The 144,179-nt window shown below is 33.0% G+C and overlaps 3 protein-coding genes across 32 annotated transcripts; 1 reads left to right on the top strand and 2 right to left on the bottom strand.

Moving 5' to 3' along the window:
* Window positions 1–17,356: 17,356 nt before the first annotated feature.
* LOC139504457 (DNA ligase 1-like) lies at window positions 17,357–19,984 on the bottom strand. The gene is made up of 3 exons (XM_071294555.1): window positions 19,467–19,984; window positions 18,761–19,047; window positions 17,357–18,057 (listed from the first exon to the last, which is right to left on the bottom strand). The coding sequence occupies exons 1-3, from the start codon at window positions 19,819–19,821 to the stop codon at window positions 17,764–17,766; spliced, it is 936 nt and encodes a 311-aa protein (XP_071150656.1). The 5' UTR covers window positions 19,822–19,984; the 3' UTR covers window positions 17,357–17,763.
* Window positions 19,985–42,241: 22,257 nt separating this feature from the next.
* LOC139504291 (probable 3',5'-cyclic phosphodiesterase pde-5) lies at window positions 42,242–119,703 on the top strand. Of its 30 annotated transcripts, none has more exons than XM_071294360.1 (30): window positions 42,509–42,751; window positions 52,564–52,590; window positions 57,747–57,812; window positions 66,061–66,213; window positions 70,309–70,346; window positions 74,457–74,568; window positions 76,185–76,234; window positions 78,322–78,359; window positions 81,330–81,510; window positions 81,959–82,052; window positions 84,000–84,058; window positions 86,125–86,175; window positions 86,960–87,010; window positions 89,025–89,083; window positions 89,821–89,872; window positions 90,475–90,599; window positions 90,910–91,002; window positions 91,463–91,531; window positions 92,262–92,376; window positions 92,579–92,718; window positions 94,949–95,038; window positions 96,297–96,317; window positions 107,212–107,362; window positions 107,719–107,874; window positions 108,178–108,228; window positions 109,258–109,379; window positions 112,052–112,163; window positions 114,475–114,555; window positions 116,686–116,774; window positions 117,219–119,703. In XM_071294360.1, exons 1-30 carry the CDS (start codon window positions 42,634–42,636, stop codon window positions 117,577–117,579), a joined length of 2,925 nt encoding a protein of 974 aa, XP_071150461.1. In that variant the 5' UTR covers window positions 42,509–42,633; the 3' UTR covers window positions 117,580–119,703. The 30 variants fall into 30 exon arrangements, with proteins under 30 accessions (XP_071150561.1, XP_071150589.1, XP_071150569.1 ...); XM_071294389.1 differs by having other exon boundaries at window positions 42,510–42,751; window positions 81,387–81,510; XM_071294371.1 differs by lacking the exon at window positions 52,564–52,590 and having other exon boundaries at window positions 42,510–42,751.
* Window positions 119,704–132,865: 13,162 nt separating this feature from the next.
* LOC139504280 (uncharacterized) lies at window positions 132,866–134,764 on the bottom strand. Its single transcript, XM_071294349.1, has one exon. It carries the CDS (start codon window positions 134,706–134,708, stop codon window positions 133,053–133,055), a length of 1,656 nt encoding a protein of 551 aa, XP_071150450.1. The 5' UTR covers window positions 134,709–134,764; the 3' UTR covers window positions 132,866–133,052.
* Window positions 134,765–144,179: the final 9,415 nt, after the last annotated feature.

The raw sequence follows: 144,179 nt of genomic DNA, 5'->3' as shown, positions 1-144,179 counted from the left end.
TGTAAAGACACTTGGCATATTCTATAGACACTTAACATATTGTATAGACACTTAGCATATTGTATAGACACTTGGCACATTGTATAGACACTTAGCATATTGTAAAGACACTTGGTATATTGTATAGACATTTGGCATACTGTAAAAACACTTGTCATATTGTATAGACACTTGACATATTGTAAAGCCACTTGGCATATTGTATAGACACTTGGTATATTTTAAAGACACTTGACATATTGTATAAACACTTAGAATATTGTATAGACACTTGGCATATAGTATAGACACTTGGCATATTGTAAAGACACTTGGCTTATTGTAAAGACACTTCTTATAATGTGAAGACAATTTGCATATTGTATTGACACTTTGTATATTGTATAGACACTTGACATATTGTATAGACACTTACCATTTGGTATAGACACTTGACACATTGTAAAAACACTTGGCATAACGTATAGACACTTGACATATTGCATAGACCCTTTGGCATATTATAAAGACATATGGCATAGTGTAAAGACACTTGACATATTGTAAAAACATGTGACATATTGCATAGAACCTCTGCACTTTAAAAAGACACTTGGCATATTGTATAGACACGTAGCATATTGTAAAGACACTTGGCATATTGTATAGACGTTTGCATATTGTATAGACATAAATAAGGCATATTCTAAAAACACTTGGCATAATGTATAGACACTAGGCATATTGTAAAAACACTTGGCATATTGTATAGACACTTGGTATATTGTAAAGACACTTGACATATTGTAAAGACACTTGACATATTTAAGACACTGGCCATATTGTAAAAACAATTGGCATAATGTATTGACACTTGACATATTGTAAAAACATTTGGAATATTGTAAAGACACTTAGCATATTATATAGACACTTGACATATTGTAAAAACACTTGGCATATTGTATAGACACTTGGCATATTGTAAAGACACTTGACATATTGTAATGACACTTGCCATATTGTAAAAACAATTGGCATAATGTATTGACACTTGACATATTGTAAAAACATTAGGGATATTGTAAAGACAATTGGCATATTGTAAAAACACTTGGCATAATGTATAGACACTTGACATATTGTGAAAACACTTGACATATTGCAAAGACCCCTTGCATTTTAAAAAGACACTTGGCATATTGTATAGAAACGTAGCATATTGTAAAGACACTTGACATATTGTATAGACGCTAGCATATTGTATAGACATAAGGCATATTCTAAAAACACTTAGCATAATGTATAGACACTTGACATATTGTCAAAACACTTGGCACATTGTATAGACACTTTGTATATTGTAAAGACACTTGGCATATTGTAAAGACACTTGACATATTGTAGACACTTGCCATATTGTAAAAACAATTGGCATAATGTATTGACACTTGACATATTGTAAAAACATTTGGAATATTGTAAAGACACTTAGCATATTATATAGACACTTGACATATTGTAAAAACACTTGGCATATTGTATAGACACTTGGCATATTGTAAAGACACTTGACATATTGTAATGACACTTGCCATATTGTAAAAACAATTGGCATATTGTATTGACACTTGACATATTGTAAAAACATTTGGGATATTGTAAAGACACTTGGTATATTGTAAAAACACTTGGCATAATGTATAGACACTTGACATATTGTAAAAACACTTGACATATTATAAATACACTTGAAATATTGCATAGACCTATTGCATTTTAAAAAGACACTTGGCATATTGTATAGACACGTAGCATATTGTAAAGACACTTGGCATATTGTATAGACACTAGCATATTGTATAGACATAAGGCATATTGCATATTGCATAGACTCGTAGCATATTGTAAAGACACTTAGCATATTATGTAGTCACTTGCCATATTGTTGAAGACCCTATATAGATGACTAAGTGCTCTTCAAAAAAGCTCACAAGAAAATCATATATAGAAAGTAAAGCATGATGGACAACACCTAAAAAATCAAACAAGTTAAAAATACAATTGTAGAAAAAAAACCAGACAGACGTTCGTTTCTTATTACACAAGCAACACACGGGAAAAGTAAATCTTTATTGGGATCACACAACGTTATGTCTGTTTTCAAAATAGGTGATAAACATCATACACAGAACTGTATATCAATCACACTAATATGTAAATCAATCACACTAATATGTATATCAATCACACTAATATGTATATCAATCACACTAGTATGTATATCAATCACACTAATATGTAAATCAATCACACTTATATGTATATCAATCACACTAATATCAATCACACTAATATGTATATCAATCACACTAGTATGTATATCAATCACACTAATATGTATATCAATCACACTAATATGTATATCAATCACTCTAATATGTATATCAATCACACTAATATGTAAATCAATCACACTAATATGTATATCAATCACACTAATATCAATCACACTAATATGTATATCAATCACACTAGTATGTATATCAATCACACTAATATGTATATCAATCACACTAATATGTATATCAATCACACTAGTATGTATATCAATCATTCTAGTATGTAAATCAATCACACTAATATGTATATCAATCACACTTATATGTATATCAGTCACACTAATATCAATCACACTAGTATGTATATCAATCACACTTATATGTATATCAATCACACTTATATGTATATCAATCATTCTAGTATGTAAATCAATCACACTAATATGTATATCAATCACACTTATATGTATATCAGTCACACTAATATCAATCACACTAGTATGTATATCAATCACACTTATATGTATATCAGTCACACTTATATGTATATCAATCACATGTATATCAATCACACTAATATGTAAATCAATCACACTAATATGTATATCAATCACACTAGTATGTATATCAATCACACTAATATGTATATCAATCACACTAATATGTATTAATATGTATATCAATCACACTAGTATGTATATCAATCACACTAATATGTATATCAATCACACTAATATGTATATCAATCACACTAGTATGTATATCAATCATTCTAGTATGTATATCAATCACACTAATATGTATATCAATCACACTAATATCAATCACACTAATATGTATATCAATCACACTAATATATATATATATATATATCAATCACACTAATATGTATATCAATCACACTAGTATGTATATCAATCACACTAATATGTATATCAATCACACTAATATGTATATCAATCACACTTATATGTATATCAATCACACTAATATGTATATCAATCACACTAATATCAATCACACTAGTATGTATATCAATCACACTAATATGTATATCAATCACACTTATATGTATATCAGTCACACTTATATGTATATCAATCACATGTATATCAATCACACTAATATGTATATCAATCACACTAATATGTATATCAATCACACTAGTATGTATATCAATCATTCTAGTATGTATATCAATCACACTAATATGTATATCAATCACACTAATATCAATCACACTAATATGTATATCAATCACACTAATATATATATATATATATCAATCACACTAATATGTATATCAATCACACTAGTATGTATATCAATCACACTAATATGTATATCAATCACACTAATATGTATATCAATCACACTTATATGTATATCAATCACACTAATATGTATATCAATCACACTAATATCAATCACACTAGTATGTATATCAATCACACTAATATGTATATCAATCACACTTATATGTATATCAGTCACACTTATATGTATATCAATCACATGTATATCAATCACACTAATATGTAAATCAATCACACTAATATGTATATCAATCACACTAGTATGTATATCAATCACACTAATATGTATATCAATCACACTAATATGTATATCAATCACACTAATATGTATATCAATCACACTAATATGTATATCAATCACACTAGTATGTATATCAATCATTCTAGTATGTATATCAATCACACTAATATGTATATCAATCACACTAATATCAATCACACTAATATCAATCACACTAATATGTATATCAATCACACTAATATATATATATATATATCAATCACACTAATATGTATATCAATCACACTAGTATGTATATCAATCACACTAATATGTATATCAATCACACTAATATGTATATCAATCACACTTATATGTATATCAATCACACTAATATGTATATCAATCACACTAATATCAATCACACTAGTATGTATATCAATCACACTAATATGTATATCAATCACACTTATATGTATATCAGTCACACTTATATGTATATCAATCACATGTATATCAATCACACTAATATGTAAATCAATCACACTAATATGTATATCAATCACACTAGTATGTATATCAATCACACTAATATGTATATCAATCACACTAATATGTATATCAATCACACTAGTATGTATATCAATCACACTAATATGTATATCAATCACACTAATATGTATATCAATCACACTAGTATGTATATCAATCATTCTAGTATGTATATCAATCACACTAATATGTATATCAATCACACTAATATCAATCACACTAATATGTATATCAATCACACTAATATATATATATATATCAATCACACTAATATGTATATCAATCACACTAGTATGTATATCAATCACACTAATATGTATATCAATCACACTAATATGTATATCAATCACACTTATATGTATATCAATCACACTAATATGTATATCAATCACACTAATATCAATCACACTAGTATGTATATCAATCACACTAATATGTATATCAATCACACTTATATGTATATCAGTCACACTTATATGTATATCAATCACATGTATATCAATCACACTAATATGTATATCAATCACACTAATATGTATATCAATCACACTAGTATGTATATCAATCATTCTAGTATGTATATCAATCACACTAATATGTATATCAATCACACTAATATCAATCACACTAATATGTATATCAATCACACTAATATATATATATATATATCAATCACACTAATATGTATATCAATCACACTAGTATGTATATCAATCACACTAATATGTATATCAATCACACTAATATGTATATCAATCACACTTATATGTATATCAATCACACTAATATGTATATCAATCACACTAATATCAATCACACTAGTATGTATATCAATCACACTAATATGTATATCAATCACACTTATATGTATATCAGTCACACTTATATGTATATCAATCACATGTATATCAATCACACTAATATGTAAATCAATCACACTAATATGTATATCAATCACACTAGTATGTATATCAATCACACTAATATGTATATCAATCACACTAATATGTATATCAATCACACTAGTATGTATATCAATCACACTAATATGTATATCAATCACACTAATATGTATATCAATCACACTAGTATGTATATCAATCATTCTAGTATGTATATCAATCACACTAATATGTATATCAATCACACTAATATCAATCACACTAATATGTATATCAATCACACTAATATATATATATATATATCAATCACACTAATATGTATATCAATCACACTAGTATGTATATCAATCACACTAATATGTATATCAATCACACTAATATGTATATCAATCACACTTATATGTATATCAATCACACTAATATGTATATCAATCACACTAATATCAATCACACTAGTATGTATATCAATCACACTAATATGTATATCAATCACACTTATATGTATATCAGTCACACTTATATGTATATCAATCACATGTATATCAATCACACTAATATGTAAATCAATCACACTAATATGTATATCAATCACACTAGTATGTATATCAGTCACACTAATATGTATATCAATCACACTTATATGTATATCAGTCACACTAACATCAATCACACTAGTATGTATATCAATCACACTAATATGTATATCAATCACACTAATATCAATCACACTAATATGTATATCAATCACACTAATATGTATATCAATCACTCTAATATGTATATCAATCACACTAATATGTATATCAATCACACTAGTATGTATATCAATCACTCTAATATGTATATCAATCACACTAATATGTATATCAATCACACTAATATGTATATCAATCACACTAGTATGTATATCAATCACACTAATATGTATATCAATCACACTAGTATGTATATCAATCACACTTATATGTATATCAATCACACTAGTATGTATTTCAATCACACTAATATGTATATCAATCATTCTAGTATGTAAATCAATCACACTAATATGTATATCAATCACACTTATATGTATATCAGTCACACTAATATCAATCACACTAGTATGTATATCAATCACACTAGTATGTATATCAATCACACTTATATGTATATCAATCACACTAATATCAATCACACTAGTATGTATATCAATCACACTAATATGTATACCAATCACACTTATATGTATATCAGTTACACTAATATGTATATCAATCACACTAGTATGTATATCAGTCACACTAATATGTAAATCAATCACACGTATATGTATTTTCCTGTAAATTACAAGAGCACATCAAGAAACACCTTAAGTCAAACAAAATACTTGATGATTTACCACACAGTAATCACATAAACAAACACCCATCATTGATAATATAATATGCACATTACTCCGAGTGACCACATAGAAAAAACATCTATTCATTTCTACTGTAATATGCATAGTACCTCGAGTGACCACATAGAAAACGTCTATTTATTTTTACTGTAATATGCAAGTTACCTCGAGTGACCACATAGAAAAAACATCTATTCATTTCTACTGTAATATGCATATTACCTCGAGTGACCACATAGAAAACGTCTATTCATTTTTACTGTAATATGCAAGTTACCTTTGAGTGACCACATAGAAAACATCTATTCATTTCTACTGTAGTATGCAAGTTACCTCGAGTGACCACATAGAAAAAACATCTATTCATTTCTACTGTAATATGCATATTACCTCGAGTGACCACATAGAAAACATCTATTCATTTCTACTGTAGTATGCAAGTTACCTCGAGTGACCACATAGAAAACATCTATTCATTTCTACTGTAATATGCAAGTTACCTCGAGTGACCACATAGAAAAAACATCTATTCATTTCTACTGTAATATGCATATTACCTCGAGTGACCACGTAGAAAACGTCTATTCATTTCTACTGTAATTTGCAAGTTACCTCGAGTGACCACATAGAACACATCTATTCATTTCTACTGTAATATGCAAGTTACCTCGAGTGACCACATAGAACACATCTATTCATTTCTACTGTAATATGCAAGTTACCGCGAGTGACCACATAGAAAACATCTATTCATTTCTACTGTAACATACATATTACTCCAAGTTACCACATATAAAAAAAATACATGGATACACGCTTCAAAATGGATCTTTAATCTATATTCTACTTAGTTATTTATTTCAGTTGAAACATTTATGATTCAATAAAAAGGCTTTGAACAATTCTATTGATTTTAGGTTTTACTACATTTTAACACATTCCTCAAATAAATAACTAATGATAGAGAATTACTTTAACAATCCCATTGTTTTATTGTTTTACAATAATAGCACAGTACATCGCATGTAACATTAAAATTGAGAATGGAAATGGGGAATGTGTTAACATGGTTAAAGAGACAACTTTATATTATCAAAAATATTGTTTACTCCATAGTCTCACCAAATGAGATACAATTTTATATTTTTTTTTCAGAAATCATTATTTAAGAATTTTCATGTTTTTCTGACAAACTATATTCTGTTGGTTTTATAGTTGCAGAGCAGACATGACGACGAGGAACAATTTCAATGATATCAAGGCCTCATATGACATTAATAATGACAACAACAACAAAAAACTAGAGGCTCCTAGTTGTCTGAATCGCCCAACTGGTAAAATATCATCCGCAAACACTTAAATCACGCGCAATTGTGGCTACCATCTGCTACACCATACTAAGATTTGAAATAGATATGAGAAGAAGTGGTATATGAATGTCAATGAGACAAATCTTCATCCAAGTCACAATGTATAAAAACATACCATTATAGGTCAAAGTTCGGTCGTCAAAACGTGCCCTTGTCTCACACCAAACAGCAAGCTATAAAGTGCCCCAAAATGACTAGTGTAAAGTATTCAATTTCCAACAGGAAATTCAACGGTCTAATCTGTATAAAAAAAAAACAAGAAACGAGAAACACTTATTATGAACCACATCAACAAATGACAACCACTTAACACCAGGTTACTGACTTAGCACTGGTTTAAGCAAATGCCGCGGGTTTAAACGTTTTTATAGGTACAAACCTTCCACTTAACCGAAACAATAGTGCAACAAAGAAAGACACAATACAAAATATCAATTGAAATGCCATGTTTTGTCAAAATCAACTTACTGAATAATCAAAAATGTCAAACCATTTTAGGACAAAAACAACTGACGACTCCCATCGCTTTATTTTCTTGTAGATCTCAAGATATATAGGAGCACAACGCGTAAACATGGAAAAATTGCAATAACTACTACATTGAGCTGATTTTCATTCTATTCCACATTGGAATAATATTATTATAATATAATATTGTTGTGCCCAAAATATTGAACTTTTTTTTAATAGGTTTACACACCGAGAAAGAAAAAGTTGTACTGTGCATTTGTAGACAGATGCCCGGATAAGGTAACTACGAGGCAACGCTAAAATTTGCTCTGTTAGAAAAGAACATTTTTACGTGAAAAACACTTCTTTAAAATCAGAAAACCAGGTCAGTTATTTAACTATTTATAGTATATCGTTGTGTTTACGCTACAAGTTCCAGATTGTGCTAAAACGAACGTAATATTGAAAATACATGAACAACGATTTTCTACTCTTCTATGAAGCCATTGTTTAATTGTTGTACCGTGGTAACGTCTTAGCGACGTAGGAATAACTTTTGAAAATTCAGATTTCCTCTCTATTGAATATTCAATATTTTAAACTTGAGTGAAAATAAGAATAACTACTAAAATGTCAGAAGCGCCTGATCTAACCATTGAACTGTTTGAGCTGTTAACAAAAATAGATAACCGATTAACCTTGATCGAAGCCCGAACTGATAGAATAGAAAACATCGAAACAGCGCTAGGTCAGTTAACTAGGAAAGTCGATACAATGAAAAGTGACATTATCGAACTAAAAACGAAAACCACTGATCTGGAGAAAAATGCCGATTTTATAAGTAACAAATATGAAGAATTACGTGGTGAAAATTCTGCTCAAGATAACAAAATTAGACAGTTGCAGAAAGATGTATTGGATATACGAGATGCTGAAAATAATACAACAGAATTAAAAGAGAAAATACTAGATCTACAATGCAGGTCTATGAGGAACAATTTGGTATTTACAGGTCTGGAAGAGTCTGCAGAAGAAAACACCAAACAAGTGCTGCATAAATTTATTAGGGAAGAACTCAGTATAAGAAAAGAAATTCAACTTGGAACCGTTCATCGATTTGGACAAAAAGATAACAATGGCAGGCACAGACCTATTGTGGCGAGCTTTATTTTTTACGAAGATCTACAAACCATATTATATTCCGGACCAAAACTAAAAAATAAACCAAACTTTGGCATAAATACTCAGTTCCCAAGAGAGATCGAAGAGAGTAGAAAAAAATTGTACCCCGTGATGAAAGAGGCAAAGAAAAAAGGAAAAAGAGCTTACATGATAAAAGATAAGCTGTTTATCGAAGGAAATCTTTTTAAATCGGAAATTAAGAAACAATCACCTGGTGAACAAAAAACCCAACAGTCGACTTCCCTATCAGGAACACCACCAACAGATAACAGGAAATCACAAAAACGAGCAAGACATGGGTCAGAAGCAGAATCATAGGGGCACGAAGAAGGAGTAGCTGATGAAAATGAAAAAAGATGTAATTGTGTGTCTATAAACAATAGTTTTTGTAAATTAAATATTCTTAGTTTAAATGTCTGTGGCATAAAGAAACGACTACAATATCCTGAATTTATAGAATTAATCAATCGTTATGATATAATATGTCTCCAAGAAAGTAAAACTGACAATTGTGATGAAATTTCCGTACCTGGCTATATCAGTAAAATGAAAAACAGACACGATATGACATTTAGAAAATCTGGTGGACTTATGGTTCTTTATAAAGAAAAATTATGCGATCATATAAAATTCCTATCGAGTAATAGTAATTTTGTTATATGGTTTGAAATCTCATCTTCATATACTAAACTTGATGCTGAAATAGTCATTGGGTCTGTTTATATTCCACCGGAAAACACAAAATATAGTTCACCCGACGCCTTTCGCGAAATCGAAACTGATATTCTAAAATTTTCAACTAAATGCAAATATATGTGCTTAAATGGCGATTTCAACAGTAGAACATCGACTGATGCTGATTTTATCCCAACTGATGGAAATGATATTTCTGACATTCTGAATTTACCGGAAATCGCAGAAAACGACACCTATAAATTCGAAATCTACAACATACCGATATCAAGAAATAATAAAGATAAAACAAAAAATAATTATGGGAAACTATTACTTGATTTATGCAAATTTACAAATATGTATATTATAATGCCCGCGTCACACTGTCCCGATTTTTACGCCGATGGCAACACGATAAAGGAAATTTTCAAAATCGGGACTGATCGTATCCAGATCGGGCTATTCGTAGTGCCATCTTTAACCATCTTTAACCATCGGCCACTTTTTCTAGCCTTCGGGGACAACTTCGGGAAGGGTTCTAAATTTTTTAACATGTTAAAAAATCCCCGAAGGTGCGTCCGATGTTGAGGGTTCGTATTGAGTTCGTATCACCATCCTTACCATCGTAATGTCAGCGGGAATGCATCTTTGCACATCGTATTGCATTCGTGTTTCCATCGTTTCCATCGGGCAGTTTTGACATTGCGATGTCTAAACGAATGAATCACGAAGATACCCGAAGGTCTTACGATGGCAACACGACTTAGTGAAGACCTCGTAATCTCGTCGTGTTGCCATCGAATAAAAGTACGAAGGCGACAAGATGGAACTACGACGGCAATAAATCCAGCTAAATGTAAGTTAATTTTCGCGCTAAAATACATTTAAAGTGCCATGCGCGATATGCACTGGTCAGTCTAATACGACAGTTATGAAAGACGTTCACAAAATATGGAGCTCATATCATATGATTCTATGAGAACAAGAAAGGCGACAGCGTTGTTTCTATTAATTCAAATGGAACAAGAAGAGCAGGTATTACAGGCTCAGGATTTACTTTTACAAGTAAAATATTATTTTTTTGTCAATTTTTCATATCAAGTGACATAATGAAAATCATAAACGCGCCTCGTACACCAACACTGCAGGTACACGTATATAGGGAAACCAACTTTTTCTGATTTTTTATGTATCGTCTGAGTTGTTGTCACACGAATGTTTACTCCATAACCATTTTGTTTTCTATATGTCATATTTTGCCGCATTTGTTGCTTTCCCCACATCCTTCCTTTTGTCTATATTATTATGATATTCTCCTGGAAAGAGCTCTTTTTTTTTCTTCTTAAAAGGGATCAACGAACCCATTACCTTACCGTTAAGATAGATCAGTAAACATGGGCATAATTATGGGTGATTATTCAGACTAGTGCACACATTTTACAGATCAAACAAGGCAATGCCGAGCGTGGCATCCCCTCGTATGTAACATATTGGGGACAAATATGGACACTATATTTGTATATGACACATGCAGAAAATTGTAAATTGAATATGCATATTTGATACATAAACTATTTTTTTAGAAATCAACAAAAACATTCAATAACTGGAAATACCTTTAATATTGTCTTTAGAACCAGCAGGTTAAAAATGAGCAACCAATTTCCTGTGTATTATGCTATTTCAAGGAGAAAAAACAAGTCCATCTGCATGACCTTGACCTTTGGTCTTGAACGTAAAAAATGTCAGATCATTACAAGGAGGAACAATATACCTAATGTGGTTAAAATCTTTTGAAGCATATTGGTTTTAGAGTGTCCACAAGGGCGATATTGCCTTGTATTACAACTGCCACTGTGACCTTGACCTTTGAACTTTAAAGTCAATAGCGCTTAAGATATTCTTAACGAGTAACACCATACCAAGTTTTGAGCATTTTGGTTCTAGAGTGTCCATAACAATTGTATCTACACGCAACTTACTTGTAGTAGGCGAGGGAATAATAAACTAAGTTTTATAAGAATTAGACAAATAGATCGATTTCCCGCCATGCATGGCAGACTTGTACAGAAACGATATGTTGTCGAAATTCTGTTCGTATCTTTTAGACATCGTATGGCCATCCCGCCATCATCGTAATCCATCGTGTAGCCTTCGTAATCCATCGTGTAGCCTTCGTGGTCCATCGTGTAGGCTTCGGCTGAGATAAGAAGCTTAAATACCCGTCTTCGGTTAACCTTCGTATGTCCATCTTTTGCTATCGTATATAATTTCGGCACCGTCATATAGACTTCGTTATTCATCGTACTTGCTTCGGTCACTTTTTGGTATTTTAACGAGATCGGGACCAACTTCGTACGAACTTACAATTTTCGCATTCGGGTGTCCATCGTATATAAAAATCGGGACAGTGTGACGCGGGCATAAACGGCCGCATAGGAGAAAATATGGCGGGGGAACGGACGAGCAAAAATGCTGCAGTTGTTGATTATTTCATAGGGTCGCTAGATTTTATTAACATTATCTCAAATTCGAAAGTTTTAGATTTTAGTTGTTTATATTCCGATATCCACAGCCCTATAGATATAGATGTCGACATAAATAAATGTACATGTGAATATGGATCTGTGCCGATTAATTCGATGAGCGGAGAGAAAATAAAGAAATGGGATATAAACAAGAAAGAAGATTTTATTTTAAATTTAGACAGAGAAAAGATTTCTGAATTAGAAAACTATCTTGAAGAAACCAAATCTTTTCCTGCTGATTCGAACATTATTAACAAAGCTGTAGAAAATATTACGAACATATTTGTTACTTCTGCAAAGAAAACATTCGGAACATTAAAAAACAAGTCAAAGAACGAAAATACCCCTCAGAGTACAAGATCACAAGATAAAAAACCATGGTTTAACATAGATTGTAGAATTGCTAGGAAAAATGCGAGAAAATACAGAAGAAAATATAAATTAAACAAATCCATTGTAAACAAGGAATATAAAAATCGCAGTGAAAGACAATACAAAAATACCATGTACAGAAATATAAAAAAGTATAGGAAAAATGTGCGGAATGATATGAAAAATATGAAAACCACGAACTCAAAAGAGTACTGGAAAATTCTAAATGGAGGCTCTAGGAAGAAACAACCAAATATTTCAATTGAAAAACTTTATGATTTCTTCAAAAATTTAAATCAAGGAAATATAGAAGAAGAACAAGAGCTAAACCACGAAGAGACTGAAAGAAATATCGAAAATAATTTATTAAATGAAATGATTACGCCCGATGAAATAATAAAAATTATAAAAAACTTGAAAAATAACAAGGCAAGCGGTGATGACCTGATTATAAACGAATTCTTCAAAGCTACGTGTGCTTCAACAGAAATCATTAATATCTTTGTAAAGTTATTCAATCTTATATTTGATACAGGAATCATACCAGACAGTTGGTTATCTGGAAATATACACCCTTTATTTAAAAATAAAGGAAATCAACAAGATCCGCAAAATTATAGACCTATCACTATTCTTAGCTGTTTTGGAAAACTTTTTACGTCCATCCTAAATGAACGATTAACGAAATATTTCGAGAACTTTTCAATAATACATAACAATCAAAGTGGCTTTAGGAAAAAATATTCAACAACAGATAACATATTTATATTACAAAGTCTCTTCGACCTAGCTAGATCGCAAAAGAAAAAGTTATTTTGTGTTTTTATTGATTTTGCCAAAGCGTTCGACACAGTTTGGAGAAACGGCCTATGGTTTAAGATGGCATTGAATCACATTGATAAAAAAATGCATACAGTAATACATAGTATGTACAACAATATAAAATCAAGAGTTATATACAATAATCAAAAATCTGATTTTTTCCCATGTAACACTGGAGTTAGACAAGGGGAAAATCTTTCCCCTCTATTATTCTCTATATATATCAATGACCTCACTGATTTTTTGCTATCACATAATGTGAAAGGTTTGTCATCAATATCGAACTCCCTTGAAACTAGCCTCAATATCTATTTAAAGCTGTTCATTTTATTATATGCCGATGATACTGTTCTAATGTCAGAAACAAAGGAAGACCTTCAAATGCAATTAAATTGCTTCAGTGAATATTGTGATACTTGGAAACTTAAAGTAAATACATCTAAGACTAAAGTTTTAATTTTCTCTAAAGGAAGACAGCCTAATAATATTAATTTCATTTATGAAGAAAATGAAATTGAAATAGTGAAAGAATTTAACTACCTTGGACTATTGTTAACAAGATCCGGATCCTTCAATAAAGCAAAGAAAAGACTATCAGAAAAAGCAACAAAAGCTATGTACAACGTTATTAAAAAAGGGAGGCAGTGTAATTTATCAATTGAATGCCAATTAGAGTTATTTGACAAACTGGTGAAACCAATTCTTCTATACGGATGTGAAGTATGGGGATTTGGAAAAAATGACATTATTGAACAAGTTCATCTCAAATTTTTAAAGCATTTCCTACACCTCAAGAGATCTACCCCAAGCATGATTGTGTACGGTGAAACTGGACGTTACCCATTGGAAATAAGCATTAAATGCCGAATGATAACATATTGGTGCAGGCTGCTTATAGATGAAAACAAGTTATCATCAATATTATACAAATTTGTATATTCCCGATATCACACAAACAATGATGATATTTTATGGATAAAGAACATTAAAAATATATTGGACAATGCCGGATTTTCAAACTTATTTTATGTGCAAAATACAGACCTCACCAAATGGTTACCAAAAAGTATCAAACTTAGATTAATTGACCAGTTTAAACAAATTTGGAACTCCGCTATTCAGAACACATCAAAATGCATTACATATAGGCTCTTTAAGGAACATTTTGAATTTGAGAATTATTTCAACATCATAAATGACCGAGATATATATACACTTTGTAAATTCCGAACATCGAATCATTCACTGCCAATAGAAAAGGGGAGATGGTATAACATTGAAAGAAGTGATAGAAAATGTTCAATATGTACAAAAAGAGATATCGGAGACGAATACCACTATATTTTTGTTTGCCCGGCTTTACAAGATGAAAGAAGAAGATTTATTCCAAATGGACTAATAACAAGACATAACATTTTTACATTCAACAAACTGTTTAATTCAAAAAAACCAAAGACACTAAGAAACCTCTGCAATTTTATAAGATGTATTAATAGTAAGCTCACTCCTTCTTAACAACCATAATTTATTTAACATACTTATAGAAAGTATTTCTTTATACAATTTTAGCTTTTACATTTGACTATACAAGTCTATATATATATTCTTTTATATGTTATCTCATCCGAAATTTTGAATTTTATGCATTTTTAATGCATTTTTTATTTTTATGTATACTATTTTTTTTTAACTTCTCTGTAACCTTTGTACTTGCATGGTTTTATGAGAATAAACTATCTATCTATCTTTGCCTAAAAAGGCATTTGACACTGTCTGTTAAGACGCCGGTTTATGATAAAAAAAAAACTTCTTTTTTTATTTTAGCTAATGACAGTTTCATTATGATATCTTTATCTTAAAATAATTTATGTTCTGTTTAAAAGAACAATTGTTACATTATATTTTGTATTTTTGAACCCTATTATTAAATATATCAATAAAGTATAAATGTATGGGTTTGTACGCCTTTATCAAACAGTGATCAATTATAAACCAAGACTCTTTCTATTTACTTCAACAAATAGTGATCAATTATTCTACCAAGACCCCCTCTATTTACTAACATAGGTTTGACGTCGGTTAATGTGTTTGAACTTAAAAATATGATATATCGCAGACATGTACAGACCAACATTAAAGTTCACTTCTATAAAATTTTGACTCAATACTACAAAACACTTTTCTCAAATTAAATTAAAATATGTTTAAACACGTTACCTATTCTAATGAAAATACATTTGGATTTTAATTAAAGTAATTTATGTCAAATATTATTGATTATCAATGCTTCATTAATTACTGAATCTCCAGATTAAAACAATTCTTTCATGTCGAGTGATTTTCGTGGCGTAACAGTTCAAGATTTTTGACATGTTTGTCTGGTTTAAATTATTTTTTTATTGATTTCGTTGCGTTAAATTTATCATAAAAAGTATTTCTAATTTTTGACGGTTTTTTTATAAACGAATTAAAAAAAAAATGAAAGCAAAAATAATAAAATACAAATTTTAATATGCTTTTGGGTTATTTTAAAATTGTCCGTTTACATTTATAGTTATGCGGCATGAAAGCCGTCTAAATTGTTTTTAGGAATCCCACTTTCAAAATATATTTACAATAATTTTTCAAAGTAAACTAGAATTGGTTAATTAGAAGCTCTGTGCTCATCAGAACGGTCCAATGTTTGGAAATTATAAATATAATGCATTGGAATCTTCGTTTCTGGAAATGTTACATCAATAAAAAAAAAAACTCATTTGTCACTTTCCACCTTCAACAGTTATCTAAAGTCTTTTGTTGGTCATACATATGTAGTATAGTTTTTCCTCTTCCAAGGAAATTTAATCAATTATAAATTGAATTGTAGAATGTATTTGTGCAATGTTTATTTTCAAGAGTGCATAAGATTGTTTTTAAAGAGTTCCTTTAACAAATCTGAAGATAACAAAATGGCAAGATATCAATACTAAACGTTTGGGTGTGTTTTGTTGGAGCGTGTGGGGTTGCATTTGTGAAATAAATTTTAAAATTGAGAATGGAAATGGTGAAAGTCTGGACGTAGATGGGAAGGGCCATTTTTATCATATTAAGTAGCTTTGACATGCGTTCCTAGGCAGTATAAACATTAGGATTGCATTTGGATCGAGAGAAAAACTTTCTCAATATCATGTCTGCAGCCTGCTCAAATACTTAACGTTGTTTGAGAAATACTGCACGTGTATAATAAGCTTAATTATAATTAAATCGCTACAATAAGAACACATTGCTTATTCATATATTTTAATACGTGCTTTAAAACATTAATATAATTTAATCTTTTAGCAATACATTCAACAATAAGTAATACTGTTAGGTAATTGTATTCCATATAACTTAGTTTAAAAGGCTTTACAATGTACGTTGATTTTAAATCAATCATATTTAATTACTATTAAAATGACCGACTTTTCTTTCAATTAGTTCTTTGTGTTCACTGAAATTGCCTGAATAAATATGGATACAATATTAATACTGAGCAAGGAAAAACAACACAAATGGGAAACAAGTATGAGTTATTCCCGGACCCGACACTGATGGCTGGACCCGTACAAGCGTGGGTCTATGAGACCTTGTGAAAGAGTCATATGACACAAATATGCTTCCTTTGTGATGCGTTGATGTTGATTATGTTCAAAATTCTAATTCATTACCACGTGGTATATTACTGTCCTCCTCCATAAGTCCTTGTTTTTCTAAAAGCGCCAATTGTTTTCGTTGTCGAACTCGCTCTGCTCGCCTTTCACGTTCCAATTGTTTTTCTCTCATTTCCCTTAATTTTTTCTCTTTATTTTCAGCGGCGGTGTCTAATTTTTTATTGACTGTTTCTTCTTTTTGTTTTTGCGCAACCATGAAAAGTTCTAAACAGTTGTTCGTATTTGATTTCTCCAAATCTTTGATTTTATTCAATCTTTCTTCTTCCTTTTTCTACAAAATAAACCCAATTAATAATTAACAAATGGCGATAACAAGTACATAACTGTAATGTTGAAACCACTCCTTAAACTTATGAAGCGATTGACAATAAAAATAAATATTCACAGTAATGGATTGAACGATATGGTATAAAACATATAATTATGTATATGACATATAAGTATAAAATGAATAATTTATTTCATTGCCAAATGGACCAAATATGTACGTAATGAAATCATTATGTGACAAATTTACTTATAAGCATATTTTTGAACTCAATTCTTTATGTTATCAATACCAGATATATAAATATATATATAATTGTATCAACGGCCAGAGTGCAGATGAAGTTGAGGCACACAGGCGTTGGTGCATATCCCGCTTAGGACAAATAACTTGTAGATTTAACATTGTAGGGGGATTCTGAACAATTAAAGTTTCATTGTTTTGTAAAATAACATTAGTATGTCTTCTTCTATATATCAACGTCTCGTTTCTCCATCAAGAGCCCTTCAATGTGACAATACCCATTCTTCTGATACAAGAATAACTGGATGGGTTTCTCTTTTATTTGGGTTTCTCAAATCATCTGATTGTGTCTTTTTTATATCCGCTATGAACAGCTATTGCTAATTTTATTGTCAAATTTAATAGGAAAAATAATAGGCACATCTTTCCCTAAGCCAGTATATTGTTATTGAGCAGAACCTACCCTTTTCCTCCTCTCTGCTTTCTCTAACTTTTCTTTAATTTCTTCCTCTGTAAGTATCTTTTTCTTCTTTCTCCTTCGCTCTAGTTTTTCCAATCTTGGCGGGGGTCTAATTTCACCCGTTGTGTCGGCAGCAACTATTTCGAACGTAGCATAATTCGTGCTTGCTTTCTGTTGTTTGGTTATCAACCCTTCCTCACGTAATGACTGTAGGATCATGGCTTCCTCCATTCGTTCTCGATCTTTAGCACTAGTTCTAACGGGACATGGGGTTCCATTCAATGCAAGTTCTATTGAAATAAAAAATCATTGAGAACGTTATAAAAGTGCAAAAGTTATATATGGCAAATTAGAAACGTTTCAAAAAGTTAGACCCTGTTTTATTTTAAGTCAGACATTATAAATGACATAAAATACATAAATACCAGTATTGATGTATTGCAAGAGTTAGACTAATAAAAATGAATTACCATTTCAAAAGAATATATATGATCATCTGTTCAGAATACATTTTATCTTTACAAATCAAGACAATAACTTGCATGTCTTTGTAACAGTTTTGGAATGTTATAATATTAAATGTTTAAAAGTATTGTGTGTGTCAACATTAATCTTGGGACAACTGATAATATCATAAAAACGGTCTATTTTAGGCTGAACATGTAAACATTAAATGAAATGAAATGTGTTGTATGTAAAAAAAACTTACCTAGGTTTTCATTTCCACAGAATTCCTGTTCTATTTGTTGAACTTTGTCTGGATCTGAATCTTCTGTTATAACAAAAGCATAGTCAGCTTCAAGTCCAGAGTCTCCACTCTTTTTAGAAAATTTAGAAGTTGCCGAGAATCCTCTGTCTTCGGAATCTGCTATCGACCTATCATCGTCCAGACTCACACTTGATCCGAACTGTTTACTATTTTGTGATTTAGATTTTCGTATTTTCTTGCCAGATTTGTGGTCTACATCAAATTCTCTTCCGTTTCTCTTAGAATTGTCTGTTTTGACAGAAGCCGGTCCAACAGGCTGAATTCGGCCAGCGAGTTTAGATTGTTTGCATCCCATCTTTGCTTAATGGTTTTTCTCAATAGAATAACTTCTGCATGAAACAAGAGAAGTATTTAACGACACGAAAAGTAACAACACAATTGAATTTTAAATTTCAATTGTTCTGATTGAATAACGGTAAATATTTGATCCCGTTGTCAGGTTGTTACTATAAACTATTCACGTAAACTACCGACTAAACATCGGAAAATAACGGCGACCAATAATTGAACTCCTGTTTAATAATAATCTGTCATAATATATTTAAATGTCATATTAAAAATATTGATCACACATTTCGATATGTCAAACCTTTCGAACAGCACAAGCTTGTTTTTTCTTATCGGGTTTGTAAACATTAAAATGATTCATTCAAATTTGACATGGAAATCCCTTTCCTACATTTAGAGTAATTTCTAAGTGATACGTATATTTAACGTATATTTATCAAACTTAGGATTTGTATAGATCCTTGAACCAATTGATAAATAATAATAATAATAATAATAATAATAATAATAATAATAATAATAATAATAATAATAATAATAATAATAATAATAATAATAATAATAATAATAATAATAATAATAATAATAATAATTTATTCATTTAAAAAAACCAGACAATTCGGTATTACAATTAGTATTATTTGAAATAAACTTCATTTTTATGGTTTGTTTTTACGATACCGATTAAACGGATATATACACAACATACATTATTGTAATATAAAAATATAGAGCTGCGCTATGATAACCCATGACACAACTATCGACCAGAGTCAAATGAAAGCAATAATATAAAAACATGTACAGTCACCATAATGGCATAAGTTGACTAATACGACGCCTCTATCTCTTATTATTGTTTTATGTGATGGGTGCCACATGTGGAGCTGGATCTGCTTACCCTTCCAGAGCACATGAGATAATCCCCAGTTTTTGGTGGAGCTCGACTTGCTCAGTCGTTAGTTTTCTTTGTTGTGTTTTGTGTACTTTTTTTAGTCTTTTTGTCTTTTTCCTTTTTTTTAGTCACATATGAGTTTGAATGTCCCTCTAGTATTTTTCTTCTTCTTTCAGTTTCCGCACTCCATCATAATATTGATGACTATTCGCGTGCATGCGTGGGTAAAATTTACAATTATATATTTACATAAAAAAAAAAAAAGAAATAGTAACTTGTTTTTTAATTTTCACACGGTGTTACAATTACATGGTGTAGTATTGGTTGAGAACAGATGTATGAATTTGTTCTCTGAAGGCTTCAAATGTGGTGCATTGGACATCAGTAACCGGTAAAAGTTTCCATTGGATTTTTGTCTTTGGATAAAATAAAAATTAATGCAAGTCTTTGATTGCTTGTATGTGCCTGAACGAGGACCTGTGAGTGTATTGTCTTGTTCTACTGTCTGATGGTATTAACAAGTTCGTAGGAGTATATTGCTACTTGGTGATGTATAATTTTGAAGAAAAATATGTCTTGTTCTTATTCTTCTTAGTTCAAGTGTTGGCCAGTTAAGATGGTTAAGCATGTTTGTCACAGAGCTGGTGTTATGGTATTGATTGCATGCATACCGGTGGTCAAGGATTTTTCGAAGATAAATGTTATTACGGGTGCGATGTCAGTACTAAGTTGGAACTTATTCACATACATGAGAACAATCATCTGATTTGTTAATCTGCATTTTGTGTCCTAATTCCCGGCTTTTAATTTATAGTGAGGTGTCAGGTGGTGTGAGGTTAGAGAATCATGACGAGTGATGCATACACATTGGAGCCGCACCGGTCTCTCTCTGTTCGGGGTTCATGCGGTTCCCGGCTCGGGTCTGCACCTGACTTTTATATTCAAAACAAATATTCAAAACAGATTTACGATATTTGACAATCAGTTAACAACTTGACTATTTTAGTGTATTTGGTTCAAAAATTTGATTTATAAAAATATATTGTTGTTTTTTTTAATTCGTATACGGTTTAGATTTTTCTTTTGGGATGCTGGTATTTGCATAAAATGAAGTCTAAAATATAAAGGAAAACATAAAATATTTATCATCTTCTACAATGTCTGGTACAGTGGTCTTGAATTAAAATGGTTTGTCTCCCCTTGTCCGTATCATGTCATTATCTGAGGACCGTGATGTTACAGTGGCTTTAGCAGTGAACGTCGGGCTTATATTCTATATTTTTATATTTGGTATTTGCTGAACTGCCAGCAATTATTTTCCACAAAAAAACCCAAGCGTTATAGAAATTCAATAACCAAACCTGATTCTTTTGAAAACTTTTCTAATATCTTTGGAATCTCTATAATTTATAGTTGATAGTAAGTTCAGTAGTAAATGACCAGACCGAAAGTAGTGCTTGACCAGTGTATTTAATAATTATACTTAATCATTGATCATCTGGTTAATCGTCTGTATGGTAGATGTAGATAATTACGACAGAATAAGAATACTTTATTTTCAAATTAAAGGGCCCAAAAACAAAGCTTTTATCATATTGCATACACATACATAAGATTAGAAAACAAAACCGTTTTACAATAACTGTTGTATAATGCCAGGACAGAACCAGATAATTATTACTTATTTTTAAATTAAAGGGCCCTATACATTTGCATTTATCAGATTACATACAAATACATACTGAGATAAGACATAAATTGAAAAGCATAAAAGAAAACAACACCGTTTTAAAATAACTATTATATAAGGCCAGGACAGAACCAGATAATATAAAATAACATCTATTAAATATACCACTCAAAATAACTATGAGTGTGGCTAATTTGTATTTATTATGGTTTAACTTCTCCTTATCTCCATCATTTATATACATCTAAATTTTCTTGTGCTAATAGCCATGACAGTGTCAAAAGATTGAAAAGCATTGCAGGTTAGTGAAATTTCAGTGAAAAAAACCCTAATTTTTATTATCAACATATTGTAGGAATTCAGTCAGTGACTCACAAAGTGTATCTCATCCTCAAGTTTATTTTATGTACTACAGTATAACACTTTCTAAGTGTTATATTTTCACATACATTTTTGCATATCTATCAGTCTCAATTCCTAATGGATGAGGAATAGACCCGAGAGATCAATATAAGTGAGGGATAGAAAGATCAAAGAGCTGGTACAACATGAGATACGAGGTATAGACCCGCGAGATCAATATAAGCCAGAGGACATAAGACTACAGAGCTGGAACAACATGAGATACGAGGTATAAACCCGAGAGATCAATATAAGTGAGGGATGGGAAGATCAAAGAGCTGGTACAACATGAGATACGAGGTATAAACCCGAGAGATCAATATAAGCGAGGGATGGGAAGATCAAAGAGCTGGTACAACATGACATACGAGGTATAAACCCGAAAGATCAATATAATCCAGAGGACATAAGACTAAAGAGCTGGTACAACATGAGATACGAGGTATAGACCCGAGAGGTCAATATAAGCCAGAGGACATAAGACTAAAGAGCTGGAACAACATGAGATACGAGGTATAGACACGAGAGATCAATATGAGCCAGAGGATGGACGATCAAAAAGCTGGTACAACATGAGATACGAGGTATAGACCCGAGAGATCAATATAAGCCGGAGGACATAAGACTACAGAGCTGGTACAACATGAGATACGACGTATAGACCCGAGAGATCAATATAAGTCAGAGGACATAAGACTAAAGAGCTGGTACAACATGAGATACGACGTATAGACCCGAGAGATCAATATAAGCCAGAGGACATAAGACTAAAGAGCTGGTACAACATGAGATACGAGGTATAGACCCGAGAGATCAATATAAGCCAGAGGACATAACACTAAAGAGCTGGAACAACATGAGATACGAGGTATAGACCCGAGAGATCAATATAAGCCAGAGGACATAAGACTAAAGAGCTGGTACAACATGAGATACGAGGTATAGACCCGAGAGATCAATATGAGCCAGAGGACATAAGACTAAAGAGCTGGTACAACATGAGATACGACGTATAGACCCGAGAGATCAATATAAGCCAGAGGACATAAGACTAAAGAGCTGGTACAACATGAGATACGAGGTATAGACCCGAGAGATCAATATAAGCCAGAGGACATAATACTAAAGAGCTGGAACAACATGAGATACGAGGTATAGACCCGAGAGATCAATATAAGCCAGAGGACATAAGGCTAAAGAGCTGGTACTACATGAGATACGAGATACATGCTTAGCAGGATATTCTATATCATCTTGACAGTCATCTTGACGGTGTGTGGTACCAGCTTGACAGTCATAATGACGGTATGTGGTACCTGTGGTACAATCTTGATTGCCATCTTGACGGTGTGTGGTACCATCTTGACGATATGTGGTTTCATCTTGACAGTCATCTTGACGGTATGTGGTTCCATCTTGACAGTCATCTTGACGGTATGTGGTTCCATCTTGACAGTCATCTTGACGGTATGTGGTTCCATCTTGACAGTCATCTTGACGGTATGTAGTACCATCTTGACATTCATCTTGACGGTGTGAGGTACCTTCTTGACATTCATCTTGACGGTATGTGGTTCCATCTTGACGGTGTATGGTACCATCTTGACAGTCATTTTGACGGTGTGTTGTACCATCTTGACAGTCATCTTGACGGTGTATGTTACCATCTTGACAGTCATCTTGAAAGTGTGTGGTACCATCTTGACAGTCATCTTGACGGTCTATGGTACCATCTTGACAGTCATCTTGATGGTATGTTGTACCATCTTGACATTCATCTTGACAGTCATCTTGACGGTATGTGGTACCATCTTGACAGTCATCTTGACGGTGTGCGGTACCATCCTGACAGTCATTTTGACGGTGTGTGGTACCATCCTGACAGTCATCTTGACGGTGTTCGGTACCATCTTGACAGTCATTTTGACGGTGTGTGGTACCATCTTGACATTCATCTTGACGCTGTGAGGTACCATCTTGACGGTATGTGGTACCATCTTGACAGTCATCTTGATATTGTATATGATAATTTTCTTCATAACTTAATGTATAATATTTGTGGAACTGAAATGTTTATTATCATAGATAGTTATAATGTTAACATTGTTGTTGACTACGCTTCTGTAGGTATATCACAGTTTATATTTACTACGTAGCTACAGATATCTCACAGTTTATAATGATGTCATTTATACTATGCTTCTTCGTGTATCTCACAGTTTATCGTGTCTTTTAATATAAGAAGATCTTGTCACTAATCACAAATGGATAATACATCCTGACGTCATGTACAGAAACTGTGTCGAACAAATACCATTACAAATAACTATGACACAAATTTGTTTTGAAAAAATAAACAAATTCGAAAAAAAATCTTAGTCTTTGATAGAACATCAAGGCATCAGAACCGTCCTCGATTTGGGAAGAATCAGTTTTTCATAATGTTGTTCTTGGACTTAATAATATTCTAACTTAATAATTAGATAGTTCATGTACTGTATATAGATAATTTCTTTCTAACTTATCGTAAACTTTTCGAGAATTATTTGTGATACAACAAATAAGAAAGTAAAACAATAACAATATATCAGAATTTTGTAATATTATACTGAAAGTGTAACTGTTATATTCATACGTCAAGGTAATATATATAAAAAAAATATTTTTAAAATTATAATTGTTGTTGACATTTTAAAAGTAAGACATTTGCAGCGCTACTGCCTTGTCGTGTTTAATTGTCTTAGTGAAATATTTTTGCATTCGTTTTTGTTTTTACGTATTTGAAACAACAAAGCAAAGGACAATCTTTTTCCGATTTTCACTGTACAGTTGGTCGCCAAGCGTATCAATCTGCCACCTTTGGCACTGACCATTAACCAACATCTGGTAATCCCAACTTCGGCCCCGGCTAACTCTTGGTTGCTGTGGTCATCGACAGTAGTATCCACCGTCAACAGTAATTGTATTACTGTCATTATGTTGTTTGTTTACTAAAATGTTTCTTCCTTATTTATGTTTATTGTTAAACAAATTGGCTAACTTTTAATTGGGTTTTCAATAATGAAGTCACAACTAAGTTATGTATACTTTATAGTAGTTACAATAGAGCTTTCTTACAAATTGAAGAAAGGAACGTATGCTTGTCGAATCATATGCAAGACTCGTTTTAGGGATCCTTTATTTTAACATAATCACAGAATCGTCATTGAACTTCGATGGCATTTCACCCTTAATGTTAGCCTACTGAGGACCACTACCCTACATGCAACGACACTTAATAATTCTCGTGCGATATAGGAGATAACTCTACCGGCAAAATATACTAAATATATAGGGAAGACAGAAGAACAACATACCCCTAAAAACAAAACAAAAAAAGCGCCCACAATTGTCAAAACAAATAACAATATTGCATTATATAACCAAAGAAAATACCAATGCAAATACATTGTCCACTTCCCTGAGAAAAAATAAGAAAAAATAGAAAATAAAACAAATTCTTCCTTAATTCAATGTTTGCAACGCCCACAATAATAAAATGAAGAAAGATATGACCTTCATAAAATGTCATAAAAACATATATTCTAAATCAAGTTGTTGGCATGATACGGGTTATGTTTTCACATATATTTTATGATGGTATGATACTAAAACCCTAACGAGAGGGATTTATTTTCACCTGATGAAGACATAATCTTTCAATCAGTTGAATTGAGGTATGGAGCTGGCATGTCCTTTGTTAATTTATGTATCATTTTCATTTTGCTTAGTTTCTTCTCTTACCTATTCTGACATCGTACTCGGACTTCTTTTTAACTGAGTTTTACTGCGCACATTGCTCTGCGTTTCTTTATTCTACATTGGCTAGAGGTATTGGGGAGGGTTGAGATATCAAAAAACATGTTTAACCCCGCAACATCTTTGCGCCTGTTCCAAGTCGGGAGCCTCTGGCCTTTGTTAATCTTGTGTGATGTTGGTTTTTTTTTAAATTTTAGTTCATTTATATGTTAAATGGAGTTTTGTATGACGCCCATTTTCACTGAACTAGTACATATTTTTGTTTAGATATGTATGTGTGTATGTTTATCTTACCTCCTATACATTTCCAGGAATGTGATTGGTTAAAAGCGTCCGCGTGCAAATATGTATATTTGATATTAGGTTAGTAGGGAGGCGGGGCTTATCTCATACACGGTTAGTAGTGGAGTTACGTCCCTTTATATTCCATAATTTAGGTAAGAAGGGGGCGGGGCTTATTTCAAACACGGTTAGTAATGGTGTTGTGTCCCTTTATAAAAACAAAACGGTACTGAGAAAAAAACTTAAAAGTTCAAACAGACGAAGAAATTGATGATTAAGATTGATTTTAATTCATAAAACACATTTAAACCTTACAAGTCGTTATTGTTGGCATCTGTTTTTGTAGGATCAATGAAAGTATTTTCTTAATGCTAACAGTATTGAAGACTTGCCGGTCATTTTGAGAATCACTAGTCTTAATTTCACACGTTAAGATAGTCGGTAAGATAAATTCGTTACATATTGTGCTAGTGACGTAATACGGTATATATGGGGTCAGTAAATTCCATATGGGGTGAGAGCGAACTCACCCCATATAGAATTTACTGACCCCATATATACCGTATTAGGTCACTAGCACACTATGTAACTAATAATATGCCCCACAAGGACTCCAATATTAAAACTAAAATATTTTAATGTTTGAATTAATTTTGTTGATAACAATCCATTTCGGAGACGTAACGTTCTTGTCAGCAATCATCTGAGATTCTCTTTCTTACTTGAATAGTACAAATTTAACCAGTACCGTATATTCAGCTCAACAACGAGCAAAACCCATACCGTATATTCAGCACAACAATGAGCAACACGTACCGTGTATTCAGCTAAACAATGATCCATACCCGTATCGTATGAAAGACGGCCAAACATGACAAAATGAAAATAAATCGAACGAGAAAACTAATATTCTGATTTATTATCACAATACAAATTTAAATGACAGGAGTCTACGACAGCCACTGAATACATGGGACAGGCAAAATTTTCGGGTTTAAAACTGTTTGAATGTTTGTGAGAGCTCACCACTTTTTTATTTAGACCATGTCAGTTTTGTAACTGCACCATATAAGAACAAACTGTAAAACATAATATTAATTGGAAATAAAAGAATTTATTCGAAACTCGACTTCAAACGAGTTGTCAGTTGCTAGTGTCAAATCAAACATAGTTCTGATTCCTGATTCCTACCTACCCTAAATTTTCCTGTCTATCCAAACTTATTAAATTGATAACCCGTTTAATAGTTGCTGTGTGTTTGTGGTGTTACTTTTAACTGATTCCATTTACGACGTTTATTTGAATCAGTTGTAAACTCCTTTGTAGACGTCAATTATTATAGGACATTTATATCTCAACATTCTGTCTTTCATTTTGATAAGGATTTGGACACTAAACTTATTAATTATATTGTCGATACACTATCTCTTATATTCCGAAAGCAAATCCCCTATAAATGTCGGTATGGAACTCTGAAATAACTAATCTGATTTCCTTTAAATTTTTTTCACTAGACAGAATTCTTCTGTCCCTATAATGCATATCTTTCTAAACCATTTGCTTTTTGTTGTTTAGCTCATCTGGCCTAAAAGGACCAAGTGATCCTTTCTCACCATTTGGCGTCCATCGTACGATGTCTTCGTCGTTCGTTAACCTTTACAAAAATCTTCTCCTCTGAAACAAGTGAGCCAAATAAATCCAAACTTGGTCCAATTCATCCTTAGGGTATCTAGTTTTAAAAAATGTATCCCATGACCCCATCCGATAGAGATAAACTGTAAACAGCAAAATTGTTCAACAAAATAAGATCTACAAATAGGTCAACATGACCAAAATGGTCAATTGACCCTTTAGAAGTTATTGCTCTCACAGTCAACTTTTTACAATTTCTGCAAATGTTTGTAAACTTTTACAAAAATCGTCTCCTCTGAAACTATTGAGACAAATTTAACCAAACTTGCCCATAATCATCATTAAGGTACGTTGTTAAAAAATGTGTCCGATGACATAGCCTACCTATGTTTATATAATGCTATTATGTATGACATCATGTAACACATGTATCTGTGTCTGAGTGTTCAAATAAAATATTGAAACCAACTTAAATGCCTGACATGGCTAAAAATAGAAAATAAGGGTAAATGAAAGTTTTGTCTATTATTTTTTTAATCGTTATAAATAGAGAAAATCTGAAAGGAACAAATATGTTCAGAATAATGAGCTCTACCAATTGTCTATATATGTTAACACTGTTAGACAAATTCTTATGGGGCCAATAAATGACAAACAATTTTATTTTTCATTTTTGCTTTTTATCATGACTGAAACTATGATATTTAGAGAGAAACATTTTTTTCTGTCATGCCTTATATGATTTAAATTATAATAGAAAAATTAAACACTTTAAATCACAAAAATGATCAGCAAGGCTATTAATAAGTCAAAGAATCTAAATAGAATAAAGGAACAATAATACAAGATCAACAAAATAGATATTTTTGTCATGAAGTCTATTCTCGTCTACAATGTTGGACATTGTGCTTAATGTTTGATATGCTCATAGACCAAGGTGAGCGCACAGGCTCTTTAGATCCAAAAAATTATAGATTTTGCTATGTACTAATTATTTCTTTTGCAATATAGACACAGAAAGCAGTGTTTATTCAAAACAGGAGATTCGCATACAATTTGCTTGCGCTCGATTTTCGCTGATTTTCTACATTTTACAGCCATCCGTACCTTTATATACTACTAGATTAGCGCTTTTCTACATTATTTTCATGTGCCTTACTATGAACAATGATCTGTCTGAGTCTAGAAAATCCATTTTACCAGAGAATGAAAATAGAATGTAACAAATGTTAAAAAATTAGTGGATTATCTAGACCCAGAAATGTCGTTGATCATTGTAAGGCACATGCAAATACATCTTTTAGTGTAGGTTGGTACAGATGGCTGAAAAATGTATAAAATCGGCAAAAATCAATGCAAACAAATTGTACAAGAATCTCCTGTTTTGAATGAACACTGCTTTCTGTCTCTATAGTGTACACAAAAAAAAAATAGCAAATAGCAAAATCAATAAAAAGCAAATGGTTATTAGGAAATGTATGCATTTACAAGGACAGAAGAGTTCGGTCTACATTATGACTATACCAGCCGAGATAGATTTCTGATATATATTAAGTACATTCTGAAACAATTCTACTGACTGAGTTTTCAATTATCGCTCATGGTTCTATCATTTTGATGGCTCGGTCTTATATTATCCATTGGAGTGGATGTTACTTTGTGACTGGTTTGTTAATTCACAAAACATGAAATCAACCTTAAGTACCTTTCATCTGTTTCTATTCGACATTAAAATTTAGAACCGTCACAAAGTTATAGCAAATAGTATGAAATTCAAAACAGTGTAGCTGTGGCAATTGATTGACACATTAAAATCATTCATTGACTGGGACAATTTAGGTGAACGTTTGTATGTAACGACCAATGCTCACTATGTACTTTTTAAAGACACTTAAACTATGGGGTCACCAAAGGTTCTCAACACCTAAATAAAGTAATTCGAAAAATTAATCAGAAATAACACGATATTTTGATTTATATCAATTATATAAATCAAAACACAAAGGTTATTCCTGATTAATTTTTCGAATTATTTTATAATTAAAGGCGTTAAGAAACCTTTGTTGACCCCACAGTTTAGATGTCTATCGTAGGTACGTCATGAACAGTGGTTGTTACAGACAAACGTTCACGTAAATTGTCCCAGTCAATGGATGATTTTGATGGGTCAATCAATGGCCACAGCTACACTGTTTTGAATTTCATACTAATACTTCAATACCTTCGGTGAAATGACAAAAAAGTCAGAGTTGTCTTTCTTTTTCTAATATTCGATCGTTGATGTGGAAACTTCTACTCGTACCGGCTGCTTGTCTTTTAATAAAGTACATACCACAATAAGGAAAGAACAGAACAGAACAGAACAATGAAAGCACATAACATATATAATAAAAGCAACATAACATTATGATGAAAGTGCATATAACATAATAACGAAAGGTCAAAACTTAATAATTAATAAACATAACTTGATAAAAAAAAATAACACGGCTTTACAATGAAAGCACATAACATAATTGCATAATAATTTTAAAAAACTGTAACACATAAAAAAGTAATGAAAGAACGCATTAAAATAGTAATGGAAGAATAGAACATAAGAAAAATAATAACTCTGTATAAGATATTATTCATAGTATAACAAAGAAACTACATACAACAATAAAGCAATCACATGATATAAAGAAATAGCTACACATGTAATAAAGAAAATACATTATATAATGAAAAAACACCATAGTTATTATAATATCACCTGTACCACTACCTAAGTCCAGTATTATGAGTGTAGCAAGACAAATAATTAATTAATCAATTAGAAAAGAAGGAATAAAAACACATTTTAGCGCTACAACTGTTGCATTAAAGTCATCAAAACATGTGTTAGAAGATACAAGAAGATGTGGTGTGAGTGCCAATGAGACAACTCTCTATCCAAGTCACAATTTGTAATAGTAAACAATTATAGGTCAAAATAAGGTCTTCAACAAGGAGCATTGGCTCTCACGGTCACCAAAATGCAAGCTATAAAGGGCCCCAAAAATGACTAGTGTAAAACCGTTCGAACAGGAAAACCAACGGTCTACTCTATATAAAAAACGAGAACCACTTATGAACCAAATAAACAAACGATAAAACGATAACCACTGAACATCATGTTCCTGACTTAGGACAGGTGCGAACAAATGCAGCCGGTGTAGACGTTTTAACAGGCGTAAATCTTCACCCTTACCTGAAACAATAGTGTACTTGTAGTGATACATAAGAGGTGTACAAACTGTAATTTCAGGAACCAGATAAAGAGGGGGAAATGAAAGTTTTAAAGTGCTCTGCACATTCATAAGTTTCTGTGATTTTTGTGGTAATTTCAAAAAGGTATGACGATACCCCCTTAGTGTGTTTCATTGTCGTATATTCGAAAGTATGATAGCGGAGTAAACATGTGAGAGGAATAGGGTAAACCAAATAATGTTTTGCTCAGGCCAAATAAAAATATGTTTGTGGGGTTCCAGTTACCCTACCTACTCTCCTTTTGAGTCTTAATAATAGCCTACCCAAAGATACTTTTGTCATTTTTCATTATATGTCGCACTCATAGACTCAATGTATTAAAAACAAAATAAAATAAAAATAAAAACATATCCCTACCTTATTTTTTTTTAATGTAACTGGAACCACACTTACTATTTATTTGGCCTAATAGGCTTAGTAATCAAATTTTGGTATTTTTTTCAAGATTTTACATTTGCTTTAATCAAAATGGCATGTGTTGCTGTTTAAAAATCTAGATACATTGTTGAAAAAGATTTCGATCCTGATGTCCGAAATCTTAAATGCTTTTGTAAAATTTTGTTAAACTTTAAACTTTAAAAATTATAAAGCATTATTTTCGGAGTTTTTATTCTAAAAAAAATGCAAAATCTTTCAAAATTTCCGATCAATCTTTCAGCATTCTACTGAACATGCATGACATATTAGCCACTGGACGTTGAGCAACCACCAATCAATCAATTAAAGCATTCTAATTTCAATACATGTTCAGAAATAAACAATCTGAATGTTCAATATTAATAGGCAATACAGTATTCTTATTCTTATTTTTGAAAACACATGCAAGTTTAGTGCTACCCTCGATGAACAATTAACATTGTATATATCAGCTGATGATTTGACATAGACTTATGAGCCCTTTCTTGTCATGTTTCTAATTTTTGTATATAGTGAAAATCAAAAGACAGATTAACCTATCTGTAGATTTTAATTCTTCTCTTTACCTATATTAGGTATCATTCAATAGGCTTCAGGTTTTACTAAGTACTTTAATTACCAACCGTATTTATTTAAAGAACAAACAAGTAAAGTAATTTACCGAACGTGACTTTTCTTCGTTTACCATGGTTTTACTGTCTGGATAATTTGACAGAGCGTTAGATTTGCATATAACATTAAAAAAAAAAACCACCATAGATATACACAATGTATTTCTTTACTTTGTGGATTTTTTTCTATTTTGATGTATATTAAAACTTTTGTTGAAAAAAATACAGCAAAATGTATAATTGACAATGATTTCTTAGTAAATTCTTATTAGGGCTAATGGTTTTATACATAGAAGAAAACATTTTGGATCCCGTAAAAATGTAACAAGGAAAGCCTAATTTATAAGAACCTAGAAGTTATTCTAAATATAAAAAAAAATGAACAAAATTTAATGTGTTTTTCGTCGTTTGTACGTCTAGGCTTTTTTTCTCGGAGGATTCTGGTGAGGGTATTTGGGCTGTATTTTATTTCAAACAATTAAACTAAACATTATGGCACAAGTGATGTTGTACATGTTACCGAGATAACAGCCTAAATCTGGATTACCCGTTTACCTTTTTTTACTGTCCCGTATGTTGTCGATTACATTATTCGGATTCAATCGCTCAATAAACATAAAGACCTAAATGAAAGTCACCACCATTGTTGAAACATTTGTTCGCTCCTGAAAACAGAAGCTCTAAAGAATAAGATTTGAAATGCGCCTTTTTCATTTAATTTTGTCTTTTTTGTCTTTGGTGTCCCATTAGCAACATCAAAACAACTTACTTATTGTTATTTCCGTTAACAACTGAAATCTGATAAGGGTCGGGAATTTTACATGAAACTCTGAAATCTGATAAAGGTCTGACATCTAACCTTTAACGACTGAAATCTGGTAAGGGTCTGACAGTTAACATTGAATCACTGATATCTGGTAAGGGTCTGAAAGTTCACATTGAATCACTGATATCTGGTAAGGGTCTGAAAGTTCACATTGAATCACTGAAATCTGATAAGGGTCTGACAGTTCACATTGAATCACTGAAATCTTATAAGGGTCTGACAGTTCACATTGAATCACTGATATCTGGTAAGGGTCTGAAAGTTCACATTGAATCACTGAAATCTGATAAGGGTCTGACAGTTCGCATTGAATCACTGAAATATGATAAGGGTCTGACAGTTCACATTGAATCACTGAAATATGATAAGGGTCTGACAGTTCACATTGAATCACTGAAATCTGATAAGGGTCTGACAGTTCGCATTGAATCACTGAAATCTGATAAGGGTCTGACAGAAGTTCACATTGAATCACTGAAATATGATAAGGGTCTGACAGTTCACATTGAATCACTGAAATCTGATAAGGGTCTGACAGTTCACATTGAATCACTGAAATCTGATAAGGGTCTGACAGTTCGCATTGAATCACTGAAATCTTATAAGGGTCTGACAGTTCACATTGAATCACTGAAATATGATAAGGGTCTGACAGTTCACATTGAATCACTGAAATCTGATAAGGGTCTGACAGTTCACATTGAATCACTGAAATATGATAAGGGTCTGACAGTTCACATTGAATCACTGAAATCTTATAAGGGTCTGACAGTTCACATTGAATCACTGAAATCTGATAAGGGTCTGACAGTTCACATTGAATCACTGAAATCTGATAAGGGTCTGACATTCAACCTAAACCACTGAAATCTGGTAACATATAGCCTTGAACCACTAAACTCTTATTAGGGCCTGACATTTATTCTTGAATTACTAAAAACTTATAAGGGTCAGATATTTGACCTTTAACCACTAAACTCTTATTAGGGTCTGATATTTTGCCCTTAAAGGTTAAATGAAAATGAATATCTGAGATTTAATGAGATAATGATAACATCGTCATTGCAAGACCCTGAATAAAATAACCAAAATATGTCTTAAGGTCAACAGTACAATATACAGTTGTCCATAGAAGAGTCATGCAAGCACGAATTTGGTCCGAGTTTTAAGAAACAGGTTTGTTCAACATTCGTTGAGCTCAAATGCCCATGGAACATAGATTAACGGATTGGATTCCTTGTTATATATGCAGTATTTTATGTGCATCTGTATGATAAACATTTCCGAACAATACATGATCTGTATTAGGGACGACATCAAAAGTTCAATGTAGGATAAAAAACTTAATTCATATAGTGTTTTTTTCCACTGACCCCCTACCCCCCCCCCCCCTTTTCTTAACTTCATTTGGAAAAAAATGATTGACCAATATGGATATATATATTAAATCGATGTCAATTATACAAAACTAGCAGCAATTTTACCCCCCATCCTCAAACTATTTTAATTAAGTTTCTTTTATCCTTCATTGATTTTTTATTTCGTCCCTATTGGTAAGGGGAAATAATATATGTATAGACTGAGACTATACTCTATCACATACATATGTTATAGTAGTGCCAGAAATATATTAACGCAAGGCGGAGGATTTCGTGATTGAACGATTCCTTTATTTGTACAAAGAAATAGTTCAGAATTTCATGACGATCATCAAAGAAAGATATATTAGAACAAAGAGAGAATTTCATTATATATCAATAACGAAAGTATTGTCTCGGCACGAAACGAGTAAGAGCGTGCTATCGTAATTACCATTTCATGTTGGAACTATACAATCGGACTACTACAACAGGAAATAGGATTGTATCAAACGCTTCTAATAATACAAACGTGGTTCATTATGACAACAATACAATCTATTTCTTTAAGAAGTAAGATGAATAAATAAGACCATTTAATAATATTGCCGGAAAAAAACATGTGATTTGAGATACAGTAAAGTCTTGGTTCATCCAATCATCGGAAATGGAGTACCAACCCGTTAGTATTATACGACTTAAATAATACGTCAGGTCAATAATGATGTTTGGATCCCAGTGGTTAGCTGTTAAAGATTCCCTCACAAAAATAAGGAGGTAATTGCGGTATGATGATACCAACTAGCCAACTATCCACCAATGTTGGAACGAATTCGGGATGTAAGCAATTATAACCGAACGGCCTTCAACAGTGAGAAAACCCATACCGCATAGTCACTTAATTTTGACTCTGTTGGAGAGTTATCTTATTGGCATTCACACTACACTCGTTGTTGTATGCATATGATGGGGGTCCCATTTGGGGGGGGGGGGGTAGGGGTCTTATCCCGGATCCCGCTTTTTATTTAGTGAGAATCCAGTATCCCGCTTCTCGTTGTCATAAAAGCACATGACTGCTGCGTTTCCCGCTTTCACGATTAATTATTTGACTTTCACGTGTCATGCTTTAAAAAATTCGGTCAATCCCGCGACACGCTTTGACCCCAATAAGACCCACGATGATAACTAGCAGATAGTGCTATTCGTGTATGCAACGATAATACAGATATAAGGAAGTTCTAATCGAGGTTCTAATAACAACATGCAATACAATTTTTATTTTATAACGTTCCATCATGTTTTTTCACTGTAAGTCCATTATTCATTTTCATTTTCACAATTCAATAATGAGTTAGAATCATATTCAAAACAGTGTAGTTGTGACCATTGATTGACAACCTTAAATTATCCCATTGACTGGGGCAGATTATGTGAACGTTTGTCTGTAACGACCACTGCTCACTACTTACTTATTATAGAATTTAAGCTGTGGGTCACCAAAGGTTTTTAACGCCTTTAATATTAAAATAATTCGAAAAATTATTCAGGAATAACTTTATGTTTTGATTTATATTATTGATACAAATCAAAACATCATTGTTCACAGTTAAAGTTCATGTGAACCCTATGGCTAAAATGGCCGTATTTTCACCTCAAAATTTACTCTGAGAATAGACAAACATGTGCATAATGAAATAGTTTATGTTTCATGCAGTAGTCATGTTGTTGTGGGAAAAATTTGGTTTATTATATAGGGAATCACTGAAGCATGAATGAAGCCCCCCCCCCCTTTGGGTCAGTCAGCGGGCCCCCTAATAAAAGATCTGGATCCGCTACTGTAAGCAGACACACAGCTATGTTATAGGTTCTTTCAACGCACCAATTCTTATTGTACAATTACTCTCTAAACAGACTTAGCTATGTTGTAGGTACTCTAAACGCACCAATCCTTGTTGTACAATTACTCTCTTTAACAGACTTAGCTACTAAGTATGTTATAGGTACTCTCAACGCACCAATCCTTGTTGTACATTTACTCTATCAAAAGACTTAGCTATGTTATAGGTACTCTCAATGCACCAATCCTTGTTGTACATTTACTCTATCAACAGACTTAACTATGTTATAGGTACTCTCAACGCCCTAATACTTGTTGTACAATTACTCTCTTTAACAGACTTAGCTACTAAGTATGTTATAGGTACTCTCAACGCACCAATCCTTGTTGTACATTTACTCTATCAAAAGACTTAGCTATGTTATAGGTACTCTCAACGCACCAATCTTTGTTGTACAATTACTCTCTCAACAGACTAAGCTATGTTATAGGTACTCTAAACGCCCCAAACCTTGTTGTACAATAACTCTCTTAAATATGTTATATGTACTCTCAACGCCCAAATCCTTGTTGTACAATTACTCTCTCAACAGACTTAGCTATGTTATAGGTACTCTCAACGCACCAATCCTTGATGTACACTTACTCTTTTAACAGACATAGCTATGTTATAGGTACTCTCAACACGCAACAATCCTTGTACAATTACTCTCTTAAAAGACTTAGCTATATTATAGGTACTATCAGCGCACCCATTCTTTTTGTACACTTACTCTTTTAACAGACTTAGCTATGTTATAGGTACTTTCAACGCACAAATCTTTGTTGCACAATTACTCTCTTAACAGACTTAGCTATGTTATAGGTACTCTCAACGCCCCAATCCTTGTTGTACAATTACTCTCTATTTACAGACTTTGTACTCTCCTTGTACAATTGTACAATTACTCTCTTAACAGACTTAGCTATCTTATATGTACTATCAACGCCCCAATCCTTGTTGTACAATTACTCTCTGAACAGACTTAACCATGTTATAGGTACTCTCAACGCACCAAACCTTGTTGTACAATTAATCTCTTAACAGACTTAGCTATATTATAGGTACTATCAACGCACCCATTCTTTTTGTACACTTACTCTTTTAACAGACTTAGCTATGTTATAGGTACTTTCAACGCACAAATCTTTGTTGCACAATTACTCTCTTAACAGACTTAGCTTTGTTATAGGTACTCTCAACGCCCCAATCCTTGTACAATTGTACAATTACTCTATCAACAGACTTAGCTATGTTATAGGTACTCTCAACGCCCCAATCCTTGTTGTACAATTACTCTCTCAACAGACTTAGCTTTGTTATAGGTACTCTCAACGCCCCAATCCTTGTACAATTATACAATTACTCTATCAACAGACTTAGCTATGTTATAGGTACTCTCAACGCACCAATCCTTGTTGTACAATTACTCTCGAAACAGACTTAGATATGTTATAGGTACTATCAACGCACCCATTCTTTTTGTACACTTACTCTTTTAACAGACTTAGCTATGTTATAGGTACTCTCAGCGCACCAATCGTTGTTGTACAATTACTCTCTCAACATACTTAGCAATATTATAGGTACTCTCAACGCACAAATCTTTGTTGCACAATTACTATCTTAACAGACTTAGCTTTGTTATAGGTACTCTCAACGCCCCAATCCTTGTACAATTGTACAATTACTCTATCAACAGACTTAGCTATGTTATAGGTACTCTCAACGCACCAATCCTTGTTGTACAATTACTCTCGAAACAGACTTAGCTATGTTATAGGTACTCTCAACGCCCCAATCCTTGTTGTACAATTACTCTCTCAACAGACTTAGCTTTGTTATAGGTACTCTCAACGCCCCAATCCTTGTACAATTGTACAATTACTCTATCAACAGACTTAGCTATGTTATAGGTACTCTCAACGCCCCAATCCTTGTACAATTGTACAATTACTCTATCAACATACTTAGCAATATTATAGGTACTCTCAACGCCCCAATCCTTGTTGTACAATTACTCTCTCAACAGACTTAACTTTGTTATAGGTACTCTAAACGCACCAATCCTTGTTGTACAAATAATCTTAACAGATTTTTAGTTCATTTTTTGTACATAAATAAGGCCGTTAGTTTTCTCGTTTGAATTGTTTTTCATTGTCTTATCGGGGCCTTTTATAGCTGACTATGCGATATGGGCTTTGCTCATTGTTGAAGGCCGTACGGTGACCTATAGTTGTTAATGTCTGTGTCATTTTGGTCTTTTGTTGATAGTTGTCTCATTGGCAATCATACCACATCATCCTTTTTTATATAAGCTATGTTATAGGTACTCTCAACGCCCCAATACTTGCTGCACACAACACACTTAGCTATAATATACTCTCTTACAGAAATGTTCAACGCCCCTTTCTTTGTTGTACAATTACTCTCTCAACAGACTTAGCTGTGTTATAGGTACTCTTAACGCACCAATCCTTGTTGTACAATTACTCTTTTAACAGACTTAGCTTTGTTATAGGTACTCTCAACGCCCCAATCCTTGCTGTACAATTACTCTCTCAATAGACCTAACTATGTTATAGGTACTCTCAACGCCCCAATCCTTGTTGTACAATAACTCTCTCAACAGACTAAGCTATATTAAAGGTACTCTCAACGCCCTAATCCTTGTTGTACAATTACTTTTTCAACAGAATTAGCTTTGTTATAGGTACTCTCAACGCCCCAATCCTTGTTGTACAATTACTCTCTTAACAGACTTAGCTATATTAAAGGTACTCTCAACGCACCAATCCTTGTTGTACAATTACTCTCTCAACAGACTTAGCTATATCAAAGGTACTCTCAACGCCCTAATCCTTGTTGTACAATAACTCTCTCAACAGACTTAGCTATATTAAAGGTACTCTCAACGCCCCAATGCTTGTTGTACAATTACTCTCTCAACAGACTTAGCTATATTAAAGGTACTCTCAACGCCCTAATCATTGTTGTACAATTACTCTCTCAACAGACTTAGCTATATTAAAGGTACTCTCAACGCCCCAATGCTTGTTGTACAATTACTCTCTCAACAGACTTAGCTATATTAAAGGTACTCTCAACGCCCCAATCCTTGTTGTACAATTACTCTCTCAACAGACTTAGCTATATTAAAGGTACTCTCAACGCCCCAATGCTTGTTGTACAATTACTCTCTCAACAGACTTAGCTATATTAAAGGTACTCTCAACGCCCTAATCATTGTTGTACAATTACTCTCTCAACAGACTTAGCTATATTAAAGGTACTCTCAACGCACCAATCCTTGTTGTACAATTACTCTCTCAACAGACTTAGCTATATCAAAGGTACTCTCAACGCCCTAATCCTTGTTGTACAATAACTCTCTCAACAGACTTAGCTATATTAAAGGTACTCTCAACGCCCCAATGCTTGTTGTACAATTACTCTCTCAACAGACTTAGCTATATTAAAGGTACTCTCAACGCCCCAATCCTTGTTGTACAATTACTCTCTCAACAGACTTAGCTATATTATAGGTACTCTCAACGCCCTAATCATTGTTGTACAATTACTCTCTCAACAGACTTAGCTATATTAAAGGTACTCTCAACGCCCTAATCATTGTTGTACAATTACTCTCTCAACAGACTTAGCTATATTAAAGGTACTCTCAACGCCCTAATCCTTGTTGTACAATTACTTTCTCAACAGACTTAGCTTTGTTATAGGTACTCTCAACGCCCTAATCCTTGTTGTACAATTACTCTCTCAACAGACTTAGCTATATTAAAGGTACTCTCAACGCCCTAATGCTTGTTGTACAATTACTCTCTCAACAGACTTAGCTATATTAAAGGTACTCTCAACGCCCCAATCCTTGTTGTACAATAACTCTCTCAACAGACTTAGCTATATTAAAGGTACTCTCAACGCCCCAATCCTTGTTGTACAATTACTCTCTCAACAGACTTAGCTATATTAAAGGTACTCTCAACGCCCCAATCCTTGTTGTACAATTACTCTCTCAACAGACTTAGCTATATTAAAGGTACTCTCAACGCCCTAATCCTTGTTGTACAATTACTCTCTCAACAGACTTAGCTATATTATAGGTACTCTCAACGCCCCAATCCTTGTTGTACAATTACTCTCTCAACAGACTTAGCTATATTATAGGTACTCTCAACGCCCTAATCCTTGTTGTACAATTACTCTCTCAACAGACTTAGCTATATTAAAGGTACTAGTACTCTCAACGCCCCAATGCTTGCTGTACAAAACACACTTAGCTACTAGTATAATATACTCTCTTACAGTTACGTTCAACGCGCCGATTCTTATTGTACAATTACTCTCAACATATGTCAGAAATTAAGAAAATGGTCAGTATTTTAGTTGTATGCTCCTTTTATAGAAATAAGGAGATGTGGTATGATTGCAAATGAGACAACTATTCACCGGAGCGTAAAGTACGTATATATGTGCCCGCATGGCCTTCAACAATGAGAAAACCCCATACTTATGGTCATGCATTTTTACATTTTACGTGTGTCATAAAAGATAACTATGATTTCCTGTGGCAATATGCAAAAATTAGTGGCAGACTTTTAACCGCGAAACATATAGCTAAACTCTGGACTACTCCTCCTACTAGCGGAAATTGCAAACTGTGTGGACACTTTGTTCTAGATATACTGAACCACCAAATATGCATGTGCACAGAACTTCAATCACAGAGACTTTCACTTTATAACAGATTAACTTCAATTTCATGTACACAACGGTTTCAAAATCGGATGAGAGCTTCTCAGATCTTTTGCTTGGCAACCATGAAGATCTCTGTGACATTTTAATACCGGAACATCGTTTGGAAGTCCTTAACGAGGGATTTTCCTTCCTAAAATACTGTAGACTGTAAATTCTTTTCCATTCAAAATATTAAGTTATTGACATTTCTAATTATGTGATTTCAAAACTTTTCTAATTGTACATAATATTTGTATTTTGTCTTATGTCAATCTCCTATAGGAGGAAATAAAGTATGATGATGATGATGATGGGCCATTTTTTTTTATTAAGTTTATAACTTGATCCGTAATTATTATACGTATTATTGAATTTCTATTAATCCCAATTCAATTTTTTGTATTAACTTAATCGTGTTAATAAAACAAATAAAAATATCGATAAAATAGGATGTAAATTTTTGTTAGATAAAACCTGTAATACGAGCGGACGAGATTTTTTTTAGGGATGCATGCATGTTATGTAATGTTAATCAATGGACTCAGGTGTTATTGACGTGTAGATGATTATCAGCTTCCGTTGCTTGACCTTTCGCCTTCTATAGTGACGTCACTAAACACAATTCCGTTAAATAAACAGGTGGATCATCGATTGGTCGTATTTACCTTGCTAACAAGTCACAAGAGACAGATTTATTTTTTGTTGCAATGTTTTTAGTTTAATATGCGAAGCGATTGATAGAATCTTATATCAACGTCGAATTAATCGAACCGAAATTTTTACCACTGCTAATCTTTATATAAATATGGAAATTGGCACAGTCAGTTGAAAGGGATTTAAATACATTAAACGTTGTGTCGGTAATATACATAGGGCTGCACTGAAAGTCAAATCTTCAATTATAACGTTTTACTGTTATGGTATTGGATGTATAGGGTATGAAGCGTAGAAAAATGTTACGTTAAAAGTGTTTCATTTGACTAGAATGATGTCTAGTCCTATACGACAGATGAATCAGCGACGTCTACCCCCACTCCCGGGAGTTCAGCAGGGAAAATCTGGCCGTGGAGGACGCCCTACAACGGAAGAAATGATCATTACGGGTAAGCCAGTTTTTCTTTCTCATTTAAGAATTCTTCACCTTTCAAGTAATTTTCAAAATATATTTTTTAAATATTATAAAATTATTCATCAGCCAAGCTACTGTTCAAATAAAAGAGAATACAAATATTAGGAACACTCCACATGATCACGTTACGTGAGACAATAGGAATACTCAGCATCACATTTTATGTGACATAAGGAACGCTATAATTCGCTTTACTTCAGACATAAGGAACACAATAGTTCACATTAATTCAGACAGTAAGAACACCATAATTCACATTTCTTCAGACGTTAGAAACACCACAATTCTTATTTCTTCAAATATTAGGAACACCATAATTCACATGACTTCAGACATAAGAAAACCCATAGTTCACATTACGTGAGACGTTAGAACCACCATAATTCGTGACAGTAAGACTGCAACAATTCATCACATAACGTGAAACATTAGGAACACTCATTACAGCATTTTGTTTCTCTTAAGGGACGAACATACAAGTTTTCTTAGGGCAGGGAGTTTTCGAAAATAAATAGTCCTGCCCAAAACGGAATGTTAATAAATATTTTGTTTAACTAAATGCTACGATAAATTGTGTGAAAAATCGAAAACAATTTTTCGTGGTTGCAAAGCACTCGAAATAAACAAGCCGACTTATCAAGTATCTGTTCAGAAAGGGAATATTTCATTCACGAAATATCCTCCTGCATCACCCCAAGTTATCAAATGGTCGGAACCTTTATGATGCATATATATATATATATACATGATATGGCTAAACTATTTCTTAATATTAAATTAATACGAAGGTCGATGACCTATAAATGTAAAACCTAAACTAAATTATTTCAAAGTCTGAACATAATCCCCATGATATAATTCCGGTAATTGAAGACTTTCGGTTGCTTTCGTGGTATATTTCGAAAGTCCTTCGGTTAGTTTCAAGTATCTTTGCTTCAATACTATTATAAAAACTGACTATAAGAACCAATCTAAAATTAGGACATGATATTGTGCTTGGTTCTTTTTAGATTAAATATTTTATATTCTTTAATTATCCTAAATACAATTTACACTTTAAAAGTCTCTTTATAATTTCAATTAAATGAAAATGAATTTTCGGTTCATAAAATATTATTAATAATTTGTTGATACTAGGATGTTTCATTATTTTGTATTTAAATATACATTGCAGAGTAACACTGGAACTTACTTAATATGTCCTACTATGTGACGAACTTGTGTTCAAAATTAATTTTGTTCGAATACCTATGTATGTTAAACATCTAAATGATTTAAAAGAATTTTAAAGTAGATTTCCAAATATTTAGTTAAATGTGGAATAAAGTTTATAAGGAATTATACACTTCTTTTGTAAGAACTTTACCACTTCTAATAATAAGCTTCTATAACTTTATTACGTTACAATTATACCTAATGCAGTCCATGATTATACCTCTAGAAATGAAAATGGGTAACATCAGAAACGAAGCATGAAGCGGAACATCATTGGGGTAAAAATGTGCATTATTCAATTAAACACCAAAGTAACTAAACCTGTAGTAATAAGCATGGGTAACATCAAAATTTAAGCATAAGCGGTACATCCCTAAACTTTTAGCAATGAGCATGGGTCATATCTTAATTAAAGTCTGAAGCGGGATATCACAAAACCTCTAGCAATGAACATGGGTAATATCTTACTTGAAGCCTGAAGCGGTACATCACTAAACTCCAAGCAATGAGCATTAGTAACATCTGAATTGAAGGCTGAAGCGGTACATAACCAAACCTCTAGCAATGAGCATGGGTAATATCTTACTTGAAACCTGAAGCGGTACATCACTAAACCCCAAGCAATGAGCATTAGTAACATCTGAATAAAAGCCTGAAGCGGTACATCACCAAACATTTAGCAATGAGTATGGGTAATATCTTAATTAAAGCCTGACTGAAGTTGTACATCACTAAATCTCTAGCAAAGATCATTTGTAACTTCTGAAATAAAGCCTGAAGCGGTACATCACTAAACCTTTAGCAATGAGCATGGGTATAATCTTAATTAAAGCCTGAAGCGGTACATCCCAAACATTTAGCAATGAGCATTGGTAACATCTGAATTGAAGCCAGAAGCGGTACATCCCTAAACATTTAGCAATGAGCATTGGTAACATCTGAATTGAAACCAGAAGCGGTACATCCCTAAACATTTAGCAATGAGCATTGGTAACATCTGAAATGAAGCCAGAATCGGTACATCCCCAGACATTTAGCAATGAGCATTGGAAACATCTGAATTGAAGCCTGAAGCGATGAGCATTGGTAACATCTGAATTGAAGCCTGAAGTGGTACATCACTAAACCTCTAACAATGAGCATTGCCGGTACCATCTAAATTGAAGCCTGAAGCGGTACATCCCTAAACCTTTAGCAATGAGCATTGGTAACATCTGAATTGAAGCCAGAAGCGGAACATCCTTAAACCTTTAGCAATGAGCATTGGTAACATCTGAATTGAAGCCTGAAGTTGTACATCTCCATCCCTAGACCAATGGGCATGGGTAATATCTTACTTGAAGCCTGAATCGGTACATCACTAAACCCCAAGCAATAAGCATTAGTAACATCTGAATTAAAGCCTGAAGCGGTACATCACCAAACATTTAGCAATGAGTATGTGTTATATCTTAATTAAAGCCTTACTGAAGTTGTACATCACTAAATCTCTAGCAAAGATCATTTGTAACTTCTGAAAAACATGAAGCGGTACATCACTAAACCTTTAGCAATGCGCATGGGTATAATCTTAATTAAAGCCTGAAGCGGTACATCCCTAGCATTTAGCAATGAGCATTGGTAACATCTGAATTGAAGCCAGAAGCGGTACATCCCTCAACATTTAGCAATGAGCATTTGTAACATCTGAATTGAAACCAGAAGCGGTACATCCCTTTAACATTAAGCAATGAGCATTGGAAGCATCTGAATTGAAGCCTTAAGTGGTACATCACGAAACCTCTAGCAATGAGCATTGATAATATCTGAATTGAAGCCTGAAGTGGTACATCACTAAACCTCTAACAATGAGCATTTCCGGTAACATCTAAATTGAAGCCTGAAACGGAACATCCTTAAACCTTTAGCAATGAGCATTGGTAACATCTGAATTGAAGCCAGAAGCGGAACATCCTTAAACCTTTAGCAATGAGCATTGGTAACATCTGAATTGAAGCCTGAAGCGATATATCCCTAAACCTTTAGCAATGAGCATTGGTAACATCTGAATTAAATCCAGAAGCGGAACATCCTTAAACCTTTAGCAATGAGCATTGGTAACATCTGAATTGAAGCCTGAAGTGGTACATCACTAAACCTCTAACAATGAGCATTGCCGGTAACATCTAAATTGAAGCCTGAAGCGGTACATCCTTAAACCTTTAGCAATGAGCATTGGTAACATCTGAATTGAAGCCAGAAGCGGTACATCCTTAAACCTTTAGCAATGAGCATTGGTAACATCTGAATTGAAGCCTGAAGCGGTACATCCTTAAACCTTTAGCAATGAGCATTGGTAACATCTAAATTGAAGCCTGAAACGGAACATCCTTAAACCTTTAGCAATGAGCATTGGTAACATCTGAATTGAAGCCAGAAGCGGAACATCCTTAAACCTTTAGCAATGAGCATTGGTAACATCTGAATTGAAGCCTGAAGCGGTACATCCTTAAACCTTTAGCAATGAGCATTGGTAACATCTGAATTGAAGCCAGAAGCGGTACATCCTTAAACCTTTAGCAATGATCATTGGTAACATATGGATTGAAGCCTGAAGCTGTACATCTCCATCCCTAGACCAATGAGCACGGGTATAATCTGGAGCTGTTCATCACCATCCCTAGACCAATGAGCACGGGTATAATCTGGAGCTGTTCGTCACCATCCCTAGACCAATGAGCACGGGTATAATCTGGATCTGTTCATCACCATCCCTAGACCAATGAGCACGGGTATAATCTGGAGCTGTTCGTCACCATCCCTAGACCAATGAGCACGGGTATAATCTGGATCTGTTCATCACCATCCCTAGACCAATGATCACGGGTATAATCTGGAGCTGTTCATCACCATCCCTAGACCAATGAGCACGGGTATAATCTGGAGCTGTTCGTCACCATCCCTAGACCAATGAGCACGGGTATAATCTGGATCTGTTCATCACCATCCCTAGATCAATGAGCAAGGGTATAATCTGGAGCTGTTCATCACCATCCTTAGACCAATCAGCACGGGTATAATCTGGAGCTGTTCATTACCATCCCTAGACCAATGAGCACGGGTATAATCTGGAGCTGTTCGTCACCATCCCTAGATCAATGAGCAAGGGTATAATCTGGAGCTGTTCATCACCATCCTTAGACCAATCAGCACGGGTATAATCTGGAGCTGTTCATTACCATCCCTAGACCAATGAGCACGGGTATAATCTGGAGCTGTTCGTCACCATCCCTAGACCAATGAGCACGGGTATAATCTGGAGCTGTTCATCACCATCCCTAGACCAATGAGCACGGGTATAATCTGGAGCTGTTCATCACCATCCCTAGACCAATGAGCACGGGTATAATCTGGAGCTGTTCATCACCATCCCTAGACCAATGAGCACGGGTATAATCTGGAGCTGTTCGTCACCATCCCTAGACCAATGAGCACGGGTATAATCTGGATCTGTTCATCACCATCCCTAGACCAATGAGCACGGGTATAATCTGGATCTGTTCATCACCATCCCTAGACCAATCAGCACGGGTATAATCTGGAGCTGTTCATCACCATCCCTAGACCAATGAGCACGGGTATAATCTGGAGCTGTTCGTCACCATCCCTAGACCAATGAGCACGGGTATAATCTGGATCTGTTCATCACCATCCCTAGATCAATGAGCAAGGGTATAATCTGGAGCTGTTCATCACCATCCTTAGACCAATCAGCACGGGTATAATCTGGAGCTGTTCATTACCATCCCTAGACCAATGAGCACGGGTATAATCTGGAGCTGTTCATCACCATCCCTAGACCAATGAGCACGGGTATAATCTGGAGCTGTTCATCACCATCCTTAGACCAATCAGCACGGGTATAATCTGGAGCTGTTCATTACCATCCCTAGACCAATGAGCACGGGTATAATCTGGAGCTGTTCATCACCATCCCTAGACCAATGAGCACGGGTATAATCTGGAGCTGTTCATCACCATCCCTAGACCAATGAGCACGGGTATAATCTGGAGCTGTTCGTCACCATCCCTAGACCAATAAGCACGGGTATAATCTGGATCTGTTCATCACCATTCCTAGATCAATGAGCAAGGGTATAATCTGGAGCTGTTCATCACCATCCTTAGACCAATGAGCACGGGTATAATCTGGAGCTGTTCATTACCATCCCTAGACCAATGAGCACGGGTATAATGTGGAGCTGTTCATCACCATCCCTAGACCAATGAGCACGGGTATAATCTGGAGCTATTCATCACCATCCCTAGACCAATGAGCACGGGTATAATCTGGGGCTATTCATCACCATCCCTAGACCAATGAGCAAGGGTATAATCTGGAGCTATTCATCACCATCCCTAGACCAATGAGCACGGGTATAATCTGGAGCTGTTCATTACCATCCCTAGACCAATGAGCAGGGGTATAATCTGAGCTGTTCATCACCATCCCTAGACCAATGAGCACGGGTATAATCTGGAGCTGTTCATTACCATCCCTAGACCAATGAGCACGGGTATAATCTGGAGCTGTTCATCACCATCCCTAGACCAATGAGCAAGGGTATAATCTGGAGCTGTTCATCATCATCCCTAGACAAATGAGCACGGGTATAATCTGGAGCTGTTCATCACCATCCCTAGACCAATGAGCACGGGTATATGTGGAGCTGTTCATCACCATCCCTAGACCAATGAGCACGGGTATAATCTGGAGCTATTCATCACCATCCCTAGACCAATGAGCACGGGTATAATCTGGAGCTGTACATCTCCATCCCTAGACCAATGAGCACGGGTATAATCTGGAGCTGTTCATCATCATCCCTAGACAAATGAGCACGGGTATAATCTGGAGCTGTTCATCACCATCCCTAGACCAATGAGCACGGGTATAATCTGGAGCTGTTCATTACCATCCCTAGACCAATGAGCAGGGGTATAATCTGAGCTGTTCATCACCATCCCTAGACCAATGAGCACGGGTATAATCTGGAGCTGTTCATTACCATCCCTAGACCAATGAGCACGGGTATAATCTGGAGCTGTTCATCACCATCCCTAGACCAATGAGCAAGGGTATAATCTGGAGCTGTTCATCATCATCCCTAGACAAATGAGCACGGGTATAATCTGGAGCTGTTCATCACCATCCCTAGACCAATGAGCACGGGTATATGTGGAGCTGTTCATCACCATCCCTAGACCAATGAGCACGGGTATAATCTGGAGCTATTCATCACCATCCCTAGACCAATGAGCACGGGTATAATCTGGAGCTGTACATCTCCATCCCTAGACCAATGAGCACGGGTATAATCTGGAGCTGTTCATCATCATCCCTAGACCAATGAGCACGGGTATAATCTGGAGCTGTTCATCACCATCCCTAGACCAATGAGCACGGGTATAATCTGGAGCTATTCATCATCATCCCTAGACCAATGAGCACGGGTATAATCTGGAGCTGTTCATCACCATCCCTAGACCAATGAGCACGGGTATAATCTGGAGCTGTTCATCACCATCCCTAGACCAATGAGCACGGGTATAATCTGGAGCTATTCATCACCATCCCTAGACCAATGAGCACGGTTATAATCTGGAGCTGTACATCTCCCTCCCTAGACCAATGAGCACGGGTATAATCTGGAGCTGTTCATCACCATCCCTAGACCAATGAGCACGGGTATAATCTGGAGCTGTTCATCACCATCCCTAGACCAATGAGCACGGGTATAATCTGGAGCTATTCATCACCATAACCACGTGTCTCGTGGTTATGCTCTCTTTCTTTAATATGGAGTGTTCATATCTCCTCCAATTAAAAAATACAGCTAGGACAAAGTGTCCTTAAATTATCAAATTGAAGATTTATTTTTACCACCAAATATATAGGGATGTATTTTGGAGATATAATTTCAGGAATTGAATAAAAGTTATATATCTCACAACAAGCTGTTTACGGTAGTTAGTGTTTTAAGTAAAATAAACATGTTATTGTTTTTGAAATATTTTTCTTGAAAATCCTTTTCATAAAGGTTACACTTAGATATAGATATAGCTCATATGCTGTTAATTTGCTGTTAATGTTTTAAATGTACACATCAATTCCCTAGCGTATAGTTTAAACCAATACTTTTAAAAAATGTTTTCCTGTATACAGAATACACGTTGCTCTTGGCATTGGATGTCTTCCTCGACTGGATGTGTGAAATTTTTGATGGAGTACAATAAGTGATATTTGAGTTAAGAGCAGCATAATTTACATGAAAAAGTTTTGTTGTATCCTTTCTTTTTTTCAAATCTTTTAGCAGTCTTTGTTACGGTATAATTTTGTTTTTCCTGGTGATTTTGTGATCTATTATTTTAGAGTTCAGTGCTATTCGTGTATTTATTTTCTTGTATGTTCTTTTGAAACAAATATTTCAAAATATTCAAACACAATAAAAATGATAAAATAATTGTTCTGTTGTATTAGGCGTTAAAACGTTTTTATAAGACCTGGTTAACCCTTTTTGTGATTTCTCTCCAGAAAAATGAAATTGTATGATGGGGTTGCTTTTTTGTAGTATTAAGGAGTCTCTACATAAGTTAATTTCTGTAAATATAACAACTATTCGAATTAAATAGTATAACAGTTGTTAAATTTGAGTACATATAAGGACATACGATAAAATTAAGTATGAGAAAGAACCTCTTAAACGACGGATGAAATAAAGTACAAAAAACCTAAACTAGCGTATTGAAAACTGCTTTCAGATACTAAATTTCATAAGCTATGATACAATACAAGCATAGCATTTCATACAAGATCTAACAAGTTCTGTCTCAATTTCAATATGAGATAGAAAAAAGAAGATAATGCAAATGTCACATTAACACGACCTTCATATCATGAATTTTTATTATAAAATCAACTGTGACATAATTTGTCAACACAAAAAATGAATAAAACTGAATACTTAATTTGTGCATTTAAATGAAAACATCCAGCCGAGATAAAGAAAAACGCAATAGAATAAAAGCACAGACAAGTTCCCAGTGTATTTTCAATTTAAATACGTTAAAAAGTGCAAAATAATGTAAGCGTAAAAAAGGTAAGAGTTCCATATGACTCCCCTCCCAGAAACCAAACGTTGTTAAAATATAATTATGTAATTGATATATATATTTAGTCTACAATAGTAATTTAATACATTTATTTTACAATGTTTTAACTCCTGCTGACATTCGATTTTAGTTTCGAAAACAATATCTTTTAATTTATTATAGTTATCATTTTGTTTATGTTTTTGAAAAAAAACCACATTTTTATTTAGAAACGTCTTCGTTTACATCTGCAACCGTCGTTATCACTTCTCTCACCAATGATTGACAATAAAACGTTAAATGACATGTATAAGTATTTTATGTATTACTTGTTCAAACATTGCAAATAATATTAGCAAACTATAAAACTGCGATAAAATATTGCTTGTGTTAAGTAAATGATGAACAACATATCTTTGATTTTCATTTAATGTCCACAAAAAACAAATTATCTAAAGTATCATAGTGATTCTTGCACTAACAAATTGATCTACTGAATTAAAGTAATTCGAAAGTCATAATTTAATTTATAAGGGTGTATTTATATGGTTTATCAACGTATACATCTGCATGAGGTTGACATAACTGACATTTGAAGAAAAAAAAACACATAAAAAAAACTTGTAATTATTATTATCGCTATTTTGTGCATTTTTCCTTTGATCTTTTTTTGTGATAATTTTTCATATCGTGCTACTCGCTTGAAACTAAGAAGGCACGTGGTGTTGCTAACGAAATTGACAACATCACCATAGGTAAAATAGCGATAAACAGATTATCATTGGTCATCTCAACTCGATTGCATTTCTCGCTTTCGCCGTCCCGGCTCAAGCGAGAAAATCAATCTCGTTGAGATGATCAACGATAATCTATAAATTCAGGCATTCCTTTACAACAAATTACCTAAAACCTTCATTCCAGAGTACTTAGTTAATTGGTTTATTTAGATTGTTATTCGTAGCTTGTATACATTTATTTATTACATGTAGCTGGTTACATTTATTTATTACACGTAGCTGGTGTACATTTAGATATTACACATAGCTGGTGTACATTTATTTATTACACGTAGCTGGTGTAAATTTATATATTACCCGTAGCTGGTGACTGTGCACATTTATTTATTACACGTAGCTGGTGTTCATTTAGATATTACACGTAGCTGGTGTACATTTAGATATTACACGTAGCTGGTGTAGATTTATTTATAAAACATAGCAGATGTACTATAATATATTACACGTAGCTGAAGTACATTCATTTATAAACACGTATCTGGTGTACATCGATATTATGAGTAGCTGTTGTACATTTAGATGCTATATAAAGCTGGTGCACATGTAGATGCTATATAAAGCTAGTGTACTGTTCTACACGTAGCTGGTGTTCATTTATATACTATTTCTAACGAAAAATTTAGTGTCAAAATAATTGTTGTAGGTCGCCACAAGAAACGAAAAATAAAAGGTAAAACATCACAACCTTGACTAACTATGTTTGCTGTTGTTTGGTTTTACTAAAATTTACATATCCCTTGTGTGCTTAAGTGGTTCGTTATTATTGTGTGCTTCACTGGTTCTTTATTAATGTGTGCTTCAGTGGTTCATTATTAATGTGTCCTTCAGTGGTTCATTGTTATTGTGTGCTTCAATGGTTCATTATTAATGTGCGTTCAGTGGTTCATTATTAATGTGTACTTCAGTGGTTCATTATTAATGTGTCCTTCAGTGGTTCATTGTTATTGTGTGCTTCAATGGCTCATTATTAATGTGTGCTTCAGTGGTTCATTATTAATGTGTGCTTCAGTGGTTCATTATTATTGTGTACTTCAATGGTTTATTATTAATTATTGTGTGCTTCAGTGGTTCTGTATTAATGTATGCTTCAATGGTTCATTATTATTGTGTGCTTCAATGGTTCATTACTAATGACTCGTAAATAAAAAGGGACTCCCATATCAGACTAAATATTCCTATGTATGTATTCGTGGCTTGTCCAGTGTGTGCTTCGGTGTGCTTCAATGGTTTATTATGAATGTGTGCTTTAGAGGTTTGTTATGAATGTGTGCTTCGAATGTTCGTTATGAATGTGTGCTGCAGTGGTTCGTTATGAATGTGTGCTTCAGTGGTTCGTTATGAATGTGTGCTTCAGTGGTTCGTTATGAATGTGTGCTAAAGTGGTTCATTATTAATGTGTGCTTCAGTGGTTCATTATTAATGTGTGCTTCGGTGGTTCATTATTAATGACTCGTAAATAAAAAGGGACTCCCATATCAGACTAATTATCCCTATGTATGTATTTGTGGCTTGTCCAATGTGTGCTTCAGTGGTTCATTATTAATGTGTGCTTCAGTGGTTCATGATTATAAATGTGCGCTTCAGTGGTTTTTTTTTTATAAATGTGTGCTTCAGTTTTTTTTTAATTAATGTGTGCTTCAGTGGTTCATAATTAATGACTCGTAAATAAAAAGGGACCCCCATATCAGACTAATTATCCCTATGTATGTATTCGTGGCTTGTCCAATATGTGCTTCGGTGGTTCATTATTAATGTGTGCTTCAGTGGTTTTTTTTTATTAATGTGTGCTTCAGTGGTTTTTAATTAATGTTTGCTTCAGTGGTTCATTATTAATGACTCGTAAATAAAAAGGGACCCCCATATCAGACTAAATATCCCTATGTATGTTTTCGTGGCTTGTCCAATGTGTGCTTCGCTGGTTCATTATTAATAACTCCCATATAGGACTAAAAATCACTATGCATGTATTCGTGACTTGTCTATTTTCCAGAAGAGGAGTAGAAGGACAATATTTCCAAACGAATAGACATCAGTCTAATCTGGCACATGTATACCATTCACTTGTTAGGCAAAATTAGCACATATATAATATATTTCCTGTTTCGTATAACTCTTATATTATTAATTATCATTTTCTTTTGTCTGAGCCCTACAAAGCATTTCAATTAAAATACATGGTGTATGGGAATAGAGACTGAGAACGATAAATGTGTAAAACAGACAACAACCCAACCAAAGTGCATTAAACCGCACAAGGCCACTAATGTGTCCGCAACAGAGCGAGAAAATCCAGCACACACAGGCGGACTTCAGTTGGTCCTAAACAAATATGTCTACTAGGTCACAAACACTTGACTCTGGTCAGGCGGAAAAATTAGTCGGGGTTAACCATGTTTAGTGAGATAAAATTGAGAATGGAAATGGGGAATGTGTCAAAGAGACAACAACCCGACCAAATAAAAAACAACAGCAGAGGGTCACCAACAGGTCTTCAATGTAGCGAGAAATTCCCGCACCCGGATAGTCCATTCGGCAATCCTCGGTAGAATTCCCTACTCTCCTTCTATCCTTAGATGAGGGTACGGAATCGGCCGAGTTGATACGAATGTGAGATAGTCGTTATAGCGGCCTCTCTGTCACATACCTGTTTGAGCGCAAAAACATCTGCAGTCAGAGAGGGACATCTGTCGACTCCAATTCAAACACTTTGCCGTCCAAAGTTAACTAAATACTTTACTTTGGAATCATATTAATAATATAATGGAAGTATAACTTAAAAAAAAACACCCTAGGAATAAAACTTATTCCTTATCATTGTAAGAGACGCAAAGAAAATCCGTTGGATTCCGGCTATCATGGAAATAAAGGTTTTTTTTCATAAAATAATTTAACATAAACTCAAAATGGAGTTGAAACATGAACCATGACGTACACGTTCATACATACACCACACCTTCGTGATATTTCAGATGAAGTCAATTTATTACCATTAGAACTCACACATTTATTTTTTCAGAGTTCGCTATAATTCAAAAACAGAAATTTGAAAAAGGCAAATGAAAACGTAAAAAAATAAGGAGATATGTATTATGATTGCACAAAGAGATAAATTTGCATCAACGACAAAAAGAAAGGGATATAATGTCATACATGAATTAGGCCGTTAGTTTTTTCTCGTTTGAATTGTTTTACATTGTCATTTCGGTGCCTTTTATAGCTGACTATGCGGTATGGGCTTTGCTCATTGTTGAAGACCGTACGGTGACCTATATTTGTTAATTTCTGTGTCATTTTGGTCTCTTGTGGAGAGTTGGCTCCTTGGCAATCATACCACATCTTCTTTATATATTTATATATTTATATATATATATATGTATGTCTTTACATATTGTCAACTAATAACAATCAGCAAAATCCAAAACGTATAGTAAACTACAATAGGCCCCGGATTGATAAAATGCATTGAAATTCCAAGTCCGGCATTCAATTGCTTTTTCCTCATTTTGAATTTCAAATATCAAAATTATTAATTTTATACTTTGCATAAAAAAAATATTAGAAAAGTGTTTGATTTTTTTAGAAAGTATACTGTTATACATTTCTGTTACGTGTCTTTGTATCTTAATTATCGGTTTTCTTAACATTGTTAATTCTCACAAAAAAGAAGTAACCAACTTTGTTAAAACCTGACGAAAACAAGGTATAAAAGATTTAAAAGCTTAGTTTAGTACGCTTCCTTCAAAGGACGTTTTTGACTTAACATATACATAGGCTGTGAGTATTGAAAAGAAAAGTCAGCATATTAACTTTTTATTAAAATTTTTGTTATATTGAAATATTTTTGTAAGAGAATGAGTATTGACTATTTTCCCATTCTTCTATTATAAATTGAATAACATTGTAATTGCCGTATATCCAGCTGGGTTAATGTCAGCTACTTGCCAATGGGTTGTACCAAGCAGTTTGTACCTGTTCACTTTATTTCAGAGTACACCAATTCTTCAACAAATAGGATTTAATCGAACCTTAAATGTTTATTTTAAGTGATTTTTTTTTTAAAACTTTAAAACATTTGTCTTGAATTTTTCCATTTTTATTACATATTAACTTGCCATTCAGAAACAAACAATAAAGGGGATGAAAGGTACAAATCAATGGTACGGCAACCAAACAACAAAAACAACAAAACATCTATTGGGCAACATTCGGGGAGTCTTAAAAAATCTTGGTGTCTGTACAATATGTTCAGCTTTGAATTATCCTGAGTCTATAAAGTTGTGGAGAAATTGTACAGAATCAATCAAAGACCAGATAATATCATCAAATTCCATTGAATGACAAAAAATAATATCAAAATAGCACTTACAAATTCTTTGTAATTGAAAATAATACTTTATAACTTTGAAGAGTTCGTTAAGCTTACCGAAACTTCTTTCGTTAGAAACGCTCAAATAAAAAGAAAAATGACAGCCCAGTATGTATCAGTATTTAACCATGATTAAGGGGCCTGTATGATTTGATTGAAGCGGTAACTTTGCTAGTTGTATATAAATCTGTGTTTTGTGGTTTATTTTCGTCACGTTGACACCCTGTATAAAGATATACTCAAACCAAACACATATGGTGTTCAATTTTTAGCAATAGTGACTTTTTAGTATAATATTTTCATTGTTTGTGATATTTAAGTACACACAAAAAAAAAATATGTGCTATTACTATCTTCCTCTTTTTGTACCTGTTTTTATTATTCCTCCATATCTCTCTTTTTTTTATTGTAAATTTAATATTCCATTTTTCATTTACATTTGTACATGTATATATGTAGTATAACCTTCGCTTCCATTCCCCCTCTCCATCTCTCTGAGAATGTTTACACAGAACTATCGTTTATAAGGGAGGCTTGTGTGAAAAAAACCAACCAGATAAAAGTAAACAAACTAAAAGATTGCGTAATTCGGGACCTAATACTCATTCATAATCTCCTGTGTTTCTATTCTATAAGCACTATAACTAAAGCCAAGATCCAACCCTTCGGTCATTTTATATGAACACCTTTCCGCGTCTGTGACACTATTGTGCTTCAGTATCAGTTTTGTGCGTCAATCGTTGTATGTCTTGTGTAAATGTATTTATGTATGTATTTGTGTGTTATAAAAGTCCTGATATTATTGGTATGAGACATGCCGACTTAAAATTAAACATTTTAATAAATATATTTTGACCAGCATTATGATATATCAATGTTTACCTATCCCTAGCAGCATGAATCGTGTCGCTTTTCTAACAGGAAGGAGTAATTAATTGTTTGTCTATCCCTAGCAGCGTGAATCGTGTCGCTTTTCTAACAGGAAGGAGTAATTGTTTGACCCGTCTCATGGTGGATACCTCTGTGGTGCGATCTTTAGTTTTCAGTATAATTTGTGTCGTCTGTTTTTCTGTTTTTTTGGGGTGTTTTATTTTTTGGCATTGTTCCTTTGTATCGTCTACCTTTTTCATAATCCGGTTGTTCATCAGCTTTACAGCTCTGAAATCTCAAAGCAATATGACACGAATAATGATAAATACGTGGTCATCTTATAAGGCCTGTACTCATGTCGAATTTCATATTTTTCTAGGAAAACATTTGGTTTAGTTGTCTCCTTGTAAGTTTCAGATTTTAAGAAATAAAGTCATCTCTGTGCGTGATCGACAATCATATGTTCAGATGTTATAGCTGTGTTTACCACTTACATGTTAAAACATTACTTATTGTCCAGATTAGATACCTACGTATACGACTAACGTTAGTGTCCGTTTCTCGTTCATTGATTCTATTGTATTTTTTAGGAATTAGTTCTGTCCTTAATGATCAGCATGTGACGTCAAGTCGTAGTCGACATTACATGGCAACAGGTAGGAAAATCCATAACGATACATTACTTATTTCTCCTTTTCATTAGCCTACCGAACGCTTTATATTATCTCTATCTAAAAGACATAATTTTCTTACATAAAAGCTGCATTAAAGTATATTTAGAAGTGTTTCCGTACTTTCAGGATATTGGATATGAAACGAAAGACTACAAATTAATTTATGAGCTGAATTGAAGGGTTATATTGGTGTAGTCACTTCAATGCTGCATTGCTATTCCTTTAAAGGGAAATGTCTAGGAGTCTCATTTTTATAAAATCTGCATACTAGAAAATATGGGTTTTTCTATCTAATAAGTTCTAAGTTGCAAACTAGAAAGATTTCGAACGGAATGGGTTACAACAATTAAGCATCCCTAGACCACAAGAATCTGTTTAGAAGCGTACATTTCTTTTTTTACTGGAAACAGGTTCATTTGGTTTATAAAACTTCTGATTTGTTTGTCGATTTATATTTTGAAACTTTTTAATTGAAATTTATTTTGTGGAACATATATGTATAGCTAAGACCACAAATAGGAACGAGTTTGGATTAAACTGACTTCTGAGTCATTCTTCAGATCAAGAATGTAACGTAAATTGCAATTTTCATGTATAAATTGATTCTTTAGACCAAGTACCTAATGTTATCACCTTATTAAGGGATACAGATTTATATATATGTCCGATCCATGTATTTCTATTGTATCATTGTAAACTGTGCACTTTTTGAAAATCAATTATTTTGTAATCCAAGCCCAAAAACTACAAAAAACGAAAACAAAATCTTACATTAAATATTTGGTGGTAATGTGGATGATTAAATAATTTGAAGATATTGTGGACGATTAGATAAATTGGAGGTAATGTGGATGTGTAAATAGTACTCCCAAAACACAGGTGTTATGATCTTTTATACAGCAGATGATCTTTGTGATAACGCTCATGTAAGGCACAATATCTGTATCAGTCTCAAACCGATTTCTCATGGCTACCGTGAATTAGCATTTGGGTCAAAATGATTCTAATAGTCTTACTTATGTGATATATTATTAGTTACTTTGTTATTAGTAATTCTTTCTAAGTCGTGAAATTCTGAAGAAAAAAATGCAAAACCATACAAAACTTTAGTCCGTTTCCCACTTGGATTAAACAGTATCGGCAGTCTAGTTAAATTTCTAGCCTCAAATAACTTTTCAGATAAGGGCGACTTCATATTGCAATGCTGTTAATTTGTCATACTATTATTTCCAAGTACTTCGTTAGATTTTTTGTGAAGATACTTTATCATAAAAGCAAAAATAATGTCAATTCAATTAAAAAATGTCTTTATATGTAAAGTAACGGATTGTATGTTGTCTAAAGATACCAAAATGTGTTATCCCGTGAATTTCAAAATATTCAAAAGATCTATCTATATTCAGACAAGAGTTATTCGAAAGTTCTGGTGTATTAACTAAAGAACTTCAAACCCTAGCAAATCTAGCCGTAGCCATTCAATAATCCATATCATGGGATGGCATTAATTTGAAAATAATAATGTCTTTATATCTTTGGCATTAATGGTAATTATAAAATGACATTGAAATAGATAACAGGTTTATTTGCTTTAATCTTCTGAGAATATGTTACTAATTAATGTTCTAATCTGCCTTCATATCAGACATTGATTAAAGCAGGGCTTTTTAGTATTGCATACGCATCTGATGAGAACCATTAACTAAATAAAATTGAGAATGGAAATGGGGAATGTGCCAAAGAGACAACAACCCGACCAAATAAAAAACAACAGCAGAGGGTCACCAACAGGTCTTCAATGTAGCGAGAAATTCCCGCACCCGGAGGCGTCCTTCAGCTGGCCCCTAAACAAATATATACTAGTCCAGTGATAATGAACGCCATACTAATTTCCAAATTGTACACAATTTAAAACATTTATTTGACTATTGTTGGCATACATTTTCATGTTACCTGATTTACTAAAAATAGTTACAGTAATGTCTGTTTTAATTAAATTTGCAAGAACATTTTCTCATTATTGACAGAAAATAATATGATATTGGCATCATAAAAACGAAATGTTTTGATTGCCTCAGAGTAGTTATCGTAATCATCATTTGTTGCATTATGTCTGATGTTGGATTGCTGTCTGGTTGCCTCAAAATAGTTATAGTGATCATCATTTGTTGCATTGTGTCTAATGTTGGATTGCTGTCTGGTTGCCTCAGAATAGTGACCGTTATTATTATTTGTTCCATTGTGTCTGTTGTTGGTTTGCTGTCTCATTCACAAATTGATAAATAACATTGCCTTTACCCAACACTTCAAAAGGTTGTCAATCTTCTTCCTATGCCTTTCGTAAAAAAAACATACATATCGCTGTCATCCATCTGGTATTTTTCTACGTACATTTTGTACTTATATCAGAATCCTAATTGATTGAGCTAGGTGATCCCTGTCGTATGGATACACTAAATTCATAATTGATCATCTGAAGCTAGGTTAACCTTGTCGTATGCTAGTGACATCGTTGTTTCTAAGAGCTATTGCGACTGTTTAAAGTGGAATTCTTTCAAACTTGTCTAGACTCAATGCCTTGAGGCTTTATATATGTTTAAATTATCCTTATGTGGCTTGTGGTTTCTTTTTATGTTTGAATATTGGCTTGCTGTTCCGTTGACGTTTACCACAAAGCTTTTCTAACTGAGTTTGAGTAAAGCATTAGAATAACTTACTTTGTTATACTCATTAAAACAGAAACAATCTGATTTAATGCTCAGTGTTTTATTTACCTAATCGTTTGTTTACCTTTTGAAAAATACCTTGATAAACATTCAAACAGTCTCATCGTTTATACCCTCCTTTAAAGTGTGAAAACTAGACAACAAGTAAGATAAAAATAAGATCTACAGCGGAGGCAATGAAGTATGAAAGATTTAAACCCATATATTTTTATAAAAGGTTAATAGCTGATTAAACAGTTTTGTATAAAAAAAAATCTCTTTTTTGTGAAAATTAATTAAAACTTCCTAGAATAAAAGTTCTAGATCGCTTATGTCAAATTGTTTAATATGCAATTTACTTTATATAATCCTTTATGCATTTTATGCATCCGTTTTCGCATCGTCTCCTCAATTTTTGCATGTACAAAATATTGTTGTAGTGACCCATGATGACGCTAGCGTTCTTGTTGTGAGGTATATTTTTCTCTCTCGCCAGCCTTGTAGAAAACGATTAATATATCTTACCTTATATTGCTCCTTTTTTGTAGCAATACATCAGCGTGTCGTGTTACGTGTGATTTTTGTTGTTGGTATTTTTTTGTATTTTTTTTGTATTCTAGTTTTGAATGTTATTCATCAGTTAACGGTCATCCGTTAAAGATGACAAAATTTCATTTTTGAATATGACCACACAAAAGAGGTCTTTTATTTCCTTTGTTTTACCTATTCTTACAGTTTAACGCTGATACCATCTCACATAATACATAAAAAAGTCAACATTTACAGAATTCATAAAAATTAATTAGTAAAAACGAGATTATGTATTGATTTCAGGTTATGAAACTGCGAATGTAAGAGCGATTGACACAGTTTCCCATTATACACTGATTTCGTTGCGGTGAAAACGATAAACTATATAAAAAGTTTGTTTGTAAAACACTACGTTTCAGACAAATTTTTCAACAGAAAGTCACTCCGAAGTAGACTCCGAAGTAGACTGAGCAATAGTGGAAGTATTTGTGTGTGAATACTTTTTTTGTCTACAGTTGTCCGACATAAACAGCTTTTCTTTTTAATGTTAAAAAGACTTTATAACAAAGTTTTCCTAAGTTTGGAGACGTTATAAGTTTACTTAACCTTTTAGATTAAATAAATAAAAATAATGAGTCATGGTATAATTACCCATGAGACATCTATCCACCAGGGTCCATCTGACGACGATGTAAACAAGAATAGGGCAATGTACGGCCTTCAACAATGAGCTTAACACATATCTTATAGTATAAGCTATAAAAGTTGAATGCGTTTTTAATGACGTAAAAATGTCTCCATGGAGCAGAAAAAAAATGATAATATATATTTGATTAAATCTATTTTTGTGTGAAACCTGAATATCTGAAAGTGATACTTTCGATAAATGTGGTACAAGGTTTTAATACAAATTCTCTTTGTGACAATGTATTAGTTATTCTTGTCGCATACATGAAATGGACATAAATCATTCACACTTTTACGTAGTATGTTTAAACATTCACAAATCATTTAACTAGTCCTTACAAATGTTTTATTTACATTTGACAATTTAAATAAGAAATTGCAGGAATTGCAAAAGTTAATACATGTTAATGTGTTTCATTAGTGAATCAATAATACGTGAAAACGACTATATCATTTGTTTAAGTACACAAACTAAATCTAAATTTAAATTGTATGTTTGGATTTAATTTCTAATTTATCTGACTGTCGAACGGGTACCAGTCTTTCAAATTAAAATATATATTTGACTAGTGTGTGTTAGGATTTCACGGTTGTTGGACATATAAGTTTATTTTGTGGATAAGTCCAGTGTTTGGCAGAACCCGTCTTTAATCAGCTTATACCAATATTGAGTTCTGTACGTGTATGGATCATTGTATACCAAAGTCGATTTTAAAAACTGTGCTTCAATTCTAATGGGAAAGAATTTGTGCGAATTTATATTAAAAAGGATTTTTCATGTTACGGTCTTGTGCATGGATACAAGATGAATTGGATCTAAGATAGAATGGTCAAAGTTTTACTATGGCAGGTATAATCATTTATAAGCGTGGAAAAGTCAATAAACTTTTACCCACTTTTTATTTGTTTAATTGACATTTTCAAGCGCATTTTTCATTTAAGGGTTAAATACGTGAACATTTTCATTTCAAATTTTGAATGTTATTTCAACAAAAGCAAAGTAATTTCTAAACAAATAATTTCTTGAAAGTATTTTAAAAGCATAAATAAAACAAAAAATGATCATATTTTAATATTAAATTTAATGTAAACAACCTTGTTATCAGGTTATTCTATGTGTAGCCAAACATTTTAACCTAGATAACGTAATTATGTATTGTTTATAAAAGAAAGAACTTTATTTAAGTTATTGTTCTTTTGACTCCATGAACAAACTTAATTATTCACAGTCAGTAATATAACAGAGTAATAGCATGCTTCAATAACGTTATAGTGCAACCGACTTATCCGATATGTATGGCATATTACTTAAATTGTTTGTTTATAAAATTTAAAGTTTGTTTGTGAGGCTGTTGATAATTTCTCTACCTTCGTGTATTGTTTGTGAGACTGTTGACATATTTCTCTACCTCAGAGACGAGTGTTATTGTGTGTGAGACTGTTGACATATTGCTCTATCCATAGATATTATACACATCTATGCTCTACCTTATTGCATTATTGTTTGTGAGACAGTTGACGTAGCTCTCTACCTTAGTGTATTATTGTGTGTGAGACTTTTCACATATGTATTTACCCTTAGTGTATTATTTGTGTGTGAGTCTATTGACCTATTTCTCTACCTTATTGCATTATTGTTTGTGAGACTGTTGACCTATCTCTCTACCTTATTGCATTATTGTTTGTGAGACTGTTGACCTATCTCTCTACCTCAGTGTATTATTGTCTGTGAGACTGGTTACATATTTCTCTACCTTATTGCATTATTGTTTGTGAGACTGTTGACATATTTCTCTACCTTAGTGTATTATTGTTTGTGAGACTATTGACCTATTTCTCTACCTTGGTGTATTATTGTTTGTGAGACAGTTGACATATTTCTCTATCTTAGTGTATTATTGTTTGTGAGACTGTTTACGTATTTTCTCTACCGTATTGCAATATTGTTTGTGAGACTGTTGACAACATATGTTTCTATCCTTAGTACATAATTGTTAGTAAGAATAAGGTTTCATGTATGTGTCCCTTCCAGTTTCAAATGAAAAAAATCTGAATTAAGAAAATAACCTTAGCTTCGAAAACCGAAAACAGTGCTCCTTCTTATAATTAAAACATCTTATGTTTCTCATAGATCTTATTAAGAGACAGTATAGATGTTTTTCTAGTCTAATTTTTAAAGTGTCTAATTCACCACATAAATAAGACGCCTAGCTGTTACCTAAGTGTCCAGCGGCAAAGGGTTCTTTGTGAACCATTTTTACAAGCCCATTCCGAACGAACATGGTTACTTTCTTATATAACAATCTCAGTCAAACAACCGTATACTGCATGAAACCGATTCTTCTCCTCAGCCAGAAAAAAACACTATACTACGGGAAACCCTCGTGGGAGTATTTAGTACCGAATGTCATTATAATCTTATACTATATATTAATAGGTTTATTGCTGCACATAATTTTCTGTTCGCGAGCAGTTTGTATTTGTTTCCATATATTTTTGTTCATCAATTATCGTTTTAAACTTGAAATTTTATTGAGTAAATATTGGTAGTGTTAGCGATAGAAAAAGGCGTAAACAGATTTCCATAAGTGTGTTTAGAGTATTGATTTTAATATATTGTAATGTATTTATCAAATAAATCGATCTTTCATATTTTATCAGTAGTAAGTCCTTTTTAAAATATTTTAATAGGAATTTTATATTTGTTGTGTAGATGTGAATACGAGGCCATCGACACTTAACTTATTTGATATTTAACCGACAGTGAATTATCCAACATTTCCACTCACTTCCAATGAAGATGCTGATGATACAAATAACTCATATGTCTTCAGACTTAGTAAAACCCTGCTTTGCACTATCCCCCACTCGGTAGCACATTTTTTTATATCCGGTTTAAACGTGTAAAATATCGCAAGGTGTTTTCTTCCTAACAAACTTCCCAACATGAACACCTTCATTCCTTTGACTAGCATATTAACAGCTGCTGTCCTTACTCCAAAAAGCGGTTTGATTACAGGATAAACATGAAAAAAATGAATTGCGCAATGAAAAATAAGTATGCCACTAAGGCTGCCTTAAAAACAAAAACTTAAGAAAATTTTCAGCAATTATTAGTTCTTTAACACTAGTCTAAAGGACGCATGTTAAATGAAAAATTAAACAACAACAAAAACACTAATCCGATTAATGCGATCCGATTAGTAACACCTTAAAGACTTTTTTTGTCAACGAATTTTGTTTGTCCACTTGAAAAAATACATAATAAATATATTGAATAAAGTTCGAAAGTTTTTATTTTATAAATAAGAAACTCAATCGAATTTACATCTTTTGTTTGTGTATATTGTTCTCCCATGCTGAGCCTCTTCTGCTTTGTAATTGAGTTGGCCTTCTTACTGTTTCGGTTGAATCAGTCTAATGTACACAAAATGCAACAGACAAAATAGGGTCGATTTCCCGGCCTAATATGTTTTACACTATGCTTTTTTAAATTCCAGAAATAGCTGTTGGGAGAGAAGTAAGGGCAATAAAGGCCAAATATAAAAAAAATATTTAGTTTTAATTTCCTGATTTACGTAATAAGTACTGTATTTAACTAACATTCTTATAATAGGTGTTAGATTATATTTTTTATGTATTAAAAACCAACAGAAATTTAAATCCGGCATTAATTCTAAAGCATATCTTATGAAAATATATAAATTACAGGTTACTATTATGGCGTTCGGTAAAATCCTTTATGGATTAGCGTGCTTGTATATTTTAAATATTAAAAAGTTTGTACTTTTTCGTCTGATATACAAAAGAAAAAGTTTGATCATCAAACCGGTCAAATTTTCATACATGAATTGACCACAATGATATTGACTGCTTCAGAAGCCATCATGCACACAGTAAACGAACAAAAAGTTGTCCAAAATCATTTCATACTCACTTTGAATTAATGAACAGTTATATAGTAACTCCTTAAAAGCGCCTCTATTTTCTGGATACGGCCAACTCTAAACTACATGAAAACTGACGGATGGAATATTAATCTGAGGTGCGAGGACAGATTACGCGAGCCAAATGTGTTCATTCTTTTGCCCATAAATACGGGTGATGTGTTGAGATACTTGTATAAATTGAATTTCAGGAGAAAGTCCTAAAATACAAACAATCAAATATTTTTTTTTTAAAACAACGAATGTTCTGATTTTTTTTTTTAATAAAATACCGCATTAAACTATAGTTTATTTTTTAATCTGAATAAAACGGTGGTTTTTGGTTTTTACAATTATATGACAACAATTTGCATTATATTTCAGATGTGTCTCCTGAATTAGTTACGCATTTTTTAAACGAAAATCCAGAATTTTTAGATAGATATGTAACTACACATGTTTCAGAGGACAAAATTCGACAATGGTCACTACGCAAAGGCAGTAAAAATGTCCACACAAGACAACATAACTTGAATGGTAAGTTTCTTGTAGTTAAAAGTTTTAAAATCTCACAGAGTTTGGGGCACGGAAATGATTAATATATTGTCTATCATTTCTATTGCTGTTTATAAATAAAAAAATCTTTGATTATTCTACTATTGACATTCTACTTCTATTATGTGTATTGATGCAAACAACGAGTATTTCAGATGAGGATCTACATGGAAAATGAGGTTGTAGCCTAATTTGTTTTCGATATAGGGCGATTTAGAACATAGATTTTGAAAGAGCTATCATATGAGGTTCCAACCCAAGGAACAGCCGCATTTTTTTTATGATTTTTCCATGTAGGTTATATCACATTTCTGTATTTTTATTTCCCAAATTAACCCCAAAAAATGCCGTTAATAAGCTAAAGTAAGGTAGGCCGTACAGTGACCTATATTTCGCTAACTACGGAATAGGAGTGCAATACATCATTTTCCAACCCCTCCGATTTTGCCTTTTATGAGTGGCAAAACCAAATACCAGAATCTTAACTTAACAACGACCGGTTATCATCTAAAGAAGATTTGTTTGTACTTTTATCGAAATAAATTAGAAATACGGCTTAGATCATTTCACTTAGTTGACTCTTAGTTGTGAGATATTTTTGACAAAAATATGGAGGAAAGTGGATACTCTCCGCTTTTTCTCGTGCCTTTGAAATAAATCCACAACGTTCTTTAAAAAGTGCACATAATTGATTTTTGATCATCAAACACATGCTCAAATAAATTGTTCATAAGATTAAGAATTATAGAAGTTTTTCGTGCCATTGTGAAGGCTGTGAAAGTAATTCCGGAAATAATACACAGCAGATCCAGTTTCAGTGGCTTATTAGTATATGAGTTTCCGGTATCAACAATGTATGTGTTTCAGGTGGCACGGTAGTATTTCCTGGCCCATAAGGGATAATGAAAGCCTTTTTTGAATTTTCACCACTTTCTAACACTGCAAAAAATTCTACATTCACTGTTAACTGCAGTACTTTCATTTTACTATTCAGAAATGCATTTGAATATGTATCTTGACCGTTTACTTTTTTTCCTTTTTTTTAAAAACCTAAGGGAGCTACCATTTGATTTTATGAAGGTGGGGGGGGGGGGGGGGGGGAGGGGCTAGGATGAAATTTGAAAAAAATAGGAAGGACAGGAGTTTTGAGTAAAAAAAAAGGCAGGATGTGACACTTGCATTAAAAAAAGTCAGGACGACAATTTAGGTAAAAACAAGTCAGGATAAACTAAAAAAAAAAAAAAGTCAGGACCGATTAGAGTGAAAAATAAAAAGGCAGGACAGAGATTACAGCTAAAAAAAAATGCAGGACAAAATTTTTAATCCTAGCCCCCCCCTCCCATAAAAATCAAATGGTAGCTCCCTAAGGCCACTAGTACTTTTAGATCTTTTATGGTGCAGTGAATACAAAATTTGAAATAATTCTCAAAAATTCATTTTCATCTGTATGTAAAATTATTTCATATTTTTCTACACCTGATTCATCCCTCAGTTTGGGAAAGTATTTCAGTTGATACTGTATTTTTTGTCCAATCACACTGTTCAGATACATTGACTTAGGTAGGGTACACAAAAGGAATAGACTGTCACTGTCAGGTGCATGCAATGTCTCTCGAAAAATATATAACACTATTACATTACTTGAGTATCCCATTCAATATTCAGAGTTTTATTTAAAGGCGATATTTAAAAAACTACATAAGATTCAAGATACGTACAAATGTCATAAACCCACAACACAATTTTAAACATTCAATGTGATACCATAGAAGACAAAAGTTTACAGCAAAGTATTCAAAATGATATATATATCTCAAAACATAGCACAAGTTATGGGTTTTATCACATATAAATGTATAATTCTTATATGATTTACATATCTATAAATACTTGAATTGCATTGGTCAATTAGAATTTTTCTCTTGGTTTACACTTCGATAAACCATGTTTCCAAAACTACTTTCGTAATCTATTCATGCGCGATACACATCCTTGCAGGAATACTTTAATATTCATCAAATTGAGATTAAAAAACAAATGCATAACAGTTGTTTCTATTCTAATGCATATAAAACAAAAAAGTAAATAAAATAAATAAATGCACTATAGCTGCGAAAATGTATAAAAATAAAATTTAAATAATTTCCGCGAAATTTCATGAAGGTTTTGGCGAATTTACGTCATGGCAAAACACGACGTCATACGAATGAAAACTTCTAAGGGAAAGATTATTTCGTTACGTGTGCGCTTCAAATTCGGATAATATCTCATTAAAATGAAGTTTTAGAGGTAGGTGTTATTTTATCTTAAATTCCGTTGCATTTATCGAACATTTATGGACATTAGAAAGTCAATATGGCGACCAACTCCTTAGTTACGACCTGTCAGTTGTGCATGTGATGGTGATTATAGTAACCTTTACACAGAAAATGTTAATAAAAATTGAGACTATTTGGCTTCAGAATTATAAGGATTAAACACATGTTTTCTAGAGGTTATTGATGTGTAAACCGGGGCTCTTACTCACAAACTTTACATAAAAGTCCTTCGGACTTTTATTCAGTTTGTGAGTTAATCGCCACGGTTTACACATCAATAACCTCTAGAAAACATGTGTTTAATCCTATAATACATGTGAAAAATTAGCAATTATAGTATGTTTCATTTTGGCCCTTCATGCTTAGATTTGGAATTGTTGAACCACACCAAAGACCATTTATTTTTGAATTGTTTTTTTTCTCTCAATAAATTAAAATAATACTGTATCAAGATATGCATGTTATATAGATTTTCATGTATTACTGCCCTATAGTAAACTCATCAAAGATAGTGACTGATACTAGTTTGAAAATTTTGAATGCCAAAAATGCATTTTAAATTGTACTTCTAAAGGCAAAAATGAAGAACCAACCATCCAATCCAACACAACCCCTCTGTTTGAGGACTGTTAAATTTTCATTACCCTGTTGTCAACAAATCATCATGAATTAAACGACTCAATCTGAATCCAGAAAAATGTCCTTCAGACTAGCTTACTGTCACTGTTTTTAATTTTTTGGGAGGGAAGATAATTTATCAAACCTTTTGAATTTTATATAGAATAGAACAATTCTAAATATTGCATGGACCCTATTTCTAGCTTTTTCAATTTTGAAATTGGATATAATTACCAATTTCACATGTATCGTACCTTTACAATGACTATTTATGTTTTTTTGCATCATGATCATCATTCTTTTTTGACAACATAAATTACAATGAAGAGCTAGATATAAGACACATAAAAAAATAGTCATTAAATATATGAAATATATCAAAATGTGAAAAAGTAATTTGAAAAAAATTAATAACCATATACATATGGTATTTCATTAGATGTTATTCCATTGTAAATACAAATGTAGATGTAAATTTCTAGTGACGTCAATTAACAATAACTGTTTTATTGAGCAGTCAGACCTTATCTTTCCTCATATAATTTTTTTTATTGATGTACTGTTGGTGAATAAAAATGAGAGAAGATGTATTCTGAAAAATCAAACTATTCCAGACAAATTAAGGGAAATCTGAGAGATACAAATGTATTTGTCATAAAAGCTACTTCATTAGAAGATTCAATTCTTTCACAGAAAATGTGTTTCTCAATTTGGAAAGTCTTCCTGAACATGTATGAAATATTTGCAACTGGACATTAAGCAAACAACAATAAATCTATTTTAACAGAAAATGAGTTAATTTTATTTGTTCTTAAAACATGCATGTATGAGACATAAAACAGATAAATAAAACATTATTTTAACATTAAAAGAGCAAAAACATCTGAGGTCATCCTATGTCTTTCATTACCTGATTAATTGTTATTTTTAAATTTTTTATTATTTACATTTTACATAACATGCAATTGCAGTAATTTAAACATGAACAGAGTTAGTCATGGGGAATTGTGGACACTTGACTCTTCCCTCTTGGCACAGAGATTGGGCATATGTTTTGGGTTTCAATATATCTACAGTTTTTGTCTGTTTCAATGTTTTTACAATTTTTATACATCATAATATATTTTGTTTTATTTATTAGGGGATCTATTGAGAGAAAAGAAGAGTAGTAAATGGAAGGTGAGTATTTTGACTAGTTACAACCTCAGGATTTATCCTTAAATCTATCATCAATAACCATATTGCTTAGAAGAAGAAAAAAGGGATGAAAAGACAAACAACAATTTACAGAACACTACACAGAAATGTTAAATCTAAGCATCATGTTTACCATCTTTAAAAAAGGGGGAGGGGTGGGGTGATCTCAAGTGCTCAGAAAGGGTAATATTTCATTATTTATCAATAAAACATGTACTCCTACAATATGTGATACAAGGTGCCACATTTTATAGATATTTTATTTCAAAAGATTTGTAATGTATTCCAAAACTATTTGACAAGTTTTACACATGAATGTGAACATTAAGCAAATACAGATTATATTAATGTCGTCACTTTAAACTTTGGATGAAATATTGTCCATAAAGAAATGTGGTTTTGACATGAATGGCCATTAACTGTCATGGTTAAGACAACAATGTTAAATCCTGGTGGTCAGTTTACCTACTGATAATACTCAGATTTATGACCAACACCTAGGTTTCATTTTACCCTTCATTGTAGTTTGCATTTAGTAATAAATGTAAGTTGGGTATAAAACGTTATATAAATTGTTGGGTGCATACTGTTTACATAAAGTATTAGTAATCTTGTACAAAAACAGTTTTTTAATATCTTTTTTATGTAGATTAGACAGTTGGTTTTCCGGTTTGAATGGTTTTACACTAGTCATTTTTGGGGCCCTATAGAACTTGCTTTTCCAGTGTGAGCCAAGGCCCTGTGTAGAAGCCATACTTTGACCTATAATGGTTTACTTTTATGTATTGTGGTTTGGATGGAGAAATTAGAATTGTTTCATTGGCACTTATACCACATCTTCTAAGATTGTCATGTTGAAAATGTATCTTGTATTTAGTTTGATTTGTTTTTGATGTCTTTTATATAGTTAACGTGACGGTACCCAAATTGCACCTATTTTGACAGTTTTTTCATCTACGTTTTTTTATGATGAAAACAAAAATGTCCATTCTGTGTTTATTTTGTAGCCCTATCCTTCTTTATTATAAAGGTACACCAATTTGATTTTTATTCCATATGGAATCATAGAAAAATTGGTCTAAACTGACCTCCAAACCATCAATGATTCTGAAATGAGGAGTACCCAAATTGCTTCCATGCTTAAATTCACATAGTCAAAAGTCTAATAACAGAGCTTTTGTTTAATTTCTTTAAATATTTTGAACAATTGGATATTAGTCCATGCTTACTCTTCATTATTTTTTAAATGGATACTTGTAACATATTGTATTTGCTCATTATAAAAAGATGACGTTTTGATGACGTCGCATGGCGACGTTTCAGTACATTTTGCTTTTTCAGTAAATACTTCATCTGTTGATAGATACTGTGAACGTTTTGTGCATATCTAAATAGTTTTACCTATGTTGAAAGATGTGCTTAGTATCAAATCATAAAAAAAACAAATTGTTTAGTCTCTAGAAAATCTTGTTAGATTTTCGCTGCTAGTTTTGCTAAATAGGTGCAATTTGGGTACTCGGTGCAATTTGGGTACCGTTACGTTAAAAGTTTTGTATTTTGTGTCATTGAAGAATAAACACATTGTAATATGGTTTTTTTTACCACTAATACTGTGCCATGTAGGAGACCATATATGTCTTGACCCATGAAAGTTTATTATGAATTTTGAAATCCATATTTTACTTTTATTTATTAGAGAATATAATTGATCTCCGACAGTGCCTCCCTGATATATTACATATTTAGTAAACTAATGACATTGTACTTGTAGCTTCCCTTTATGGTAAGAATTTCATGTTTTAAGGTATGAAATTTAGGTGATTAGGTGAAAGAATTCTCATTTGTTGTAAATCACTTTTAAATTGTAGATGAATAAAACATAACCAATTTAAAACAAATTTCAACATATAGTTTAAATATATCATGAAAATTGGATTTAGTTAACTTTTTAGATTTATGTTTTGTTTGGTAGAAAATATCTTTCACAGTAATTCTTAAATGAACCTTGCATGAACCAATATAAGTAAACTTTATTATAATTTTCAATGAAGAAAAAGACTTTTTTTAATTTGCATGTGTTGAATTTGCCTCTAATGAAGTGTAAAGGGCCTTGGGAAAATGTTTATGGTATTGAATAGCAGCTTAAGTATACTTACTTTTCTATGATGTTTTCTGAAGAGGTGTAATAAGTTTTTGTTGACAAGATATTAAGATAGGATTATGTTTAATATAACTTATTTTGATGAGTTGGGGTTTATTTACGTATCTCTGGGTAACAGGTAATCTTCAGAAATCGGTGTAACGTTCGTTATGGATTTATTTGGAAGGTGTGTTACAAGTTACTCTCTCTCTCAGTTTAAATCTCTTTTTGATCGTAAAATGCACTGAATGGAAATCTCATTATATTATTTTATACTGTTCAAATATAGTGACGTAAGGTGTGACACAGTTTTGACAGGGGATAAAAACCGTTACACTTACTGGTTATAATAAAGTATTCACCGCAGTCTCGTTAATTGATAAACCTCTCATTGATTTCTATTTAAATTATAGCATTGAAAGTATGAAGAGTTCATATTAAATATAGTGAAAGTATTCCAATTTATTAAGTGTCTAATCTGGTTACCTGATAAATTCTTAATAACTATATAATACTGTTTACAATATTATATATTTAAAAAAGAAAAAAATATAGCTTTATAGGGTCACCACACATGAAGCACTGGTCTCATAAATAACTAAAAATTAACATGTTAATCAAAGGAACAACGCTTTTATTGCCGTCCTTCATCTTGACAGTCATTGGATTGTTTGATTAATTACAAGTCTGACACCTTACGACAAGTAAAAGACAATGCTCCTTAATATTCATTAATTAGTAGTACGGTAGTTCACATGTACATGTAGGTCAGGGAACATAAGGGGACGTAATCATGTATAAGATAATGCTCCTCTGGCCTTTGTTAGTCTTGTATTATTTTAATTTTAGTTTCTTGTGTACAATTTGGAAATTAGTATAGCGTTCATTATCACTGAACTAGTATATATTTGTTTAGGGGCCAGCTGAAGGACGCCTCCGGGTGCGGGAATTCTCTACATTGAAGACCTGTTGGTGACCTTCTGCTGTTGTTTTTTTCTATAGTTTGGTTGTTGTCTCTTTGGCACATTCCCCATTTCCATTCTCAATTTTATCCTTAATATTCATTAATTAGTAGTAAGATATTTTACATGTACATGTAGGTCAGGGAACATAAGGGGAAATAATCAATGAATTGCATATGAAACTTGTGAAGTCTTCCTCAAAATATTATCATTCCTTGCCCATAATCTAAATTTGTTTAGTTATTATAATTTAAAGTGCATACAGCTAAGGGAATTTAGAGAAAGGAAGCTAAACATAATTTTTTAAAGTTTAAGAGTTTTTTTTATGCTTCATCTATCTGCAGGTAGATATGGTCAAGCTTTGAAATACCTATTTACATGTGTTAAGAAAAGAAATTTTCACAAAGAAATCTTCTTTGAGCTGCTTTGATAAACCTTACCTGTAAGAACATATCAGTTTATGCCACACATTTTTATCTAGGTGACATATTTGAAAAATTCTGTAAAAATATCCCAGATTACAGAATAAACACTGGAATCAACATTTTGCATCTGAATCTAGATCCAGAAAATTGTCTTGTCTAGAAATTCAGTACAAACCTTCACGCTGTTAGGTTTTTGATCTTAGATTTCAGCCATGGTTTTCCTTTTTTGCCTGAAAAATGCTTTAAATCATAATTTTTCATAATATCTCCAAAACATGCTGACTTTGGAGCCTATAATGTACTCTCATTGAGATTTTATTTTAACTAAGGTTTAAGGTTTTTGAAAAATACATTTAAATACCAAATTGTGGTGTTTTTGATATTTTATTGTGAAGTTGAAATTCAAGGCCATAGTTTGGCATAAAGGAACCTTGTGCTTTGAGATGCTTTCTTTAAACAGGGTACACCTTTCTCTCCCATATGAAAGAGAATTTGTCAATATATATTTGAAGTGATCTAAGTAGTTTCTGATTGGACATTAAATTACAATATATATTTTTTGTAGACCTGTGTACAATCAAGCAAATGGAAGGTGTTACATGAGATGACAAGGGACATAAGTTATCAGACGGACAGATTACAGATCCTGGCAGAACTAGCTCAGTGTGCTGTAGATTGTAAGTTCTAGCAATAACTTGTCTATGAGAAGACCAACATATGTTGACCTCTAGATTTCTTTTGGATTATTTGTGCTGATTGTTGCATCAACTATGCTATTGACACATCTCCTTTATATGGCTATACAACTATAGGTGTTTAGACTACAATCTAGAACTATAGAAAAAGGGAGTTGTTAAAATAAATACCTCAATAAAATTAAAAAGGTAGTTGTTAAAATATACTTCAATGAGACAGCAACTACAAAACATAAACAAATACAAATGAAATTTAATTGATGATAGAAATAAGAAAATAACTGACTGAATAAAATAATAAGAAGATGGGGACCATATGATGAGTATGTGAACATCTAAAGGGTTCAAAACCCTTACTGTCCAGTAAAATATTGTTTTAAGACAAGATTAGAAAACAAAGTAAATGATTACAAGTTGTCGAACAAAATAGGCATGTAGTCAACACAAAAAAATATAATGTAACTATTGAGTATACCCTTGTTGATTAATGTTCCTTTTTAGTGTCGAGCTGCACACAGATATATGTATCAAACAACAGAATACTATTGCTATACTCATCTAGTCGCATTACTGGCATTAATAAATTCTTGCAATAATTTCTGCATATACGGTATTCAAATTTCTACAGATTCCCCTTTTTATTCCACATGTGACAAATATCATAGCATGTTTAGCATAGATATAAGAAGATGTGGTATATGTGCAAATGAGACAACTATCCACCCAAGTCACAATTTGTAAAAGCAAACCATTATAGGTCAAAGTACAGTCTTCACCAAGGAGCCTTGGCTCACACTGAAGAAGGTCAAAGTACAGTCTTCACCAAGGAGCCTTGGCTCACACTGAACAACAAGCTATAAGATATAAATGACTAGTGTATTACCATATAATGTGGAATGGCTCACACTGAACAACAAGCTATAAGATATAAATGACTAGTGTATTACCATATAATGTGGAATGGCTCACACTGAACAACAAGCTATAAGATATAAATGACTAGTGTATTACCATATAATGTGGAATGGCTCACACTGAACAACAAGCTATAAGATATAAATGACTAGTGTATTACCATATAATGTGGAATGGCTCACACTGAACAACAAGCTATAAGATATAAATGACTAGTGTATTACCATATAATGTGGAATGGCTCACACTGAACAACAAGCTATACGATATAAATGACTAGTGTATTACCATATAATGTGGAATGGCTCACACTGAACAACAAGCTATAAGATATAAATGACTAGTGTATTACCATATAATGTGGAATGGCTCACACTGAACAACAAGCTATAAGATATAAATGACTAGTGTATTACAATATAATGTGGAATGGCTCACACTGAACAACAAGCTATAAGATATAAATGACTAGTGTATTACCATATAATGTGGAAAACAAACACCTTAATCTATAAAAAATAACGAGAATCATTTATGAACCACATCAACAAATAACAACCACTGAACATCAGATTCCTGGCTTTGTTGTGTATTATGCACATAAATGACAGATATATGTATTATAGTGATTTTATTTTTCTCTTTATCTAGTATGTTATGATAATGACACATCTATTTTTCAGCAACCAGTGCAGATGGGTTCAATTTATACCTGGCAGACAGTAATCAACAGGTAAAAAAATACCTGCTTCAAATTAATATTATTTTATGTTTGCTTTTGGGTGGAAAACATTTCATTACTTTACATATGAGACTGAAAATAAATTGATTTTAAAGGACATCAAATGGCAACAAAAACCAGCGAAATAGAAAAATTTCCATTTATATATCTTGTAATTCAAAATCCATTACCGTTTGCGTATGAGAAATGACATATCCTCCATTGATAGCCTTTGTAAGCAGCTTATGATTAATGATTACATGTACCTTTGGGTCAGATTAAAATTATAAATACCTAAGAATAGAAATAATATTCCAGTAATTGTACTGTAATCTAATAAACCGAAATAATGATGGAAAAAATACTTTTCTCTATAATTATCCACTCCAGCAGAAAGATGGGTTACCATGGAAACTATTTTGAAAACAAATGTTATATTTTTTATTTGTAAAACAAAATGGTTATAATCTGAAGCAAAAGGCATCAGAACATCTTTCTGCCATGTACAAGTGTTAATTAATTCACATATTTTGGAACCTTTTTAGAAATGATTAGAAACCAACAGACAAAAATCAAACAATTACATAGTTCTTGTAAAAAATGTGCAAAACTATATATATATATAAAGCTCAGATTATTTACATCAAAGGCATTAGCTGCTTAATTCATGTCCACCCAATCAACTCAAACTCTCAAATTTGATTTATACTAAAATGTATGTCAGAATTACAAAATGTTCAATAGAAAACAAAATAGAGGAGATTAAGGGGGAGGTGCTTTGGCCCTCTTATGTATATGATAAGTGCAGACTTTTTACATTCAATATTCTATTCTTGTAAATTGTCAAAACAAAATCTTAGTTAATGCTGTTTTAAAGACATATTTTCTGAAGAAGGAAATAATACTTTGTTTGATTTAATGTAACCTAATTTGTATGTCATAGAAGATACATATTATTATGTAACTTTGCATGTTCCCATAATAAACGCATTATTTATGGATGAATTATTAAGTATATGTGCCATGGGTAAATTAATTTACAGTATAAATATTACAAAATACCAGAATAGTTTTAACGATTATTAAAACTGTCACACTGAATGACACAATTGAGTTTAACAGAATTCTAAAATCACACCACACTGTCACATAATAGAAACTCATACTTTGAACAAAATCATCGAAATTTTGAAAATATTTGGTGCCTGAATGAAAACTCAAAACGTTTGCTAAACTTAAATATTGCAGCAATGAAGTACAATTTAACATCTGTGATTGTGCTATTACAAGAAACAGAATCCTATAGCTGTGGAACTGTATATCTTAGGTCCTTCTGATATTTTTTTAGCAATTTGTGGACTAAGGACCTAAGAGGTAAGTTCCACAGCTACAGAATCCTACTGAAGGTTTTAAGTTTTACTTTTGTACCTGATTTTATACTAAATGTTGTTTAGGGTTACTATTTCTTATAAAATACGTTAAAACATAAACATAGAAATTGTAATGGAACTATATATTGACTTGGAAGAGGACTAACAACAAGTCCAAACAGATCATTAATTAATCACAGTTAATCTCCTGTCTTTAAAAAGATAATCCAAAGTAATTATCAAAAACATCTAGCCTAACAAGATAACTATTTAAAAGTATACTACTAAAATAGTCAAACCTTTTTTTTCTCAGTGTAATTGTCAAACATTAAAACAAAATAATGAATTCAATTGAATTAAGATTATACTGGTTTACTGTGGTTTTCATTTATTTTTGTGGCTACCAATTTTCGTGGTTAAAGTAAACTTGCAATCTAAGGTTTCTCCAAAGTCTGATATATTCAAAATGAAAATTTGTTTTTTATTGTACATTAAATTTGTAGTTCCCCTATCCCTATGAAATCCACCAAAATTTGCATCCAATAAATAATATTAAATCCATAATTATTATTGTCGTAAAAAATGGAAAACTGTCTTTATGAAAAAAAATATAACTAACTACATCGAATATAATGAGGTTGATAATTTGTTGTGTTATAGTGCTAACAATGTAACAGATCAATATTATTGGAGAGTTATTAACTAGATAATTGTCTCTTGTTTTCACAGCTGTATCATCATAAAGTACCACCTATATCATCTAGCAGGTTAGTAAACCGATGTAACAATATGTTCTCAGGCTTAAAGGGTTCATAACCAAGAATCAGTAATCTAAAGCTATTTATGGATTGTCAGAACAATGTTCTGTAATTCCACGAGGAATGGCTATAACTGCATATTGTATTTGAAAATAATATTCCATGAAGGCTTTCTGTTTAGATATTTCCTTCACAGTGACCATAATGGCCATGTGTTTATATATTTCATGTACAGTGACAGTGATGTCTATGTGTTTAGGTATTTTCTGTACAGTGACAATAATGGCTATGTGTGTAGGTATTTCCTGTAAAATGACAATGATGGCTATATGTGTAGGTATTTCCTGTACAGTGACAATGATGTCTATGTTCTTTAGGTATTTCCTTTACAGTGACAATGATGTCTATGTGTTTAGGTATTTCCTGTACAGTGACAATGATGGCTATGTGTTTAGGTATTTCCTGTACAGTGACATTGATGTCTATGTGTTTAGGTATTTCCTGTACAGTGACAATGATGGCTACGTGTTTAGGTATTTCCTGTAAAATGACAATGATGTCTATGTATGTAGGTATTTCCTGTACAGTGACAATGATGTCTACGTGTTTAGGTATTTCCTGTACAGTGACAATGATGGCTATGTGTTTAGGTATTTCCTGTAAAATGACATTGATGTCTATATGTTTAGGCATTTTCTGTACAGTGACATTGATGTCTATGTGTTTAGGTATTTCCTGTACAGTGAGAATGATGTCTATGTGTTTAGGCATTTTCTGTACAGTGACAATGATGTCTATGTGTTTAGGTATTTTCTGTACAGTGACATTGATGTCTATGTGTTTAGGTATTTCCTGTACAGTGAGAATGATGTCTATGTGTTTAGGTATTTCCTGTACAGTGACAGTGATGTCTATGTGTTTAGGTATTTCCTGTACAGTGACATTGATGTCTATGTGTTTAGGTATTTCCTGTACAGTGACAATGATGGCTACGTGTTTAGGTATTTCCTGTAAAATGACAATGATGGCTATATGTGTAGGTATTTCCTGTACAGTGACAATGATGTCTATGTTCTTTAGGTATTTCCTGTACAGTGACAATGATGTCTATGTGTTTAGGTATTTCCTGTACAGTGACAATGATGGCTATGTGTTTAGGTATTTCCTGTACAGTGACATTGATGTCTATGTGTTTAGGTATTTCCTGTACAGTGACAATGATGGCTACGTGTTTAGGTATTTCCTGTAAAATGACAATGATGTCTATGTATGTAGGTATTTCCTGTACAGTGACAATGATGTCTACGTGTTTAGGTATTTCCTGTACAGTGACAATGATGACTATGTGTTAAGGTATTTCCTGTAAAATGACATTGATGTCTATATGTTTAGGCATTTTCTGTACAGTGACATTGATGTCTATGTGTTTAGGTATTTCCTGTACAGTGAGAATGATGTCTATGTGTTTAGGTATTTTCTGTACAGTGACAATGATGTCTATGTGTTTAGGTATTTTCTGTACAGTGACATTGATGTCTATGTGTTTAGGTATTTCCTGTACAGTGAGAATGATGTCTATGTGTTTAGGTATTTCCTGTACAGTGACAGTGATGTCTATGTGTTTAGGTATTTCCTGTACAGTGACATTGATGTCTATGTGTTTAGGTATTTCCTGTACAGTGACAATGATGGCTACGTGTTTAGGTATTTCCTGTAAAATGACAATGATGGCTATGTGTTTAGGTATTTCCTGTACAGTGACAATGATGTCTATGTGTTTAGGTATTTCCTGTACAGTGACAGTGATGTCTATGTGTTTAGGTATTTCCTGTACAGTGACAATGATGTCTATGTGTTTAGGTATTTCCTGTACAGTGACAATGATGGCTACGTGTTTAGGTATTTCCTGTAAAATGACAATGATGGCTACGTGTTTAGGTATTTCCTGTACAGTGACAATGATGTCTATGTGTTTAGGTATTTCCTGTACAGTGACAGTGATGTCTATGTGTTTAGGTATTTCCTGTACAGTGACAATGATGTCTATGTGTTTAGGTATTTTCTGTACAGTGACATTGATGTCTATGTGTTTAGGTATTTCCTGTACAGTGACAATGATGGCTACGTGTTTAGGTATTTCCTGTAAAATGACAATGATGGCTATATGTGTAGGTTTTTCCTGTACAGTGACAATGATGTCTATGTGTTTAGGTATTTCCTGTACAGTGACAGTGATGTCTATGTGTTTAGGTATTTCCTGTACAGTGACATTGATGTCTATGTGTTTAGGTATTTCCTGTACAGTGACATTGATGTCTATGTGTTTAGGTATTTCCTGTACAGTGACATTGATGTCTATGTGTTTAGGTATTTCCTGTACAGTGACAATGATGGCTATCTGTTTAGGTATTTCCTGTACAGTGACAATGAAGGCTATGTGTTTATGTATTTCCTGTACAGTGACAGTGTTGTCTATGTGTTTAGGTATTTCCTGTAAAGTGACAATGATGTCTATGTGTTTAGGTATTTCCTGTAAAATGACATTGATGTCTATGTGTTTAGGTATTTCCTGTACAGTGACAGTGATGTCTATGTGTTTAGGTATTTCCTGTTAAATGACAATGATGTCTATGTGTTTAGGTATTTCTTGCACAGTGTCAGTGAAGGCTATGTGTTTAGGTATTTCCTACACAGTGACAATGATGGCTATGTTTAGGTATTTCCTGCACAGTGACAATTATGGCTAGATATTTGGTGTTAAGATTTCTATTTGCTTTGGTATTTAAAATAATCTATTTGAAAAACAACAGAAAAGTTAGATTAAAAAAGACATAGTTTAAACTGATAGGTGTGATTACTATTTATTATTTTCTCACTAGTGTTAGTCATTCTCATGTTATACATTATGTTTCTGTCTTATAGGGGAAGTCATACAACAGACAGACCTTCTGTGTATTACATTATGTTTCTGTCTTATAGGGGAAGTCGTACAACAGACAGACCTTCTGTGTTATACATTATGTTTCTGTCTTATAGGGGAAGTCGTACAACAGACAGACCTTCTGAAGGATCCTATATTGGTAACATAGAAACTGGAACATCCCTACCATCTTATGTTGCCAAAACAAAAGATACAATCAGAACTAATCATGTTCAGGGAGTAAGTTCAACCAAGATACAATCATTTATTCAACGTCTTGGATTAAATAAGTGAAAGCACTTCTAGAACTAGATCATCCTATTTTATATCTTTATCATACACTGTGTATAATATTGCACTGTATATTTTGAGGGATGAGACTTAAATAAAAAAAAAATTATAACGTTAGATTGCTATATTATTTCATCAAAGATAAAATCTTAAATTAAATTTAAAGGGCCATAGATTTTAAACCAATTAGAACCGACCATGCTGTAACTTTAGCTTATTTACAATAAAAAGTAATATATTTCTGTTCAAAGTGATGTAGTTTTAATTTTCAAATACATAACGCTCCTGGAATTAGTTGTGACTCAGAGCTGAGGATGGATTAGTTGCAATAATGTTCGAATTTCAGGCTAAAGTGTTACATTTATTCTATTATAAGTATATTACTTTTCTTTATCAGGACATGAGGTTTCCAGCCGGCCTAGGAATTAAGATGGAGCACGTTCAGACAGTTCTAGCCATTCCAATATTACAAGAAGACTCAGGGGTATTAGGTAGGTTTTCTAGCCATTCCAATATTACAAGAAGACTCAGGGGTGGTAGGTAGGTTTTCTAGCTTTTCCAATATTACAAGACGACTCAGGGGTATTAGGTAGGTTTTCTAGCCTTTCCAATATTACAAGACGACTCAGGGGTGGTAGATAGGTTTTCTAGCCATTTCAATATTACAAGAAGACTCAGGGGTGGTAGGTAGGTTTTCTAGCCAGTCCAATATTACAAGAAGACTCAGGGGTGGTAGGTAGGTTTTCTAGCCATTCCAATATTACAAGAAGACTCAGGGGTGGTAGGTAGGTTTTCTAGCCATTCCAATATTACAAGACGACTCAGGGGTGGTAGGTAGGTTTTCTAGCCTTTCCAATATTACAAGACGACTCAGGGGTGGTAGGTAGGTTTTCTAGCCATTCCAATATTACAAGAAGACTCAGGGGTGGTAGGTAGGTTTTCTAGCCTTTCCAATATTACAAGAAGACTCCGGGGTGTTAGGTAGGTTTTCTAGCCATTCGAATATTACAAGACTACTCAGGGGTATTAGGTAGGTTTTCTAGCCTTTCCAATATTACAAGACGACTCAGGGGTGGTAGGTAGGTTTTCTAGCCATTCCAATATTACAAGACGACTCAGGGGTGGTAGGTAGGTTTTCTAGCCTTTCCAATATTACAAGACGACTCAGGGGTGGTAGGTAGGTTTTCTAGCCATTCCAATATTACAAGAAGACTCAGGGGTGTTAGGTAGGTTTTCTAGCCATTCCAATATTACAAGAAGACTCAGGGGTGGTAGGTAGGTTTTCTAGCCATTCCAATATTACAAGACGACTCAGGGGTGTTAGGTAGGTTTTCTAGCCATTCCAATATTACAAGAAGACTCAGGGGTGGTAGGTAGGTTTTCTAGCCATTCCAATATTACAAGAAGACTCAAGGGTATTAGGTAGGTTTTCTAGCCATTCCAACATTACAAGAAGACTCAAGGGTATTATGTAGGTTTTCTGGCCATTCCAATATTACAAGAAGACTCGGGGGTATTAGGTAGGTTTTCTAGCCATTCCAATATTACAAGAAGACTCAGGGATGGTAGGTAGGTTTTCTAGCCTTTCCAATATTACAAGAAGACTCAGGGGTGGTAGGTAGGTTTTCTAGCCATTCCAATATTACAAGAAGACTCAGGAGTGGTAGGTAGGTTTTCTAGCCATTCCAATATTACAAGAAGACTCAGGGGTATTAGGTAGTTTTTCTAGCCATTCCAATATTACAAGAAGACTCAGGGTGGTAGGTAGGTTTCTAGCCTTTCGAATATTACAAGACGACTCAGGGGTGGTAGGTAGGTTTTCTAGCCATTCCAATATTACAAGAAGACTCCAGGGTATTAGGTAGGTTTTCCAGCCATTCCAATATTACAAGAAGACTCAAGGGTATTAGGCAGGTTTTCCAGCCATTCCAATATTACAAGAAGACTCAGGTTTTGTTAAATCTTCAATTTCACCATAAAACAGATGAGGTACGCAAGACACATAACTAAATATGAAGCAAAGGTTTAACACAAACATCTTTCAGGAAACCTAGCCTAAATCTACATAATAATCAAATACAGTTCCTCAACTTCCAAATAAAGTATGTCAATTTTATATGTGATTGATTTCTGATATTAACGTAAAAGATAAGAAGATCTGGTCTCATTGCCCATGAGACAACTCTCCACCAGAAACCATATGAAGTACAACATTAGCTACTATAGATCTTCAACAATGAGTAAAACCCATACAGCAGGGAAAGATAATGACCTAACAATGTCAAAAGCAAAAAGAAAGAATCAAGTGAGAAAACTAACAGCCTTATTCAAGGACAAATCAAGCAATGAACAAAAACAAATTTGATATACAGCATCAAATTAAGTTCTATAAGTCTCTTTGCTTTAGTCATAGTTTAAGTTTAATATATATTTTTTAGGTGTAATAGAACTTTACAGACAATTCAGTACCGACTCATTTACTCAAGAAGATGAAGAGGTAGGCATCATATCCTCTACAAGTAAAACTTAAATTGACAGTTATACAGCAAGGGATAATTCATAATTCATAATATGATAAAAAAAAAGATCATGTTATTTGTTCCAAAAAGACACCTCTTATGATTTTTAAAACAATATTCACTAAGTCATTATATACGTGTAACCTGCAAACTTATTTTTTATTAAAATACATGTCAGAATTGATTCCTTCATAACTCAGCCTATTCAACTTGTTATTCTGACTGTAAGATTTTAGAAGAGGTTTTTCTGAACAATTCTTATTTCTTTAAAGCATCCCTTAATTCTTCATTGGATCTAGCTAGGGTTTCTTATTAGACATTTATGTATCACATGTAGTTATTTCATAAGTCAAAAAACCAAAAACCAAAACTTTTACCTTAAAAATTGCAACCAAGGGGAATAAGTCAACCTTAATTTACATACTCTGTTTAATTTGCTGTATCCTACATTGTCCTTTTAAATTCAGGGTAGTTTTTACATCTTTTAAAACATATATTAAATGAAAATACATAATGCCTATTAAATTTAAACTAGAGTAAAACGATAGAATAAAAGTTTGTTAACAAAAAGCTAAGTGAAAAATGAATTGATAAACATATTTGTTCGAAGATTTTATGTAGACTTTTGAAACTTTTGACTCCAATCATGTGAAGTTAGTATTTATATAAGGTAATGAATTCGATTCTATACAAACTAAATTGTATTAGTTTTGAATAGATAACATATCAATGTTAACAATGAGTTAAGCATCAGGGCCAAACATCGTTCTTTTTAACCAATACGTTCTTTCTAGATTTTTGTTTGAGCATGAAGGTGTTTTACGTTATAACATCAATTTTACATATGTAAATGTAATTTGATATGCAAACAAAATAGGAATAGTGATATATAAATGTATTATTACGTATACAATGTAACTGAATGTTAAATTTTATTGCTTTACAAGGATGTTAAATCATTATCTTACAAAAATATTCTTTGATATGCATATCTAGTGATCTGTAACGGTTTTAAGATTGCACCTTCTCCATAAATATAAATATATATCTATCAAATGTAATAGTACACACTTTTATGAAGTAAGATAAACAGTCCTTTTCAATTCTGACCTTGCTCATGCTTTTGATAAACTTAGTTTACACTGTAATAAAGGATGGCTCTATTTCAGGATAGTTTTCAAACTAATTTTCTTAAATAATACATATATTTTTTTTTTTACTTATTGATTGAAATGTTGGGGTAATCTATGACTAGTACTTCTCAAACTTTGGTATTCTTATGTAAAAGAAAAAGGGTGATATTAAAGATTTAAACCAAAGATTTGTTGGAACAATTTGAGTTGCCGTCTCGTTTACATTTTCTGTGGATTCAGTTATTTTACAGAACATAGTACTATAAACAAATGTATAAAAAAATTAATTAATATAATGTGATTGCCAACTATCTAACAGAGCTTAACCCAAGTTGAAGTTAGCAATTATAGGCAACCTCACAGCTTTACAATGAGAAAATCCATACTGTTTAGTCCACTATATGTGGCCCTGACATGAAGAAAAATGTGAAACAATTCAAGGGAGAAAAAAGTAACAGTATTGAATACTGAAACTTGCAACAAGTTTTCTTGAAACACGTTTACTGCATTTTGAATTTAAATAAACTCAAGAATTTGAAAAGTCATATCTTTCAAATGAAACTCAATTTTTATGTGTTTTTATAATAAATTATCATGGTGTCAACCAATGGCATGACATTATTTTATCATTGTGTCAACCAATGTCATGACATTATTTTATCATTGTGTCAACCAATGGCATGACCTTATTTTATCATTGTGTCAACCAATGGCATGACCTTATTTTAATCATGGTGTCAACCAATGGCATGACATTATTCATCATGGTGTACCAGCAATTAAATTACCAATCATCCTTTATATATGTCAATTGGTATTTTATGAATAATATTTTTGTTTTTGTATAAAAAATTCCATTGAATATTGTAATAGTGTAGTTTGTGTGCATGTTTCACTGTTGTGTGTTCTAGGTGACTGCTACATTGTTAGTCTGGGCTGATGTATGTGTGGAGTATGTGCAGGTAAACCTAAATGTGCTCTATATATAACCATATGTGTGCTGGGTACTCTCTGCTTTCTTCCATTAGAATAGCCAAATTGCATATTAATATTTTTTTTTTTTTTTTTTCCAATTTACAGAATATTTTCATAAAATTAAAATTGTATCTAATTAATTGATTTCTCTTGAAACTATTTAGTTGTAATGCATTTTGTAAAATAAACTGATCAATGAAATGGCAGGGTTTGGGGTTTGGAGAGGTCCAATTAAAGATTGAAGAATATTTCAACTTTTTTTCCCTTTATTTTTGAAACAGTTAATATGCAATTTCTATATTTATTAGTCATACAGTTATATGTGATTTACTATATATACCCTTACAGCTATAATGAATACATATATATTATGAAAAAATGATGCTACACTATCCAAATTTTTTATCAAAAAGAATTTAATGGTGTGATAATGAAGCTAATATTAAAAAGTACCTAAAATGTATAAGAAAAATGCAGTTGAATTTAAGTCACAGAAAACAAGTTTTGGGTCATAAAAGTAAGATATATGAATAACGAAGTCACATTTAGCATTAAATTTAATACTCTCTTTTCATTCTTTGTATGTAATGTTCATTACAGCAGAATAGTTTTATACATAACTATATTCCTGAGAGTGTTATATATATTTAATGCACTGATACATATCTTGCTTTGCACTTTTCTAATTTTTGCATAGTGGTATTTATACAAGCACATAATTCATGTTTTAAATTGCAGCAAACATGTTTTGACTAATGATTTCTGCTTTAGATTGCAGCTAACATGATTTTCTGGGGGAGCTTTGCTGTCTATTTTATAGAGGTAGTATATCATGTTGTCTGGCTGCATGAGTCTACCATGGAGTAATGTTATACCCTTGTTAATCTGCATAGTTTTATGTTCACCATCTATTGCAACCAGCTTTTATCTGAAGCTTCATGCCTGATTCCTAGTATTTGGGGGCTAATCTACAAATAAATGTCAAATGGGTTGAAGGCACAATTTTGTCTATTTTTTTTTTCTATAAACCTAAAATAATTTTTTTTTGTCTCATCTTGACAAGACTTCAGTGTTGTGTTCATCATCTGCAATGTCACCTTGAAAGAGTTTGCATTTTAATAGGTCAGTTGATATAGAAGCCATTAGAGGTAGGTGAAAGATACATGGTATTCAGTATTTGTAAAAGCATTTGCACATCTCATTTCTATAGAGATTATTTGCCCCTTCCTCCATAGTCATGGTATATTGACTTTTAGTTTATTGATTATTTTTTTAAAGTTTTGATTGGCTCATTTTAAGTGAAACCAATATAGTAGGACACATGATATTTGATATACAGTTGTTTTAGTGTTGACAAATTACATTTCCATGGCGATTATTTGTCACCTCCACCTAATTAGTGATCTATCCGATTTTGAAACTCTTGTATAGTTTACACTTTAAAGCTTGTGATGAGGTTAGTTAAGATGACAAACCAGCTACTAATGGTATTAGTCAACGATATTTGGTATGCAGTTGTATGAAATTTGCACATCTCATTTCCATGCAGATTTTATTACCTCAAACCCAGGGTCATCATTGTTCATTGACTTTCATTTTTATGCCCCACCTACGATAGTAGAGGGGCATTATGTTTTCTGGACTGTGCCTCCGTTCGTCCGTCCGGTTAAAATTTTTGGTCGAGGTAGTTTTTGATGAAGCTGAAGTCCAATCAACTTGAAACTTAATACACATGTTCCCTATGATATGATCTTTCTAATTTTAATTCCAAATTAAAGTTTTGACCCCAATTTCACGGTCCACTGAACATAGAAAATGATAGTGGGAGTGGGGCATCCGTGTACTATGGACACATTCTTGTTAGTTTTAACATTTGCACTATTCTACCAAACTTGCATAAAGCATGTACCAGTGGCAGATCCAAAACTTTTTGTAAAGGGGGGGATCCATTCATGCTTCAGTGATTTGCTATATAATCAACCAAATTTTTCCCACAATGGGGGGGGGTTGGCGGGGACCAACTGGACCCGCCTATGAAAACATATTTCTGTGTTAACAGTTTATTTCCAGATAGATGTTATTCATACTTGTCATATCTGTATATAAAAAAATATCACCAACTAAAGTGCCTCTCAACCCACTTGTCACTTTATTTCTAGAATAAGCAAGTTGTAGTGTTATATCCTTTGCTCAATAATTAGAAAAAAAACCATTTGTTTGCCAAATCGCACAACACAACTCTGAGAAAACTACATTTTAATTCTATAGAAACATTACTGTCAGGTGTCTTGACAGCTTATATTTTTATTGGAACTTTTCATTGAAATAATTTTGAATAAAATTAATTTGAGTATTTTCAAAGTAAAGATTTGTGGATAATGAGGTATTTTGGAAAAAAGAGTTTCTATTTGATCAAGTAAAAGATGTTATTCTTGTGGAAAAAAATCAATTATTATATATAATTCTTAACCATTGCTTTACTTTACTGAAAAAGAAGTGAACTGGATAAAGCATAGAATGACTAAATGTTTGATTAATGTAAGATAATTATATATGTTTATTATCCTCCTTAAAGGAGAGTATGAATATACATGAGCATAAATACAAAATATGTTATAATACAGAGTTACCGTGTTAATAATGAGAATGTAAATTAGTTTTTCTTATTAAGGATCATTTTAGATAAATTGAAAGTTAGATGATATTTGATAACTATTTTATTTGAGAGAAGCATACATGTTTCAGACTATGTGTATTTCAGGTAACCTTGTATATGTGTTGTAGTGTATTTGATATATCCTTATCATTTATATAGTGTTATTTTGTATTATTACAGATGTATAACAGTATGATGAGACAAAGAAAATTAAACGATTTCTTGTTAGCAGTCACAAAGTAAGTTCTGGAACTTACAATAAATTTAAGTTTTTTAGGCATGCAGCTTTAAACATTTTAAAATTCACACTGGAGTAACTGTTGCTACTCATTTCCCGTAGATTGTTTTTATGTTTTTATTCACTGAATATATTTGCAATGGTTTAAGCCTAGTCGGTATATTGTTTTGAATTAAACAACTGTTTTTAGCATAGACATGCCACATTTAACAAAGTTTAATCAGATTTCCATGTTGCTGTACAATCCCCATATTTGACATATATATTATGACAGTATACAAAACACTGGATACTTATTAAAAGGATAGTCAATCTCATAAAACAAACTGACAATGCCATGGCAAAATACAAAAAACAATGGAAAAAACCGGAATAACTGTTCCTAAAATATAAAAAAGAAGATGTGGTATGATTGCCAATGAGACAACTATCCACAAAAGACTAAAATGACACAGACATTAACAACTATAGGTCACCGTATGGCCTTCAACAATGAGCAAAGCCCATACCGCATAGTCAGCTAAAAACACATCACAAAAAAAAATAATACTGAGCAACACAAACCCCAGCTTAAACCAGAGCTGATCTCAGTTGCCAAGGTAGAGTTATAATATCCTGCTCTACATGTGAAATCTGTCATGTTGCTTCTTTAAAATGTGTAAATGAGTTACTAGCATACAAGAGATTAGGCATCACACATTAGAGCTGTAAGGTGTCAACTTATATAATGTTTTATAGGTCAATATTTCAAGACATAGTTAGCATGGATACAGTTATTATGAAAATTATGGTAAGTAACACACTATTATCTCTAAAATATTTGACTGAAATGTTTGTCTGCTCACAATAGTGCAAACCTTTATGTTTATAGGAATAAAAGGTTGATTCATGCAATTCTATTTTATAAAGACTGGGCTTTGTGTAAACATTTCAGAAAAATAAAGTTTAGAATTTTCAAGTATGGCAAAATTGACAAGTTTTAGAAAATATAGCTCTCATGAGGTCAACAAATTATTGACATCTTGTAATAGGCCAAATTTGTTATACTCATTATTTAAATACCATTCAGTATGCCAGTGGCAGATCCAGGGGGGGGGGGTGTTCTTGGGGTTGGAACCCCCCCTATTTTTTCGCGTCAATGCATTTGAATGGGAGCATATAGTTGGAACCCCCCCTTTACTCTGCGTTGGGAACCCCCCCTTTTTAAAATGGCTGGATCCGCCACTGTGTGCATTTGCTGTTTAAGAATGCTATATGATTTTTGTGCAATTTACTATCTTCTGAGTATCTGAGCTATTTGATTTATATTGATTTTAGACAAATTTCAAATATCGTACGCACATTCACATTGGATCAATACCATATTGATTTAGGAATTGTTTTATTTTTCAGAATTATGCCAAAAAGCTAGTGAATGCTGACAGAGCATCATTATTTCTCCTAGACACAAAAACTACTGAATTATATGCTCGAATATTTGATACGGGTAAAGAACATGTGCCACAGAAAGAAATAAGGTAAGAGAATCTGTTTATAGCCTTGTGAATCAAGTGGCTGTTTTTGGCTCATCTCTCTACAAGCATAAACCATGCATAGGAAAATTATATATTTGTTTATGATAAAGATTGAATTAAATGTCTTCTGGATGATTTTCATTATAAAAACATTTGTATGCCCTACATATAAGTGTAAATTAAATCTTCCTGCCTTAATGGGACAGTGTATTGCATATACCCCATATGCCATAGCTTAATTTAATTTATTTTTGAGTCTGACGTTTTTGAACTATAAAGCTTTCCCATTGATTGATATGTGTTTTTGTTTAAGATTTCCTATGGACAAGGGTGTAGCTGGTCATGTTGCCTCCACAGGGCAGGTGCTAAATATTACTGATGCCTATAATGATGGAAGGTTTAACAGGTAAGTCACATGACGTCCACATGACCTCCACAATATTTATGATGCCTTGTACATAAAAAGGACAAAAAGAATTACCACAAGTATTTGAAAGTCTAACATAACTCTTTAGACTTGACCAAAACCTAACTCATTCATAAAAATAGACGTACATGTACATGTGAACACAAGATCAGGAAATAGCGATGATTAAATGATATAAACCTAAATGACAACAAATGGTACTCAATACTGGTTTGCTCTTTACCTATATCTTGTCATAGTAATTACTGTTATATTTGGTAGCAGTCTGTAGTATTACAAATTTATGACCGATTTCCACTTTACCACATACATATAAATGATACTGTGCTTTTATTGCTGCTTCTGATCTCAATAGTTGGTATAAGGTCTTTAACACATTCATTCTACAGTCCTTGTTGATATTCTCTGATAACCACTAACATGCTCGTTATTATTACAGGGAAGTTGATATGCAGACAGGGTACAGAACAAAGTCTATATTGTGTATGCCTATTTATATAAGAGGAAGGTTAGTCAACAGTTAATATTCTTGTATTTATTTACATAGAAGAAATATGTAAACACTAAATATGAAAACTGTCAATCCCACAACTATTCAGCAGGGTTCAAATAACCGAGATGTAATCAACTATTTTAAAAGGTTCTGTTTGGCTATAATCATCAGCAAAAAACATACTATATGGTCTGATTATTAAAGGCCCTAACAAAATAATAAACAAACTTAAATATGACAGACAGCAATCAAAGACAACATTTAATTACAGGTTTAATACATGGAGTAAGTGCTTAGCCCTCCACTAACTAGGGATAGTGCTGTAAGAACACAACATAAAAAAACCTGTAAAAATAACTTCAAAATGGCTGGACTCCAGAAATTGGCACAAAGCACAAAAAGAGCCAATATAAAATTAAAAACCACAAAGTAGAGATATAAGTGTATTCACATATATCGAAAAACAGTTCAAAACCAATTACAACTAACAAATAAATCATGTTCTACCTAACTAATGTATGAATCGGTACACATCTACCAGATTTAGTGTAATTTCATCATAAAATGTCCTGAAAAAAGCCTGATCTAATTTGCAATATTGTTGTATGACATTAGAGGGGTGAAAATATGGATTTTTGTTTCACCCTGAAATAGCAGTATTTACCACCTTTTTTACAGTTGATTTATCAGAAAAAGATGTTAATGACTGCTGTTATTGAGATTGAGATCATTTCTTCTATTTCAGTATAATTGGTGTTGTACAGATGGTCAATAAAAAGGAAGGCACATTTACAATGGCCGATGAAGAATCATTTGAAACATTTGCTATATATTGTGGACTTGCCTTACATCATGCCAAGGTACGATAGCAACAAAAGAAAATGTAAAAATGATTATAACAGATTATTTTGGAATATTATTGTTAATTGAATAATTTACAAAATTCTAGAGTCGTTGTGTCAAAAAATTCACTTTGTAGATATTATGCCAAATTCAAATTTTAATTAGACCCGCACTGATATTGAATATTGATCTCTTGGTGATTTTATCTTTTATTTACAGTTGTATGACAAGATAAGACGATCAGAGCAGAAGTATAAAGTGGCATTAGAAGTGTTGTCTTATCACGCTCAGTGTACAGATGACGAGTACAAAATTATCAAATCTACGCCGTTTCCAGATAATATACCAGGAATTATTGAGTAAGTACTTAACTGCAATTATATCTAAATACAAAATAACTATTGATTAGTATCAAGCATTGTATAATATGCAGCTTAATCTATGAGTATTTAGGAAATCCCGGTCCTACTAAAAAGCGCCTGGGAGCGTCCGGGAAAAGAAAAAGCGCCCGGGGAAAAGAAAAAGCGCCTGGAGAAGGAAAATTAGCGCCCGGAGAAGAAAATTAGCGTCCGGGAGAAGAAAATAATAATATTTTATAACAATTTTTTTTTCCTTAAAAAATAACTAATCATTGCTTGTTTTGTACTTAATATAAATGGGGATATGTACGATGCTACATCTAAAGTGTTGTTGCACTTTTACATTTTAGATTTCAAAATTGTATATAAGTAAGTAAATAAATATAAATAAGAGTATATAGAAGAATCATGAAAGACATTGTCCTCGATCAAAATGTATATTATGTTATTTAAAAATAATCGGTGCCTGAGGTCTTATATTTTCACAACTGCATGGTGAACACTTTTTTATACAGATGCTGAGATAAATTTATTATATCATTTTATAAAACTAAAACTGCTTCAACATGTTCAATGACTATGCTTATCAGGGTTTTAATGCTTAGACTTAAATTTGAACCAAACACCTGTTTTTTACCCCCTTGTTTTAACTACGGTACATGTATAGTACTGCTTTTTTTCATGTGCTGATTTATTATGTGTACCTCTTTTAATTCTTGATTAAATTAATATTTATCTGTGAAATTTGGGTTGTCTTATACATTTTTCATTTTGATATCGTTTTTGAAAAACATGTCTTTTGATGTCATACATTTTATAAATCTTCCACATAAACTGTGATCCATTGTTATCAATCTTTCGAAAAGTATTCATATATTATTGTTAAAATTGAAATATTCATACTTGTTTTTGTGCTTTATTACAAATGTCTATTATCTGAATTTGCAAATTAATTGTCTAAAATAAAAAAAAAATCAATTTTCATATCTTAACAAATTTGTCTCATGCCAATAAAATATCTATATATTTTCCCCGGGCGCTTTTTCTGTTCCCCGGGCGCTATATTTTCTTCTCCGGGCGCTTTTTCTTTTCCCTGAGCACTTTTTCTTCACCCGGGCGCATTTTAGTAGGACCCGGAAATCCAAATTTAGTTAATGACCATTCTGATCTATTCCACTTTCAAAGTTACAATGGGCCATCATTCTTTTTGTAATTAGAGTACAAATTGATAAATTGGGGACAAATTTTAGCCAAATGATTTTTGTTGTGTTTTTTTATGATAAAATGACGTCTGATGCTAACAGCAATATGGTACTGTAATTTATCTAACCTCCTATACATTTCTAGGAATATCATTGGTAATTTATCTAACCTCCTATACATTTCTAGGAATATCATTGGTAATTTATCTGACCTATACATTTCTAGGAATATCATTGGTAATTTATCTGACCTCCTATACATTTCTAGGAATATCATTGGTAATTTATCTGACCTCCTATACATTTCTAGGAATATCATTGGTAATTTATCTGACCTCCTATACATTTCTAGGAATATCATTGGTAATTTATCTAACCTCCTATACATTTCTAGGAATATCATTGGTAATTTATCTAACCTCCTATACATTTCTAGGAATATCATTGGTAATTTATCTAACCTCCTATACATTTCTAGGAATATCATTGGTAATTTATCTAACCTCCTATACATTTCTAGGAATATCATTGGTAATTTATCTAACCTCCTATACATTTCTAGGAATATCATTGGTAAAAAACAAACACATACAGACCTTGTATATTTAATATTAAGTCAGCAGCATGTTTCAATTTACTGCATGTTTAGTAGCACTGTTTATAAGAAGTCCATGAGGTTCAAAACAAATACTTATTAAACATTAAACAGATGCGAGAAATTAAGGCTTTAAGAGGGAAAATAAATGCTGAAAACACAATAAAAGCTTACAAATTGTTAATAGGGGTATTTGTGTTTTTATATACCAATGAAATGAGGTTCAAAATATTGAAGACTTGATCACTTTGATGGGCCACTAGATTAAATTCAACCTATGAAGATAGTCAGAAAGATACATTTATTACACAGTGTGCTAGTGACCTAATGTGATATGCATGGAGTCAGTAAATGTTGTATAAGGTCACTTGCACACTGTGTAACTAGTTATATGTGTCCCTTTGTTAAGAAGTATTTAATGTTTACTTTACAGCTATGAGTTTTCTCCATGGGACGTAGAAGACAACAGAAAATGTTTGTATGTGTTATATATGATGAAGGATATCTTTAGTATGGCCACCAAGTAAGTATATAAACTGTTTTATATTCATCTTGTCATAGGTATTCAATTGGCCATTATTAGCAAGGGGAGACAATTCCATTTTGGATATTTGATAGAACTGTATTATTGATTTTCCTCTGAGTTCAGTATTTTTGTGATTTTACTTTTTATCTCCCTTAATAATTGATCTATGTTTTTCATTCACATATTTTGCCAGGTCAGTAACAGAAACCAGATAAACTGTATGGGTCATCTTGCTTACAAATTGCTTTTGTTTTTTACATCATTATTTTGTGAAGTTTAGAAGCTTATGGTCTGCAAATAGCTGTCAAGGACCAAAATATTATTGCTGTGGGAGCTTTTCTAAAATGGTCTTTAGAAACAATGATTTAGTTTTTAATTTGCCTCTTACAGTTTATACTGCTATAGTATTTGACTTTTTATGCTTTTACATGCCATTTTAATCATAAATTCCATATATGCATTGACTCTGAACATATCCACAATTATCATTGAATATTTTCAGCAATATAAAAGGGTGAGATTTTAGTTCTGAGTGTTTTGATTCTCTGACACTGACTGATTGCTAACAGATATGAGATAAACTTTTTCTCAAAGAATTCCTGTAGAAAAAAATTGTTTTGCCAAACAAGAAAATGTTGTGTTTCTAGTTATGAACCTTACATGGGACTGATCGGTTGATAAATTTTATTTGAACTTACAACAATAGAATGTAGTCAAAACTGGGGAATCAAAATTGTTTTTTCTGTTGTGGAAAATTTCTGTTTGTAAATCAATTTAAATGCACATGAAAGGAGCCTTAAATGTATGAAGTTATAAAATGCAAAAATGGATCTATCTTTGGAAAGTATGAAACAGACTTCATATTCTTATTTTAGAATCAGCTTGAAAAAGATTGGTTTTAAGAAAATATAGGATTGAATTATTAATTGTTAACACAACGTTTTTTCTTTTGGTTTATCTATGATACTATTTTGCGGATATATGGTCCTTTCTGAAATTATAGCTTTGGTTCTATCAAATATGCTTTTTCGCTTTATAGATTCCCCCAGCCTTAGCTTAGCTATCACAAAAAGTTAAGTGAAGTTTTTTTTATAAGGACAAAAGTTTGTTTTTTTTCCGTTTTGGGGAATTTTTCTATTAAAGAAGAGAATGCAAAATTGATTTTAAAAATATTGTATTAGTAGTTTTTACAAATTGAAGATAATTTGTAAAATGCATAGTGCTATAAGATCATTTCTTCTTTTGTGTTTTGCAGAAAGAATGAAAATGAGAAAAGGTATATCCATTTAAATCTCACTGTTTAGAAGAGTAGACTGTTTGCAGTGGATTATCACTCACTAATTCCATTTCTCATTTTCTATCTTCACAATTTTACAGCTTTTTAATTTATCTGCAAAAAAAGTTGCAATTGTATTATAGTACAGGTATGTTGTCATGTGTGGCCTGCACTTTAGAGTCAGCATGTAGGAATTGTTTACCATTGTGTCGCTATTTGTGTCTGTCGTTGTAAATAAACAACACTTAGGGTATATTGCATTCACTATGTCAGCACAGCTGTCCGTTTGTAAAAATGTCTGTTTGTCCAACAATTATTTATGTCTCACTTTTCTTAGGTTCTACTGAACCAGATTTAATATATGGACAGAAGCTTAACTCCGATGAGTTTTAACATGTGATCAATTTTAGATTCTGTTAGACACCTACATTCTTTTTACTGATACTTTTAATTTTTCAACATATGGTATGAAATTATGGTTGTTCACATTTACATCCTTTGGTGGATAGTTACCTAATTGACAGTCATGCCACATCTCCTTATGATTATGAATTCTTGGCACATGTATGTTTTTAAATACCCTTGATCAGATAAACTTGAGACTAAAATAGCTCCAAAGTAAAAATATAAACAAACACATCTTATGCACAGCCCCTCCTTGACCAATTAACAAAAAACAACCTAACTGCAGTATTATATTGGAAGTGACTTTTGGGACACCTTTTTATTTTATTGTTTTATTGCATTAACTTTTTATGTTTTTGGTGACAATTTTTTTAATAGGGTTTTTCATAACTTATTTGATTTTTAGAAATTTTTAAAGATATCCTGATGATTCTTTTAACCTGCAAGCCACACAACTTTCTTGGAAGACTCACACGTATGTCTTAATATTATTTGGGGGGCCTCAATGGTCAAGTGGTCTAAGAAGTTACTACTGTAATCACTAGCCAGATTGTTCTTATGACTCAATGTCATTCTTTTAAAAAGTTTATAGTAATAAGATAGGAAAAATCTCAATATTCATTTTTATGGCCCTGCATCCAGTTGTCGGTGCCATATAGTTTTACCCTTGTCCGTCATTCTGTAATTCTGTCATTCCGTCATTCTGCAACAAACCATTAGACGGAGTTTTTTCTACACGCCTTCAGATATTGGACTGATTTTTTGTATGTGAGTTAACCATGTTGAGTTACAGATCAAGTTTAAGTATTGTTCAGCTCTGCTAATTTTTGCCGAAATTATGGGCTTTGGTCTTTGATAAATTGTTGAAAATCACAGTTATACAGACTCTTTTTCTAAACGTTTCAGATATTGGGCTGATTTTTGGTATGTGAGCTAACCATGATGAGTTACAGATAATTTTTAAGTTTGGTTCCCCTCTGCTATTTTTTGCCAAAATTAAGGGTTTACAACTTTGAAAAATGTTGAAAATCACAGTTATGTGGACATTTTTCTATACGCCTCCAGATTTTGAGCTGATTTTTTATATGTGAGACTACCATCATGTTTGTGTCCACATGTGTTATTGAAATTGCAGATTTTCCAACTTTTTGAGACGGGGCCATTCGTATCGCTTTGACACATCTAGTTTTTTTTTAATTCAAATAATTGTCAGTTATTTCCATTGCTCAGTTCAGAATTATAGATCTTCAAATACAACTGTAGGTAAAAAAATAATGGAAAGAGTGAGTTATATATAAAACTTAGATGACATAGTGCTGCTACTGTTAATGAACCAGTTTTCTTGTACAAATTTGATTAATTCCTTATGCAATGTAGTTTGTAAGAAAGTCGTCTTTTTTTCATTTAGTAAGCTTATGTTAAAAATACAACCCATTTTATTCTTGTATCATTTTCAATATGCACGCACAACAAGGGATTCCATGTGCTCTTGGCCCAACAATTTGTTTTAAAATAGTATCACATTCCAGGTTTTTAAACCAAACTTTTTAAGTAAAAACTCTATTATTGATTTTGGGATGAATGGTGGGCAGGCATCCAGGGTGGCAGGCAAATAAAATATTAGACAGGTAGCTTGCCTATTGAAAACATACCAAAAAAAGGTTTGCCCATTAGAAAACTCTTAAATGTTAGACCGCTAGATTGCCCAATTGAATTGAAAATGTTGAAAACATTTCCCTATATATTAGTTTTAATCTTTTTCAGCTCAAAAATAATTAATTGTAAATATAAAGGCAGAAATAATGCAGAATAGTTTGTAAACATATAACAATTTCCTTTTCCAAAATATCCAAAATATGAATAAAAAAGATAGTTATACATCAGTGTGACAGTAACCCAACAAGTTTATCAAAGCAGATATCTAGAGGATAAAGACATGTAATGAGGGTTGTAAGATGTTATACTATCTAAACTTTTCTTTCCTTTATATATATTCAGAGCTATTATATATTATATAGATTCTCCCAAATCTCCTAGTTGATTAGGTTATTCATCCACTAAATATAGTAGATTTTTTATACATTAAAACCAGAGTTATATGGTGGGAAATTATTTGAAAACAGTTTAGTGTATTTTTGTAAATAATGTGTTAACATATATATGCAGTCTTAAAAGGGTGATAACTCTTTGACAATTGAACACAATGCAAAAGGAAGTAATAGATATTTGTTTGAACAATATTTAACAAGGACAAGGTTAAGATTGAAAAACACTTCCTGTTATAGTGGTAATATTGTTGAATTAACTGGGCCAGGTTCAAGATCGTAGCAGCTACATAGCGGCTACATAGCTGCTATCAATATCTATGTTAAAACTATAGGCTAGCTACATGTTCAATAGACAAAAATCTACGAGATACAATATTGAATGCGGCCCTGAATATTCCATGAGAAAGTGTAAATAGATTATGTATCACCACTTTAATAGCATGGAATTAAAACCTTGATGCCAACAGGGGACTTAAGATTAATTTAGGATTGGGTAAATGCAACATGTGGCCTCATGTTTATGATAAGAATAGCTCTAGATTTGCCAAAATTCTAAATCAAAACATCTCACAGTTTAAAAGTCTCTCCCTGTAGGGTTTTATAGATCACATGCCATGAGAAAACTTTCTCTGTGTCACTTATAATTAAATAATTGGCAGTATTACTTTCCAATTGCACATTATAGTTAACTGTTTTCCACATTTGAAAATGCCCGTTCCAGGAATATCACACAGTTGTTGTCCATTCTTTTGATGTGTTTTATCATTTGATTTTGCCATTTGATTAAGGATTCTGCATATTGAATTTTCATCCGAGTTCAGTTATTATTGTGATTTTACTTTTTAGGTCATAATGTAATCCTCCCTTGCCACATTATAGTCGACTGTTTTGTTATGTTGTTAATCTTCAATGCCACATCAAAGTTAAATGTTTGATCATATTTTGGTCATATTGTAACCCTCCAATGTCATGTTATAGTTGATTGTTTGGTCAATTGTTACCCTCCAATGCTACATTAAAGTTGACTGTTTTGTCATGTTGTAACCATCCCATGCCATATTAAGTTGACTGTTTTGTAATGTTCTTAATCTTCAATGCCACTTTAAAGTTAATTAATTTGTCATGTTGTTTCCGTCAAATACCACATTATAGTTGTCATGTTGTTGACCTCAAGTGCCACATTAAAAATTACTGCTTTGTCATGTTGTTATCCTCAAGTGCCACAGTATAGTTTACTGTTTTGTCATTTTGTTGCCCTCATGTGCCATATAATAGTTAACTACTTAATGTTGTTACTTTCAAATGCCACATTATAGTTGTCATGTTGTTGCCCTCAAGTGCCACATTATATTTCACTGTTTTGTCATGTTGTTGCCCTCAAGTGCTGCATTTTGGTTGACTGTTTTGTCATGTTGTTACCCTCCAATGCCAAAGTATAGTTGACTGTTTTGTCATGTTGTTGCCCTCCAATGCCACAGTTTAGTTGACTGTTTTTTCATGTTGTTGTCCTCCAATGCCACAGTATAGTTGACTGTTTTGTCATATTGTTGTCCTCAAGTGCTGCATCATAGTTGACTGTTTTGTCATGTTGTTGCCCTCCAATGCCACAGCATAGTTGACTGTTTTGTCATGTTGTTATTCTTCAATGCCACAGTATAGTTGACTGTTTTGTCATATTGTTGCCCTCCAATGCTGCATCATAGTTGACTGTTTTGTCATGTTGTTGCCCTCCAATGCCACAGCATAGTTGACTGTTTTGTCATGTTGTTGCCCTCCAATGCCACAGTTTAGTTGACTGTTTTGTCATGTTGTTGCCCTCAAGTGCTGCATTATGGTTGACTGTTTTGTCATGTTGTTGTCCTCCAATGCCACAGTATAGTTGACTGTTTTGTCATATTGTTGCCCTCCAATGCTGCATCATAGTTGACTGTTTTGTCATGTTGTTGCCCTCCAATGCCACAGTATAGTTGACTGTTTTGTCATGTTGTTACCCTCCAATGCCACAGTATAGTTGACTGTTTTGTCATGTTGTTGCCCTCCAATGCCACTTCATAGTTGACTGTTTTGTCATGTTGTTGCCCTCCAATGCCACAGTATAGTTGACTGTTTTGTCATGTTGTTTTACTCTCCAATGCCACAGTATAGTTGACTGTTTTGTCATATTGTTGCCCTCCAATGCTGCATCATAGTTGACTGTTTTGTCATGTTGTTGCCCTCCAATGCCACATCATAGTTGATTGTTTTGTCATGTTGTTGCCCTCCAATGCCACAGTATAGTTGACTGTTTTGTCATGTTGTTGTCCTCCAATGCCACAGTATAGTTGACTGTTTTGTCATGTTGTTGTCCTCCAATGCCACAGTATAGTTGACTGTTTTGTCATGTTGTTACCCTCCAATGCCACAGTATAGTTGACTGTTTTGTCATGTTGTTACCCTCCAATGCCACAGTATAGTTGACTGTTTTGTCATATTGTTGCCCTCCAATGCTGCATCATAGTTGACTGTTTTGTCATGTTGTTGCCCTCCAATGCCACAGTATAGTTGACTGTTTTGTCATGTTGTTACCCTCCAATGCCACAGTATAGTTGACTGTTTTGTCATGTTGTTACCCTCCAATGCCACAGTATAGTTGACTGTTTTGTCATGTTGTTTTACTCTCCAATGCCACAGTATAGTTGACTGTTTTGTCATATTGTTGCCCTCCAATGCTGCATCATAGTTGACTGTTTTGTCATGTTGTTGCCCTCCAATGCCACAGTATAGTTGACTGTTTTGTCATGTTGTTACCCTCCAATGCCACAGTATAGTTGACTGTTTTGTCATGTTGTTACCCTCCAATGCCACAGTATAGTTGACTGTTTTGTCATGTTGTTGCCCTCCAATGCCACTTCATAGTTGACTGTTTTGTCATGTTGTTGTCCTCCAATGCCACAGTATAGTTGACTGTTTTGTCATGTTGTTACCCTCCAATGCTGCATCATAGTTGACTGTTTTGTCATGTTGTTGTCCTCCAATGCCACAGTATAGTTGACTGTTTTGTCATGTTGTTTTACTCTCCAATGCCACAGTATAGTTGACTGTTTTGTCATATTGTTGCCCTCCAATGCTGCATCATAGTTGACTGTTTTGTCATGTTGTTGCCCTCCAATGCCACAGTATAGTTGACTGTTTTGTCATGTTGTTTTACTCTCCAATGCCACAGTATAGTTGACTGTTTTGTCATATTGTTGCCCTCCAATGCTGCATCATAGTTGACTGTTTTGTCATGTTGTTGCCCTCCAATGCCACAGTATAGTTGACTGTTTTGTCATGTTGTTACCCTCCAATGCCACAGTATAGTTGACTGTTTTGTCATGTTGTTACCCTCCAATGCCACAGTATAGTTGACTGTTTTGTCATGTTGTTTTACTCTCCAATGCCACAGTATAGTTGACTGTTTTGTCATATTGTTGCCCTCCAATGCTGCATCATAGTTGACTGTTTTGTCATGTTGTTGCCCTCCAATGCCACAGTTTAGTTGACTGTTTTGTCATGTTGTTGTCCTCCAATGCCACAGTATAGTTGACTGTTTTGTCATGTTGTTACCCTCCAATGCCACAGTATAGTTGACTGTTTTGTCATGTTGTTACCCTCCAATGCCACAGTATAGTTGACTGTTTTGTCATGTTGTTGCCCTCCAATGCCACTTCATAGTTGACTGTTTTGTCATGTTGTTGTCCTCCAATGCCACAGTATAGTTGACTGTTTTGTCATGTTGTTACCCTCCAATGCCACAGTATAGTTGACTGTTTTGTCATGTTGTTTTACTCTCCAATGCCACAGTATAGTTGACTGTTTTGTCATGTTGTTACCCTCCAATGCCACAGTATAGTTGACTGTTTTGTCATGTTGTTACCCTCCAATGCCACAGTATAGTTGACTGTTTTGTCATGTTGTTGCCCTCCAATGCCACTTCATAGTTGACTGTTTTGTCATGTTGTTGTCCTCATATGCCACAGTATAGTTGACTGTTTTGTCATGTTGTTACTCTCCAATGCCACAGTATAGTTGACTGTTTTGTCATATTGTTGCCCTCCAATGCCACATCATAGTTTACTGTTTTGTCATGTTGTTGCCCTCCAATGCCACATCATAGTTGATTGTTTTGTCATGTTGTTGCCCTCTAATGCCACAGTATAGTTGACTGTTTTGTCATGTTGTTACCCTCCAATGCCACAGTATAGTTGATTGTTTGGTCATGTTGTTGCCCTCCAATGCCACATCATAGTTGATTGTTTTGTCATGTTGTTGCCCTCCAATGCCACATTATAGTTGACTGTTTGTCATGTTGTTGCCCTCCAATGCCACAGTATAGTGAACTGTTTTGTCATGTTGTTACCCTCCAATGCCACAGTATTGTTGACTGTTTTGTCATGTTGTTGCCCTCCAATGCCACATCATAGTTTACTGTTTTGTCATGTTGTTGCCCTCCAATGCCACATCATAGTTGATTGTTTTGTCATGTTGTTGCCTTCCAATGCCACAGTATAGTTGACTGTTTTGTCATGTTGTTGCCCTCCAATGCCACAGTATAGTTGACTGTTTTGTCATGTTGTTACCCTCCAATGCCACAGTATAGTTGACTGTTTTGTCATGTTGTTACCCTCCAATGCCACATTATAGTTGACTGTTTGTCATGTTGTTGCCCTCCTAAGTCGTAGTATAGTTGACTGTTTTGTCATGTTGTTACCCTCCAATGCCACATTATAGTTGACTGTTTGTCATGTCGTTGCCCTCCTAAGTCGTAGTATAGTTGATGGTTTTGTCATGTTGTTACCCTCCAATGCCACATTATAGTTGACTGTTTGTCATGTTGTTGCCCTCCAATGCCACAGTATAGTTGACTGTTTGTCATGTTGTTGCCCTCCTAAGTCGTAGTATAGTTGATGGTTTTGTCATGTTGTAGTTTTGTTTTGCTGAGTATTAATGTGATTTGCTGTGACTTTAACTATTTAACATACCCATATTAATTGTTATTCTAAATGGTATCATTAAATACTTTTTGTCAAGTTGTGTTTTGTATGTATTAGCAATAGTTACTTTACAAAGGTTTGAATGTTTGACTGATTGATTACATGAATGTCATGGTTAAAATTCTGTGTAAGTGTAGAAATCACTCAAATCAGGAAAATTTATTTAATTTTTAAATATTTTTCTACCTTTTCACTGCTTTGAATATATTCCTACACTGTAACAGCTTTATATTTTATTTGTTGAATCATTTACTAAACGGATTTTATGGACAATTAGTAGATTTTATTTTTACGGAATGTCCCCGGATTAGCAAGAAATCAAGAAATTGCAAATAAGAATCAAATACATTTTTAACCTTATAACTTACCGGTATATAATTAATAAATATTAATATAAACCTAATTAAAAGAGAAATGAAAAGATATTGTTTCAAAAACTCTTAAGCAATACCATTTTACTATATTATACATGTTGTAAGAAACCTAGTGTAGCTTTCTCTTATTGTATAAAAGCCAAATAGCTAGTGCATACTTTCCTGTGCTACCAAAATCAAGTCAAAATGTTAACGGAAAATTATTTGCAACACACTCAAATGGACATACCATTTCATCTTTTTCAAAGTCGAACACATTTAATCTTTTTCATAGTCGAACTAAACAAACAAACAAGTTATACTATGCCACATATTCATTTTGTGTTTAGCTACACGTCTTCCGACTGACTATGCCATTGTGAACTAGCACATGAAATATCACCATATTGGTCTAGTGGAAAGCAGGATTCATATCACATTAACATTTTCTCTGTCTAATATACATGTAATATTTACCACTGGATTTTAAACAACAATCCATTATTGAGTTATCATTTTACAAGATCTGGATCCTTGATTTGTTAGAGTAGTAAATCAATTTGTAGGTTAACCTTTCCTGATCTTGTTCAGTCATGCTGCAAGAAACTTAAACCACTTCATAAAGATTGATTTATATGTGTTTTTAGCTCACCTGGCCTAAAAGGCCATGTGAGCTTTTCTCATCACTTGGCGTCCGTCGTCGTCGTCGTCGTCGTCGTTAACAATTTTTCAAACATCTTCTCCTCTGAAACTACTGAATGGATTTGTATGAAACTTAACATGATTGTTCCTTAGTATATCCTGCACAAAATGTGCGCTTCGATTTTTGATCCGTCAAAAAACATGGCCGCCGTTACTTAAAATAGAACATAGGGGTCAAATGCAGTTTTTGGCTTATATCTCAAAAACGAAAGCATTTAGAGCAAATCTGACATGGTTAAAAATGTTCATTAGGTCAAGATCTATCAGCCCTGAAATTTTCAGATGAATCAAACATCCAATTGTTGGGTTGCTGCCACTTAATTGGTAATTTTAAGGAAATTTTGCAGTTTTTGGTCATTATCTTGAATATTATTATAGATAAAGATAAACTGTAAACAGCAAAAAAGATCAGCAAAGTAAGATCTACAAATAAGTTAATATGACCAAAATTGTCAATTGACCCCTTAAGGGGTTATTGTCCTTTAATGACAATTTTTCACAATTTGTTCATCATATTTGCTAACTTTAAAAAATTTTCTCCTCTGAAACTACTGAATGGATTTGGTTAAAACTTAGCATGGTTGTTCCTTAGATTATCCTGCACAAAGTGTGTGCTTTGATTTTTGATCCGTCAAAAAACATGGCCGCCGTTACTTAAAATAGAACATAGGGGTCAAATGCAGTTTTTGGCTTATATCTCAAAAACGAAAGCATTAAGAGCAAATCTGACATGGAGTAAAAATGTTCATTAGGTCAATATCTATCAGCCCTGAAATTTTCAGATGAATCAAACATCAAATTGTTGGGTTGCTGCCACTTAATTGGTAATTTTAAGGAAATTTTGCAGTTTTTGGTCATTATCTTGAATATTATTATAGATAAAGATAAACTGTAAACAGCAAAAAAGATCAGCAAAGTAAGATCTACAAATAAGTTAATATGACCAAAATTGTCAATTGACCCCTTAAGGGGTTATTGTCCTTTAATGACAATTTTTCACAATTTGTTCATCATATTTGCTAACTTTAAAAAATCTTCTCCTCTGAAACTACTGAATGGATTTGGTTAAAACTTAGCATGGTTGTTCCTTAGATTATCCTGCACAAAGTGTGTGCTTTGATTTTTGATCCGTCAAAAAACATGGCCGCCGTTACTTAAAATAGAACATAGGGGTCAAATGCAGTTTTTGGCTTATATCTCAAAAACGAAAGCATTAAGAGCAAATCTGACATGGAGTAAAAATGTTCATTAGGTCAATATCTATCAGCCCTGAAATTTTCAGATGAATCAAACATCCAATTGTTGGGTTGCTGCCACTTAATTGGTAATTTTAAGGAAATTTTGCAGTTTTTGGTCATTATCTTGAATATTATTATAGATAAAGATAAACTGTAAACAGCAAATATGATCAGCAAAGTAAGATCTACAAATAAGTCAATTTGACCAAAATTGTCAATTGACCTCTTTAGGAGTTATTGCCCTTTAAAGACTTTTTTCACAATTTGTTCATCATGTTGACTTACTTTAAAAAATCTTCTCTTATGAAACTGCTGTATCAATTTCAGCCAAACTTAGGCTAAATGAGTTTCAGAGTTTCAGAGTATCTAGTATAAATTTTATATTTCATTTCCTTGTATGTCAAGAAACATAGCTCCTATGGCTAAAATAGAACATAGGAGAAAATGATTTTTTTTTGCTTTTGAAGAAAATAGGACGATTCAAAGAACATTTAAATAAATTGAAAAGCCAAAATAATCATTGATGAGAGATTAAACCAAAAAAATTCAGGTGAGCGATTCAGGCTCTTGAGAGCCTCTTGTTTACAGCATACTTTATATTTAAGACCTTGATGACCTAGATCTTAACCTTTACAGCATACTTTATATTTTAAGACTTTGATGACCTAGATCTTAACCTTTACAGCATACTTTATATTAAAGACTGTGATGACCTAGATCTTAACCTTTACAGCATACTTTATATTTAAAACTTTGATGACCTAGATCTTAACCTTTGCAGCACACTTTTTATTTAAGACTTTGATGACCTAGATCTTAACTTTTACAGCATACTTTATATTTAAGACTTTGATGACCTAGATCTTAACCTTTACAGCATACTTTATATTTAAGACTTTGATGGCCTAGATTTTAACCTTTACAGCACACTTTATATTTGAGACTTTAATGACCTAAATCTTAACCTTTACAGCATACTTTATGTTTAAGATGACCTAGATCTTAACCTTAACATCATACCTTATATTTTAAGATGACCTAGATCTTAACCTTTACAGCATACTTTATATTTATGATGACCTTGATCTTAATCTTAACAGCATACTTTATGAGAGTAGGGATTTGTTTTGTTTCAGATATGACCTGGATGATATGATACGTTTCACTATGACAGTCAAGAAGAACTACCGCAATGTTCCGTACCACAACTGGGCGCATGCTTTCTCTGTGGCCCATGCTGTGTACACTGTAATCAAGACAACAAAACACAGTTTCTCTCCAGTAGAAGTAAGTTTGTAGAAAAAATACATAAATATACATTTTGTATATAGAATTTAAGATTTTCAGCTTAAAATATACGCTCCAAAACTTTATATACTGGTACCTGTTTAAAGATTTTTTTCGGTTTTAGCTTCCCATAGAAAATTAGAGGATATGCTTACCAATTGTTCATCAAATGTTTATCCACTTTTAACTCCAGTTCTGTTAACAAAATGACTTCATATATTGACTGTGATGTGTCGAGTATGTGTGACACTTTTAGGTTCTGTCTATGTCTATGTAATTGTACCTCATTTTTTTATGATATATATGTGATTTAACTTTTATATGAATTTGATTAAACTTATTATTTTTTATTTTAGTGTTTAGCACTGTATGTAGCATGTTTGTGCCATGATTTAGACCATCGTGGTAAGACAAATGCTTTCATGGTAAAAAGTGCTTCCCCTCTTGCAGCTATCTACTCTACCTCAACGATGGAACACCATCATTTTAATCACACCGTTACAATCCTTCAGGTATTAAAATACAATTTAAGTATTCAAAGAATTTATATTAACAGACTTCATATTACACATTAAAATAAACTTGGTGATAATTGAATGTCTGTTAAAACAGAATCAGCTCCATCTTATTGTGAAAAGAATTTTATGTTAAGATGTTTTATAAAAGGTTTTTTTTTTAGCATACTTCTGATGGGAAAAATTACAATTTTTTTTATCTCCAATAGCATTGAATCTTAAAATGCATAAAATATTTGCCACTGGACATTAAGCAATAAACAATCTATAATGCATCATCCATGATTACTTATTTTTCAGAACGAGGGACACAATATTTTTAAGCACCTGACTTCTGATCAGTACAAGCAGGTATGTTTCTTACCTTAATATTTTGTATTTATATATAATGTCAGTTGAACATTGTTTTATGCCCCACCTACGATAGTGGAGGGGCATTATGTTTTCTGGTCTATGCGTCCGTCTGTTCTTTTGTTGTCCGTTCGTTCGTTTATCTGTCTGTCCCGCTTCAGGTTACAGTTTTTTGTCAAGGTAGTTTTTGATGAAGTTGAAGTCCAATCATCTTGAAACTTTGTACACATGTTTCCTATTGTATAATCTTTCTAATTTTAATGCCAAATTAGATTTTTTACCCAATTTCACATTCCATTGAACATGGAAAATGATAGTGAGAGTGGGGCATCCGTGTACTTTGGACACATTCTTGTTTAAAAGTTAAATGAGAGATCTTATAAAGGGTCCCTATACTTTAACATGAAATTGAATATTTCCTTAATGATTAATTATATTAAAAAAAACAAATTGATTATAGTATAAAGAAAAAGAATTTCATGAAATACCTCTGAAGTAATAAAAAGCAATGGATCTTTAATGATGCTGATACAGGGTGATCATGTAAGACCATTATATATACTGTACTGTGTTATTTTATTAAAAATAATATACAGTTGAAGCCAGGAAATATTTTTCATTTATTGAGAAGTTTAGAAGAAAGAATTTGTTGGGCAAACATCAATGAGACAGCTGCCCATCAACACAAGTAACTGAAAAAAACCTCTTTAGGCAAACATGCTGACTTCAACAATAAAACCATCTTTGATGTTCTGACATGTAGTTTATCAATAGTTTTATAAAAAAAAGGTAGATATAAGGTCTTGAAAAAAGATGTCAATTTCAACATGAAAAAGGTAACTGATATTGCTGCCACTGTTTTTCTGTAGGTTCATCTTATGTTTGTCAGGAAAGAGTTATTTCTAAAAATAACCTATTATTTAATTTTGTTCATTACTAATCATCATATTTTTATAGAATCACTTGTTCAATATGTACATTTGAAGTTTTTCAGAAGCATTTGAAAATAATGGCCTGATTCTCGTGTAGATTTTAGGTGACATCAGGCAATGTATTCTGGCAACAGATTTAGCATTATTCTTTGGCAACCGGGCGAGATTACAGGAAGTTTCTGATAAAAACGAATTTTCCTGGGATGATAGTGAACACAGGTAAATATAACCTCTTGTCTACAACTCAATTGAACTATGTTTTCTTTAATAGTATGGAATATTTCTGAAATTCAAAACTTATTTGTTTTTGTGTTATAGATGATAAGATAAGATTAGGCAGGTGAAAATATGATGGTAATGTAGGTTTAGGGGGCGGACTTACAACATTAACATGTTATAAACTGAAACTTTGCGAAATATTTGCTGCTGGACATATATAGTATCTGTTCATTTATTTGCCTTTAGAAGCACATGGTCTGTTGTCTATATAAGGACTTTATTTCTGACATAATAAATTGTGCAATGAGTTCTGTGTATGTAATGAACAAATGACTTTGTCAGTTCATCAAAGTAACTGTAATTTCATAGGTTAACTTTTATTAACATTTTTTTTACCGTGAGCATATTCATGAAGTAATATAAAAAGTTGATATTATGAAAATAGTATTTTTAAGATAAATAATATTGCATTTTGATTGAATGAAGTTTTATTTAATAACAGACGATTATTACGAGCTGTAACTATTACTGCTTGTGATCTCTGTGCAAGTGCTAAGCCGTGGGATGTACAACTTCAGACCGTACACACAATATTTGATGAATTTTACCTGCAGGTATAAAAGAAATATTTTGCATGTAATGATGTCGTTAGTAACTTTCTATAGTAGTAATCAAGTTCAGAGGTCAGGTTAAGAGCATCAGGCACGAAAATTTGAGATTGGGGTTTAATTGTTCTTCATCTTACCTCAAACTAAGGATTAATGAATATACACATTGCCTCCTGTTAATGTGAGGCAGAATTTTCACTAAATAGTTTGAAAGTGACAATCTACAGGAGCCCACTGTTATTGATTGTCTATAGAATGTTTATAGCAGAATGAGATTACAGCAAAATTATCTCCACTTGTTTTTCTTTCTGTTTTAACTGTTTGTTTTATTTGAATGTGCATGATATATATACTTCTAGACTTCTTCCTTCAAAAAAATATATTCAATGGATAGCAAACAGAAACAGAAACTGTATGCAACAAACAATTTATTCTTTTTGATATAAGGTTCTACAGAAATTGTCTGGTTAAAGGGGAGACAACTGCAGACAATTTTGTTTTCTTGTCTACTGTAGATATTGTATAGCAATTGTATTCTGCTTTATTAATTGTAAACTATCTATCTGACCCTCTGATCTGTTTAATATGTACTGTAAATTCATTATTTTTTGTGGGGAACTCATTTTCATGGATTTTGGTGTTAGAGGTGAACCAAGTGGTTCATGAAAAATACAACAAAAATTACAAAATTTCTTAATCCATGAAAACTGGTACCCACAAAAATTAATGAATCCATAGAAAGATGTAATATGGAATTGAACATTTTATCGATTAAAAAGTGAAAAGGTCTATATTTCCTTCCCATTTTTTTTTTTTTGTAAAAGTTGTTTCCATATCATATCTTATGTTAAATGGCTTTATTATACAGCTAGATATCTCATTCAGAAGAGAAATATGCTTGAAAGTAAATTGGTGATACAAACATCTACCAGTACCTGTGTTCATCTCTCTGCAACAAATCTAAGGCTTTCGGGGGACAATTAACTATCAGTACTGTATCCCCCTTTTTGCACTATAAATCTAAAGCTTATGGGACTATTATCAAGCATGATCAGTACATGCATTTACCCTTCAGCACTATAATAAATAACATAATAAGGATAGCGGTTTGTGGACTATTTTCTGGCATTCATTTCATTCACCTTTCAGCACTAAAATGAATAATAAGGAGTAGGATTTTGGGACTATTTTCTGGCATTTTGAATATTATGATTGAAAGAAAGGATAAGGATTTTGTGACTTATTTTCTGGAATTTTCAGCACTATCATTGACAGAATGGAGAAGGCTTTGGGGATAATCTCAAATCAGTACATACATTATACACTAGTAATTTTGGGGCCCTTTATAGCTTGTTGTTTGGTGTGAGCCATTAAGCTCCGTGTTGAAGGATGTACATTGACCTATAATGGTTTACTTTTATAAATTGTTATTTCAGTGGTGGATCCAGAAATTTTCATAAGTGGGGGCCCACTGACTGGCCTAAGAAGGGGCCCGCTCCAGTCACGCTTCAGTGATTCCCTATATAAGCAACCAAATTTTTTCCCAAAAAGGGGGCCCGGTCCCCCTGCCCCCCTTAAATCCGCCTCTGTATTTGGATGGAGAGTTGTCTCATTGGCACTCACACCACATCTTCCTATATCTATTCACCTTTATGCTATCTGAGCCTAGGACTTTCTGAATGATCATATATTCTAAAAGAGGGACGAAAGATATTACATTCACCTTTTTCCCTTCTGATGGACTAGTAAGGGCTTTGGAAAAACGAGCTGGACTACAGTTCATTGTTCCTACAATTGGCCATGGGATAGTGATGTGTAAAGCCAACTAACAGGGACACATACAAGATAGAAATGAGTTGGTTTACAAGATTGGTTATTGGACAAGGGATAAAAGTAGGTGTGCTAAGCTTAGGGTTAGTGACTTTACTCTAACACATATGAGATAGAGATCCTAGCTCCTAAGATTTCTGTCTTGAAATCAGACTTGAAACCTGACTTTAAAGCTGTATGATAACGTGAATGTTGATTATGTTGTTCTGCTTCATGTAGTATATGTATTTCCAGGCATGTTTTGATGGCTATTAGCATGACTGCATGTGATCTTTGCTCTATGTATAAACCGTGGGATGTACAGCTCCAAGTTGTTAATGTTATCATGGAGGAGTTCTGGCTCCAGGTATGTATAAACCGTGGGATGTACAGCTCCAAGTTGTTAATGTTATCATGGATGAGTTCTGGCTCCATGTATGTATAAACCGTGGGATGTACAGCTCCAAGTTGTTAATGTTATCATGGAGGAGTTCTGGCTCCAGGTATGTATAAACCTTGGGATGTACAGCTCCAAGTTGTTAATGTTATCATGGAGGAGTTCTGGCTCCAGGTATGTATAAACCTTGGGATGTACAGCTCCAAGTTGTTAATGTTATCATGGAGGAGTTCTGGCTCCAGGTATGTATAAACCGTGGGATGTACAGCTCCAAGTTGTTAATGTTATCATGGAGGAGTTCTAGCTCCAGGTTTGTATATAAAAACAATTTTTAGGGATCGTATAATGGTACGATGTCGTGTCTGCATCTGCGTCTGTGTCGTCGTCTGCATTGTCCTGCGAAGACACATTGGTTTCCGGACAATAACTTAAGTTTAAGTGAATGGATCTCTATGAATTTTTTTAGAAAGTTCAATACCACAACTGAAAGATGGGGATTAATTTTGGGGATGATGTTCCCTACCGTTTAGGCATAAGGGGCCCAAATGGGGCCCAAAACTAGCATTTTTCTAGTTTCAAGATAATAACTTGTGCATAAGTATTTCGATTTCTCTGAAACTGTACCACAATGGTGAATACCACAGGTAAAAGGTTGGGATCATATTTTTTTTCAAAATTTTTCATATTTTGAATTTTTGAAAAGTTTCAAGAAGAAATCTTCAATTGCACAGTCTTGGGCAATAGATTTGTAAGATCTTTGACCACATTTATTTTGTGTCAGAAACCTATATTAATTTATGTCAAAAATTTGATCACAATCCAAATTCAGACAGTATCAAGCTTGAATATTGTGTCCAAATATGCCCCAACTGTTCAGGGTTTGACTTCTGCAGTCGTATCAGGCTGTGCTCAGCCATGCATTTTGTTATACATAATCTGGGATATAAAGCTCCAAGTCATTTAATTTTTTTATGCAAGAGTTAAGTCTCAAGGTATGTATGTTATAAGGCTTCAAGTAAATAATGTTTTTATGGAGAAGTTCTGGCTCCTGGTTGTATATATACAATATTGGTACCTTTACATACTGTTCCAAATCATTGATGTTATCATTGAGGAGTTCTGGCTCCTGGTTGTATATATACAATATTGGTACCTTTACATACTGTTCCAAATCATTGATGTTATCATTGAGGAGTTATGACTCCAGGATATATATTGATCTTGGGGTTCACAGCTCCAGGTTGTTAATTTATTATGAAAGAGCTCTGGATCAGGATTTGTATTTGTGATATGCAGTTCCTGTTCTGACTAAGTTTGTATTTATACATAATCAAAATGTCATCGAGCACCAGGTTGTTAGGAATGAGCAACCCAGGCTTCAGGTGTGTATTAACTCATTGAGTATACAGCACCCTTTCATTATTCACATGGAGGAGTGAGTAATATATATATATATATATATATCTAGCATATGTTTATTCTATAATAATCTGAAAATAAATAAATTAATTTACACTTGATATATATTTTAATGAAATTCAATTAGTTTTATTTCAAGCAAAAATAATAACTCTTGAATGTAAACCTGTTTCACTGATTCATTTGCCATGTGTGAATATTAGTATATATATAAACAAGTACGAGATATACACGTAAATATGTTATAACATTAGAACTGGTATAGAATGAAAACTATTGTTTTAGGGTGATGAAGAGAAACGATTGAGTGACCAAACAATTCCTTGTATGGATCGTAGTTTTGCTAGTAATTTACCAGATAATGAGGTTGTGAACGTCAGTCATTATCTGTCATATTTAATATGGTACACTTTTAAATGGGTACAGAAATAAATATATTTTATTCTATTTTTAATTCATTAAGAAGTTTGTTTACCTTTTACAAGGTAATGACTGTTTGATGACTGTTTTGTATTAGATGATATTTCTGTATCTATTTATAGCACTGTGATTCATCTAATTATCACAAGATTTGTATTAACTGATCACCAATTCCCAAATTTTATTTCTTTATTCTTTTATTGGATTTGATATAATAAAAAAACATAACATAAAAAATTCAACAAAATATTAAAGTGTATAATTAGATAAAATCACATGTGCATTATATCCTATATGTATTGAAATATTTTGAAATATTATGAGAATATTCTTATTGTGAATTTTGATGTGATCTGAATTTTAACATATAAGAAAAGGATTTAAGAATTTAGAAAGAATAAAATTTTGGGATAGTTTGAATATAATCACTTTTAACACACAGGGTGATGAAGAAAAATCTCAAGGTTTGACACCTATGCCAATGATGGACAGAGATAAAAAAGACGAACTTCCACACTTAGAGGTATTCACTTATAAGTTTTACGCATATCAACAATATGATTATTTATATTTACAAGACTTGTCCATTTGTAATCCTCTAGAGTTTATATTTACAAGACTTGTCCATTTGTAATCCTCTAGAGAATTTAATTAAGGAAGGACTGTAATATTTTTTTCTGTCTATGAAGAAATAACATTAAAAATTTGGTGCACACTGAATAACGCGCGTAGCGGGTTATTTAACAGTGTGCACCACATTTTTTATGTTATTTCGAATAGACAGAAAAAATATTACAGTCATTTCTTATAATTTAATTCTAAATTCCATTTTAAACCGTAGAAAACCATGAAAAAACGTTGATGACATCACGGTCACATGACTAAATGTTTATGGGCTCATAACAAAATAACGTCAGCCAATCAGAAGACGCGTTACATCCAAAATTAAATTATTTTCCTTTAAAAAATAATTAAACAGATCCTCAGAAAACACATTAAAGTGTGAATTTGTTATATATGTATAGCAGAGTATCTGTTGAGTTCGTTAATTGTGTGCCTTTCAATCCCATTTATGTCTAGGAATATGGTCTGTATCATGACTTTTAGGAATATAGCTTTTAAATTCAACTGACAACAAAAGAACCCCTGAGTTAATGGTCAACCATCAACTTCTAACACTATAAACTTGCTTACATTACATTTCTCTTACTCTAATTTGGTTTTTGTGTTTGCTTTCTAATAATTGTTTTCTGGCTTTCCAGACTGTGTTTAGAGTGTACCTGATGAGTGCTATTGCAGAAACTTGTCACAACATCATATCTTTGATAACATTCACAGTCACTTTTATCAAGACTTTCACATATTTCATTTTAATTATTTATCTATATGGTGTATGTAATTTTTATTTTATTGTTTGTTGTGTAACTTCAAGCTTCATTTATGCAAGAACATGATTCATCTATCTCAACTGTAAAGCTCTAAACTACTGTTATTGATATAAGAATATAAGCAAAATCCTTGGTTGTGTTCATGGTTAGGTGATTCTAAGTTCCTATAAACAAATACACAGAGTGGACGTGACAGGGTGCTGACAAATACACAGACTGGACGTGACAGGGTACTGACAAATACACAGAGTGGACCTGACAGGGTACTGACAAATACAGAGTGGACCTGACAGGGTACTGACAAATACAGAGAGTGGACCTGACAGGGTACTGACAAATACAGAGAGTGGACCTGACAGGGCACTGACAAATACACAGAGTGGACCTGACAGGGCACTGACAAATACACAGAGTGGACCTGACAGGGCACTGACAAATACACAGAGTGGACCTGACAGGGTACTGACAAATACACAGAGTGGACCTGACAGGACACTGACAAATACACAGAGTGGACCTGACAGGGTACTGACAAATACACAGAGTGGACGTGACAGGGTACTGACAAATACACAGTGGACATGACAGGGTACTGACAAATACACAGAGTGGACCTGACAGGGTACTGACAAATACACAGAGTGGACCTGACAGGGTACTGACAAATACACAGAGTGGACGTGACAGGGTACTGACAAATACACAGAGTGGACCTGACAGGGTTCTGTAAAACAACTTATTTTCACAGATAATTTATTTCATGTTGAGCCCTTCAAGCCAACTTCACTACAATTTAATATCAAGATTATCAAATTCATTTGATGTAATTAGTTAAGAAAAAAACAAAGTTTTAAGTTTTCCTGAACTATATATATATTTGCGTTATTTTTCTACTCTGAAAGTTGCAAAAATGAACTGCTCATTAAAATTAGTTGGCTTACAATAAATATGCATCCCTAATAACAAAAAAGACATAAAGTACAGATCTGAGAGTACTCACAGTTACTGACGGCTAATTCAAAGCCACTTATAACTAATAAAAATAAAAAGATCATCTATCTAAAATTAGAAATATCAATCAGTACACATCCAATGGATTTAGTGTAAAGACATCATTGACAGTCTATTTGACTGGGTTCATGTTACCTTGACCTCATTTATTAGATACATTCATAAACATTAAGTGTTTATGGTTAGGACCATTTCTCTCCAATTAGTTGCTTGTATATACAGTGATTTATGTTTTTACATTTCTGTTTTAACAGGTTGGGTTCCTGGTTGGTATTTGTTTGCCCTGTTATGAACTGATGGCTCAGGTTTTACCAAATACCAAACCTATGGTGGATGGTGCTGTGTAAGTACATTGTTATGTTAACGTAATGGACTGAAACAATTGCTGATGAATTTTACAATGGGAAAGACTTTTTCAGATACAGTAAACAAGATAGAAACATTAGTATTTCTAGATGAAGCATTTACCTCAATTATAACTGAGCCCACTCTAAACATGGGGGCTATATTGCATTGCCTGTCTATCTGTTTGTCCAACAAATACTTCGGTCACACTTTTCTCTAGTACTATTTTACAGATTGACTGTATATTCTAGCAAAAATCTTGAATATATGATAAAAACACACACACAAGAATAAAATTAACCATTATAAAAAAAAAAATTAAGTAAGAAACTTCTGATTGCTATTTTTTTTTTAAAGATTTCTAATTCCTCATTGTCTGTTTAAAAATTGATATTTATAATGTTGATGGAGTTCAAAACTGATATTAATTATCTGTTTCCAGGTCTAATTTGAAAAAATGGAAATACCTCGCCGAAAATAAACTGACTGTAGATCAGCTTCCTCCTGAACAGTGCGTCAAACAATTGGAATATAAAACTAGTGAAAACATACAAGACTCTTCAGAAACAAATAAACAAACAGAGAAAGATGATTCAGATGAACAAAACAAACTTGATGCTAACGCAGAAAACAAAGATGAACAAACAGAAGAAAGTAAAATGGAATCGGTGGAAGAAAACAAAAATAAGTCTATAGATAATCCATCGGAAAAAGGGAGCTTACTCACAGACGTTAGATCTGAATCATCTGTTTTGGTTCATAGTGATAACGATAACAATTTAACTGAACGTGATGACACATGATAAATCGTCCGTTATTACAGTTCTAAAGTGCTCATTCATCTGTTCTATATATAGTATGTGCCATTGTACTGGTCAACAGTCATCATGTGATATTTATTTGTTTATGCCCAACATCAGAAGAAGGGGGCCTAATGTTTTCTGGTCCATTCATCTGTCTGTCAGTCTGTCTTGTATCAGATTAAAGTTTTTGGTTAAGGTCTATCATGAAGTGTGGTCGCATCAACTTGAGACTATTATGTCCATATGTCAATTATGATGTTAAAAAAATAATTTGAGAGCCCTATTTCATGGTTCACTGAACATAGAAATGTGATAGTGTGAAATAAATACCTTCTCCTGAATAAAGTTTTTGATTTACCATCAATTAGTAACTTTTGGCACTTGTTCCTTGTGAGGCAAAGTTTTCAAATTCTATGCCACATTATGATTTTGATGGAGATTTTACCATTCACTAAACATTGGCACATGATGGTGCAGGCAGGGCATAGAGAAGCATATTCTTGTTTTATATTTCATTAAGGAAGGCCATTTATTAAAGGATAGAAAAAATATAATGAAAACACATTTTTGATAAAAATCCTTATTTTGAAATTATCAAGTCATAGTTATGATTTCAAGTCAATGTTTATATATTAAGAAAGTTTATGGCTTTCTTGATTTAAAGTCTTGTCAACAGTTTAACTCTCTCATAAAAAAAATAATATCAAAAGTAGAGATTGAAGTTTTACCTTTCGTGCACAGTGGACATGAATACATTGGTGTAAACAAGACAACAGTGAGGTTTAATGTATGTTACTTGCATTTTTCGGTATTGTCATATTGTACACACATGTATGTAAGTTAGTGTAAAAGTAGCATTATTTATACATTATTGTATTATATAGCATTGTTAGATCTCCAAACAACATAATCCAGTCATGCCAAAAAGATACATGTAGGTGTGTGTTCAGTTTTTATATAAGCAGAATTATTTTTTATTAACTGATCACCAATCACATTTGTTTACTCATATTTTATTACCTTTCCCATAGTTTTTTAAGAAATTTATGAAAAAAATTCAGAGTGTATAAAAAAATACTGGTATATTGTTTATTCTCATTTATCAGTTTTATTCTTTAATGAGTAGCAGAAATACTTTCTAAAAATTTAACAGTGCATTTATTTTGAAAACAATTACAAAAATTATAGTTAATTCAACTATTTTAAGCATTGTGTTATTTTATGGAATTTGCTTAATTTTAGAATGTTAGGTAGAAAAGCAGCTTGTATATTGGTTCATTATTTATTCTTAAACATTTAAAAAAGTATCCCCTAGACATTTTTAGTTCTGCTCATATTTGGAGACATAATGTAAAGACAGTCATTTTGGGTATCCTGTAAAGAAATAGATTGTTTATTGTTTTTTCATTGAGTCTGTTGCTCTTTGTTTTTATTTGCTTCTTCGAAATGCAAAAAATACTCAACTTTACTTTGAATTTTTAAATAAGTGATATATTGATCATATGATTAATTTTTTATATATTTCCTTTGAATTGTTTATTTATAATTACTGTATAATAGTAAGGTTTTAATGTGTAGACTTGATATTATTTCCTTAAAAATATATTATTTAGTTCAATCATACAATTATTAAAGTACATATGAACACACTTTTGATCTTCTTGGTAAAAAGTTCTGAAGAAATCATTTAAACCAAACTTAATTCCAGGAAAAGCTAAATTTAGATCTAAGTGATAATCATCATCACACAGGGATAGATTTCTTCAACATGTATTTTGGTTTATTCCAAAATATCAAAATTCAAAATTACAATAATTTGATATGACCATATTAATAATTGCTCTCACAAATTCGGCCAAAATTTTGTTTCCATGGTAGTGCCATTAACATGTTTTAGTGTTAGTAACAGAAAAACTGGTTGTTTTACATAAAATATGATAGTTGTCTCTCAGTTAAAGTTAATTCAGTAATAGCTTTCATATCCGTACTCCAGACGGTCAGTTGTATTAAGTGGACATATTTGTACAATGTATATTATACAGTATTTTATTGTAGATCAAAAGGAATAATATATTGATAATATTGATATTGTGATATTGTTATTCATTAAATTATTATTTTATAGCATGTTTCTTTTACTTCAATCTCACTGACAGTTCTTACCTAAAGAAACAAACTTTATGTTAATTTACATAGCACAGTAGTTTATTTAATACAGATATTGATTGACATTGTCAGGAGACCATTAGTGACTTTGGCTGGCCTGCATTAGTTAGTCTTAACAGTATTAGATATAAGAATATTTGTGGTATGAGTGCCAATGAGACAACTCTCCATTCAAGTCCCAATTTGTAAAAGGTAAACCATTATAGGTCAAAGATAAGTAGGTTTTCAACCATTGATAATTTAACAAGTGAAAGGTCTTTTTCTGGATTAATTTAATACATGTATATGAAACATCCTTTCAAATCCTTTATTTTGAAAATTGATACTAGATATATGAAGGAAAAGTGAAACTTAAATTTTGTCAGCTTTGAATTCAACAATTGGAGGTAACAATCCTTTGTGTTCTGTCTCATTGAATGTGTCCATAGTTTCTCTGTATTCTGTAAAACTGTGTGTGATGGATAACATGTCCTGATTGGTGTCTCTTGAAACATGTCCTTAACAATCAGTAACACTGAAAGAGTCATGTTATATGTTCCTCATGATCATCACCTTCAGTAACCAGATCAGTAACACTGAAAGAGTCATGTTATATGTTCCACATGATCATCGCCTTCAGTAACACTGAAAGAGTCATGTTATATGTTCCACATGATCATCGCCTTCAGTAACACTGAAAGAGTCATGTAATATGTTCCTCATGATCATCACCTTCAGTAACACTGAAAGAGTCATGTAATATGTTCCACATGATCATCACCTTCAGTAACACTGAAAGAGTCATGTTATATGTTCCTCATGATCATCACCTTCAGTAACACTGAAAGAGTCATGTTATATGTTCCTCATGATCATCACCTTCAGTAACACTGAAAGAGTCATGTAATATGTTCCTCATGATCATCACCTTCAGTAACACTGAAAGAGTCATGTAATATGTTCCTCATGATCATCACCTTCAGTAACACTGAAAGAGTCATGTAATATGTTCCTCGTGATCATCGCCTTCAGTAACACTGAAAGAGTCATGTAATATGTTCCTCATGATCATCACCTTCAGTAACACTGAAAGAGTCATGTAATATGTTCCTCATGATCATCGCCTTCAGTAACACTGAAAGAGTCATGTAATATGTTCCTCATGATCATCACCTTCAGTAACACTGAAAGAGTCATGTAATATGTTCCTCGTGATCATCGCCTTCAGTAACACTGAAAGAGTCATGTAATATGTTCCTCATGATCATCACCTTCAGTAACACTGAAAGAGTCATGTAATATGTTCCTCATGATCATCGCCTTCAGTAACACTGAAAGAGTCATGTAATATGTTCCTCATGATCATCACCTTCAGGAACACTGAAAGAGTCATGTTATATGTTCCTCGTGATCATCACCTTCAGTAACCAGATCAGTAACACTGAAAGAGTCATGTTGTATGTTCCTCATCATCATCGCCTTCAGTAACCAGATCAGTAACAATCAGTAACACTGAAAGAGTCATGTTGTATGTTCCTCATCATCATCGCCTTCAGTAACCAGATCAGTAACCAGATCAGTAACACTGAAAGAGTCATGTTATATGTTCCTCATGATCATCGCCTTCAGTAACACTGAAAGAGTCATGTAATATGTTCCTCATGATCATCACCTTCAGTAACACTGAAAGAGTCATGTAATATGTTCCTCGTGATCATTACCTTCAGTAACACTGAAAGAGTCATGTTATATGTTCCTCATGATCATCACCTTCAGTAACACTGAAAGAGTCATGTAATATGTTCCTCATGATCATCACCTTCAGTAACACTGAAAGAGTCATGTAATATGTTCCTCATGATCATCACCTTCAGTAACCCTGAAAGAGTCATGTTATATGTTCCTCATGATCATTGCCTTCAGTAACACTGAAAGAGTCATGTTATATGTTCCTCATGATCATTGCCTTCAGTAACACTGAAAGAGTCATGTTATATGTTCCTCATGATCATCACCTTCAGTAACCAGATCAGTAACACTGAAAGAGTCATGTTATATGTTCCACATGATCATCGCCTTCAGTAACACTGAAAGAGTCATGTTATATGTTCCTCATGATCATCGCCTTCAGTAACCAGATCAGTAACAATCAGTAACACTGAAAGAGTCATGTTATATGTTCCTCATGATCATCGCCTTCAGTAACCAGATCAGTAACACTGAAAGAGTCATGTTATATGTTCCTCATGATCATCGCCTTCAGTAACCAGATCAGTAACAATCAGTAACACTGAAAGAGTCATGTAATATATTTCTCATGATCATCGCCTTCAGTAACACTGAAAGAGTCATGTTATATGTTCCTCATGATCATCACCTTCAGTAACACTGAAAGAGTCATGTAATATGTTCCTCATGATCATCACCTTCAGTAACACTGAAAGAGTCATGTAATATGTTCCACATGATCATCGCCTTCAGTAACACTGAAAGAGTCATGTAATATGTTCCTCATGATCATCGCCTTCAGTAACACTGAAAGAGTCATGTAATATGTTCCTCATGATCATCACCTTCAGGAACACTGAAAGAGTCATGTTATATGTTCCTCGTGATCATCACCTTCAGTAACCAGATCAGTAACACTGAAAGAGTCATGTTATATGTTCCTCATCATCATCGCCTTCAGTAACCAGATCAGTAACAATCAGTAACACTGAAAGAGTCATGTTGTATGTTCCTCATCATCATCGCCTTCAGTAACCAGATCAGTAACCAGATCAGTAACACTGAAAGAGTCATGTTATATGTTCCTCATGATCATCGCCTTCAGTAACACTGAAAGAGTCATGTAATATGTTCCTCATGATCATCACCTTCAGTAACACTGAAAGAGTCATGTAATATGTTCCTCGTGATCATTACCTTCAGTAACACTGAAAGAGTCATGTTATATGTTCCTCATGATCATCACCTTCAGTAACACTGAAAGAGTCATGTAATATGTTCCTCATGATCATCACCTTCAGTAACACTGAAAGAGTCATGTAATATGGTCCTCATGATCATCACCTTCAGTAACACTGAAAGAGTCATGTTATATGTTCCTCATGATCATTGCCTTCAGTAACACTGAAAGAGTCATGTTATATGTTCCTCATGATCATTGCCTTCAGTAACACTGAAAGAGTCATGTTATATGTTCCTCATGATCATCACCTTCAGTAACCAGATCAGTAACACTGAAAGAGTCATGTTATATGTTCCACATGATCATCGCCTTCAGTAACACTGAAAGAGTCATGTAATATGTTCCTCATGATCATCACCTTCAGTAACACTGAAAGAGTCATGTAATATGTTCCTCATGATCATTGCCTTCAGTAACACTGAAAGAGTCATGTTATATGTTCCTCATGATCATCACCTTCAGTAACCAGATCAGTAACACTGAAAGAGTCATGTTATATGTTCCACATGATCATCACCTTCAGTAACACTGAAAGAGTCATGTTATATGTTCCTCATGATCATCACCTTCAGTAACACTGAAAGAGTCAAGTAATATGTTCCTCATGATCATCGCCTTCAGTAACACTGAAAGAGTCATGTTATATGTTCCTCATGATCATCACCTTCAGTAACACTGAAAGAGTCATGTTATATGTTCCTCATGATCATTGCCTTCAGTAACACTGAAAGAGTCATGTTATATGTTCCTCATGATCATTGCCTTCAGTAACACTGAAAGAGTCATGTTATATGTTCCTCATGATCATCACCTTCAGTAACACTGAAAGAGTCATGTTATATGTTCCTCATGATCATCACCTTCAGTAACACTGAAAGAGTCAAGTAATATGTTCCTCATGATCATCACCTTCAGTAACACTGAAAGAGTCATGTTATATGTTCCTCATGATCATCACCTTCAGTAACCAGATCAGTATGGCTCTTCATCTCATGTTAGATGTCCTCAGTTACATGTACACTTCTTCAGTTCTAAATTAAAAGTAATCTTTTGTGTAAAATGTCAGGTAGTACTCACACAGTGTTCAGTAACACCAAGTGTCATGTGTCATAGTCTCAGTGTTCAGTAACACTAAGTGTCATGTGTCACATCCTCAGTGTTCAGTAACAGTAAGTGTCATGTATCACATCCTCAGTGTTCAGTAACACTAAGTGTCATGTATCACATCCTCAGTGTTCAGTAACACCAAGTGTTAGTGTCATATCCTCAGTGTTCAGTAACACTAAGTGTCATGTGTCACATCCTCAGTGTTCAGTAACACTAAGTGTCATGTATCACATCCTCAGTGTTTAGTAACACTAAGTGTCATGTATCACATCCTCAGTGTTCATTTACACTAAGTGTCATGTGTCACATCCTCAGTGTTCATTTACACTAAGTTTCCTGTATCACATACTCAGTGTTCTGTAACACTAAGTGTCATGTGTCACATTTTCAGTGTTCAGTGTCACCGTCAGTGTTCAGAAACACCAAGTGCCATGTATCACATCCTCAGTAACACTTAGTGTCATCTATCACATCCTCAATGTTCAGTTACACTTAGTTTCATGTATCACATCCTCAGTGTTAAGTGTCATTGTCATGTGTCACATCATCGGTATTCAGTAGCACTTAGTGTCATGTGTCACATCCGCAGTGTTCAGTGTCACCGTCAGTGTTCAGTTACATTAAGTGTCATACATGCATGACATCATCAATGTTCGTGTCACATCCTCAGTGTTTAGTGTCACCGTCAGTGTTCAGTTACACTAAGTGTCATGTATCACATCCTCAGTAACACTTTGTGCAATGTGTCACATCCTCAGTAACACTAAGTGTCAGGTGTCACATCCTTAGTGTTACTATGAGACGTGTCACATCTTCAGTGTTCAGTTGCACTAAGTGTCATGTGTCACATCCTCAGTGTTCAGTAGGACTATACCATGTATCACTAAGTGTCTTGTATCACGTCCTCAATGTTCAGAAACACTAAGTGTCATGTATCACGTCCTTAGTGTTCAGTAACACTAAGTACCATATATACTGCAGCTGTGCTATTTGGGCAGTCAAATTGCATTGACCGTATATTCATATGTGATATAGTCACTGACCGTATATCGCCTTGTTTATGACTTTGACAATGCGTTTCAGTAGAGTTTTATTTATGAGGTCAATAAAACATACAAGTTCGCGGAAATTTTACGCCTTTCGCTCAAAATTAAGAAATGATGGTTTTTACCCTAAATACTTCATTTAGAACAGTTATAAGAGTTGCAGTATATAAAGAATAACCATACATTGTCTCGAAATATCAATGTTATTTGTACTCGGCTCGAAACAGGTAGAAATGTTCGGCACAGCCTCGCTTTCTACCTGTTTCTAAGCCTTGTACAAAAAACATTGATATTTCGAGACAATGTATGGTTATTCTTCTATATGTATCACGTCCTCAGTGTTCTGTAATACTAAGTGTCATCTATCACGTCCTCAGTGTTCAGTAACACTAAGTACCATATATCACGTCCTCAATGTTCAGTAACACTAAGTGTCATGTATCACGTCCTCAGTGTTCTGTAACTCTAAGTGTCATGTATCACGTCTTTAGTGTTCAGTAACACTAAGCACCATGTAGCACGCCCTCAGTGTTCTGTAACACTAAGTGTCATGTATCACGTCCTCAGTGTTCAGTAACACTTAGTGTCATGTATCACGTACTCAGTGTTTTGTAACACTAAGTGTCATGTATCACGTCCTCAGTGTTCTGTAACTCTAAGTGTCATGTATCACGTCCTCAGTGTTCAGTGACACTAAGTACCATGTATCACGTCCTCAGTGTTCTGTAACACTAAGTGTCGTGTATCACGTCCTCAGTGTTCAGTAACACATTTTACTATGTATCACGTCCTCAGTTTCCTGTAACTCTAAGTGTCATGTATCACGTCCTCAGTGTTCTGTAACTCTAAGTGTCATGTATCACGTCCTCGGTGTTCAGTAACACTAAGCACCATGTAGCACGCCCTCAATGTTCTGTAACACTAAGTACCATGTATCACGTCCTCAGTGTTCTGTAACACTTAGTGTCATGTATCACGTACTCAGTGTTTTGTAACACTAAGTGTCATGTATCTTGTCCTCAGCGTTCAGTAAGACTAAGTACCATGTTTCACGTCCACAGTGTTCAGTAACACTAAGTACCATGTATCACGTCCTCAGTGTTCTGTAACACTAAGTGTCATGTATCACGTCCTCAGTGTTCAGTAACACATTTTACTATGTATCACGTCCTCAGTTTCCTGTAACTCTAAGTGTCATGTATCACGTCCTCAGTGTTCTGTAACTCTAAGTGTCATGTATCACGTCCTCGGTGTTCAGTAACACTAAGCACCATGTAGCACGCCCTCAATGTTCTGTAACACTAAGTACCATGTTTCACGTCCTCAGTGTTCTGTAACACTTAGTGTCATGTATCACGTACTCCGTGTTTTGTAACACTAAGTGTCATGTATCTTGTCCTCAGTGTTCAGTAAGACTAAGTACCATGTTTCACGTCCACAGTGTTCAGTAACACTAAGTACCATGTATCACGTTCTCAGTGTTCAGTAACACTAAGTGTCATGTATCACGTCATCAGTGTTCTGTAACACTAAGTGGCATGTGTCACATCCTCAGTGTTCTGTAACACTAAGTGTCGTGTATCACGTCCTCAGTGTTCAGTAACACTAAGTTCCATGTTTCACGTCCTCAGTGTTATATCATTTTTGTTTTATGACTAAATGCCACTAAATACATGTTACCCGTCCTCATATTTCAGTAACCACTTGTGTCATTTATCACATGTATTACGCCCTTGGCGTTCAGTAACACTAATATTTACGTGTACGTGTACGTCCGCAGTGTACAGTTATACAAAGTGTTATGCATAACATCTTTAGTGTTCAGAAAACAACTAAGTGACATTTATCATATCGTCATAACTTCTGTGGCAGGTCCGAATTTATATGCTAAACTAAGGTTGAAGTTACTTGTTGTTCTATTACACATAAGGTCTTAGGGAACAGTTTGGTTGTGTTTTGTTACACTGATGGTCTTATGGAACAGTCACGAGGTGTTCAGTTATGTAACAGATGGTCTAGTCTATGTGGTCTGTGACACCAACACTGAGGGAATTGTTGTTATTATAGTGCTCATTTCCAACAAAATAACCTAAACTAATTATACCATAAACATTTTATTACCTAAAGCATTCCATCTGGCGGATCTGTTTTCCTGAGATATTCGGACTAATTACCACAATTAACCCTCTTTAAATTTTACATTTTATCCTAATCATGGTTTTCTTTGAACATTCGAGAAAAAGGGGTCTCCTACCAAATACTTTTGAGCAATATCCCATATCATAGTTGCTTGATTTGACACAAAACAATAAGAATATTGTTACTGGAAGCCAGTAAATGTGTGAAATATTGAAGACAGTGTCTTTGTTAAAAATGATGACTATTTCGCTTGTAGAATAAGTATTAAATCATATGTTCTTTAGACATGGGATATTGTGTTTATTGTATCCTAAGTTGTCTGATAATTTCCTTTCACACGCAACTTTAATTGATTCTAAATCGTTTTATTTGTGTAAGTTTAACAAAGGATATTATAGATTAGATATTTAAAGCGACCATGAATTTGATGTCATTATGCCATTTAAAGTAATTAATATAAACTAATATAAAGGGTTTATGTTGATCTGAGGATTATAAGTCTACTAATATTCTTCTTTGTTCAATACACAACTTCTTTCAATACACGTTTTTTTTGTCAGATCTTTATATACTAGTATGACCTTTTTCAGGTAAAAACAGGTATTTGGTTTCGGATATAAACAATTTTTAAGATCGAAACTACAACGATATTATCGGGAAAATCTCTATAAAACAAAAGCATGTCTATATGTGATGATTGATATGTTGCTAATGTTGGATAGAAAACACCCCTTATGTCAAATTCGAGCTAAATATATAATGTATAAATAAGAAATAGTATACATAGACATATAAAGGTGCTTTGTGTCTTGTTTTAAATAGATCCATTGTATAAAACACTAAACATCGGATCATATTTATGGTTATTATCTTTAGAATAGCTTTATCCTCTGTCTTTTCCGTTCATCTTCTATTACACAGAACTTGTCTGTGCTGTAAGTCGAATACAGACTTATGCATGTCTGCACCATGCTATGAACCACTTTGAGTCTGACAGTTATGAGGTTAGAGGGGATAGCTCGATGAGGGGTTATTCCCTTTCATTTTACAGCAATATACAAATAAGATGTGGTATAATGGCCAATGAGACAACTATCCACCAGTTCAAATGGAGTGGATGTTAGCAATTATAAGAAACTATCCATGAAAAATGTGAAAAAATTCCTACGAGCAAACTAACGGCCAAGTTCATAACAAAACTACAAGCTACTGACATGAAACAGGCTCATAAGTAACGTAGTGGGGTCAAACATGTTTGTTAGCGTCCAACCTTCCCGTAATTGGGACAGAGGTGTGACAGCACAATATAAGAACAAAGTGTACAACTCGGCTCAAATTAATTCGCTTAGATTAAAAGATAGGCACGAGGTATTAAAACAACTATAATAAAAACATTAACTTAAGACAGATGAAGTTACTGAAAACTATACAGTTCAAAGAAAATTACAACTATAAATAAATCATGTTCTCCAGTAATAAAGTATCAACCAGTACTCATCCAACGGATTTAGTGTATAAAGACGCAATAACCAGTCTGAGACATTGTGCAATACCAGAAAAAAAAATATATAAACTGTGTTTTATTTGACAAAGAAAAGTTCCATTATAGATACTGTTGGAATGTGATGTATTATTCAACGAAGTCTGTACCATGTAATGAACTGTAGCGTAATTTATTATCCATGCCGCATGTTGATGGGGTGTGTGTTATTAAACGCCCTTGTACTTGCAGAATCACATATCTGCTATACAACCAAAACAGTACTATATTGTCTTACCTGTTTTTGGCAACACTTTTTTGGAATTTTGGATCTCAATGCTCTTCAACTTCGTACTTTATTTGGCTTTTTATAACTTTTTTGGATTCGAGCGTCACTGATGAGTTTTTTGTAGACGAAACGCGCGTCTGGCGTATATATAAAATTTAGTCCTGGTATCTATGATGAGTTTATTTGCACAAATCTTTTAGACTTTAAAATAATAATACCTGTGCAGTATCATTGGTTCTAGACGAGCGTGTGCCTATCAAATAAGTGTACAAGTACATAAAACTTTTCACTATTTAAGGTAAACACGGATACTTTACTAATACTTTAAACTTTACTAAAAAAAACTTATCTTCTGATAATTATCGTAAGTAATAATTTGTTAAATTTAGCACTTCACTAAATCATTAATTTAAAAACAGAACCTTCAAATAATATTTATCGCTTCATTTCTTTTAACAAAACAGGAAGGAGATCAAAGCAAAAAGAGTACTAGGGATTGTAATAAGTAAGCGGAAATCAAATCAAAAGCGAATCCTTTTAAAAGTGCTGTTATTCAACCCATTATATGTCTGCAAAATATCTGAAAAGAATATTTGGTTACTAAAATGAATTTAATTTATTACTAACATGGAATTACAGCCTCACTCAACTGACTTTCTTTGTTAAGTCACTGAGCTTTAAAATTAAAAGAAAATACAGTCTTCCTTCTCAAAGTAGATTTAACTCGTGATTACCTGTAAATTAAAAGTAAAGGATGAACGGTAGTATTCTTGTATAAATATTGATAGTCCAAAGATCCGAGAAGTGGGGGTATTAAAATATTACAATAGTCTAGGTGGGTGCGAATCATTTGGACAACTTGACATTTATAAGTACGAAAACTAAAGAAACATTGTTTTCGTTTATTTAAAATGCATTGAAAGTCAAAAAGATTAAGGACCGGTAGATTAAGGACTGTCTCCGGTCTGCATTATATATAGGGTAAGGTTTTGTTCACTTGCTGAATACCTCCTAGTTTTTCAAGAATTTCATCCGGTTTATTTGATAAGATGAGTGTAGTTTGTATCTCTTGTTATTCATATTGGATAAATACAAGAATATCGCAAAGCTCTAATTTGAAGGTGCTAAGATTTTTTTTCAAATTTACATCGAGGTAACAAAATATTGAAATTTTGCTGAAAAGGATATTTTCGGACTAGAAACGGTCATGCCACCTACCCTCTACGTCCGTATTCTCCCCTTAATTGCAGGTATGCAGCACCGGAAGAAGATGAGTAACGTGTCTGAAAATGCACCATACGTTTTATGAAAGTTACAAATATGAAGAGTGGTACAGACTATCACAAACGAGGGGTGAAAGATACCAAATGGACACTCAAACTCATAATTCGACTATAAACTGACAACGCCATGGCTAAAAAGAAAGACAAAAACCTACCAACATCACAGCATTGAAAACTGAGCAACACGAAACCCATCAAAATCTGATCTAAGGTGCTCTGGAAGGGTAAGCTGTAGATCCTGCTCTCACATGTGGCACCTGTTATAGCTGTGATTTAATTGTAGTTGCTGAAGAAATGGGAGGAACATTCCCGGACTTCTACACGCATGAATGAGAAGAAAATGCATGTATGCGGCAAACATAAAATAGATACGACACAAACAAGTTTGGATTTGAGGTTGCTTATTGAAATATGTGATAGACATATATATTGGACGGATACAAGGTCTATACAAACATGTCTCATATGTTGATCAGCGAATCAACGAATACGACACAGAATACTCGCAAGTCTTGAATATTTCAATAATTAATTGTCGTAAGATGTTTGCCAGTGTGAAAAGAGGCTGTGGGCCACAAAAGTTGCTTGTTATACCAATTTCAATTCGACTTTACACACTTATATACAGTTGTTTTTTGAACTTGATACCTGAATAAAATTGAGGAAGGAAATGGGGAATGTGTTAAAGCGACAACAACCCGACCATAGAGCAGACAACATGAATGCATACATTAAATTCAATTGGGTTTGTAGAGGATGAAAAATTTACCATTAAATCTCTTTCGTAAATAGAACCTAATATCTCGTGTCTTTTTTATGCATTGACTATCTTTCAATCATAATGTTTTTTTTTATTATTTTACTGACAGAAATATTTACAAAAAAAAAAAACCATTCAAATTCTAGTTTGTTGCATGATTCTGACATTTGTTGCTGAATTCTTCTATTTTTTTCGTCTTTTAGAATTTGTTCACGTAATACGCGTATTCTTATTTGGTTTATTTCTTATGGTTACTTTATATCATTCATTTCTAGTGTGTATTTGATATATTTGGACTTTTCCTTCTGTGGAAGATAATATAAATTTGGAGGAATACAGCCTTAATTTTGTAACATCTTGTTGCAGAAGACCATATGATGAGATTTTTCAGTTTACTTGCATATTATTTTCAAATGTCTTTTCTATACTAGCCTTCCTACTTTAAAATACTTGATCTTTGTATTGATCTAAAGTGATATAGTCGTTAAACTGGTTTATTCACCCAAAACGGATCAATTGTCAGGGGCGTAGCTGCCGTTAGGCACTTTAGGCACGTGCCTACACATATTTTTTTCACAAATAAACAACGTCATCCGTAGATGCACGCCAGTGAAGTTGTCAAAACTCTTTAATTAACGAATTTCATGTGAACACTTAGTCCCTGATCCTTAATGAATGGAATATTGGTTAGATTTGGATGTTTTAATATTTTACCTTATATAGAAACTATAAACCAGAACTTTGGTATAAATCATGTCACTGCTATCAACAAATACTTGAATGAATTTCAACTTAGACACATTATTTTTTTTTATTTGTTGTTGTTATAGTTTTCAACAAGCTTTCCCATTGGTCTCAGTGTTTCACCTGACCTACAATAAAACCCTTGCCAAAGTTGGGCGTCCGTTTTGCTGTGCAAGATGTATAAATACGCAGTCGCGTCTAGTCAGATTGAGGACGTTTAATCCGATGCCTAGTCGTAGAGAGAGACATTCTCTAGTGACGTTATCTCTATGACTAGACATTGAATTTACTTACTGTTTGAGGGGTTCATATGTGGTCTACTGAGAGGCAAAATTTCTGTTCCTATCCAATACACCCTTATTTTCCTATGCATGTCATTTAAAAATTTCCAGACCTGCACCCTAGAGTACTAAGACGACCAATATTACAGGACCTAAGCTACCTGTTATATGTATTTACGGTAGACATTTTTGTTTGTTCTGAACATGCATAAACATTTGACACTGGACGTTTAGTAATGATGAATCGACTAGCTTCCAGTAATTTCAAGTACTTTCAGATCTGCGTGTAATGATCGCAATTATTCAAATTTCTAAGCAGGTTGGGATTTTCCAGTAGAGAGTATAAAGAAATATGAATTTCTATAATTTTGTTACGATAGTATGACAGAACAGAACTTCTGCATTAGGCATTGACTGTGTGTGTGTGTATGTTTTTGTGGGGCTTAGGGTGAAGGTTTTAGAATGAAAAGATTGACGGTTGATGTCTAGCCAAAAGAATAGTTTTATTATATAGTAATATCAGTGTTTACGTGGATTATCTTTTTTTTAATGAATGATCGTCAATTATATTTACTATCAATTAGTGTTTTATTAGAAAGGAATAGAGATAAAAAAAAAAGCTATTGTAAAATCATTCATAATTTTTCGAACTTGTCATCATGTTTATTATCATGATTGAGTAAAACCAGTAAATTTAATCATTTTGTACATAAAATTTTGCTACTAAAATGCTGAAAACCGTTTTCCGTCGGGGGGCTTCGCCCCCCTGAACCCCCTACCATGGCTCCACCCTGGACCTGATGGGGGCCTTCAGCGGCCCCCAGACCCCCTGTCGATTTGTGCCTACAGTTGATTGAATCCCTGGCTACGCCCCTGATTGTCAATCAATTATAAACATTTAATCTGATTAACCTGTAGTGGTCGTCTTCATGGTCTTTTGTCACATGGTAATTCATATCTAATAAATTTTTATTCACAGTGATAAATGACTGAATAGTTGTGTCTTCGTAGGGCTTCAGCGAAAAAAACAAGAATAACTACTTTGTTACTTTAAGTAATAATATTATAAAACATGACATGATAAAATTTTGACTTTGATGCATATAATACTTAAATAAAATATAATCTCCAACGGTCATTGACTAGTTATCTTTTAAACAACACACACACTCGCTCTGGAAAGGATTCACATTTGCACCATTAAAGTGTGGACACCGATTAATGACAGTTATAAATACAAAGTGTTTAATGAATGGCGTCGGGTACCTGATGACCCAGTTCTTGAACTCCTGTTATCTTCCTGTTGCTGAGGAGTTTGTTTAGGCTTATATTTATCCTTATGTTTAGACAGTTTGGTTTTTCTCTGTAATGTTGCTTCACTTACTATACGATGAATTTCTTTGGAACCGGATCCACTTGATGAGTCTGTTGGACGAGGATTTTCTATGATTTGAGGAGCAGAGTCTGAGCGAGAGAACCGTCGGGGTGGTGGCACTGGAGGAGGCGAGTCCTCCTTGGTACGTTCAGTTTGAGGTTTACTCTCTATTCGTACGTATGTTGGTAATGATCCAGTGTTTGTACTATCATACATAGTCGTTGGTTTATATTTACTATTGTTATATCCTGGTTTACCTTTGTCAATCATAGCGAGACGAGACCGGAAGTCATCAAGAGGTTCATAAGCAGGCTCCTCAAAGTAGCTCTCCTCGTCAGATTCATAAGTAAATTTGCTCTTCGGTGGCAGTTTACCTTCCCTGAGATACTGGTAGAGATCATCCACTTCCTCGTGAAGAATATCTTCTCGACTACTTGCTCGTTTAAGTTTATTCCCGTTTTTATTTTCTATAGGGGGTTTGGTTTGTCCAGAAAAGATATTCGCTAAAGAGTGAGTTCGATTTTTCTTCACAGATTCCGGGACGGATATAATAAGATGAATTGTATTGTTATAATTAGCAACCATTTTGTTGCATTTTGTTATCATATCTTGACAAGGCACTGTCAAAGAGATGTTGGACATGTTTTTGGCTGTCACTAGTTTGAAGGGAACGTCTGTTGGAACCGGCGTAATTCTAATTTCTCCCTTGTCGATAGGGCACATAAAGGCTGTTTCGTCCGTGTATGCCCAATCAAATCGCGTTAACCCTGTGAAACGATTTTTGTCAACTTTTGGCCAAACCCCCTGCACAAGCTTTACAGTCATAGGAAGTCTAAATCGACTGAGTATATCTCTAATGGTAAAGACACCGGCAACATCATTAGGTCCTGCTATAGGCGTGAATAATCCTCTTTGGTCAAAGCTTAAAAATAATGTATTGTTTCTCGAATCTGTGCACTTTAAAAACTTCAACCGCTCCCCAGAGGAAGTCGTTGTGGTAATTTCTCCTGATAATATTAACTGTTCGCCTGCAGGTATAATATTTGAATTGTCAGAAGTTAATTTACCTTCACTATTTGCTAAAAAACCTTTAACATTTTGGCGAACTAGACATTTATTTGGCAATTCTTTGGCAAGTTTCTGAACAGTTTCAATGGGTCTTGAGGACCTACCGTCTTCTGAGAGTATTTCAAACCATCCTTTGTACGATATAGGTATAGATAGTCGTTGGTCCAATGGCACTATGCGACACAGTCCGTCTTTCGTTTCATATCTTTGAACACTATGTGCTAGAACTTTTACTCCAGTTTTAATCGAATGAACAAATACTTCTGGATGCAGTTTTCTTAAAGGAATTTTTGAAACTCCTAAATTACTAAACTGTCCTTTTATAACTTTTGCCACTATGGGTATATCGGATTTCATTACCAAGTTCTTAAGTTGTATTTGTTCACTATTCCATTCTGGGATCACAGTACTATACAATTCCCTCCCGTTCGCCATGATCATTGTGTATCAACTGTCGACATGTCAATTCCAATATTATGATTACCTGTGTTTACCTGTACAGGCTAATTATCATACCTGTTGGACGAGTTTAAAATCAGTCATATGTTGACTCACAGTACAAATCAACCAATACTATAGGAAGTTCACTGAACATTTTTTATAGCGGTTTTTAAACTGTTAAAGTTTAGAATGTAGAAAATAAATTGCCATCAATAAGTGATTGTTACAAGAATTTGATTTATTATAGATTACGAAAACGTAAATCAAATTTCATTGAAGAAAACATATTTTAATTTCCCACACTAAAACGGGGGTTTCCATCACAAATTTATTAATCGATCTACATCTGTGAAAATGCGTCGAAGTTCCGGAAAAAAAACTGTATAAACAACGTTAAATAAGTACGCATTTATGAGCTTTGCTGATTTTTAGGGCTACCTTAAAGTTTTTTTATAATAATTTTTTATAATCAGCAACACGAAATGGTATTTATGAGTCTCTGGAATAATCAACATATTTTCTTTTTCACATTATCCAAGAAATTACTAGTACATGTACTAAAATCCTTAGAAAGACTAAGCATGATATTGCTATGGCACGAATCTATCATTCTGACTCAATTTTTTTTTTTTTAAATTTCACTTTTTAATTACGTTTGTATATGGACATAAATGAGTGTTTGGATGGGGGTAACAAAATACAATATAATGGGGGAAAAACTAAATAGTAAAGAAAAATAAAGCTAACAACTAATGAATAGAGAACAGTGGCGGATCCAGGAATTTTCATAAGTGGGGGCCCACTGACTGACCTAAGAGTGGGCCCGCTCCAGTCACGCTTCAGTGATTCCCTATATAAGCAACCAATTTTTTTCCCAAAAAGGAGGGTCCGGCACCCACCCACCCCCATAAATCCGCCTCTGGAGAATAATGGGGTGCTACAATATAAAGAACAGAGAATAATGGGGTGCTACAATATAAAGAACAGAGAATAATGTTCAAACAATATAAAGAATTATAGAGTAAATTGATTTGAAAAATAAATGGGGAAGGTTTCCATGGGACACAGACTGATAGAGGATACCCCCGCTTGCATGTCGTATACAGCTATAAAGGAACATAACTGAAGGATGGTAAAATTGATGCTACCCAAATGTGTACTTGATATGGGTTTTGTGGAAATTAGTATTGTGTAGAAGTCTTATATCTTTTGGTTGAGGATAAGTTAAGTTAGAGACCTAGCCATTTTGTCCATTTGAAAACAGCATAACTATAGAACGGTAAAAGTGACAACACTAAAATTTAAATTTGATCTGTATTTTGTGGTTATAGGCATTGTGTATAAGTTTCATACCATTTGGTAGAGGCAAACTAAAGTTAGAGAAAAACAACTTTTGGGTGTATGGACGAACGGACAGAGGAACAAGGGTAAACCTAAATACACCCACCGCTAAGCGGGAACATAATTTGAGAATAGGTTGAGATCTCAAAAAACATGTTAAATCCCGCTGCATTTTTGCGCCTGTCCCAAGTCAGGTGCCTCTGGTCTTTGTTAGTCTTGTATGATTTCTAATTTTAGTTTCTTGTACATAATTCGTAGTTTAGTATGACGTCCATTATCACTGAACTAGTATACATCTTTGTTTAAGGGCCAGCTGGAGGACTCCTCCGGGTGCGGGAGTTTCTCGCTGCATTCAAGACCGATTGGTGGCTTTCGGCTGATGTCTGCTTTACGGTCGGGTTGTTGTCTCTTTGACACATTCCCCATTTCTATTCTCAATTTTAAAGTTAGAAAATGGAAACGAAAAATTTAGTATTGTTTTTACATTTGTAAAGGGGCATAACTCGAGAATAGGTAAAGTGATGCCATCAAAATTCAAATTCGATCTGTGTTTTGTGGTAATAAGTATTGTGTATAAGTTTCATACCATTTGGTAGAGGCAAACTAAAGTTTGAGAAAGGAAACAACTTTTGGGCGTAAGGACGAACGGACAGACGGACAAGGGTAAACTTTAATGCATCCACCGCTAAGGCAGGGCATAATTAGAGAATAAAGAAATGAAGGAACCACCATCCAGACCCTCATGAGTAACCAACCATTCATCTTTGGAAGGGGAAATGTTTTTCCAGTTTTTACAACAAAAAAGACTAAATCGTCAGTTACATTGGAACATCAGTTTAAACAAAAATTATAATGATTATTGAATTAAACCATTTTTAACCACCCTATTGTAACATTTTATTTTCAAGTAACTAAGAATCAAACGGTTATTAAAATCAGCCCCTCCCCCTAAAAAGAAAAAAAATGTGAATTTTAATTTTGGACCACTGGCAATAGACAACAATTAGTCACAGCTGTATATACAACAGAGGCAAATAATGATGCTCCAAAATAGTAACTCCATAACTAGAAGGAAAACGTCATCAATCCTACGGGTTTTAAACACTTGTACATGGGATGATAGATAATTCATCTTACAAACTGTTTACTATAAAATGTCAATAATAGGAAAATAATAAGCATCCTGAATAGTATGTCAGAATCAATGACAGATGTTTTGGTGAATTATTAAAAAAATAATGAGAATGAAAACTTGTTATTCACAGTTATCACTCAACTATCAAGTCATTACCTCTATATGTTAATCAATTTATGGGTACTAAAATGTATGTTTTTGAGCCTATTTGTTAATAACCTATAAATCAATGGCCTTTATTGGGTATAAAGTCTGATGGCATAGAGAAGGATGATCTTGTAAATCAATACCTTAAATTACTGGGACATATACAACGTTAATGATTTGGCAATTAGTTTAATGCCTGATGCCATTTATGGAACATAATAAACATGATGTCATGGTAACTCAACAAAACAAAGACCTGTTTACTGTTATAAGGAATTATACTTAGGAGGGTGCTATGAACTGAGACTAATATATCAACCATAACTGTATACATCTGTTGGTCCCAGAAGATATATATAGTACATGTACATGTATATGTATATATATATATAAACAAGTCTAAATTGAAAACTGCGTTCAAACCTAAGATTGTGTTGGATAAAAAACGCAAATTTTTATACGTGTGCATGTAAAACAAATTTTGTGGTAGAGGGGTCTAAATAAAGCACAAAACATTTTTCAAAAGACCAAAAAAAGTGAAAAAGTATATTTTAACAAAATGCATTTGACTAAGAGGTCGAACAACTGGTGTTCTTAATCCCTGCTGACTGCCATTGACAATTGCTAAATAAATTGATCACAAGATATAACAAAGTGGATCTTTATATTAAATTAAAACCAAATAGAAAACACTAAACATGCGAAAAAGATGTTAAACCACGAACACGAGGTGCAACAACTTGTACACCAGATCCCGATTTCAACAATATATACCAGTAGATATATTTACACTGCAGCCTATATCTACAAAATATAATAACAACCACTTGATATTTCGTGCACTAAACAGTTGAAGGGCTAGGTAAACCTTGTCCATCCCAAGTTCCTAAGCCTCATACAAAAATATGATAATTTTTTTACATTGACCTGATATGTATATATGTCTGGTTCCAGTTATGAGACTTGGTAGTTAGTATCAATCTTATATATCTCTTGGGCATATTTGATTTTCTTCTTTATTTTTTTATAATAATCTTGAAAGGAGAACCTTTAGTTCTGGTTGCTGGATTTACAAATGTTTTTAAAACATACAATCATGGAGACAAAAACATGACAATCATGGAGACAAAAACATGACAATCATGGAGACAAAAACATGACAATCATGGAGACAAAAACATGACAATCATGGAGACAAAAACATGACAATCATGGAGACAAAAACATACAATCATGGAGACAAAAACATGACAATCATGGAGACAAAAACATGACAATCATGGAGACAAAAACATGACAATTTCTTAAATCTTCCATATGTTTTATCTAGGGATAGTATACAAACAATATATTATGTCCCAAGTTTTTTTCAAGAATTTTTCAGCATGTATAAAGATAACTAAATATCTAAAAGGGGAGATAATTCACTTGTTTTGCAGTGTCATGATTTTCTTGTTAACTTGTAATATTATAGAAAAGTTGCATATGCAATTTTGTAAAATAATTTTGAAGGTTAAAAAAAGTACTGCTCATTGTATGATTTATGGAGAATTGGGTAGAATACCATTACATATTCTTATTAAAGCTAGAATGGTTGGTTTCTGGCAACGTATCATGTGTGGTAAAAGAGAAAAAAATTCATATACACTGTATTCTATATTGTATCAGCTTAGTAAAAGGGGTATCTATCACTCTAAATGGTTGTTAGAAATTAAAAGTACTTTGTATGAATGTGGATTTAATTTGATGTGGGATGATATTGCTAAATCTGATAATATTAGTAAGAATGTCAAGAAATGTTTAAGTGATAAATTTATGTTGAACTGGAGTAATAATGTTATGAATTCTGCAAAATGTCTTAATTACAGAATATACAAATCTGATTTTTGTTTTGAGAAATATTTATCGGTGTTACCATCTGATCTAAGAATGTATTTATGTAAATTTTGTTGCCTTAGTAATAAATTGCCCAATGAAACGGGCAGATTTTTTAATATTGATAGAACTGAAAGACATTGTAATCTTTGTAATGCTAATGAACTTGGTGATGAGTTTCATTACTTATTCAAATGTACCTTTTTCAACAATGTAAGAGCTAAATTTTTACCTTTAGATATATGTAATAACCCAAATGTTTTAAAATTATTGAATTGATGAATACATCAGATTTATTTACAATTACTGGAATAGCAAAATTTTGCAAAAGTGTTATTAAAACCTTTTAATACATGTGCTTAATCATGTTACTATAATTTGTACTTCCTGTCAAATATCTGCATTAATTATATATATTATTATTGCACCTTTGTTAACCATGTTGTTCTAATGTAAATATGTTCACACTTTTATTGTTTGTTAAAAAATGTTGTATTAACATACCCCATGTGGGGGCTTTAGTGAAATAAAATGTCTTATGTCTTATGTCTTATGTTAGCTTTTTCACATCTGGGAAATAATTAAAAAAAAATTAAAATTACTGAATGGTAAATAAATTCAAAAACATAAATTCTCATTACTACCAGTGGATCGTGTACACTAATCCAAACAACAACTTTGTAGACTAGTCTATGAAACACCCCCCTTTCTCATTTTGTTTTAATTATGAAAATAATCTGTTCTCAGAGTCCCCCCCCCCCCTTTTCACCAGTTTTCCCTATAGTAACATTTCTATGGCTTCATAAAACTTAAAACATTTATATGGCTTCATAATTTAGGGGCTGATAAAAAAAAAGGCTTCGTATACAATTTGTGATATTTTATCTCTTTTTTCTTACAAACTATAAAAAGGATAGGTTTAAAGAACAATATAATACCAATATATGATTGTTTTTCTTTAATGTAAGAATGTCAGTTATTGTTGTAAAAACAAGGTCATGTAAATGTTTTCTTTGTCATCTGCCAAGGATAATCTTTGATTGATTCAGAATAAAGACATTGGGTTGGTGTGAGAAAAAACAACATGGTTTGATCCTATTTAAAACACTCATATAAAGAATTAAAATCTTTACAAAACTGTAACACTTTAAAATGTATGTGTGAGTAATTCACAAACAAAACAATGCCTCCCTCCTACACACTCTGTGCTACTTATAGTTATGTATTTTATAATCAGGTCAATAATTATTTTCAAAATAAAAATATAAAGGAATAATAATTGTATGATTTTTTGCCAAATATTGAGTCATCAGAAATGATCAGAATAAATGGGATTACAATCTAAATTGATCTGATCACTTTGCAGGTGGGTAGAAAATTTAAAAAGTACTTAGCAATGACTACAAGGTTATCGATGTGTAGGAGACGTAAATATTTTACTTCTCTATATTACATTAAAATTTGTTTGAACATTAATAATTTTAATGACCCATTAAGTTGCAAAGAAATTATTTTTTAACTTAATATACTTACACTTGGATAATTATACATGATATACATGTAAAGCTTCAATAGTTTAACATTTTTAAAAAATCTATCGAGAAAATTTATAACCAGAAATACTATTCATCTGCATGTATTTCCTACAACTAGTAATGTATAGTACAGGAGACATTTCTCTGTCTGGTAGAGAAATCGATATCCTGAAGTGTAACCTTTAATATTGCTTTCATTCAAATTAACAAATATTGTGTAATAACAGACTTGTATACTCTGTTCTTTACTTTAGCCATTGAGTAAACAGAGTTACTCAACCAAGGTTCATATATAAATTGTCATCAAAACATTTACATTTTTGACAAAATAACCTTTCTTAAGGAGTAGGTCCGGTAAGGGCCAATTTTGGCCTCAAATTTCATGTTCATCTAACGAAAGATTTTGGACACTTTTTAAACACTTAAGTGTCTATTTCAATTGATTCAATTAGTTAATGTGAAAGATTTTAACTGATTTAGTCATTAAAAGCGCTCTGATTCAAGCTAAAATATGAAAAATCTATTAAATATGTAAAAAAACGTTACTTTTCAGATGGTTTTTGTCAAAAAAGAAAGTGGACGCATCCGTGTTCATCCTCAACGTTTATATATGTAATGTATTATCAGCAAAAACAACTTACATTTCAATATTATGAATGAACACGAATGCGGCCACTTTCATTTAAGACGGAAACCGTAAAAAATTTAACTAAAATGCTAAAATTGTGAAGATTTCAGTAATTTAGCATGACTTAATGATGCTAGTACCCGATATATGTGCATTGTATTGTCAAAAACAGCCCATATTTATGTAGCAGAAGCATTCGACTTTCCAGTAAATAGCTAAAAGATTACATTTTCACAATTTTGTAAAATTGCTATATTTTGGGGCCAAAAAGAGGTCTTACTGAACCTACTCCTTTGTTAGAAGTATTTGAAAGTATTGGTGTTAATTCCATGATCAGACAATAAAATAAAAGTTTTACAAGAAAACACTTGTTCACTCTGAAATAAGTTTGCAATGAAACATTCTGAATCGTTTACATTTTTGGCCGTCATTAGACTTAAAAACATTGGATCTCTGGTAATGTAAATGACTTTAACGTAGAAAACTCATAAATTCATAATAACAAAACAACTTTAAAAGCACAAATTACCAGTAATGATATAATCAACCAAGTTTTTAAAACACTGAATACTTCAGTCCTTGGAGATCAGATGAAATTTCACCATAATGATTTTTATTTATAGATACTTTTTAAACATAACTAGACTTTTAAAATAATTGCATAATTACTGTACAATCATCTAGGTTATCACAGTAAAATAGTCATAAAATTACAATCCACGAAAAAAGCAACAAAGGACATTTTTGATAATGATATGGTATACCCAGGGGATATTGTTTTACCAAATTATCTGATATGTTTTATATTATAGGCTAGACATAGTAATCAACTCAACTAAACAAAACATAAAGTTACATAAAGGTGATAAAAAATCAGACTGAAAAACTACCCTCTTCTACAGGGGACAGGGGTGAGATGAAAATCTGTCCCCATCTAATGGCATGCCCCTTCCCCTTTTACAGGGGGCCGAGGGTGAGATGAAAATCTGTCTTTAACTTATGCCCCTTTCCCCTTTTACAGGGGAGAGAGGGTGAGATGAAAATCTGTCCTTATCTATACACAAGATTCCAATTCAACTTCTATGAATAAACTACTAGTACCCTGTTTTGATATGTGGTCATTTTGGGGAAAACATGTTGTAGGGCATTATGATGTAAAGATATTTCTGATGTTAAATTTTGAAAGGAAAAATTATGAATTGGAAGATCATGTATGTCAGCAAGTGACAGATGGCAATATAAATCTCTGTCCTTCTATTCCTGTACACAGGTGACAGATGGTACGATAAATTGCTACAAAATTCCTTCCTGCAGAGGGTGAGATAAAACCCTATCCCCATCCTAAACTACAGGTGGCATAATATTATGGCCCAATTGCCTCCTACAGGGGACAGAAACTGGGATAACTCAGCCCCATCTTCCTCTGCAGGTTGCAGAAGCTAAATTAAACCAGCCTTTTCCAACATTTTAAGTTGTCAGTTTGGGTGACTATGCCATAGAAAGGGTTTTATAGTTTATTGAAAATTAAAATTTATAATACATCCCAGCAATCTGATCATATTTATTTTAAGTTGTGTAATTGGTGACTTCTGTATATCAGTTGATGCAGGATGTTACATATCATGCAATAACTATATACTGTAACATCAATTACATGTCATGCAGTGTAACTTCTGTAATATAATACTGATCACATGGTGTGTTATACTATTGCTATGAACTACTACACCCTGACTAATAGACCCTGACTATACTACTAAAACCCTGACTACGACTATACTATTCAGTGGCGGATCCAGAAATTTACAGAAGGTGTGCACTGACTGGCTATCATGAAGACGGGGCCCAATCCAGTCAGTTATTCCCTGTATAATCAACCAAATTTTCCCCACAAAAGTATGAGGCGGAGCATGCCCCATCCCCCCTACATTTGCCTCTGCTATTTCTATACTACATCAGGATTTTATACACATTGTTCTGTTCTTTTATTTCAACCAGGAAAACATCAAAAGACTTATTTGATCTAGATGTAATACAGAGGTTACAGTCGATTAATAACGATTCAAAATATATAATTTATTGTTTTTAATTTCTATGAATGAATGATGTATGTTTATTACAATCAAAACAAAATAAAGATATTTTATATTGTTAAATACGATGATTTATGATCTAAATGATCAATGGTATGCCATCAAAGAAGGTCAGGATTGATATTGTAAATTAAAAATTCAAAACAATGTGAGATGAACATTAACATATATTTCATTCAAATGTAACTCGTAGTATATCACATGTACTATCAAGGAAAACCCTTTTTTTATTTTTTTTTTTAACGCAATTGTGTGAGTAAATATTCTGTAAAATGAAACTTGCTCTTATCTATACTATATTAAAATAACAGTAGTTTATATATGCTGCCACTCAATTCTTATTTTCAACAATTTTTAAACTGAAAAGCACCACTTTTAAACTGATGAGAAAGGTTTTCAAAATGTGTGTACACTACTTTTAATCTAGTGGACATGACTTTTAAGTTGAAAGTTTTAACCCCTAAAATGGAGTGTGAATAACCATCATAGTGACAGTTAGAGTTGAAATTAAAACTATTTACGAGTTAAAGTTAAAATTATTAGTTAAAGGGATATCAGGGATTTATACCTCATGTCAATTTTATTTTCCTATTTTTTCAAAAGCAAACCTTTTTTAACAAACGGTCTTCAAAAGTAAACATTTTTTTTATATGTACAGTCTTCACAATTGAGCTTGTTTCTATGTCTAAACCGTCCCAAATACTGTTTCAATCTATT

Source organism: Mytilus edulis, chromosome 1, assembly GCF_963676685.1.
Source record: "Mytilus edulis chromosome 1, xbMytEdul2.2, whole genome shotgun sequence".
NCBI classification, from domain to species: domain Eukaryota; kingdom Metazoa; phylum Mollusca; class Bivalvia; order Mytilida; family Mytilidae; genus Mytilus; species Mytilus edulis.
This window is presented reverse-complemented; position numbering and strand designations above follow the sequence as displayed.

What these genes read in the sequence shown, in the direction of transcription:
- LOC139504457 (XM_071294555.1), bottom strand. Translation starts at nt 19,821, where the DNA reads ATGGGATGCAAACAATCTAAACTCGCTGGCCGAATTCAGCCTGTTGGA. An exon ending in CTGTGGAAATGAAAACCTAG is followed by an intron (nt 19,048 to 19,466) that starts GTAAGTTTTTTT and finishes TTATTTCAATAG; the next exon opens with AACTTGCATTGAATGGAACC. An exon ending in AAGCAGAGAGGAGGAAAAGG is followed by an intron (nt 18,058 to 18,760) that starts GTAGGTTCTGCT and finishes TTTATTTTGTAG; the next exon opens with AAAAAGGAAGAAGAAAGATT.
- LOC139504291 (XM_071294360.1), top strand. Translation starts at nt 42,634, where the DNA reads ATGATGTCTAGTCCTATACGACAGATGAATCAGCGACGTCTACCCCCA. An exon ending in AATGATGGAAGGTTTAACAG is followed by an intron (nt 91,003 to 91,462) that starts GTAAGTCACATG and finishes TTATTATTACAG; the next exon opens with GGAAGTTGATATGCAGACAG. An exon ending in ACAGTTTCTCTCCAGTAGAA is followed by an intron (nt 107,363 to 107,718) that starts GTAAGTTTGTAG and finishes TTTTTATTTTAG; the next exon opens with TGTTTAGCACTGTATGTAGC.
- LOC139504280 (XM_071294349.1), bottom strand. Translation starts at nt 134,708, where the DNA reads ATGATCATGGCGAACGGGAGGGAATTGTATAGTACTGTGATCCCAGAA.